The sequence below is a fragment of the Acinonyx jubatus genome, chromosome A2, assembly GCF_027475565.1.
Source record: "Acinonyx jubatus isolate Ajub_Pintada_27869175 chromosome A2, VMU_Ajub_asm_v1.0, whole genome shotgun sequence".
Lineage (NCBI taxonomy): Eukaryota > Metazoa > Chordata > Mammalia > Carnivora > Felidae > Acinonyx > Acinonyx jubatus.
The window spans coordinates 163,647,847-163,771,318 of NC_069383.1; the positions used below are offsets into that span (position 1 = coordinate 163,647,847).

Here is a 123,472-nt window from a genome sequence, read left to right on the forward strand (position 1 = left end):
CCTTTTTTAAAAGGTACCACGGCAGCAATGCTTTCCCTTTCACATCCAGCCCAGTAGTATGAGTTACTAACTGCTACTCGGCCATATGCCTTAGCCACGGGCAAAACCAAAAACATTTAGCCCGATAGTTGGTACACACTTGGGGTACCTCAGGACTCTGGAATATTATGGAAACAATGAGGTGTTTTTATCTCCAATGGGGATAAAACTGAAGAGGTTCCTATGTCCAAAATTTATCAGATGCTATATTTTGGCCAGCTGATCTGGCTGATATTAGGGGTACTAGGCACCCCAGGTATTATGTCCTGGGGGCCAGAGGAAAGCACCTCATAAGGATTTCCACCACAATCACTGCTCATGGAAACAAACGGGCAAACCTGAGTCATGGTGCAAAGGGATGTCCTTCGAAGTCACAACTTGGCACAAAATTGACTGACACCAAAAATTAGTCCCAAAAAAGAAACAATATTGGAAGTCTACCAATTGTCCATTCAATAAAAAGAGAGAGCTCGGGGCACCTGGGTGACTCAGGCAGTTAAACATCTGACTCTTGACTTCCACTCAGGTCATGATCTTGCAATTCGTGGGATCAAGCCCTGCATCGGGTTGCATGTGGACAGTGTGGAGCCTGCTTGGAATTCTCTCTGCCCTTCCCCCACTCTCTCAAAACAAATAAATAACAAACAAAAAAAAAGAGAGAACTGATGTGAAAATATATCCTTTAATAATAAGGACTGAATAGAAGAGTAGGTACTGACTCAGGAAATTCCAGTATCTGCAACAGAGAACAGAACTTTCAACAATAGAAGTCTACATGTTGTGATCATATACTAGAAACATTCTGCAAGGTGAAATTAAAGAAATCTTTTTCTATAATTATATAAAGTTGTACACACACTGCCACACACACACACACACACACACTCTCTCTTCTCACTCCTGGGTCCAAGATATATACTAATGGAAAGGAGACATGTTGTGCATAACAGTGTGATTACTTGAAATCTGAGACAACAACATCTATGTTGTACAGATGCAGAGGAGAAAGAAGGCCACTTAAAACCATTAGCATTCATATCAGTGACATGAACTAGGAATTCATACATTTGGGATCCCCATTAAGGAAGAGGCACTTTGAAAGACAAAGTCATATCCATAACAATGAAAAGATTTCTGTCCTGCCGGAATTTTTGTGAACAAAATACATCAAGTTCTATACCTGATGTTTTCCCAAAATCTTGTTTGTTCAGGATCATCTCCAGTGTGTTGGCTCACATTCCCAATAAAATTTTAAGGGAGAATAAATGCTTTCCCACAGTGTGTCTGTGCTCACAGATTCCTGGGATACGTGAAGGCTTTTCCACGGTGCTGAAGTTCATAGGGTTTCACATCTCTGTGCTTGCCCGTGTGTCCTTGAAGGGAAGAGAGACAAACGAAGGCTTTCCCACAGAGCAGACATTTACGAAGTTTCCCCAGTGTGTGTTCTCATATGTACCTGCAGATGTGTGTGATCCCAGGAGGCCACGCTGCTTATTCAGAGTTTCATTGCACTGTGCGTGTTCGAGTGACGTTTGAAATGTTCACGCTTCTGGAAAGTTTGTCCACACTCCTTAAAATCATGGTGTCTCTCCCCAGTGTGTGTCCACGTGTGTGTTTCCTGGTGTGATGGACACTTGAGGGCCCTCCCACACTGCTGACATTCATAGGGTCACTTTCTAGTGTGTGTCCTAATGTGTACTCGCAGGTTCTCAGAGGAGGTGAAGGCTTTCTCGCAGTGCTGACATTTATAGGGTCTCTCCCCAGTGTGTGTCCGCACATGTATTTGTAGGTCTCTGTGATACCTGAAGGCTTTGCCACACTCCTCACATTCATAGGGTTTCACTACATTGTGTGTGGTCATGTGACGTTCAAAAGGTCGATGCTTCCTGAAAGTTTCCCCACACTCCTTACATTCCAAGTGTCCACCTACTGAGTGTCTTCTCGCAGTATGTAGTACGAGGGTGTGGTGTCGAATGAAGGCTTTTCCACAGTGCTGACATTTATAGGGTCTCTCCCCAGTGTGTGTCCTCACATGAGCTTGCAGACTTGAGTTGTACCTGAAGGTTTTCCCACACTCCTGACATTCATAGGGTCTCTCCCCCGTGTGTGTCCGCATATGTTCTCGCAGATTTCCAAGATATCTGAAGGCTTTCCCACATTGCTGACATTCAAAGGGTCTTTCCCCCGTGTGTGTCCTCATATGGATTCGCAGATCTGTCTGATCTCGGAAGGCTCTGCCACACTGCTTACATTCACAGGGTTTCACCATACTGTGCATGGTCATGTGCCGATTAAAATGTCCACAATTCCAAAAAGATTTCCCACATTCCTTACATTCATAGGGTCTGTCCCCTGTGTGTGTTCTCACATGTCTTACAAGGGCACTGCGACCAGAGAGGGCTTTCCCACAGTGCTGACATTCATAGGACTTCTCCCCAGTGTGTGTTTTCTTATGTGTCCGCAGGCTTGAGTTATACCTGAAGACTTTCCCACACACGTCACATGCATGGACTCTCTTTCCACAGTCACCTCGCACATGACCCTGAAAGGAAGACGTGCGAGTGAAAGCTTTTCCACATTTCTTGCACTCTAGAGATTTTTTACTACTGAGCCTCTTCGATGTCTTAGATACTCTCCCAGTGTCCTGACTTTCATAGGGTTCCTCTATAAAGTCTGTGTCCGTGTGAGCGCTGAGGCTCACGACGCAGCTGCAGGCTAGCCCACACTCCTCACCAGGACTAGGTTTGAGTCCTGGGTGAGATCCTCTTGGCTTCCCAAGGAAGGAACCATCTGCGAAGGCTTCTCTACGCTTAGCATGTTGACAGGATTTGCCTCTAGTAGGATAACCCTCATGCACAGTAAGACTTGTAATCGGGTTCAGGGTTTCTCCACATGGATCTCCTTCAATATGTTCACAGACACTCTCCACCAAAGGACTTCTGTTCAAAATAGGAAGGCACATGGTTAGGGAATAATGCTTATAAGCGATCTCTTTATTAATTAATGATATATTGATGTTTGTTAATCATTATTGGACTACCTAATGGCCATTGTCAATGAATGGGTATGTTTGTGGCACTGTCTCCATGCTTACAAAGTGGTACAAGCTTACTGCTCTGGCTAAGGACTCAAAGTCATAACTTTCTGGGCTTCTTACATATAGTTTTCCCTGATCATTCTTCCCAACTGAATTGTTTTACAGATGATCAATATCTGCAATGCATTTATAAAAACTTTGTCTTGTGGGGCGCCTGGGTGGCTAGTCGGTTAAGCATCCGACTTCAGCTCAGGTCACGATCCCACAGTTTGTGGGTTTGAGCCTCGTGTCGGGCTGTGCTGACAGCTCAGAGCCTGGAGCCTGCTTTGGATTCTGTGTTTCCCTCTCTCTCTGTTCCTCCCCCACTCATGCTTTGTCTCTCTGTCTCTCAAAAATAAACATTAAAAAAATTTTTTTTAAAAAACAAAAAACCCTGTCTTGTGAAAATTCCGACTACACAATTGTTGTGCTAGGCTTACAGCTGTTCTTTAATTTCTAGTCTCATAATCGCCAACATCCCCGTTCCTCCCATGCAAGTGTCAGTCACCTTGAATGCCCTTCCTGGGTTTGCAGGTGATCTCCTCTGCTACAAAATGTCTGCTTTTCTCCAAAAACAGAACACGAATCTTTTCTTGTAAATATTCCTGTTTTGTCTTCCCCCGGCGGCTCATTCAGCAAAATGCTCCACTGAGGCCTTGGTGTACTTGTGTTACCTTGACTTCGACAACCTGCAAGAATTAGTAGCATAATTTAATTTCTTGGGAATGGTCTGAGGTTTCAAGATAAGAAATAGACCTTACATCGACTTCCAGTCAGATACCGATCCCAAAATGTAAAGGAAGTTCATCAGGAAGAATGGACACATGACCACAGAAAAATTCTAGTGGTTTGGGACTTTGCCATTAAGAAGAAGAGTGTATGAAATGGCAGCCTCTTTACTCAGCAATACTTCAAAATATATGGAGACCAATGTGGAGATAAGTATTATCAGATTATTATCAGATACTAACTAGGCAAGATATACACATCCACCCCTACCCCTACAAGAGGAACACAAAAGGCTCACTTTGAGGGTGAGAATGGATGAAAAGTCTGGCAGGGAAGCCAAGTGAATGACAAACATCATCTTCTCAAAGAAAGACTGAGTCACCTTTCTAATGGATGTGTCCAAATGCTTTTCCCTTCTCTGGCACCTGGTGCACCCAAGGGTTGCTGGTCTGTCCTGAAGGCACAGAGGCCCTTGGTGAAGCCTTCTGCACTGTCCCAGTTGCCAACGGGAGGTCGGGTGGTGTGTGTGGCTACTGCCCTGCCCCTGGAGAACGGCTCAGCAGGGGGGAGTATTTGAAGGGCATCAAGCAATTTGGAAGATGGATTCATAGTCTTCAAGGTCATTGCTAATGGATACCTGTGTTTTGTTTTGTTTTTAGTGGAAGCATATTGATCTACACTATTGTCAGTTGTACAACATAGTGGTTGGACAATTATATACATTAAAAAGTGCTCACCATAATAAGTGTAATTACTGTCACTATACAAAACTACTATAAAATTATTGACCATATTCTCTGTGCTCTACTTTTCCTTCCTTCCTTATTTATTCAGTAAGTGCAAATCTGTTCTTCTCAATCCCCTCCATGATTTCACCTGTCTCTCCATCCCCTTTCAATCTCACAAACACAATTTTATTCTCTGTAGTTCTAAGTCTATCCTTATTTTCTGCTGTTTGTTCGTTCATTATGTTCTTTAGATTTCACATATAAAAGACAGTGTTTGTCTTTCTGTCTTATTTACTTGGAATAATACCCTCTAGACCCATTCAAGTTGTCACAAATTGCAAGACTTCATCCATTTCATATTGCTGAGTGATAGTCCCTTGTATGTAGATACCACATCTTCACTATCCATTCATCTGTTGATGGACACCTGCATTGTTTCCATATCTTGAGAATAGTGACTAATGCCACAAAGAATGTGGGGGTGCATGTATCTTACTGTCCTGGTTTTTTCTTTGGTGAACTACCCAGAAATGCAATTATGGACCATATGGTACTTATGTTTAGCTTTTTGTGGAAGCTCCATACTGTTTTCCAACGTGGCTGCACCAATTTAAATCCCACCAACAATGATGAGTTTCCTTTTCTTCACATCCTCACCAATACTTGTTATATCCTGTGTTTTTTGGAGGTAGCCATTCTGGCTGCTTTAAGGTGACAGCTCATTGTGGTTTTGATTTGCATTTCTCTGAGGATAAGTGCTATTGAGCAGCCTTTCATGTGCTAAGTGGCCAACTCTATATCTCCTTTAGGAAAATGTCTGTTATGTTCCTCACCCCATTTTTTATTTTTCTTTTTGTTTCCCTTACCTGAAGGGAGAATTCCACAAAAATATTGCCAAGGCTGATGACGTCCATGAGTTTATCTCCTCTGTTTTGTCTTAAGAGGTATGTGGGTTCAAGTCTTACACATAAGTATCTAATCCATATTGAGTTTACTTTTGTGTGAGATGATGTAAGAAGGTGGTCGAGCCTTACTTTTGCAGGTAGCTGTCTCATTTTTCTAACACCATTTATTGAAGAGACAGTCTTTTTCCCATTGTATACAATCAGCTCCTTTTTTTGTGGATGATTTGACCATATAAGCATGGCTTTATTTCTGGACTCTCTTCTGTTCTCTTGATCTATAGGTCTCTTTTTGTGCCAGTACGATACTGTTTTGTTTCGTATAGTTTTGTAGTATAGTTTGAAATCTGGGACTGTTGTATCTTCAGCTTTGGTATGCTTTCTTTCTCAGCATTGCTTTAGTTATTTGGAATCTTTACTGTTTCAATAAAAATTTTAGAATTTTTGCTCTAGTTCTTTGAAAAATATTATTAGTATGTCAATAGGGATTGCATTGAATATGTAGAGTGCTTTTCATAGTATGGGCATTTTTAACAATATTAACCCTTACAATCCATGACAATGGTATATCTTTCCACTTATTGTGTCATTTTCAATTCATTCATTAAATGTCTTATACTTTCAGAGTACAGGCCTTTCAACTTCATTGAGTACATTTATTCACTATATTTTCTTGTTTTTGAAGGAACTGAACATGAGATTGCTTTCTTAATTCCTCTTTCTGCCATTTTGTTATTATAGAAAAACAACAGACTTAGGTATTATTACTTTTGTATCTTTCAATGATTCTAGTTCTAATAGTACTTGGTGAAGTTTCAAGGATTTTCTATAAATAGTTTCAAATCATCTGCAAATATTGACCATATTTTCATCTTCCTTAACAGTTTGCATATTTCTTAATCTTGTCTGACTTGTTTGGTTAGGACTTCCAGTACTGTGTTAAATCAAAGTGGTGAGAGTGGACATCGTGTTTTGTTCCTGATCATAGAGGAAAAACTTTTGGCTCTTGACCACTGAGTATGGTAGCTATGGGTTTGTCATATGTGGCCTATATTCTGTTGAGGTATATTCCCTGTACACACACTTTTTGAGAGTTTTTATGAGGAATGGAGGTTCGATTTTGTCCAAAGATTTTCTACATCTATGGAGATGATCACATGATTTTTAATAATTTATCTCATTAGTGTGGTGTATCATATGTTGGTGGATATGCTTATGTTAAATCCTTGCATCCATGGAATAAATCCCACTTGATTGTGGTGAATGCTCCTTTGAATATATTTTGAATTCAGTTTGCTAACATTTTGTTTTATATTTGACATCTATGTTCAACAGGGATATTCCTGTGTAACTTTTTTTCTCTTTGTAGTGACTTTGTCTGGTTTTGGTATCAGGGTAATGCTGGCCTTATGGAATGAACTTGCAAGTATTCTTTCCGCCTCTATTTTTGAGAATAGTTTGAGTAGGATAGGTATAACTCTTCTTTATATGTTTAGTAGAATGTACCTGTGAGGCCATCTGGATGGTTCTGGATTTTTCCTAGGAGTTGTTTCACTAGTAATTCAATTTTGTTTCTTGTAATGGATGTATTTACATTTTCTATTACGTCTTGATCTAGCCTTGGCAGATTACGGTTTCTAAAAACTTGTCTATTTCTTCTAGCTTGTGCAGTTTGTTGGCAAACAATTTCTCATGCTAATCTATTTTAATCCATTGTATTTCTGTGGTGTTGATTGCAAGTTTTCTTTCTAGTTTCATTAGTTTCATTTCTAATTTTGAGCCTTCTCTCTTGTTTTCTTGATTACTTTCACCAGATATTGTCAATTTTATCTTTTCAAAGAACCAGCTCTTCTTGCAATTGATCTATTTTTAAATCTCCATGTCATTTATTTCTGCTCTGTTCGCTATGATTTGGGCTTTGCTTGTTCTTTTTCTAGTTACTCTAGGTGCAATGGTAGAATGTTTGAGATTTTTCTTGTTTCCTGATGTAGGCTTGTGTCACTATACACTTCCCTCTTCAAACTGCTTATGCTACACATGCCAAAAATCTTCCATCACTGCATTCATTCAGTGAATACCTGGAGGTATTTAACAACTTCACTTTAATTTCTTTGTTGTTTAGTAACATTCTATTTAGGCTCCATGCGTTGGAGCTTCCTTCTGTTTTCTTGTACTTGACTTGTACTTTCATACTGCTATGCATGGAAAACATGCTTGGTATGGTTTCAGTCTTAAATTTACTGCAACTTGTAAAATTTTGGGCCTAACCTATGGTCTATCCTGCAGAATGTTCCATGCAGACTTGAAAAGAATGTGTATTCCACTGTTTGGGATGGACTGTCCTGTATACATCTATTAAGTCCATCTGGTCTGATGTGTCATTGAAATCCATTCTTTCCTTACTGATTATTAGTCTAGACGTTCAATGCATTCACATTAGTGGAGTGTTAAATTCTCTTACAATTACTGTACTACTGTCATTTTCTGTCTTTGTATTTAGTAATGTTTGCTTTATATATTGAGGTGTCCCTGTCAGATGCATAGATATATGCAATTGTTATACGCCCCCTGTTGGATTGATCTGTTTGTCATCGTGTCATGGCCTTTGTCTATTACAGTCTTTGTTTTGAAGTCTGCTTTATCTCATAGAAGTATTTCTACCTCTGCTTTTTCTCCCACTTCCATTTGCATGGAAAATCTATTTCCATCTGCTTGGCTTTCAGTCTGTGTCCACTGGGTGACAGTGACTCCCTTGCAGGCAGAATATACATGGGTCTTTTCTTCTTATTCATTCAATCACTGTAGATCTTTTGATTGGAGCCTTCAGTCCACCTATACTGAAAGTAACTATTGAGAGGCATGTACTTCTTGCTATTTCGTTCAATGTTTTCTAAGTGCTTTCATAGTTCTTCTCTGTTCCTTTCTACTCATGCTCTCTCCTCGTGTGATCTGACAACTTTCCCTAATGTTTTGCTTGTGTACCTTTCACTATTTTCTGTGCATGGATTATAGGGTTTTGGTTTATGGTCACCATGAGGTTCATATGTAATATCTTGTGCATACAGCAGTATGTATTGCATTAATAATTGCTTATTTGAACACATTCTAAAACACATTTATACTCCCCCACGTTTTATGGGTATGATGTCATACTTCATGTCTTTTTTTTCCCCAAGGGTTCACACCAATGAATATGGGGCTTGAACTTATGACTCTGAGATGAAGAGTCACACACTCTACTGACTGAGCCAGCCAGGAACCACATATTTCACATCTTTTCTTGTATATCCCTTGAGTAACCTCAAGATACAACTTTTGAGTTTACTACTATTGAGTTTTACCTTCATACTAATTCTGTAAGTGATTGATTTACTATCTTTACCACACATTTGCTTCTACCAGGAATTAAAAATATTTTTTTTAACGTTTATTTATTTTGAGAGAGAGACAGAGTGTGAGCAGAGGAGGGGCAGAGAGAGAGGGAGACACAGAACCCAAAGCAGGCTCCAGGCTCTGAGCGGTCAGCACAAAGCCTGACATGGGGCTCGGACCGAGGAACTGTGAGAATATGACCTGAGCTGAAATTGGATGCTTAACTGACTAAGCTGCCCAGGTGCCCCTCTGCCAGCAATTTTGTTTTTCCTTTCATACTTTTCATGCTTCTACTTATGGCCTTTTCTTTTCCACTTAAAAGAAGTCCTTTGAGATTTCTTGTAAAGCTGGGTTAATGGTGATGAACATCTTCAATTATTTTTCTCTGGGAAGCTCTGTCTCCTTCAATTCTGAATGATCAACTTTGCCTGGTAGAATATCCTTGGTCATAGTTATTTCCTTTTGGCCCTTCGAAAGTATTATGGCACTCCCCACTGACTTGCCATGTTTCTGCTAAAAAAATCAGCTGACAGCCTTATGAAATTTCCCTTAGAGTTTACAGTTTGCTTTTCTCTTTCTTCTTAGACCTTATCTCCTTAGTTTTAAGTTTTTTCCCGTTTTATTATAAGTCTTGGTGTGAACGTCCTTTGGTTCATCCTGTTTAGGCTTGCTGTCCTTCCTGGATCTGGATATCTGTTCCCATCTCCTGATTAGGGAAATTCTCAGCTTTTGTTTCTTCTAGTAAGTTTCTGCCCCTTTCTCTCTCTTCCCCTCCTTAGACTTCTCTAATAAAATGTTATTCCCCCTGACATGGTATAGTGTGGGGCAGTTAGTTAGACATGAGTGAGGAGGGATAAAACAGATCTGGCCACAACCTCAGAGCCACCCCTACGTGGGGCGTGGTGGGGGGGTGGGGCTAACAGCCACACCTACAGAGCCACCTCTAAGGGCTAACAAAACAGGAAAGGCCTAGCCACCGAGCTGGCTCAAAAGCCACAAAGGTGTGTATGAGGGAGGTGTGTGTGAGGGGTGTGTATGAGGGAGCCTCAGTGGCTCAGTCTGTTTAGCATCTGACTCTTGATTTTGGCTCAAGTCATGATACCAGGGCCATGGGATCTGGCCCTGCTCTGGACTCCGTGCTTAGCGTGTAGCCTGAGAATTCCCTCTCTCTCTCTCTCTCTCTTTCTCTCCCTCTCCCTTTGCCCCATCCTCTGCTTGCATACTCACTCTCTCTAAAAAAAAAAAAAATTCAAAACCAAAAAGCCACATTGGGACTTTCAAGAGCTGAGCCATGTGCAGAAAGAGTGCAACTTACTCTTAAGGTTACAGCAAAAGCTCATAAAACTCATAAATAGCAAAAACTCATAAATAGACAATATATAAATCTGTACAATTCTAACAGAATGAATCATGAGCAGGCACAGGCACAGAAGCCCAAATATTCTACAACCACCATTTTGCCAGTCAAAATGTCAACCAAAGGCAAATTTACACGTACACGAAGCAGGCTTCAAAGGAGAGCATCCTGGGGCCACTGCCCCTCTTACTCCAGCAGGGGCCCATTTTCTCTAATGGAAAGCGCAATGACTACGCATATCTACTCAAGCCACCCCAGCTCCCCATTCTGGTACAGGTCTCCGATTCTTTGGTGCATCCAGGACAAGAACCAAGCAGCCCAGTAGTGACAGAGGTCCCGGAACCTGTCCTCACTTATTTGTCAGTATTGTTCTTTTGCTGTTCATCCTGGTGGCTTCTCACTAGTGCATCTTCCAGATGACTGATCTGTGCTTAACATCCTCTTACCTCCTGCAGATCCCATCTGGCGTTTTTCAGGCCAGTTATGGAAACTCTGAGCTGTGACTGGTTTTTGTTTATAGTTTCTATCTTCTTGTTGAAGGGCTGTGTTTCTACACTCTTCTCTCAAAAGACTGGTGAGGATCTGCAGGACCATGACTTTGAACTCTGTCTCTGGTAGGTCTCTTATCTCCATATCATGTAGCTCATTTTCAGTGGTTTTGTCCTGTTGTTTCCTTTACAACGTATTTGTTTGTCTCCTCCCTGTGCTGGCATGTAGCAAGTCGGCAACATTTCTTGGTCTTAAAACTAGTGGCCTTGGAGTGCCTGGTGGCTTGCTCAGTTGGTTAAGCACCCAACTCTGGGTTTCAGCTCAAGTCATGATCTCACGGTTCGTGAGATCAAGTCCACATTGTGCTCTGTGCTGACGGTGCGGAGCCTCCTTGGGATTCTCTCTCTCCCCATCCCCCACTCTCATGAGTAGAGTCTACACACACTCTCTCTCCCTCTCAAAATAAATAAACTTAAAAAAACAGGGTAATAAACAACCAATTTAACACATAAAACTATGCTTTTGTGGAAAAGCTATATGACTCCAGATAGGTTTCATGAATGCTTGGACCAACTCTGTCCTTCTTCCAGTGTATTCCCATTCCTCCGGCCCAGTAAGAATAGCCAATTGTAAGAAACATTTCTTCCCTAAATGACTAGTGAAGGTATGGAGCCATCCTTACCCACAGCAGACAGGTTCCTGCAGGTCTCCAGCATCACATCTCTGTAGAGCTTCCTCTGACCAGGATTCAGCAAAGCCCACTCTTCCGGGGTAAAGTTCACAGCCACATCCTCAAAGACCACAGAGGCCTGAAACATACCACACACTCTATTGCTGCAAAGTGCCATCTGCACCCACGTGTGTGGGTTAGAGAACGAAGGGTGTGGGTGACAGGCAGGGAGCTGACTCCATTCCTAGGACCCCTGAGTCACAACAGACGGTGAGGACAACAGCTGACATAGACTTACACACACCCAATTTACTGGGTTATTTACACTGAGACAGATCTGAACAGATCAATACTGTACAGATTGAAACATGAAATATTCACTCAGATAACACAGGAATTGGAGGACACACGTTTGGCTTGCTCAAAGACAATTATGCCTCATCATCAGCTCCAAGAACTGGAACCAGAATGTCAGGATGCTGTGGACACTCGGATTCCAGGGCTGCTTGATGGGAGCAGCTCTCGCCCTGGAAGGAACAAGGGCAAGAAGCCTGCTGGAGTCCCCTCTCTTCCGACAGAGGCAGACACGACCCTTTTCCCGGATTAGGTGGACTCTGGGCACGGACACAGGCCAGGGCCCGGGCGCCTGGCACACCTGGTGTGTAAGACGAGTCCGGGGCCTTAAGAGACTTGGAAGTCAGCAGGGCCGCTCAAACTTTTAACCCAAGGCCCAGAATTCAAGGAAAAGGGCACCAGAAGGAAGAGTCCCTGACGGATTGATGGGGACACAGCCACCGCTCACGTTAACACAGGGGGAAGAATCACAGCGTATGGACCGTTTTTAGGCAACAGGCCTGAGTGATGGAAAGATACGCAGCAAAGGGCGCAGTGAGCACACAGCTGAATGCACACGGGCTCCTGAGTGACCTGCCTCGAAATGGCCACAGGCCCTAACTAACCCCTGCGACTTACAACCGGGCACAGGTCCCACACAGGGAGCATTCCAAAGGTTCCCATGCTCCCTCGTGACCCCATAACTGTAGCCCCCTAGCACCGCCTCCTGACAGACAGTCTCTCCTTTGCCACCCTGCCCGCTGCTCCCTTGCAGGGTATTCAGCAAACTCCCATCTCCTCTGTTCTGCCTTGGGGGGAATTCTCTCACCCCCTGAGCTGCGGGCCTCCCCCTGATCGGGTCACCCCACATTTGTTGGCCTTCACAGGGACCCTCTGCTATACTCAGCCTCTCCTGGGATTTCCTAGGAATTTCTTGGGAGTTTCCCTTGGTGGACTGACTCTAGTGTTCTCTGGGCAGCTGACAACCTCCACCTGAGGTTCCTCCTTGGTGAGGATCCCAAGTCCCAGGGGGCGTCTATAGGGCACCCCTTGCCCAACAGGATGAGGGATTTCCCCTCTTGCCCTTCAGGGAGGATCCTTGACTCCTCCTTTCTTTTTGCCCTTTGGCAGGTGTAACCACAGTCCTCACCAGGCAGCTAAAGTTCTCTATCCAAGGGGTCCCTGGTATGGTCTATGGGTCTGAGGGTGAACAAGGTCAGACCATTCGGGCCTGTATGGGCGAGTGACCTCTTTCCTCTCCTCTCCACTCTGTTCCCAAGGTCTATTCCCAACGAGTGGCAAATATGGCAATGGCAGCTCGGCCGTGGTGAATCTGCACATGTGAAGGACTCAGCTGGGACCCTTTCCTGATGCTGGCTGAGTCTCGGCAGCCTTGCTTCTGTCAGATTCCCCCCTTAACTCCTTAGTTCCCATGTATGCAGCTGCCATCTTGATCTACAAGCAAACACATTCCTACACATCTGAGTGGTGAGCCCTCCCCTCCTTTTTGCTTAAGTACAGTGAGAATCTGTTCTCCTTGTAACAAGACACCATTGGACACATTGGTTATTTCACCAAAGATTTGACAGGAATGTCGGATTTGAGACAGACCTGCAAAGACCCAGAAATAACCAGACAGCTTGAAGGAATTAAGGTGGACTTTGTGGAACCAATCAACCCCCCTGGAAATACTGGCCCGATGCCTTCCTGGCAGAGTTCCCAGCAGCCTTACCAGGTGAGTCAAGTCAAGTCCTGGCAGGTGCCAGAAACCTCAGGATGGTTTGGGGACCTTGAGAAGAAGAAATCACATAAATCTACAGGTCTTGCAGACAAGTCTGGTGACAAATATTTGGCTTGTCTTCTGGCCTCGAGGGGCTATTAAAAGTTCAGTCTAGAGGGGCGCCTGGGTGGCTCAGTCGGTTAAGCATCCAACTTCGGCTCAGGTCATGATCTCACGGTCCGTGAGTTCAAGCCCCATGTCAGTGTCTGTGCTGACAGCTCAGAGCCTGGAGCCTGCTTCGGATTCTAAGTCTCCCCCTCTCTCTCTGATGCTCCCTTGTTCATGCTCTGTTTCTCTTTGTCTCAAAAATAAACATTTAAATAAATAAAGTTTTTTTAAAAAGTTCGATCTAGAGATTCCTTATGAAAATTTTGAGCAAAGCAAGCTTTTTAAAAAACTTATATGGCCAATCACTGTTCTTGCTGAGCGTTTGTAAATAACTAGGCCATTTTGTTAAAACTGGACCTGTTTTACAAACAAATCAGTCTTTATTTGGCTATCTCTAGAAATAAGAGTGAATGCAGAGAGAAAATAATTATGTTTTCAAAACAACATCTTTGTAGATACTGGGTTTTTGGTACTATTTCTTATAAACCAGACTAGGTTTTGAATTCTTCTGGTTTCCTCAAATATCTGGCTAGAGCTCTCCAAACTAAGGTTTCATATCTTCCTTTCTCATGACTTAAAATCATTAAAAGTTAGAATTGCTGTTTTTATTAAAATTCTGAATACCAATGCTAGACAACTTGACGTGAACTTCAGAGAGATTGCCACAATAACTCATGTACAGAGAATCGTCATGCTTGTTACTCTGTTTGGATAAGAACAGAACCCCAGGGACACAGCATTATTTGAACAGCTGGAAAATGGGAAGGACTCCCCAACAACTGCATGACTCAACTGTCATCTTGACCAATTCTGCATGGCTGTGATAAGAAATTCACTCCTTAAACGCTTGAGCATATCCCACTCCATGTGATTAACTATGGACTTACAGAAATAAGGGATGCCCTCATTTTTCTTATATTGGATTGCATGGTGCAGGTTGGGACGTCCTTATCTCCGGGGAGAGGTAGCTCCCATTTGCCAGCAATTCCTCATAATTAGGATATTGTTAAGGTTAGACATCAGGCATTGAAGGCTTATTAATGGTCCTCTCCTGTAACCATATTTCTCCTGGAAAACCTCTATGGATTTAAAATTACAAATAGAGGTTTTAGCCAGGCATACAACAGCCATCTTTAACCAAGCCCAACACACAGTCACCCACAAACGGAGAAGGTGACCCTCCAATACCCAATGGCCTGATATCCTGCAGCAGCTCAAAAAGGAACCTATGCTTTCATTAAAACAGAGTGCCATGTATGCGCTCCAGATTACCCCAATAACATAACAGGAGCGCTGACAGATACAAATCCTCATGTCGGTGCTTGAAAGGATCCTTCCCTCTCCTTTAATAACTGGCGAAACTCCTGGACTGGAGGAAGATCGTGGTCAACTATCAAAGGTCTTTTCTTCAGGCTTATTTTCCTGCTGAATGTTGACATACCAGGGACATCTCTATGCCCTCATTCAGCAGGAAGAAGCTACTGAAGGTGACACCCCTGTCCTAACGCCTAAGATTTGTCATTTTCCACCTGTCAGGGGGATGTCAGGGCCACATTTAGACAACAGGCTTCACCAATGGAAACCTGAGTTAGGCAAAAGGGCCCACAGTGACCACACAGATGGATAAAAAACAGGCTCATGAAGTGACCCGCCTCTAGATAGCCACAGGCCCCAACTCTCCAATGGTCTACTTACAACCGGGCACAGTTACCACAAAAAGGGCGAATTTCCATGTGTCCCTACACTCCTTCACTCTGCCCTATGACCATAGCTCGTCACCACCACCTGGTGGCCTGCAGCTCCCCTACAGTGCATTCAATAGACTTCTAACTCCTTTGTTGGGTAAATTTTGCTGTGGGTGAATTCTTTCACAGCCTATGCTGCCCACCCTCCCTCCCCAACCAATCTGAACACCCTACACATAGTATCTTTGGAGCAATATGAGGACACCACATCACTGAAGGAAAAAGCAAACAATTATGAGAAAATAATCAGGAATTACTTAAATAAAAGACATGTTTCCACAACCTAAGCACACAGAATCCCAGCTACATCAGCTACAATGAAGGCAACACCATTTCATCTGGGGCTGCAGCGTGGGTTTGCTAGTCACATCTGATACGAGGCTTGTAACCTACACAGGTTTTTCAAAACTTGTATAACAACAATAAAAAAGATTATATTATAGGTTACATTATAAAGACAAATAATACAACTAAATAATGGGACAAAAAAATGTGAATGCACATTTCCCTAGGAAGATACAGAAGTGGCCAAAAAGCACATGAAATGAGCTCAACGTCACCACACATCAGGGATCCATATGCAAAATGCAACCATGCACAAACACTTCCAATCTACCCCCATGTGGCCAGTTTATCCTGACACCAAAATTAATCCTATATGAAATGGATTCTACAGGGGCGCCTGGGTGGCTCAGTTGGTTGAATGTCTGACTTCGGCTCAGGTCATGATCTCTCAAGTCTGTGAGTTCCAGCCCTGCGTCAGGCCCCGTGCTGACAGCTCCGAGCCTGGAGCCTGCTTCTGATTCTGTGTCTCCCTCTCTCTCCCCTCTCTCTCTGCCTCCCCCGATCATGCTGTCTCTCTCACTCTCAAAAAATGAATGTTTTAAAAAAATTTAAAAATAGTAATAAAATGGATTCTACAATGTGACCAAGGGAGATTTATCTGGGAATAAAATGGTTGGCTCACCAAGCAAAATAGCAGTCATAAACTTCATGAACAGAAGAGAAACAAAAACCCCATGATCACTTACACACAGAAAAGGTATCTCCTTGAACCCACCACCCTCTCTTGACAAAAATACTCAGCCAACTAGGAACAGAAAGGAACTTCTTCATCCCGAAAAGGGGCGGCGGGGAAAAGTCCACACCTAACATTTGCGCACCCAGACACTTCTCCAAAGAACATATGCAAATGGCCAGTGGGTCGATGAAAAGATGCTGGACATTCGTCACGCGGGACACGCACCTCGAACTACCAGCAGAGGCCCCTTCGCACCCACCACACTGGCTATAAAGACGCCCCAGGAAGCGCCGGCGAGGACGTGAGCAGGGCGCATTCTCCTTCATTTATCCTGCTGCCGATGTAAGCGGGGGCGGCCGCTTTGGAAGAGTCTGGTGGACCCCCAACATGAGCAACGTGGAGTTCCCACCCAACACGGCAGGTCCGCTCCTCGTATCCACCTGCCCCAGACCCGGGAGGACGAGCGCCATCACACACAAGTGTGCGCACGCGCTCTCCGCGGCACGACTCCCGATCGCCCGGGATGAAAACCACCCAGAAGCCGGGCACCTCTTCCAGGCTGAGTAAAGGCGACACGACTGAAGTGGAGTCGGGAGTCCACAGGGGAAGCTCCCCAACCTGCCGCTCAGGGCCAAGAGCAGACACAACACGGAGAGACGCACCTGCACACCCATAATGCATCACTGTTCATGCAGGAGGAAAGACTATTTCCGGTGGCAACAGCTCAGCCAATGAGAGACAATCATAGGCCAGCCAATGAGAGCCAGTCACAGTCCAGCCCATGCGAGGGAGCCAGAGCTCAGCCAGTGAGAGCCACAGCCCAGCCAATGAGAGACAGTCACAACCCAGCCAATGAGGGATGGTCGCAGCCCAGCCAATGAGAGACAGTCATGCCTCGGCCAATGAAAGAGAGCCACAGTTCAGCCAATGAGAAGCCACTACACGTGGAACACCCAGTTTGCTCCAATGGCTTTCTGGTTTGGCACAGCCCCTCCCAATGTCCCCTCTCCTCTAGGAAAAAGCGTTCCTCCCTTTCTTCTCCAGACTTGCCTGTGGTATTGCTGGGGCTTACCTGTCCCAAATCCCAATTCTCTGCTATTCTCATTTTTTTCCTGGAAAAATAACTGCCGGTTTCATTTTTAAGTTAACGTTACTTGGTGATCACCAGGGGGCCCAGAGGAGACCCCAACCACTCCAGGCTGGCGAGCAAACAGGTGCAGGTACCCACGGAGCCCACTGCTCTCTCTGCATTCTTGGGGACCCTGAAGTGGAGGTTGTTTTGTGCTGAGAGCCCCGCTCCCTGGGTCTGCGCTCTCCTGTGTGTGCACTCTCCAGGGTTTATTCAGAACCTGTGTTATGGGCTTGTCCTTTCTCAGAGAACTCATTTTTGTTCCGACTACTTTCCAAAACTGGACTGTTCCTCTTGGAATCGTGCCTGTTGGAAATGCATTGGCCCTTGGTCTGATTTCTTCTGGAACAAGGCTACTTCTATAGAGACTAGTGTTCATAAATTTTTATTCTGGTCTAGAGAAAACTACCAAGAAATGGATTCCAGTTATCAAAGCGCATGGAGGGGGCCCTCAAATGGAACCCTGGCCAATCTTATGTTTAAAAACCATGGTGCATCCTCGTGCATTTCTAACAAAATGAGCAACTGAACCAAATATAATTTAGAACTACAAGGGCCTTTATGGGGAACTTTCAATCTCCCCAAACATGTTTTATTCAATACTGTTAGAAAAAAAATTTAAAAATTAAGAAGGAAGGAAGGAAAGAAGAAAAGAAAGAATGAGAGAAAAGAATAGAAAAGAAAAAAAAAGAAATCAGGAAGTCATGAATCCAGCAAACTGAATTTGATACATATTTTATTCGGTACCTCAAGACTTGCAAATATTTTCAGGCTCTAAGTGTACCTCTTTGCAAAAGACTATTTCAAATGAACGGGGCAAACAACTGAAATAACGACAAATGGCTTCCGAAGTGTCTTTTTCTCCCACCCAGGCTTCCCTGTCTGCAGACATCCGGCGGCTACTCTACACCTGGGACCTGCCTCCAATCACTTTCCTCAACAAGCTCTGAACTTCCCCTTTTCTTCTGAACCTGCCCATGATCGCTCCTTACCTCAGCCTGTTAACCAGGCCTCTTTAAAGGGAAGGCTTCTCAAGATCTAAAACCCACATTTCTCATGTTCCCTGGACTAAGGCAGAAGTTTCCAAAAGTGCCCAGGACCCCCCATAAGCTCGCTGAAGAACATGACATGGCTATTCAACTTACCAACATGGTTTCCCAGATTTAGATCAACTAGTCCACATGCATGTTGCTGAGGCCCAGGCCACACATGGGATGAAACTAACCCAAGAGAGGGAGAGAGAGAGAGGCCCAACTTCTGAAAAGATGCCAAACGTCTGAAAATTCCCACCGAGCAATTACAGTAGCTTTTCCTAGGACTGTGAATTAAAACAAAATCCAGGTTTCCACACACAAGCCTGATGAACCTGTACATAGCTATTACAATGGACTTCAGCCTATCTTCAGTGTAACTTCTGGTCTTTCTTCACATGTGGAATCCATCAGGCAGCATTTAATGGGATGGACTGGAATCTTTCTTTTTCGTTAAAAGGACCAGGATGGGCTGGGAAATCTCATCCCCTGCATATTTAATTATTTTGATAAACTAGGCCACTCACAGCCCACATGAAGGAAAGACAGCTAAAATTCTTAATTTGCACCACGAACAACTGAAGGCTTCTATAAGGAGCGCCTGGGTGGCTCAGTTGGTTGAGCATCCGACTTCAGCTCACGTCATGATCTCACAGTTCGCTGGTTTGAGCCCCATGGTGGGCTCTGTGCTGACAGCTCAGAGCCTGGAGCCTGCTTCGGGTTCTGTATCTCCCTCTCTCTCTGCCCCTCCCCCACTCACACTTTGTGTCTCTAAAAATAAACAAACATTAAAAAAAAAACCACCAAATACCTCCTAGTTTGCACTATTATTGCCAACATCCAGGACATGTGAGGGAAGGTTATCAGCAGCCTGAATGCTCCAGGTGGGAGCCCTCCTCCCGGCCCCTCCCAAGCCCTCCTCATGCCCAACAGCTGGGCTCTAAGGACCACAGGGGCTCTGCCCCAAATTCCCTCTTGATCAGCTTGGAGAAACCACTCTCCAGATGGGAAGAGACTCTCTCTGTGCCGCCTGACGGGACCTACACTGTGAAGCAGGTCTCGCCGCTGAGAGCTCACAGGGCTCCAACAGTGGGGTCTCTAATGAACCTGCACAGGTTCCTGCCTCTGAACCCGCCCTCTTGTGTCTAGTTCCGTGTGACAGACACACCATTTTCACGTTAGTTCTTCCACCTCTAGTCATTCACTGCACGGATCCTCAGAAGGGATCACGCTGGAATTTCATTTTCCCACAAAGGGAAAGTAATTCTAGAACTGGATGAAGATACTCAAAATACCTAACCAGGGGACGAAATGCCCTTTGGACATCTTTTATCTACTTCATCTCTGACGCACTAGAGTGGCATCTGGGGACACTAATCATTTGTCTCGGCTGGATCACCTGCCATCCTCTTTCTGAGCAAAATCCCCAACTAATATTGGCAGAACCCACAGTGTCCCTCCTATGAAGATTCAAATAAATCCCTCAAAGTGCTGTCGTATTTAATAAATTTCCTGTAAATAAAGAAGCCCTTAAAGGCACCACGCCCATAGAAGATTACGAACCTGAGGCTATGATCCCATTATACCCTGCACCCATCCTCTTTTACCAGTGCCCAGACGACGGAGGACTGTCCAGGACACGGTGATCACTGGCACCTGCTGTTCCCAACTCCCACATGCTGACATCCCTTCCCACTGAGAGCAAATTTTCAAGGAAATGAAACTGCACAGTGCATTTTTCGTATCACAGTTTGTGAGGATGAACGCAGTTATCTCTGCTTTCATTTGAAAGGAACAGAAACACGCCAGGGCACTCACGCCCAGGGCGGCACAGGCTTTCTTGCTTTTCTTGATTCTCAAAAGCTGGTCTGGATGATGGAAAATTGTTGAAGGCTCTGCTCTCTGATGATATGTAGACGGTTTCGGTCTCTGCTCCCCTTCTCAGACCTCTTCCCAGGAAGCCCGAATCCACCTGTTACACCTTTTGGCCTTGAAAGGACAAAATGTCTCTAAAGAAATATTGCAGGTTGCTCAAACTCAGGATCGATATGCAGGGCGTCTAATCCGGGAATGAGCATGACACGTGGACCCACGTGAAACCCCTCGTGACTGCTTAGCACCAGGTGACTGACAGCACCTTCTGACTCCCCCTGCAAACAGGAAGTGCCTCTCATGCACAGGTTCTATGGTTTACTCTTATTTACAAATTGAAAATGGTAAATATCGTGCTGGGGATGCGACTGCAAGTCCCTTGAGGTCACTGAGCAGCACTTTACCTTTGGGCTACTTCAGTTCAACACGCTGAATGATCGGCCCTTCCTCTGGCCCTGCACCTTCACCAAGGGTAAAACACGTTCACACATGTTCATAGGGACAGTCGCCATGCCTGTAAGGGAGCTCATGACCTTGGACTACTATGGAGACAAGATGTCCTTACCCACATGGGGATCAATTAAAAATGGCTCCTTTGTCCCAAATTCATTAGATGCCCCACTTGAACTGACCTCTCTGGCATTACGAAGGGTCCTGGCTCCAGATCTGACTCCTTGGAGACCAAAAGAAACCATTTGGCTGATAATTCTTCAACACAAAAAAGGAAACACAGCTCTAGGAAACCAAGGCAAACTCATGTCATAGTTCAAAGGCACGTTCTCCCAAATAATAACATAGAGAAACTGAACAGAGGTGTCCAAAAATGTTCCCCAGAAATGTAAAAGCATTGATGGAAATCTAATAATTGTGACTTTAGTAAAAAGAGAACTCTGGTTGGACAAATACCAGTCCAGCAATATCCAGAAACACTATAATATGCACTACTCACCAGTGGACGGACATTAGAGCAGTGGCCTCCAACAACCTAATAGTGTTCGATAACGACTATGAGTGGAGAAATACTAATAAAGTCACAAAAGTGACAACCTCGCAGGTTCCACTGGTCCAAGGGCAACCCCAGGGAAGCTAGCTCGCACAAATGGATGTCACACAGCTCCCTCTCTCGTAAACATGAATACAGTTTAGCCATGGTTTATATGTTATCTCACTGGACAGAAGCCCAGTGTTTCCCTATGGCTTCAGACTGTGAGAGAACGATATCCCTACCTGGGGAACACCTCTCAAACTTCACAGGGATCGGGGAACCCAGTTTACCACCCAGGTGATACGAGCCAGAAGCACTGCCGAGTGGTTCATACTCTGCACCCCGTTTCCTGCTAACATGTAACTTACAAGCTACAATATGCAATGTCCCCCCAGCGCAGAAGGACTTACGAGGCATTTACCCTGAGGACAGGACCACACTGACGGCAACAGCAGAGCTCACAAAAGGAAAACATGAACTGGAGACCCCCACGCCCCGCCATCCCGGGGCGGAGGGGTTCACTAGGAGGCCCCAGCCGCAAATACCTGCCTGAGCAACACAGATGAGCCCTGGGCAGCCACACGGCAGCCACATCACCGGTGGCACTGCTGATATTCCCCTCTCGCACCGCAACAGAGATCCGGTCAAGTGACACCTGCTTGGGGGTGACGACACGGAAAGCTGCCAGCAGAAAGAGGTATGGCCAAGGGACAAAAGTCCTAAGTGTCACCCACACTGGACTCCCGGGGCAGCGAGAGCCTCTCCAGGAACCACAGGCCAAGGAGCAGAGCAGGAGCCGCTCACATCGGTCACCCGCGGTGCCCACACCGCACAGGACACCCCATTGCAGAGGGTCATGCCCAATCCCCACACGGGAGCTAAGCTCTCCCTGCTGACACCAGTCCTCCAGGAAGGAAGGAGGGGACCCGGAGACCCCAGGGGACCCAACCCTGGAGATCTGCACACCCTACTCCAGGGCTCCAATTCTAACCAGGGAGGAAACCCTCCCAGTTTAGCATCTGACCCCTACACGCTGTGTTCATGACCCTTCCAATGGCACTTGACCCCGAGGAGCCTTCCCTCAGTCTGACCTGCACATCTTCCTGTTTCCACAGATCCCACTTAACCCCACAACCCCTTGGACGATGCCAACACCGGTCCTCAGGAGACATCCCAGGGCGGCCCCAGATCGTTCCCAGCACAGCTGTACCGGCATCCCCTTCTTGGGGCCCTGCGTCCTCTCTGGGCGGCCACAGCCCCTTCCGCACTGGTCCCGGGAGCCACCTGCAGGCGAGCAAGACCCCACACCTTCCCTTGCCTCCCACCAGGCCCAGCTGTGGGGGTGGCTGGTCCCCAGCCCAGAGGAGGCCCCAGCTTCCAGCAACCCGGGTCATCCGAATGACACGGGGACCCCAAGCTGCTGTGTGGACAACCAGGTGCAGCATCACGGCTTCCACCCTGAGGTCAAGGCCACAGTGGGAGGGGCGGCTCTAGGGCCCCTGTGTGGTTTCCCATGAATGGAAGCTGTTTATCCCTTTCAGAGAACAGGGACCTGGTACCGTTAGAATTGAACCCGTCTCAGTTCACAGAATTTGTGTGCGTCTCTGACACCGGCAATTCCCAGGGGACAGATCAGGAAGACAGTTTTCCACCTCTGGACCCTGCGTGGAACCGTCACCAGCATTTGGATGAATCCTCTGATGCATGACTCCACCCACCTGGCATGAAGGCGTGGAGCCCCCAACCCTCATGGAGAAGGACAGTTCTGTCCTGAGACACTTTTCCCCAGGGGACGCTCTCTGGATAAAGCCCCCAGTAACCCGGGTCAGCAGGGACAGGAACGACCTGACACACTTACCACCCTCTGCCCTGAAGGGGAAGAAAGGAGGCAGAAAGAACTCGGGCATTTTACACCTGCTCAACGCGAGGCTGGTGGAGGACAGAGCCATCCGTGCTGAGCTGGACAGGGTGACAGGTCCTGCTCACAGGTGACCTGCAGACGCCTACCTGAGCCCTGTGCTCCCAGGAAAACCTCAGTGGAAGGGAAAGGCACTCCCTCCCCCACCCTGTCGGGGTCTGGAAAACAGCAGGCTGCACGAGGGCCCCTCCCCCGTCAGACCAGGAGACTCACAGGACGTCCCCCTGTTCACCCATGACAGGGCCGCGCGCAGACCCCCCACACCCACACGTCATGCCTCATCTGTGATCAGCTCAGCTGCTTGTCCCCGTGGCCAAGGGGCACAAAATGCTGGCTGGTCCCGCTTTGCTTTGGCTTCTCTCCTTCCTCCAGACCCCTGAATGTGGGCTTGCTCTCAGGCTGAGCCACACACAGACCCTCCTGGGGGACAGGGGGACGGGCTGGCCTCAGGGAACCTCCGCGTCAGCACCACACCTACTCTTGCCTGGTTTCTTTCCTCCTCTCCTCCCTTGTACACAACTCTCAGACAACTTACACAACTTGAGACACTCGCAAGTCTTATGCTCAGTGTCCTCCTTGTCGATGTAGCCCCCCGCCTCCTGCACAGCCCTTACCCCTAATGCAACAGCCCCCTCCCCCCTGTAGCCCCTGCCTCTACTGTAACAGCTGCCCCCCCCCCCCATGGCTCCTGCATCTAGTGCAAAAGTGCCCCGCCCCTGGCATGGCCCCAGCCTGAAGTGCAACGGTGCCCCTGCTCCCCACTTTGCAATCATTCTTCTCAATACAGGACTCTCCTTACTTCGGATTTTTGACTGAATTGACACTGGTTTGACCAACTGTCCACCACTGCCCCTTTCCTACACAAACTTTACCCAGGCCACTGTCCTCCCCACAGGCCCGACTGCAGGTGGCCCACACTCTGAGCATCCACTGAGCTGAGGAACAAGGCCCTGGGGACCTGAGCCACCTGGGGACCTGAGGCCTTCCTCCACCCCAGGGGCTGGATCCTGACACTAGGTCTTCCTGCCCATCCCCCTCTCACAGAACAACCAAGCCGGTTCTGTTTCACTGGAGGGTCCCTGAGATGGGAGATGGTCCCTGTTGGAACCGATTGTAATAAACTGTCCTCAGCCAGGCGCAGATTTGAGGTCATCTCCCAAGTCGGTCACCAGCTAGACCTCAAGCTGACAAGCTTGTACTCACAGAACTTCGCCCCATGTTTCCCTAAGCTGTCCTTTCCAGCTGTCCTTTTAACTCAGGCAAATGGCAGGAACCCACCCCTGGAGCAGACTGACCTGCCCTCACCAGACCTCCAGGGCCCCAACCTCCCCGACCAGGTTGAGGAGCCCCGGGATTCCTGTCTGTGCAGAGGGACCTGGAGGGACCTCTGGAATGACCACCAATTACCTTTACCTCATTATCACACTGAAGTCTCCACTGGGGGAGGAGCACAGCCTCCTGTACATGACTCACTTCCTGGGGACAGGCCTGCTGCCCTAAGGCCCACCCGCAGCACCCTTTCTTCCCACCCCACACAGGACGAGGAGGCTTCCCCATGGAAATACCCATCCCAGCCCTAAACCAGAAGAGCCCATCCACCCTCCCTCCGGGGAGTCAGGGCTTTGGAAGTTATTTCCTGTGATCTACTGATCTCTGTATCTGCTGCTAATAAAGTTTTCTTCCTGGGACTGCTCAGTGTGTTGCAGTCTCTGACTCACCAAGCAGAGAACTCAGGTTGGTTGGGTGACAGGTCCACCGTGGGTCCCCCTGGAAGCTCAGCGGGTTAAGGGGGTGCCCAGAAAAGCAATCGTTTTAGGACCCCAGCTCCATTCCGTGATCTACGCCTCTCCGGCTCTAATTGCCCAGTACACCCCTTGCAGAACTTCCTGGTCCGGGTCAGAATCACAAAGAAATGGAAAAACAGAAGAGCAATCTCAGCCATTTACGACTTGAAGGGAACAGCGTGGAAGCAGACTGACAGTCTGCACCAGGCCAGGAAACAGCCAAACCCGTGAAACTCTCCGCGCCGTTTCCAAAGTGAGAAGGCCCTGCATTTCTTACCCGAGATCGCAGCCCAGGACCCCACGCGCGTGCACCTGCTCCCTCAGCGCGCGCTCAGCCCCGGCCCCACGTCCCACACTTACCTCCGCTGGATTCTAACGTCCAAGTCTCAGCCCCCGGGAGCAGCTCTGGCTCCGTGACCGTCACACTGCACGCGTGCTTTCTGGGCACGTCTTCCAGCTCGGTCCGAGCAACCTCACGCCCGCCTAGACTGCCCCCGACAGAGCTCCCCCCCCTACCCCCACCGCCCCGTCCCCGCTAGGGAGTCGCGGATTCAGAAGCTATTTCCTGAGGCCGCCTTATGGCTACAAATAGTTTCCTTTATGTGACAACTTACCCGGACAGTCTCTACCTGTCCTCCACCGAGGAGCGCAAACTCCTGCTTAGTCAGGTCGTCGCACACGCTCCCCGAATCCCAGGCCTCCCCCCTGCCCTCCCCCAGCCTCCCTTCTACGTTCCAACCGCCCAGGACCCAGGTGCGGACCCCTGGGGATGGGGACACCCCGCCGCGGCCGCTTCCACCTAGGTCCGGCTGGTCCCATCCGCCCCGCCGGCCCGCGCACTCACCATCTTGGGGCCCTGCTCCGCGCCCTCGGAGCTTCCTCCGCCGACGCCCACACCCGCGCCCGGGGCAGCACCGGATCCAAGGGCGCCAACGGCTCCGGCTGAGAGCCGCATCCCCCGGACTCTCACTCGGGCCTGGTAGGGTAGCTTATACGGCCCGGGCCCTGATTGGACGTTGCTTCAATCCCTGCGACCTGATTGGATGCTGTCCCGAAGGCACCACCCCGAACCAGATTGGACATTACCTACCGCGCTTCCGCCCCGTGAGAGGACAGTCTGGGGCCTTCACGTTCTGATTGGAAGATAATCCTGACACCACCTCTGCCGTCACAGATTGGGCTGAACGCCCAGGCCCCGCCTTCTCCACTTTGAGTGACAGGTTGGAGGCACACACGTGGTTCATCCTCCGGCCGGGAGGTGGGCTCTCAGTCCAATGTGCTCTGGGCGGGGTCTCCTGCCTGCCTCCTCCTTTTCGGTCGCGCATTCCACTCAGTTTCTCTGTGGATACTCCCTTGTCCGGCGTGGGATCGGGACGTGACAGAACAGAAGGGCCCGTGGTCTACACGTGGTCACTACGTTTAAGAACAGCTCACTGACCGGTGACCTCATCGCACGGGAGCCAGGTCCACCTGTGTTTGGAGCTGACATTTGACACCGTGAATCCCCACCCTCTGACCCAACCTCCACTTCTCAGTCCTCAGGCCAATCAAAAGCGCCCTGTGTCTTCAGCCACCATGCGACGTGGGGTCCCGCGGTTCCAGCCGGGCACAGCCACAGATGTGACACGTTACAGCACTCAGGTGTGCGCTATATTCTGCAAGGAAAGTCACGCAGATCCAGTTTGTAATCAGTCCCTGTGGATGTGGAATGTAGAAGCTCCATTTCCTTCTTCAGGTGGTGTGTTGATGTGGGACAGCTCTGGGAACACGCGAGGGGAGGGGAGGGAAGAACACTGAGTTTTACTCTTAAAAGTGTGAGCACAGGAGCACCTGGGCAACTCAGTCGCTTGAGCCAAGGACTTCAGCTCAGCTCAGGAGCTCCTGGTTAGTGAGTTGGAGCCCAATATTGGGCTTACTGCTGTCAGTATATTGTCCGTTTCAGATCTGTCCCCATCTCTCCCTGCCCCTACCCCTGCTCCCTCTCTCAAAATAAATAAACCTTTAAAAACATGTGTGAGTCCCATGGTATGCGACTTATATCTCCATTTTCCTAAGCAAATTTAAAGGCCACAATAGCCAGGAAATCATGCCTCCTGGGCACTGTTGAAATACTTCGTGTCTCTGCGGATTTGCCCACTCTGCCTATTTAATGTAAGTGACTCACAGCATGTGGCCTGTGTGGCTGGTGTCTTCCACGTGGTATAACACTGTCACCATACGTTCACGTGCATGATGCGTCTGTCCTTCATTCCTCTCTGGGGCTGAATCACCGTCCGTCCTGTGTCTACGCTGCACCCTGTTCATCCATCCACGACTGGGGGACACTTGGGACGTTTCCCTCTTTTGCGGGGAACGCACAGTTTTGCACCTGGCATTCCTGTATACACATCTGAGTGTCTGTTTCTGTTTACGTAGGACTGGAACACTTGGGTCACACTGCCGTTCTGTGTTTCACTTCTTGAGGAACCACCAAACTTTTTCCACATCAGCTGTCCTAGTTTATACTCCCACCAGTGTAGCTACCAGGGTAGCGAGGTTTTGCTCTCTCTTGGAGGCACAGAAATACACTGGACAGTCGTGCCCCAGGGACTGACGGTCTTCCTGTCGTTTCACAAATCACTAAAGCTGATCTGGAGGAGAGAGAGTCTTCCGCATCTCTACTTAGTTACAGTACGCAGGTAGTTTCATTGTCTGCTTCCCCCCAGTGGAAGACATCATGTACCTGTTGCAACTTTTGGCTTTAAAGGGACATAAAGCCTCAAAAACCTGCAGTTTGCTCAAACTCAGGACGAATACTTAGGGCACTTGATCGTGGAACCAGACCTCATTTGGATCCAAAGAAAACCCCTCATGACTGCTTAATGCTGACACGTCCCCTTTTGACTCCCCATGGCAATTTACATGCCACTCCTCTAAACAGTAAAGATTTTGCATAGTTTACTGATGGGTCTTTTAAAAAAAGATCAAAGTGGTAAATATTAACTTGCACGTACTATTGCAAATCCTTTTTTTTCTTTAAAGATTTTATTTTATTATCATTGGTTTTAACGTTCTCTCTACACCCAGTGTGGAGTCAAAATCCAAAAGTCCAAGACCAAAAGTTTCACGCTCCACTGAATGAGCCTGCCAAATGCCCTGTAAATCCTCTTGAAAGTACTGAGGAAACAATACTTTTCCCTGTGACATCCAACCCAACAGGACAGTTACATATGCTTACTTGGCCATATACCTTAGTGAAGGGTAAAACCAAAACCATTTAGTCCCATAGTTTGAATGCCTTTGGGGTACCTAGGAACTGTGGAATATTATGGAAACAATGAGGTGTTTTTATCTCCAGTGGGGGGATAAAACGGAAAAGGCTCCTGTGTCCAAAATTTACAAGATACCATATTTTGACCAACTGATCTGTCTGATATTAAGGGTACTGGTCTTTCCAGACTTTACCTCCTGGGGGCCAGAGGAAAGCACCCCACTGTATTTCCACCACAATCACTGTTCATGGAAAAAAACAAAAACAAAAACAAAAACAGGCAAATCTGAGTCATGGTCCAAAGGGTTGTTCTTCCAGGTCATAATTGGGAACAAAACTGACCAAAGATACCAACAATCAGTGTCTGAACACATTAACCAATATTGGGATTTTAACAAATATCCGTTAAATAAAGAGATAACTGAACTGGAAATGTATTTTTCAATAATAAAGACGGAAAGTACACACAGAATTGGCAAATTCCAGTATCCGCAACAGCGAACAGAAATGAACTTTCAATAAGACAAGTCTGGTGTCATGATCATATAGTAGCCATATTCTGGAATGTATAATTCACGAAATTTTTCTCCAAAATTATATAAAGTTGCATGTACACCTCCCCTCAACAGACACTTTCTTATCACCCCAGGGTCCAAGAGACATTGTAATGGAAAACAGATATTTTTATATAACCATATGATTACTTCAAGTCTGAGATAACAACATCTACATCCTACAGACGTAGAGGACAAAGAAGGACACTTAAAACCATCAGTGTTCATATCAGTGACACGAACAAGGAATCCATACATGTGGGAGCCCTATTAAGGAAAAGGCACCTGGAAACTCAAAGCCATATTCCCAACAATGAACAGATTTTTGTCCCACCTGAATTTTCATGAACAAAATACATGAAGTTCTATACCTGGAGTTTTCCCAAAATTGTGTGCATTCAGGATCATCTCCAATGTATTGGCTCACATTTTAATTAAGATTTTAAGAGAAAAGAGGAAAAATAAATAAGATTTTAAGGCAGAATAAATGCTTTCCCACAGCATGTCTGTGCTCAAAGATTCCTGGGATACCTGAAGGCTTTTCCATGGTGCTTAAGTTCATAAGGTTTCATGTCACTGTGTTTGCATGTGTGTCCTCGAAAGGAAGAGAGACAAGTGAAGACTTTCCCACAGTGTGGTCATTCATAGTGTTTCTCCTGAGCGTCTGTTCTTACATGTTTTCTCAGGCTTGACTTATACCTGAAGGCGCTCCCACACTCTTAACACTGATAGGAGTCTCTCCCCAGTGTGAGTTCTCACATAACGTGTAAGGTAGCAGTGATACATAAAGGTTTTCCCACAAACGTCACACTCATGGACTTTCTGTCCACAGTGAACTGACACATGACCCTAAAAGGAAGACGTGCGAGTGAAAGCTTTTCCACATTTCTTGCACTCTAGAGATTTTTCACTACTGAGACTCTTCACGTTTGTGTCAGATGCTCTCCCAGTGTCCTGACCTTCACAGGATCTCTCTACAAGGTCTACGTCCACGTGAGTGCTGAGGCTCAAGACGGAGCTACAGCCCAGCCCACATTCCTCACAGGGACTACGTTTGAGCCCTGGGTGAGAGCTTCACATCTTCTCTAGGAAGGAACCATCTGCGAAGGCTTCTCTACACTTAGTGCATGCTTTGCCTGCAGTAGGACACCCCTCATGCACAGTAAGACTTGTAATCGGGTTCAGGGTTTCTCTACGTTGATCTCCTTCATTCAAAACGTTCACAGACACTCTCCACCAAAAGACTTCTGTTCAAAATAGGAAGGCACATTGTCAGGGAATAATGATTATAAGTGATCTCTTTATTAATAAATGATCTATCGATGCTTGTTAATTATTATTGGACTACATAATGTCCATTTTCAGTGAATGGGTTCGTTTGTGGCACTGTCTGTATGGTTACAACGTGGAACAAGATTAATGCTTTGGCATTAATAACAGGCATAACTTTCTGGGTTTCTTACGTATAGTTTTTCTGACCATTATTTCCAACTGAATTGTTTTTCAGATGGTCAATACCTAGAATGCATTTATAAAAACACTGTCCTGTGCAAATCTGACTATACGATTGTTGAGCTGGGTTATTGCTGTTCTTAAATTTCAAGGTAGTCTCACAATCTCTCTGGATCCACACATTCCTCCTGTACAACTGTCACTCACCTCACACACCCTTCCTGGGTTTGGGTTTCAGCTCCACTGCTATGAAACTTCTGGTTCTCTCCAAAAGCAGAACAGGAATCGTTTACTGTAAATATTCCCATTTCCTCTTCACTCAATAGCTTATTCTGCAAAGTGTTCCACGGAGTCTTTGATACACACGTTTTACCTTTACTGGCAGAAACTACAAGAATTGGGAGCCTAATTTAATTTCTTTGGAAACGACCTGGTGTGTAAGGGAAGAACATAGACCATATGCTGATTTCTATGCATACACTGATCCTGAAATGTAGATGAAGTTCATCAGAAAGAATGGACACGTGACCAAAGAAAAATTCGGAAGACCTAGTGATTTGGGACTTTGGCAGTAATAGGAAAAGGGTACATAACGGCGGCCCATTCACTCACAAATACTTCCAAACAGATGGAGACTGGGGCGCCTGACCATTGGAAACTGTGGGTCAAGCAGTCGACTTCAGCTCTAGTCATAACCTCATGGTTCATGAGCTCCAGCCCTGTGTGGGCTCTGCACTGACAGCGTGGGGCCTGCTTGGGATTCTCTCTCTGCTCCTTCCACACACTCTTTCTCTCAATGTAAATAAATAATCTTTAAAAAAAAATAGACATAAAGTGGAGATAAGTATCAGACAAGCAAAGTAGGATGGAATTGGGCAAAACACACACGTCCACACCTACCTCTACAAGAGGAACACAAAAGGCTCACCACGAGGGTGAGGATGGATGAAAAGTCCAACAGGGAAGCCACGTGAATGACAGACATCATCTTCTCAAGCAAAGGCTGAGTCACCTTTCTAATGGCTGTGTCCAAATGCTCTTCCTTCTCCAGAACTTGGTCAACCAGAGGAACACTGGTCTGTTCTGAAGGCACAGAGGCCCTCGGTGGAGCCTGTCTGCGCTGCCCCAGCTGCCACTAGGAGATTAGATGGTGTGTGTGTGGCTGCTGTCCTGCCCCTGAGAAGAGCTCTCACCAGGGAGGATTTGAAGAACGACAAGCAATCTGGAAGATGGGCTCTTACTTTAGTCTTCAGGTTCATTAATGATGATAAGTGTGGGGCGTTTTTAGTGGAAATCTATTGATCTGTAATATTGTACAGCCTAGTGCTTGGACAATTACAGTCATTACAAAATCCTCACCACGATAATTGGAATTACCATCTGTCACTGAACAAAACTACTACAATATTACTGCCCATATTCCCTGTGCAGGACTCTGCATTCCCATGACCTCTTTACTGAATAAACCCAACTCTGTACTTTTCAATCCCCTTTACCTATTTCACATGTTCCTCCAACCCCTTCCAATCTCACAAACACCAATTTAATCTCTATAGTTTTAAGTCTGTTTCTATTTCTCATTGTTTGTTTGTTCATTCATCGTGCTGTTTCGATTCCACACATGAGTCAAATACAACGTTTGCCTTTCTGACTTATTTACTTGGAATAATATCCTGTAGGTCCAACCGTGTTGTCACAAATGGCTGAGTAATACCTCTTGTGTGTAGACACCACATCTTCACTATCCGTTCACCTGTTGATGGACTCCTGGGTTGCTTCCCTATCTTAAGTATTGTGACTGATGCCACAGGGAATGTGACAGTGCACATATCTTTTTATGTTAGTTTTTTTTGTAAGTTTACCCACCCAGAAGTAGAATTATGGACATATGGTACTTGTGTTTAGTTTTTTGTGGAAACTCCATACTGTTTTCCAAGGTGGCTGCACCAATTTAAATCCCAACAACGAGATTTTTTTTCTCCACACCTTCAACATCACTTGTTATTTCTTATCTTTCTGATACTAGCCATTCTGGCTTCTGTGAGGGGACAGCTCATTGTGGTTGTGATGTGCATTTCCCTGATGATTAGTGACACTGAGCAGCTTTTCATGCGTTAAGTGCCCATCTCTGTATTTTCGGTGGGAAAATGTCTGTTATGTCCCTGTTCCCGTTTTTTACTTTCCCTTTTGTTTCCCTTACCTGAAGGGATAATTCCACAAAAATATTCCTAAGACTGACGTCCATGAGTTCAGCGCCTCTGTTTTGTCCTAAGACATGTATGGGTTCAAGTCCTATCCTGAGGTGTTTAATCCATACTGAGTTTCCTTTCAGGTAAGGGGTACGAAGACTTTCCAATTTCATCTTGCAGGGAGCTGTCTCATTTTCCCAACACCACTTACTGGAGAGACAGTCTTTTCCCCACTGTATATTCTCAGCTCCTTCTTTGTAGACAATCTGGCCATATAAACATGGGTTGACTTCTGGACTCTCTATTCTGTTGCCTTGAGCTCTGTATCTGCTTTTGTTGCCGGGACTATATGGTTTTGTTTACTATAGTTTGAAATCTAGGACTGTTTTTTGCTTTCTCAAAATGGCTTTGTTTGTTGGGAATCTTTTCTGTTCTTACACAAATTTTATAGTATCTTGATCTAGTTCTTTGAAAAATACTATTAGTATATTGATAGAGATTGCACTCAATACGTAGAGGGCTTTTTATAGTATGGGTGTTTTCAAAGAAATTAGTCCATACAATCCGTGACAATGTCACCTTCGATGTCTTTCATTAAATGTTTTATACCTGCCAGAGTAAGATGTTTCAACATCCTTGGTTACTTTTAACATGGTATTCTATTGTCTTTGAACTAATTGAACATGGGTTTGTTTTCTTAATTTCTCAGCTACGTGGGTAGTAAATATAGAAATGCACAGATTTTGCGATATTAATTTGTGTTCTGCAACTTTTCTACATTCATTTATTACTTCTAATACTAATTAGTGAAGCCTTAAGGATATTCTAGGTACAGTCTCATATGATTTGCAAATATTGACCTTTTCTCCCTCCTCCTGAAGAGACCAGTGAAGGTATGGAGCCATCCTTACCCACGGAGGACAGGTTCCTGCAGGTCTCCATCATCACATCTCTGTAGAGCTTCCTCTGACGTCAATCCAGCAAAGCCGACTCTTCCGGGGTGAAGTTCACAGCCACATCCTCAAAGACCACAGAGGCCTGAAACATACCACACACTCTATTGCTGCAAAGCGCCATGTGCACCCACGTGTGTGGGAGAATAAAGGGTGACGGGCAGGGAGCTGACTCCATTCCTAGGACCCCTGAGTCACAACAGAGGGTGAGGACAACAGCTGACATGGACTTACATACACCCAATTTACTGGGATATTTACACTGAGACAGATCTGAGCAGACCAGTACTGTACAGACTGAAAAGTGAAATATTCACTCAGACAACACACAGACCAGAGGACACACGCTTGGCTTGCTCTAAAACGATTATGCCTCATCAGCTCCAAGAACTGGAACCAGAATGTCAGGATGCTGTGGACACTCAGATTCCAAGGCTGCTTGATGGGAGCAGCTCTCACTCTGGAAGGAACAAGGGCAAGAAGCCTGGTGGAGTCCCCTCTCTTCCGACAGGCAGACACGACCCTTTCCCCAGATTAGGTGGGCTCTGGGCACGGACACAGGCCAGGGCCCAGGCGCCTGGCACACCTGATGTGTAAGACGAGTCCGGGGCCTTAAGAGACTTGGAAGTCAGCAGGGCCGCTCCAACATTTAACCCAGGACCCAGAATTCAAGGAAAAGGGCACCAGAAGGAAGAGTCCCTGAGGGATTGATGGGGACACAGCCACCGCTCACATTAACACAGGAGGAAGAATCACAGCGTATGGACCATTTTTAGGCAACAGGCCTGAGTGATGGAAAGACACGCAGCAAAGGGCGCAGTGAGCACACAGCTGAATGCACACGGGCTCCTGAGTGACCCACCTCGAAATGGCCCCAGGCCCTAACTAACCCCTGCGACTTACAACCGGGCACAGGTCCCACACAGGGAGCATTCCAAAGGTTCCCATGCTCCCTCGTGACCCCATAACTGTAGCCCCGCCTCCCGGCAGACGGTCTCTCCTTTGCCATCCTGCCCGCTGCTCCCTTGCAGGGTATTCAGTAAACTTCTATCTCCTCTGTTCTGCCTTGCGGGAATTCTCTCACCCCTTGAGCTGCGGGCCTCCCCCCTGATCGGGTCGCCCCACATTTGATGGCCTTCACAGGGACCCTCTGCTATACTGGGCCTCTCCTGGGATTTTCTAGGAATTTTCTGGGAGTTTCCCTTGGTGGACTGACTCTAAGTGTTCTCTGGGCAGCTGACAACCTCCACCTGAGGTTCCTCCTTGGTGAGGATCCCAAGTCCCAGGGGGCGTCTATGGGGCACCCCTTGCCTAACAGGATGAGGGATTTCCCCTCTTGCCCTTCAGGGGGATCCGTGACAGGAACCCACCCCTGGAGCAGACTGACCTGCCCTCACCAGACCTCCAGGGCCCCAACCTCCCCGACCAGTTTGAGGAGCCTCTGATTCCCGCCTGTGCAGATGGACCTGGGGGACATCTGGAATGATCGGCAATTACCTTTACCTCATTATCACACTAAAGTCTCTACCCAAGAAGGAGCAAAGCCTCCTGTACATGACACACACACTGGGGACAGGCCTGCTGCCCTAAGGCCCACCCGCAGCACCCTTTCTTCCCACCCCACACAGGACGAGGAGGCTTCCCCATGGAAATACCCATCCCAGCCCTGAACCAGAAGAGCCCATCCACCCTCCCTCCGGGGGGTCAGGGCTTTGGAAGTTATTCCCTGTGATCTACCGATCTCTGTATCTGCTGCTAATAAAGTTTTCTTCCTGCGACTGTCCATGTGCTGCGGTTTCTGGCTCACCAAGGAGCTAGTGTGGTTTTGGAGTGGGGGCGGGGTTCGGAGACTGACCGCCAAGAAAAAATTCTCGAGATGCACAAAGATGGTTTACTACAGCACGGGGCCAGGACCCGTGGGCAGAAAGAGCTGCACTGGGTTTGAGGAGTGACTGATTCCATGAGATTTTCTACCCTATGGAGGGGAGGGTGAGATTGGGGTCCAGGAAACTGAGTCCATAGGTTCCTGAAGACTTCTCTTTTTCCTTTCAATTTCCTAAGACCTTTGTAAGCTGGTGGCAACTCAAGTCTTGCTTCACTGTGCTCTCCATCACTTAACTGCTGTGGGAAACAAAGGCAGAAGGAAATGGCAGATAAAATTCAATTTCCTTACAATCTGGAGACCATTGACAAATACTTGAGGTTGGCAGAGTAAAAGCCTCTCCCCAGGAACTCCCTTAGTCTTAATGCTTTGCTCCATGGAAAAACTACCTTAGCTTGACAATGGCTAGCCTGACCCCCCCTCCATCCTCCGTGTCTTCTTTAGCGTATGGAAATCACATTGGAAACTTCCCCAGGACTAGACCTCCCACAACCCCATAGTATATAAGCAGACTCTCCTCAAGTCCTGGAGCAGCTCTTCCTGCCCTCGGGTCCTGTCCTTGAGCTTTAATAGATTCACCTTTTTGCACCAAAGATGTCTTCAAGAATTCTTTGCGTGCGTAGGCTCTGGACCCCATCACCCCACCATCACCCCAAAACCTCATCATTAACCATTTGTTTTTCTCTTTCCTTCATTCTTGGGCTGCTAAGAGTGCCTGAGGAATGTCACACATACGCCACCTGCGGGGAGGAGGGGTGGGTTGTCAGCTTGTACTGTGCCCACAGCGTGCCTTCGTTTCCCACATCAGAGCACAGGACTCAGGTTGGTTGGGTGACAGGTCCACCGTGGGTCCCCCTGGAAGCTCAGCGGGTTAAAGGGGTGCCCAGAAAAGCAATCATTTTAGGACCCCAGCTCCATTCCGTGATCTACGCCTCTCCGGCTCTAATTGCCCAGCACACCCCTTGCAGAACTTCCTGGTCCGGGTCAGAATCACAAAGAAATGGAAAAACAGAAAAGCAATCTCAGCCATTTACGACTTGAAGGGAACAGCGGGTGTCTGCACCAGGCCAGGAAACAGCCAAACCCGTGAAACTCTCCGCGCCGTTTCCAAAGTGAGAAGGCCCTGCATTTCTTACCCGAGATCGCAGCCCAGGACCCCACGCGCGTGCACCTGCTCCCTCAGCGCGCGCTCAGCCCCGGCCCCACGTCCCACACTTACCTCCGCTGGATTCTAACGTCCAAGTCTCAGCCCCCGGGAGCAGCTCTGGCTCCGTGACCGTCACACTGCACGCGTGCTTTCTGGGCACGTCTTCCAGCTCGGTCCGAGCAACCTCACGCCCGCCTAGACTGCCCCCGACAGAGCTCCCCTTTCTGAATATTCATCCTCACCCTCCATAAAAGAAAAACCCTCTTCCCTGCTGGGGAGTCGCGGCTTCGGAAGCTATTCCCTGCGGCCTCCTTATGGCTGCAAACAGTTTCCTTTACGAGACAACGCACCCGGACAGTCTCTACTGTCCCCCACCGAGGAGCAAACTCCTGCTTAGTCAGGTCGTCTCACACGCTCCCTGAATCCCAGGCCTGCCCCCCGCCCTCCCCCCTGCCCTCCCCCAGCCTCCCTTCTCAGTTCCAACCGCCCAGGACCCAGGTGCGGACCCCTGGGGACGGGGACACCCCGCCGCGGCCGCTTCCACCTAGGTCCGGCTGGTCCCATCCGCCCCGCCAGCCCGCGCACTCACCATCTCTGGGTCCCCGCTCCGCGCCCTCGGGCGTCCTCCTACGCCGCGCACGATCCGAAAGAGCCAGCAGCCCCGGCGGAGAGCCACACCCACCGGACTCTCGCTCGGGCCTGATTGGGTGGTGTACAGGTGCCAGGCCCTGATTGGGCGATCCTTCAGTCCCTGCGACCTGATTGGATGGGTTCCGAAGATAATCCCCCAGAACCCGATTGGACGTTACCAAGCCACCTCGCTTCCTCACCGTGGATAGGACAGCCTTCGGCCCTTCCCGTTCTGATTGGAGGGTAGTCCTGGGTGGCCGAAAATTGGGCAGATACCCCCAGGTCCCGCCTTTTCCCCCCCTGAGTGACAGGCTGGCGGTACACACGTGTCCGATCCGCCCGCCAGGAGGTGGGCTCTCAGCTGAAAGAGCTCGGGGCGAGCTGAGCAGCCTGCCTCCTCCTAATCTGTTCAGGGAATCCGACTCACTTTCTCTGCGGAGACTCCCTAGTCCAGGGTCGAATTGGGACGCGAAAGAACAGAATGGCCTGGTGACCCTGTGTTCGTGGTCGACACGGGGTGACGATGCACTTGTCCCCTGTGTTTAAGAACAGCTCACTGACGGGGTGCCTGGGTGGCTCAGAGCCTGCAGCTTGCTTCAGATTCGGTGGCTCCCTCTCTCTCTGCCCCTCCCCCGCGCTTGTGCTCTGCCTCTGTCTCTCAAAAATAAAAGAACTTTAAAAAAAATAAAAAATAAGAGAGAAGAAAGGTCACTGGTCTGTGGCCTCACCTAAGGGATGATTGGTCTCCTTGAGTTTTAACCTGGCCCTTTGAAAGCGTGAGGCCCCGACCTCTGAACCAACCTCCACGTCTCAGGCCTCAGGTCAATCAAAAGTGCCCTGAGGCCTCAGCCACCAAGGGATGTGGGACCCCGCGGCCCCAGCCAGGCACAGCCCCAGACGTGACACATTGCAATGATCAGGTGTGCATTACATTCTGCAAGGAAAGTCACGGCAGATCCAGTTTATAATCCGTCCCTGTGGATGTGGAATGTAAAAGCTCCACATCCTTCTTCGGGTGGTGGGTTGATGTGGGACAGCTCTGGGAACACACAAAATAAAAAGAACGCTGAGTTTTACTCTTACAAGTGTGAGCCCTATGGGATGTGAATATCTCCATTTTCCTAAACAAATTTAAAGGCCACAATAGCCAGGAAATGATGCCTCCTGGGCACTGTTGAAATACTTCGTGTCTCTGCGGATTTGCCCACTCTGCCTATTTAATGTAAGTGACTCACAGCATGTGGCCTGTGTGGCTGGTGTCTTCCACGTGGTATAACACTGTCACCATACGTTCACGTGCATGATGTGTCTGTCCTTCATTCCTCTCTGGGGCTGAATCACCGTCCGTCCTGTGTCTATGCCACACCCTGTTCATCCATCCACGCACTGGGGGACACTTGGGACGTTTCCCTCTTTTGCGGGGAACGCACAGTTTTGCACCTGGCATTCGTGTGCACACATCTGAGTGTCCGTTTCCGTTTACGTAGGCCTGGAACACCTGGGTCACGCTGCCGTTCTGTGTTTCACTTCTTGAGGAACCACCAAACTTTTTTCCACGTCAGCTGCCCTGACACTCCGGCCAGCCAAGCACAGGGTTCCGCTTCCTCCACATCCTGGCCGCCGCTTCTTTCTGGATTCTGGCTCCTAGCCGTCCTCGTGAGTGGGAAGTGGCATCTCATCGTGGTTCTGACTCGCATCGTCCTGATGGGAGGATCGTTTCCTGTGTCTATTAGACATTTGTGCATCATCTTAAGAGAAATGGCTCTTCAAGGTTTTGCTCACTGACTGGGCCACGTTGTTGTTATTCACTTAAGACCTCTTTGTGTATTCTGAATGATAAAATCTTATCATGGATGTGATTTACAAGGTTGTTCTCCCATTTTATGTCCTTTCAATCTCTTGATATTGACCTTTGATGCACAAAGGATTTTCATCTTGCTGAAGCCTTATTTAACGTACTTTTTCTTGTGTTCCCTGTGATTATCCTGTCAGTTAAGAAACCTTACCGAATGCGAGTTCATGAAGATTTCTCCCTGAGTTTCTTTCACTCTCGAATTATCCAGGACAGGCCCCTTCAGAGCTGGGGATTCTCAGCACAGCTGTTCCCAAGGCCTGGAACTGAGATGCTCTGATAACACACATGTCCCTGGACACTTGTCTAATGTGCAAGGCCATGAAGGTGTTTCTGTTTTAAGTGATGATCTTTGATTCCTATGTGAAAATACTTCTATGCATCCATACCTTCAGCATTATACTTCCAACATACAAGTTCTTGATGATTGCTCGTTTTTGGGTAATTCCCTCTACCTCATTATATAGAAACGCATGTCCATGATTGAACAATTGTTCTTATGTATAAAATTCTGAAGTGGGATTTGTGAAGTTCCAAGAAAAACTTGGTTATAGTATTGATGAAATTCTACTAAAACCATCCAACTATTGGCGAAGTATTGACATCATGGGAACATTTCCTGGAATCTCTCTCAGCCCACCTGCAAACCGCGAAATTCTCATGGCTCCAACTCTAATTCTGTCTGCACTCAAACCTCCACATCATTGCCACTGCTATGATCCACCCAGAGTGATCCACCACCTTGGACGACATCACCATCTTGCTGTCTGTTGTCATGGTAATGGGTCCAGTGAGGCTGCCCTATCAGTTCATCTTGAGGGTCCACACCACCCACCACCAAAGTCAGTCTTCTTGGCTGAGTGGCACATGTGACCCACCCCATCCTCTCCTCTCACATCTCCTGTGCCTCTTCCCCTCTCACTCTGCTGTAGACACAGCGGCTTCCAGCTGTCCCTTGGATATCCGAGGTCCCTTCCCTCCTTCGGAATGCATTCTTCTCCTGGGGCTACTGTAACACAGTGCTACACACTGGGCGGCTGAGAGGACAGATATTTGTGGACAGAAAATTGAGGTGGCTGGAAGCCTGAGATCAAGTTGTCTGCAAGGTTGGTTCCTTCTGAAAGTTCTGAAGGAGAATGTGTCCCAGGCCTCCCTCCCAGCTTCCAGGGGTTGCCAAAGAACACCTGCATTCCTCGGCGGGTAGACACATCATGCCAATCCCTGCTTCTGTCTCACATGGTCAAGCCCTGTCTTCAGTGCAGGCCTCTGTGTCCCAATTTCCCAGTTTTATAAGGACACCCATCACTGGGTCAAGACCTACCCTAATCCAGTGTGGCTCATCTTCCTTAAATGTACAAACACCTTATTTCTAGATAAGGCTGTATTTTGAGGTTCCACATAGACAGGAAATGTGGGGGTACAATACTGAACCCAGAGTATGTGTGTGTTTGTACTGCATATACCTTGTCATGAATTTAGGTATCAACTTCCAGTGTTACGTGAAATCATTACTTTACTGTTTTGTTTTCTTAGTCCTTCCAACCACATATAGAGCTATCCCTCTAAAATATACATATATGTTTCAGACTGTATGTACATATATATTTCAGACTGTATGTATATTTAAGAAATATATAATCTCCATATACCTTTTCTTTTTGTCCCTTCACTGTACTCCATTTTTCCATGCGACTGTGAAAGGTCAATAAAATTACGTAGATAATTATGGTTCTGCTGAATTATTTCATTGTGGATAAGGCTAACAGCCACTTTTCCCAGAATCCCCATATTCGTGGTTCTAGGTGACAACTCACTGGTGGTCTGAGTATTGAAAGTAGAGGTGAAGATGCCCTAGTCTAGTGTTGGGGTCACCAAACAGATGGACAAATGCATAGGGGCTTATTTGCCAACAGCCTGCAGCCCAAATTTCTAACTAGCAGCCTGTCAATCAAGCATGTACCAAACCAAACACTAACCTTTTCCCCTCCTATTTTCTTAGCAGTCTTGCCTTCCACTCATGTCTCTATGACCCCCCAAATATGGATCAGATTCCATGGTCAGAAAGCCACAGCTTTGGGTTTTCCACCCAGCCCCACTGTGTCCCCCGAGCCACTGACTTAAAGTCATGTTTCTTGGATTTCTCTGATGCTTTGACTCCCCTTTTCTTACCGTATTTGTGTAACATATCATTTGTATAGCAAGCACCCATTCTCTCAGTAATTGTGGAAGACCAGGCATCTTGATTCCAGGACAACAGATATAATGGTGCAGCTAAAAACCACATGGGACTCTGACCCTCTACTGCCCTGTTGAGTGTCTGCACTGTTCTATCCTTCCGTGTGAGAAACGAGCACCTTCTGCATATCTCAGGTGGGATGTGGGAGATTTCTCTTACTTGGGAGTTGAAGCCAAGAATTCAGCAAGTGTTCACGTTTTATATTGTGATTAAAAACTGCGTGCATTTGTTTAGTCAAACACAAGTTTGTATGCATGTTGCCCGGAAGAAAACTTGTCAATCATTTTTTTTCAACGTTTTTATTTATTTTTTTTGGGACAGAGAGAGACAGAGCATGAACGGGGGAGGGGCAGAGAGAGAGGGAGACACAGAATCGGAAACAGGCTCCAGGCTCCGAGCCATCAGCCCAGAGCCTGACGCGGGGCTCGAACTCACGGACCGCGAGATTGTGACCTGGCTGAAGTCGGAGGCTTAACCGACTGCGCCACCCAGGCGCCCCTCATTTTTAAAAACCACCTGTATACTAACGAATGTAATTCTCTTTAACTTTTCATTGGCGGAGAGATTTTATCAAAATATCCCTTTGCACTTATGTAGTGTCAAGTCAGCCTTGCTATTTCTCCTTTAGGACAATTCTTGGTTAATATTTTCATGCATTCTTAGTCATGGTACCAGCTGCACAGGATTTTAGGGATTTTTTCTTTTGGGTCGATATTTTAAATTCTTATATATTTACAATCTTTGTCATTACCGTGATTGTAACACATTACTAAGACTAAGGCGATGACTTCATCAATGCCCTCCACTCAAAGACCACCAGGACCACACCTGTCTGCGGAGAGGATCACAGTGGATCGGGACATCGGATGACCACAACTCATGAAGGTGGGCGGAGGTGTCGGTGTGAGGGACACACTGTGACATGTACCGCGTGAGGACGTGTTCTGACATGACGCATTCAGACGTGTGACAGATGATGGGGGCGTGTGGGAAGGGCTCCTTTATTCTGGACTGGATGCCGTCAGGAGGTACAGGTAAGTTTGTGATTGGAGATCTTCACACTTCTTGTCTAGAAAGCAGGCGGGATGCGGTGCAGCTCAAACTATGAATAAAGAGGCAGCATGGGTGGTTCAGTCAGTTAAGCATCCTACTTTGGCTCAGGTCATGATCTCCTGGTTCATGAGTTCGAGCCCCGTGTCGGGATCTGTGCTGACAGCTCAGAGCCTGGAGCGTGCTTCGGATTCTGTGTCTACCTGTCTCTCTGCCCCTCCCCTGCTCATGCTCTGTCTCTCTCTCTCAAAAATAAAATAAACATTTTTAAAATTTTTAAAAAAAGAAAAGAGGCAGCAGGCACATCAGCGAGAAGCAGGGAATATGTGGGGAGCTGTATGGACTGGACTCTATTTTTTAGCCTCTTTACACACATGACCGTATCGTGGTCTTCATGTGCCTTGACGCATCACAGACAAGGGAGTGCCTCGTCCGAGGACAGGCGGGTGAAATGGTTTCTGCTCCGTGAATGTCACAGCCCAGTACCGAGCGCCTGGCCGGCTTCCATGTCTGAGGCTATGACTGCCATCTCACCGACTGTGTGAACACGGACGTGCTGCTTACTCATATCTGGCAGTATGTTAAATGTCCTCCTTAAGGGAACCCTGTCAGCACATATAAATCTAGTTGCTCAAATCCTATACTTTTTTTCCCCTCTCCTTGTATGAGTTAACTGAGGCCTATAAATCTAGGTGAATTTTTAGAGGGCACCAAGCATAGGAACAACAACAACAAAACAAACAACTCAGGATTATGATTCAAATTTATCCTTTCTTTCCCAGACTCTATACTCGGTATCAGGTGCTAAAAGTTGAGCCCCCTCTTATGTGCCACACAGCCAGCTCAAAGCAAAGCAATGTTTGCTCAAAGCACACAATTATATTCCATGTTGACCCAGGCACTGCAGACACTTGCCCACATGTCCTCACGCTCACTGCTTCCCAGCTGCCCATTTAGGCTCGTTCCCTTGGTGCCTCCCACAGTCACCCCATCTCTACGCACTGACTGTCCGTCTCAGACCTGAGGATAAGGTTGTCTGTTGTCCTGGGCCTTCCTGTGCCCCCTCCTGTCATTGCCAAGACTGGCCAACCTTTAATGGCCACAGAACAGGTGCACCTTCAAGGCCTCTAAACATGTACTCAGTGGTTGTCCTGCAAAACTGCAGACTCAGAATCAGAAGGGCACTGCAAAGAAAAGGAACATAAATTCACAAAGAAAACATGCTCTGAGTATTTGCAATTGTGAACTCTTTTTAGACAATGTTTAAAATCAGGGATTTCATGGTTTTTCTACGAACAAGCAAGAATCCCACATCAAATGTCACATACGGACTCTTTCCCGCCAGTGCAGAAATTGCAATGTTGTTGTGATCCACACTTCCATGTTGTTAGGTCAGTGTGTTGTCATCCCATGACAAGGTCATTTTGGTGAACTGAGGACAGTAGACAGGAAAGCCCATTCTGACCCTGGTTGGAATGATAAGACATAAGCATTCCTCTCTGCAGACTGCACAGTGTACAGGTATCTGTATTTTCCATTTATGCTACCACATTCCTGTCCATTTCCTTTACTGTTTCCTTCCCCACATCCCAGTGGGACTGCGGCTCCCCTTACACACCATCTCAGACATGAAACCCAACCTGAAATACAACCAGACTACGACCGTGCCTGGGGCCAGAGAAGCATCCCTGGAGGCCATCTGACACAGCAATAGAAACTGATTTATGTCAACTGGGGGCAGATCAACAGAAGTATCAGTGGTTTGAAGGAAAAGAGAAAGGCATGGCCCATTTTTCCTCCACTGGAATTAATACAAGGATACATCGATGGGTGAAACATTACCGACCAATTACCCACCCATCACAGGAAGAAACCTCCTGTTGAGCACTATCAGCACTATTCCTAGTAAGAACAAGGAAGGGAATAAGGACATGTTTCCATTCTGGTATCGATTTTCACGTAAACATCGAAGAGCTATTTGGAAAACACACATTGGGAACAGCATTTCCAGAAATTAATAGTGTCCTCAACGCAGTTATGCCTGGAGCTCCGTGTAAGAACTCATTCCCACCACAACTAAGACTCACCTCACCAACGACACTGTTCTAGTTGTTGACAGACAAGTAGGGAAGATGTGTGTCTGGCTCCCCATCCCACAGTCTTAACCTGCAAGGCCAAGACTCCTGGTGTTCTTTGTCAAAGACCATTTCATAAGCAATATTGAGGTTTTCAAGATTAGGAGTGACAACGTCATTTTTATAAATAAAAAGTGGTAGTTGTAAAGGAGTTAAAGAAAATCACAGCAGAAAGTAAAACGTCAAAAGGTGTAAGTTTTGTGAGAACACAAAAGGGAAATAAAATAAAGGCAGGAGGCCAGCCGGAGATGCTCCTTGTTCAACCCCTGGCCACCTGCAGACTCAACAGGAAAAGACTTTACTGCCCTTACCCCATTGAGAAAACTTTCCCCTGCCCAGCAACAGTCTAGCCAATGAGAGGCTGTCACACCCCAATGAGACGGCTCCACCGTCACAGCTCCAACAATGAGAGACGGTGACAGCTCAGTCAATGAGAAGCCACCATCTTCAAACCGCAGTTTGCCCAAATGGACTTTTTCTGTATAAGAGCTCCTCCCCTCTCCCTACTCCTGCTTTGCCTATAAAAGAGCATCCTCTCCTTTGTTCTCAGGTCCTGGGGGTCCTCGGACCATATGGGGAAAGGCAGGTTCCCTGCCAGTAGGATATATGGTAGAGGCCATGCAGCTTCCTCACAGGCAAAGATCTCAGCAGACCCCATATTTCAGCCATGTTTGCTGGTATTGGAACCAGGACGTTAGGGGGCATGAGGGAGCAGTGAAACGTGGCGTCAGATGTATGTTTTGATTTACCATAGTCCCTGAACCACTGCTGCTACATGATAATGCTAAAGGACTGGCACCAGCCACAGTCTCTGAGCATCTGCAGCAGCACAGTCATGTGAACATTCCTGGGGGTAGGCTGGCACCCGACCATTACTCAAAGATACCCTCCCCAGAGGGTCAGAGCGGGTTCAAGCCTCAGGGCCCTCAGAAGTGAGGGATTTGGAAACACAGCCCCATCTGAGATAAAATTCGGGAGGGAGGTGCTGCTTGGCAGGCTGAAGGCTTGGTTGCGGACAGTGTAGAAGCGGTGAGTGGATGGAAGCTGGAGACAAAGGAGGGATGCTTGGTTGCTAGTCGGCGAGAGCAGAGTTCTGATCCTAGAGACTGGGAAGCTGGGTGACACCATTTTCACCTCTTCTGAGCATGCACATACACTCATACATGTGACACACCAATCCACCCCCAGTAAGCTAAGCAGCACCACCTAGTGGAGTACAGAGCCATTACACCAAGCCCGGTCCAACTACACCAACCAAGCCCTAGAGGATCACCACAAGTCTCTCTGCCTGCTTAGTGTACAGACTATAAAATGCTTCATAGTTTGACTTCTAGGGAAACCAATGTAATTTCATTCGGATTTAATTCTGATTGCTGGTCCATCTATTCATTTTTTTCTTTTCTTATTCTTGAACAGAAAGAGAAAAAAATTATTTTTACTTTCCATTTTTATGAAGAAAGATTTTTCTATTTTTAATTTTTTTGTAAATTTTTAGTCTGTTTTACTTTCTTAATTTTATTTTATTTTACTGTATACATCCTTTTAAAATTTTTAAAGTTTTCTTTTTTTCTTTCCTTTTTTTTCTATATTCTATCAAGCTTCTTTCAACAACCAGATCAAAACACACTTAGAACCTAGCTTCCTTTATTTGACTTTTGTGTGTTGTTTTTAATTTTTAATTTAATTTTTTATTTATTAATTATTTTTCTTACTCTAAAATGACAAAATCAAGGAATTCACTGCAAAAGAAAGAACAGGAAGAAATGACAGCCAAGGACTTAACACAGATATAAGTAAGATGTCTGAACTAGAATTTAGAGCCACGATAATAATACTAGCTTGGGGTGAAAAGAAAATAGAATACCTTTCTGCAGAGATAAAAGAAGTAAAATATAGTCAGGACAAAATTAAAAATGCTATAATTGAGATGCAATCTCAATGGTTCCCAAAGCAGCAAGGACGGATGAAGCAGAGCAGCAAATCAGCAATATAGAAGACAAACATGGAGAATGAAGCAAAAAACAAGAGGGAAACTAAGGCAAAAGAGTATGATATAAGAATTAGAGAACTCAGTGACTCATTAAAAAGGAGTAACATCCAAATCATAGAGATCCCAGAAGAAGAAGAGAAAGAAAAAGGGGTCAAAGTTTTGTGTGAGCAAATCATAGTGAAAAACTTTCCTAACCTGGGTGAAGACAGACATCAAAATCCAGGAAGCACAGAGAATTCCCATTAGATTCAACAAAAACTGACCATCAACAAGGCATATCATAGTCAAATTAACAAACTATGCAGACAGGGAAAGAATTATGAAAGCAGCAAGGGGAAAAAGTCCTTAACCTATAAGGAAAGACAGGTCAGGGTTGCAACACACCTAGCCACAGAAACCTGGCAGACCAGAAAGAAGTGGCAGGATATATTCAATGTGCTGAATCAGAAAAATATGCAGTCAAGAATTCTTTCTCCAGCAAGGCTGTTATTCAAAATAGAGGAGACATAAAGAGTTTCCCAGAGAAACAAAAACTAAAAAATCTCCTGACCACTAAACCAGCCCTGCAGGAAATTTTAACAGGGACTCTCTGAGGGGAGAAAAGACAAAACAAAACAAAAACACCAAAAGCAACAAAGACTAGAAAGGCCCAGAGAACACCATCAGAAACTCCAACTCTACAGGCAATACAATGGCAATACATACCTATCTTTCAGTACTCACTCTAAATGTCAATGGACTAAAAGTTCCAATCAAAAGACATAGCGAAACAGAATGGATAAGAAAACAAGATCCATCTATATGCTGCTTACAAGAGACCCATTTTAGACCTAAAGACACCTTCAGATTGAAAGTAAGGGGGTGGAGAACCATCTATCATGCTAAAGGTTGCCAGAAGAAAGCTGGAGTAGCCACAATTGTATCAGACAATCTGGATTTTATTTATTTATTTATTAACATTTATTCACTTTTGAGAGACAGAGCACAAGTCGGGAAGGGGTAGCGAGAGAGAGCGCCAGAATCGGAAGCAGGCTCCAGGCTCCGAGCTGCCAGCACAGAGCCTGACACGGGGCTTGAACCCACGAAGTGTGAGATCATGACCTGAGCTGAAGTTGGACGCCCAACCTACTGAGCCATGCAGGTGCCCCAGACAATCTAGATTTTAAAATTAAAGTGTAACAAGAGATTAAGAAGGGCATTATATCATAATTAGGGGGTCCATCCACCAAGATCTAACAATTATGAACATTTATGCCCCTAACGTGGTGCACCCAAATATATAAATCAATTTACCACAAACATAAAGAAACGCATTGACGATAATACCATAATAGTAGGGGACTTTAACACCCTATTTACAACAATGGACAGAGCATCTAAGCAGAAACTCAACAAGGAAACAATGGCTTTGAATGACACACTGGACCAGATGGACTTAACAGATATATTCAGAACTTTTCATCCTAAAGCAGCAGAATACACATTCTTCTCAAGTGCACATGGAACATTCTCCAGAACAGATCACATACTGGAACACAAAATGTACAAAAAGATTGAGATCATACCATGCATATTTTCAGACCATAGAGCTATGAAACTTGAAATCAACTACAAGAAAAAAATGGAAAGACAACAAATACTTGGAAACTAAAGAACATACTACTAAAGAATGAATAGGCTAACCATGAAGTTAAAGAGGAAATTAAAAAGTACATGGAAGTCAATGGAAATGATAATACCACAGCCCCAAACCTCTGGGATGCAGCAAAGGCGATCATAAAAGGGAAGTATATAGCAATTCAGGCATTCCTAAAGAAGGAATAAAGGTCTTAGATACACAACCTAACCTTACACCTTAAAGAGCTGGAAAAAGAACAGCAAATAAAGTTCAAAACCAGCAGAAGATGGGACATAATAAATATTATAGTGGAAATCAATGCTATTAAAATAAAACAGGCAAGCAAACAAACAGTAGAACAGATCAATGCAACCAGGAGCTTGTCCTTTGAAAGAATTAACAAAATTTATAACCCCCTAGCCAGATTGATCATAAAGAAAAAGGAAAGACCCAAATAAATAAAAACACAAGTGAAAGAGAGATCACAACCAACACTGCAGAAATACAAACAGTAATAAATGAATATTATGAACAATTAGATGCCAATAAAATGGGCAATCTGGGAGAAATGGACAAATTCCTAGAAACATGTAACTACCAAAACTGAAACAGGAAGAAATAGAAAATTTGAACAGGCCCAAAACCAGTAAAGAAATTGAATTAATAATCAAAAATCTCTAGGAGCACCTGGGTGGCTCAGTTGGTTAAGCATCTGACTTCGGCCTAGGTCATGATCTCACCATTCCCGAGTTCAAACCCTGTGTTGGGCTCTGTGCTGACAGCTAAGAACCTGGAACCTGTTTCAGATTCTGTGTCTCCCTCTCTTTCTCTGCCCCTCCCCCACTCATCTCTCTCTCTCTCTCTCTCTCTCTCTCTCTCTCTCTCTCTCTCTCTCTCAAAAATAAACAAACACTAAAAAAAAAAAAAATTCTCCCAAAAAAACCCAGAGTCCTGGGCCAGATGGCTTTTCAGGGGAACTCTACTAAACATTTAAAGAGTTAACACCTATTCTGTTGAAGCTGTTCCAAAAAACAGAAATGGAAGGAAAACTTCCAAACTCATTCTATGAGGCCAGCATTACCTTCATTCCAGAACCAGACAAAGACCCCCTAAAAAGGAGAGCTACAGACTAATTTCACTGATGAACACGGATGCAAAAATTCTCAACAAGATACTAGCCAAATGGATCCAACAATACATTAAAAGAATTATTCACCATGATCAAGTGGGATTTATACCTGGAATGCAGGGCTGGTTCAATATCCACAAATCAATGCGGTACATCACATTAATAAAAGAAAGGACAAGAACTACATGATCCTCTCAACAAATGCAGAGAAAGCATTGACAAAATACAGCATCCTTTCCTGATAAAAACCCTCAAGAAAGCAGGGATAGAAGGATCATACCTCAAGACCATAAAAGACATACATGAGAGACCCACTGCTAATATCATCCTCAATGGGGAAAAACTGAGAGCTTTCCCCCTAATGTCAGGAACACGACAGGGATGACCACTCTTGCCACTGTTATTCAATATAGCATTGGAAATCCTAGCCTCAGCAATCAGACGACACAAAGGAACAAAAGTCATCCAAATCGGCCAGGAGGAAGACATACTTTCACTCTTTGCAGATGATATGATTCTCTACATGGAAAACCCAAAAGATTCCACCAAAAAAGTGCTAGAACTGATCCATGAATTCGGCAAAGGCGCAGGATATAAAGTCAATGCACAGAAATCAGTTGCATTTCTATACACCAATGATGAAGTAACAGAAAGAGAAATCAAGGAATTGATCTCAATTTAAAATTGCACCAAAACACATAAAATACCTAGGAATAAACCTAATCAAAGAGGTGAAAAATCTATACACTGAAAACTTTAGAAACTTATGAAAGAAATTGAAGAAGACACAAAAAATGGAAAAATATTCCATGCTCATGGACAGAACAAATATTGTTAAAATGTTGATACTACCCAAAGCAATCTACATATTCAATGCAATCCCTATCAAAATAACACCAGCATTCTTCACAGAGCTAGAACAAGCAATCCTAAACTTTGCATGGAACCAGAAAAGACCCCAAATAGCCAAAGCAATCCTGAAAAGAAAACCAAAGCTGGAGGCATCACAATCCCAGACTTCAGGATGTATTACAAAGCTGTAATCATCAAGACAGTATGGTACTGGCACAAGAACAGACACTCAGATCAATGGAACAGAGTAGAGAACCCAGAAATGGACCCACAAACATATGGCCAACTAATCTTTGACAAAGCAGGAAAGAATATCCAATGGAATAAAGACAGTCTCTTCAGCAAGTGGTGCTGGGAAAACTGGGCAGCGACATGCAGTAAAATGAACCTGGACCACTTTCTTACACCATACACAAAAATAAACTCAACATGGATGAAAGACCTAAATGTAAGACAGGAAGCCATCAAAATCCTTGAGGAGAAAACGAGGCAAAAACCTCTTTGACTTCAACCACAGCAATTTCTTAGTCAATATGTCTCCAGAAGCAAGGGAAACTAAACCAAAAATGAACTATTGGGACCTCATCAAGATAAAAACTTGGAAACAATCAGCAAAACTAAAAGATAACTAATGGAATGGGAGAAGACATTTTCAAATGACATATCAGATAAAAGGTTAGTATCCAAAATCTATAAAGAACTTAGCAAAGTTGAGCATGAAAAAATGCTCAACATCACGGAAATACAAATCAAATCAATACAAACACAAATCAAAACCACAATGAGATACCACCTTAAACCTGTCAGAATGGCTAACATTAACAACTCAGGCAACAACAGATGTTGTCAAGGATGTGGGGAAAGGGGAACTCTTTTGTACTGCTGTTGGGAATGCACACTGGTGCAGCCACTCTGGAAAACAGTATGGAGGTTCCTCAAAAAATTAAAAATAGAACTACCCTATAACCCAACAATTTCACTACTAGGTATTTATCCAAAGGCTACAGGTGTGCTGTTTCAAAGGGACATATTCACCCCAATGTTTATAGCAGAGCTATCGACAATAGCCAAAATATGGAAAGAGCCCAAGTGTCCATCAACAGATGAATGGATAAAGAAGATGTGGTGTGTACATATACACACACGTATACATACATACATACATACATACATACATACATACATACATACAATGGAGATTACTCAGCAGTCAAAAAGAATGAAATCTTGCCATTTGGAACAACATAGATGGAACTACAGGCTGTTATGCTAAGCAAAATCAGTCAGACAGAGAAAGAGAAATATCGTATGACTTCACTCATATGTGGAATTTAAGATACTAAACAGATGAACATAGGGGAAGGGAAGCAAAAATAATATAAAAATAGGGAGGGGAAAAACATAAAAGACTCTTAAATATAGAGAACAAACTGAGGGTTGCTGGAGAGGGTTGTGGGAGGGGGAATGGGCTAAATGGGCAAGGGGCTTTAAGGAGGACACCTGTTGGGATGAGCACTGGGTATTACATGTAGGGGATGAATCACTGGATTCTATTCCTGAAACCATTATTGCACTATATGCTAACTAGCTTGGATATAAATTTAAAAATAAAATAAGAAAATTCTCACTTTTTACTGACAGCATATGAAATCTCTCCACACAAAAATTTTAAAAAGTGTAGCTTCTGGTATTATTACAAAGAGCCAGGATTTTGGAAAAAATCGTCTTCAAATGTAAGCACTCCATCCACCTGCATCCCTCCACCTGGTCTCTCTGACATCCTCCTCATTCCCAGTGACAGGGCTCCAGGGAACCACAGGGGCTCTTCCCAGCTGTCCGTCTTAATCAGCTTGTGGAACCACCTGCACATTGAGAATGAATCTCTGTCCTTGTTGACACCAGAAGTACACTCTTGGTCCCCAAACCCCTGCTGTAATGCAGCCCCTGCCTGGAAGGATTAATATAGTTCCAGTATTTTTGGGGGGGGGGGTGTTTAAAAAAAATCTGAACAAATTCCTGTCTGTGAGCCTATTCCTTTTGTCCAGGACATTTGCGAGAAACTCACCGTCTTTTTCTCCTTTCTTCCTCCTCTATTCACGTATTAGGCAGAGATTTCTTAGAACAGGATCGTGACAGAATTTCTTTCCTCCAAAAGGGAGACGTAATTCTAAACTTTGACAGTAGTAATCAGATTAACCAACCAGGGAGATCAAATGACCCTTGAACACATTTTATCAGCTCTATCTCTGAGGCCCTAGAGTGGAATCTGGGGACACTAACCATTTCTTTCAACTGGATCACCTACCATCGTCTTTCTGGGAAGCACCCTCAACTGATATTGGCAGAATCGTAGTGTAGCTGCTATGAATATAAAATTGTATTTTTCAAACCCTCCTGGCAGAATGGAATGAGACAATATACTACAAATAAAGAGGCTCTTCAGGGCATCAGGCCCATCCTAAGAACAGAAGGCTCAGGTGCTCAGAATCCCCTATACGGTTTCCTGTAGTGCCTCTTTCACTGGGTAGAACCTAATGGATGATAACGGATGTCTGTCCAAGACGTCTCAGCAATAAATAACATCTTTATCCCTCCAAGCTCTGTTGTTCTTAAGCCCTATTGGCTACTGGCATGCACTGCCACTGAGAGCAAATTCTTCAGACCACATTTGGATCCAAAGAAAACTCATGACAGCTTAATGCTGACCCGTCCCCTTTTGACTTCCCATGGCATTTTACATGCCACTCCTCTAAACAATAAAGATTCTTCATAGTTTACTGATGTGTTTTTTTAAAAAGGAGGAAAACAGTAAATATTAGGTTGGGTATGCTTTTGCAAATCCTTTTTTTTTTAAATTCCATTTTATTATTTTTTTACATTACCTCTACACCCAGCGTGGGGCAAAAACCCACAAGTCCAAGACTAAGAATTACATGCTCTACTGACCGAGCCAGCCAAGTGCCCTGCAAATCCTTTTAAAGGTACCAAGGTGGCAATACTTTTCCCTTTGAATGTCCAGCCCCATAGGATGTTACATACCGTTACATGACCAAATATCATAGTCAAGGGTAAAACCACAAGCATTTCGTCCCATAGTTGGAATGACTTTGGGGTACCTCAGAACTGTGGAACATTATGGAAACAGCAAGGGTTTTTTTTGTTTTTGTTTTTGGTTTTTTGGTTTTTTTTCTTACCTCTATTAAGGATAAAACCGAAGGGGCTCCTATGTCCAGAATTTACCAAATACCATATTTTGGTCGACTGATCTGGCTGATATCAAGGGTACTGGTCTTTCCAGACACCCCCTGGGGGCCAGAGGAAAGCACCCCACTGGTATTTCCACCACAATCACTGCTTTCGGAAATAAGCAGGCAAACCTGAGTCATGGTCCAAAGGGATGTCCCCGCGCACTGAAGAAAAAGTTCTCACTTAGTCAGAGTGGACATGCAGGGCTCTCTCTGCCAGCAAAACAGCACCAGGAGCAAACTGCATAGTCTTTATTTCCTGTTCGCCAGGAATAAACATCAAAGAATGTCAAAGCACGGGAGGAAAACACAAAGAGCCTCCGGGCATAGACCACACACACATCCGGTGTTTACATGAAAGCACGCAGGGAAGATGTGCGGTGTTGAAGACTGCCAGACGACGACAGTGGGTCTGCTCCCGAACTGGCTCCTGGGAGATCATGGGACTCTGGATCTCACAGGGCTATCGGTGGACAGCCTTGAGCCCAGAACATCGCTGATGTTTCAGCATTTACCCCATTCACTTTCCCAGGCCTTGCAATCCACTCTCAAGAAATAACTGCACAAGAGATGTTCTTCTAGGTCATAATTTGGAACAAAATCAATCTAAGAACTAGTGCCAGAAAGATAAACCAATATCAGAACTTTATTATTTTTTTTCCAACGTTTATTTATTTTTGGGACAGAGAGAGACACAGCATGAACGGGGGAGGGGCAGAGAGAGAGGGAGACACAGAATCGGAAACAGGCTCCAGGCTCTGAGCCATCAGCCCAGAGCCCGACGCGGGGCTCGAACTCACGGACCGCGAGATCGTGACCTGGCTGAAGTCGGACGCTTAACCGACTGCGCCACCCAGGCGCCCCTTGAACTTTAAAATTGAAGAAAAAGGGGTGCCCAGGTGACTCAGTGGGTTAAGTGTCCAAGTCATGATCTTGAGGTTTGTAAGTTCAAGCCCCGCGTTGGACTCTGTGCTGACAGCTCGGAGGCTGAAGCCTACTTCAGATTCCGTGTATCCCTCTCTCTCTCTCTCTGCCTCTCCCCGGCTTGTGTGCGCTCTTGCTCTCTCTCACCCGATCTCAAAAATAAACATTTTTGAATTTTTTAAAAATTGAAGAAAATGAGAAAATTGATGTGAAAATATAACTTTTAATAACAAAGACTGAAAAGACGAGTAGACACAGAATCAGGAAATTCCAGTATCCATAACAGAGGACAGAAAAGAACTTTCAACAATGAGGGGTCTAACATCATGAAAACTTATCAAGAACATTTTGGAATGTATATAATTCAAGACATTTTTTTGTAAAAGTATATAAAGGTGTTAAGTACACACCAACAATAGACACATTTTTATCACCTCTAGGTCCAAAAGACATTATAACGGGAAAGAGACATGTTGTACAAAACCATGTGATTACTTCAAATCTGAGGTAACATCTAGGTTGTACAGATATAGAGGACAAAGAAGGCCACTTAAAACCATCAGTGTTCGTATCAGTGAGATGAACTAGGAATTCATACACTTGGGATCCCAGTCAAGGAAGAGGCACCTGGAAAGTCAAAGCCATATTCACAACAATGAAAAGATTTCTCTCCTGCCTGAATTTTCATGAACAAAATACATGAAGTTCTATACCTGAAGTTTTCCCAAAATTGTGTGCATTCAGGATCATCTCCGTTGTACTGACTCGCATTTTCAAGAAGATTTGAAAGGAGGGATGCCTGGGTGGCTCAGTCATTTGAGCATCTGACTTTGGCTCAATCATGATCTCATGGTTCATGAGTTCAAGCCCCACATCTGGCTCTATGCTGACAGCTCAGAGCCTGGAGCCTACCTCAGATTCTGTTTCCCTCTCTCTCAGCCCCTCCCCTGCTCACGCTCTGTCTCTGTCTCAAAAATAAACATAAAAAAATATTTGAAGGAAAAATAAATGCTTTCCTACAGTGTGGCTTTGCTCACAGATTCCCGGACAGGCTTTTCCATGGTGCTTAAGTATGTAATGTTTCACATTACTGTGCTTGCACGTGTGTTCTTGAAGGGAAGAGGGACAACTGAAGGCTTTCCCACAGAGCGATCATTCATAAGGTTCTTCTGCCCAGGTCTACGAGACACTGGAAGGTCTTACCAGAGTCCTTACATACAGAGGCTTACTGTCCACTGTGCAGCCTCACGTGTTCTTGAAGGGAGCAGTGATTTGTCAAGGTCTCTCCCCAGGGTGTTTCTTCATATGCGCTCGAAGAGACGAGGAGAACTTGTACACCTTCCCACACTTCTTACATTCATAGGATTTAATGGTGCTGTGTGTTTTCAAATGACTTTCAAAATTTTGCAGCTGACGGAAAGCTTTCCCACACTCTATACACTCAAAAGGTCTCTCCTCAGCATGTGTCCTCATGTGTGCTCCCAGGTTTGAAGGAGATGTGAAGGCTTTCCCACAGTGCTGACATTTACAAGGTTTTTCCCCAGTGTGTGTCCACGCATGTATTCGTAGGTCTCTGTGATACCTGAAGGCTTTCCCACACTCCTGACATTCATAGGGTTTCACTACATTGTGTGTGGTCATGTGATGTTCAAAAGGTTGATGCTTCCTGAAAGTTTCCCCACACTCCTTACATTCCAAGTGTCCACCCACTGAGTGTCTTCTCGCAGTATGTAATACGAGGGTGTGGTGTCGAATGAAGGCTTTTCCACAGTGCTGACATTTATAGGGTCTCTCCCCAGTGTGCTTCCTCACATGTTCTCGCAGGCATGAGTTATACCTGAAGGCTTTCCCACACTCCTGACATTCATAGGGTCTCTCCCCCGTGTGTATTGTCACATGCTCTCGCAGATTCCCAAGATATCTGAAGGCTTTCCCACATTGTTGACATTCATATGGTCTTTCCCCAGTGTGTGTCCTCATATGCACTCGCAGGTCTGTGTGATCCCGGAAGGCTCTGCCACATTGCTTACATTCATAGGGTTTCACAGTACTGTGAGTGGTCATGTGACGTTTAACATGTTCATACTTTCGGAAAGATTTCCCACATTCCTTACATTCATAGGGTCTTTCCCCAGTGTGTGTCCTCATATGTACTCGCAGGTCTGGGTGATGCTTGAAGGTTTTGCCACACTCCCGACATTCATAGGGTTTCATTACATTGTGTGTGGTCATGTGACGTTCAAACTGTAGATGCTTCTTGAAAGTTTTCCCACACTCCTTACATTCCAAGTGTCTGTCCCCTGTGTGTCTTCTCCTAGGTACTAGAAAGGACTGCTGGCCAGGGAAGGATTTCCTACAGGGCTGATATTTATAGAGTTTCTCTGGAGTGTGAGTCCTCACATGTTTCTGCAGGCCTGACTTACACTGGAAGGCTCTCCCACACTCCTGACATTGATAGGTTCTCTCCCCAGTATGAGTTCTCACGTGATATGTAAGATCAGAGTGACACATAAAGGCTTTCCCACACACGTCACATGCATGGACTCTCTGTACACAGTCATTTTGCACATGACCCTGAAAAGAAGAAATGCAAGTGAAAGCTTTTCCACATTTCTTGCACTCTAGAGATTTTTTACTACTCAGACTCTTTGCGTATGTCTCTGATGCTCTCCCGGTGTCCTGGCCTTCATAGGGTTTCTCTACAAGGTCTGCACCCACCTGAGTGCTGAGGCTTGAGATGGAGCTACAGGCCGGCCCACATTCCTCACAGGGACTAGATTTGAGTCCTGGGTGAGATCTTCCCAGAGTCCCTAGAAAAAAACCATCTGTGAGGGCTTCCCTACACTTAGCGCATTCACAGGATTTGCCTCCAGTGGGACAGCCCTCATGCACAGTAAGACTTGTAATCGGGTTCAGGGTTTCTCCACATGGATCTCCTTCAATACGTTCACAGACACTCTCCACCAAAGGACTTCTGTTCAAAATAGGAAGGTACATGGTTAGGGAATAATGATTATAAGTGATCTCTTTATTACCTAATGATCTATTGATGTTTGTTAATCATTATTGGGTTACATGATGGATATTCTCAATGAATGAGTATGTTTTTAGCACTGTGTGCAAGGTTCCAAAGTGGAACAAGCTTCCTGTTCTCCCTGAGGACTCAAATAGAGTCATAACATTCAGGGCTTCTTACATATGCTTTTCCCTGACCATTTTTTCCAACTGAATTGTTTTTCAGATGATCAATAGGTAGAATGCATTTATAAAGGTTTGTCTTGTGAAAATTTCGACTACACGATTGTTGTGCTAGGTTTGCAACTGTTCTCTAATTTCAGGTCAGTCTCACAATCGCCAACATCCCCCCCTTCCTCCCTTACAAGTGTCACTCACCTCAAAAGCCCTTCCTGCATTCGGGTCAAATCTCCACTGCTGTGAAATTTCTGCTTCTCTACAAACACAGAACAGGAATCATTTTATGTAAACATTAGTATTTTCACTCAGAGGCTCATTCTGCAAAGAATTCCGCTGAGTCTTTGATCCACTCATTTTACCTTGACTGGGAGAAACTACAAGAAATGGGAGTCTAATTGAATTTCTCGGAAATGATCTGATATGTAAGCTAAGAAAACAGACCATGTATCTCTATTTATATACTGATCCCGAAATGTAAATGAACTTCATGAGGAAGAATGGTCATGTGACCAAAAAATTCCGAGGACCCTTGTGACTCGAGACTTTGGCAATAATAGAGCAAGTGTCTGAAATGGCAGCCCGTTCATTCAGAAATACTTCAAACTAGATGGACACTAATGTGGAGTTAAGAATTATCAGAAGAGCCAAGTAGGAAGGAACTGGGCAAGATACACACATCCACACCCTACCTCTATAGGAAGACAGACTGGCCACATGGGGTATGATGGATGAAAAGTCCAACAGGAAAGCCGGGTCAATGACAAATATCACCCTTCTCAAAAACAGTCATGTTTCTAGGGGATGGGTCCAAATGTCAATCCCTTGTCCGGAACCTGGTCCAACCAAGGGTTGATCAGTTCTGAAGGCACATAGGCCTTTGGTGAAGCCTTCCTACACTGCCCCAGCTGCCATTAGAGGTCGGGTGATGTGTGTGGCTGCTGGCCTGCCCCTGAGAAGAGCTCAGCGGGAGGGAGGATTTGAAGGACAACAAGCAATCTGGAAGATAGGCACTAACTTTAGTCTTCAGGGTCATTGATGACCAATAATTGGGTGGCTTTTTATTATTTATTCATTTATTAACTCATTCATTTAATCATTCTTTTACTAGAAGCATACTGACCTATATATTAGTGTCAGATGTACAATACGGTGATTTGACAATTACATACATTACAAAATGCTCACCATAAAAAGTGTAATTGCTGTCATTATACACAACTATACAATTATTGACCATATTCCCTATGCTCTACTTTTCCTTCTGGTAACTTATTTATTCAACAAGTGCAAATCTGTTCTTCTCAATCCCCTCCATGATTTCACCTGTCTCTCAATCCCATTCCAATCTCACAAACACCAATTTGTTCCCTAGAGTTTTAAGACTGTCCCTATTTTCTGTTGTTTGTTCATTTTGTCATTTAGATTCCACATATAAGTAACGTGTTTTGTTTGTCTCGCTGTCGGACTTATTTACTTGGTATAATACTCTCTAGGTCCATCCACGTTGTCACAAACATCACAAATTTGTCCCTTTTGTATTACTGAGGGATAGTTCCTTGTATGTACATACCACATCTTCATTATCCATTCATCTGTTGAAGGACACCTGCATTGCTTCCCTATGTTGAGTACAGCGAGTAACAGTCCGGTGAACCAGGGGGTGCACATATCTTATCGTGCTGGCTTTTTTTCTTTGGTGAACTACCCAGAAGCGGAATTATGGACTACATGGTACTGTTGTGTTTCATTTTATTGTGGAAATTCCAAACTGTTTGCCAAGCTGGTTGCACCCATTTAAACCCCACCAACGAGGAGTTTCCTTTTCTCCACATCCTCACCAACACTCGTATTTCCTGTCTTGTTGACACTAGCCGTTCCGGCTGCTGTGAGGGGGCAGCTCATTGTGGTTTTGATGTGCACTTCCCTGAGGATTAGTGATACTGAGCAGCTTTTCATGTGCCAAGTGGCCACCTCTATTATTTTCTGTGGGAAAATGTCTGTTATGTTTGCTATGTTCCCCTTTCAATTTTTTATTTTTCCTTTTGTTTCCCTTACCTGAAGGGATGATTCCACAAAAATAATGCTAAGGCTGATGTCCATGAGTTCAGTGCCTCCGTTTAGTCTTAAGACGTGTATGGGTTCAAGTCCTGCACCGAGGTGTCTAATCCATACTGAGTTTCCTTTCAGGTAAGGGGTATGACGCTGGCCCAGTTTCACCTCTTTGCAGGTAGCTGTCTCATTTTCCCAACACCACTTATTGAAGAGACCGTCTTAACCCCATTGTGTATTTTCAGCTCCTTCTTTGTACATAATCCGGCCATAGAAGCATGGGTTTATTTCTGGACTCTCTATTCTGTTGCCTTGATCTATGTGTCTATTTTTGTCCTAGTACTACACTGTTTTGCTTAGTATATTTGAAATCTGAGACTGTTGTATCTTCAGCTTTGGTATGTTTTCTCAAAATTGCTTTATTTGGAATCTTTTCTGTTTTCATAAAAATTTTAAAATTTCTTGCTCTAGTTCTTTCAAAAATACTATCTGTACATTGATGGGGATTGCACTGAATATGTATAACACTTTTCACAGTATGGGCATTTTCAATAATATTAGTTCTTATAATCCAGGACAATGGTATACCTTTTTTTATTGTGTCATCTTCAATTTCCTTTTTTTTAAGTATTTTTAAATGTTTATTTACTATTTTTTGAGAGAGACAGAGACAGAGCATGAGTGGGGGAGGGGCAAAGAGAGGGAAACACAGAATCCGAAACAGGCTCCAGGCTCTGAGCTGTCAGCACAGAGCCCAACGCAGGGCTCAAACTCACAGACCATGAGATCATGGCCTGAGCCAAAGTCGGATGCCCAACCAACTGAGCCACTGAAGTGCCCCTTCAATTGATTTTTTTAAAAAATTTCTTAATATTTATTTTTGAAAGAGAGAGAGAAAGAGAGAGAATGAGTGGGGGAGGGGCAGAGTGAGAAGAAGACATAGAATGTGAAGCAGGCTCCAGGCTGTGAGCTGTCAGCACAGAGCCCAACGCGGGGCTCGAACCCACAGACCGTGAGATCACGACCTGAGCCAAACTTGACACTTAACCAACTGAGCCACCCAGACGCCCCTTCAATTTCTTTCACTAAATGTTTATACCTCCTAGAGTAAATATCTTTAAACTTCTTTAGTTACATTTAACATAGTATTTTATGGTTTTTGAGGTAATTTAACATGGGTTTGTTTTCTACATTTCTCTGCTATTTTGATAGTAGATACGGAAGTGCAACAGATTTTGGAATATTAATTTTGTGTTCTGCAAGTCTTCTACATTCATGTATTAGTTCTAATAGTATTTGGTGAAGTGTTACGGACATTCTATGTATTGTTTCATATCATTTCCAAATTTCACTTATTCTTCTTCCTCCTGAAAAGACCAGTGAAGGTATGGAGCCATCCTTACCCACGGCAGACAGGTTCCTGCAGGTCTCCAGCATCACATCTCTGTAGAGCTTCCTCTGACCACGATTCAGCAAAGCCCACTCTTCCGGGGTGAAGTTCACAGCCACATCCTCAAAGACCACAGAGGCCTGAAACATACCACACACTCTATTGCTGCAAAGCGCCATCTGCACCCACGTGTGTGGGAGAATGAAGGGTGTGGGTTAGAGAATGAAGGGTGTGGGTGACAGGCAGGGAGCTGACTCCATTCCTAGGACCCCTGAGTCACAACAGACGGTGAGGACAACAGCTGACATAGACTTACACACACCCAATTTACTGGGATATTTACACTGAGACAGATCTGAGCAGACCAGTACTGTACAGACTGAAAAGTGTAATATTCACTCGGACAACACACAGACCGGAGGACACACGCTTGGCTTGCTCTAAGACGATTATGCCTCGTCATCAGCTCCAAGAACTGGAACCAGAATGTCAGGATGGTGTGGACACTTAGATTCCAGTGCTGCTTGATGGGAGCAGCTCTCGCCCTGGAAGGAACAGGGCAAGAAGCCTGCTGGAGTCCCCTCTCTTCCGACAGAGGCAGACACGACCCTTTCCCCGGATTAGGTGGGCTCTGGGCACGGACACAGGCCAGGGCCCGGGGGCGCCTGGCACACCTGGTTTGTAAGACAAGTCTGGGGCCTTAAGAAACTTGGAAGTCAGCAGGGCCGCTCAAACTTTTAACCCAAGGCCCAGAATTCAAGGAAAGGGGCACCAGAAGGAAGAGTCCCTGAGGGATTGTTGGGGACACAGCCACCCCTCACGTTAACACAAGAGGGAGAATCACAGCGTATGGGCCGCTTTCAGGCACAGGCCTGAGATGGAAAGACACGCAGCGAAGGGCACAGTGAGCACACAGCTGAATGCACACGGGCATTCAGTGACCTGTCTCGAAATGGCCACAGGCCCTAACTAACCCCTGCGACTTACAACTGGGCACAGGTCCCACACAGGGAGCATTCCAAAGGTTCCCATGCTCCCTCGTGACCCCATAACTGTAGCCCCGCCTCCCGGCAGACGGTCTCTCCTTTGCCATCCTGCCGGCTGCTCCCTCGCAGGGTATTCAGTAAACTTCGATCTCCTCTGTTCTGCCTTGGGGGAATTCTCTCACCCCCTGAGCTGCGGGCCTCCCCCCTGATCGGGTCGCCCCACATTTGATGGCCTTCACAGGGACCCTCTGCTGTACTGGGCCTCTCCTGGGATTTCCTAGGAATTTCCCTTGGTAGACTGACTCTAGTGTTTTCTGGGCAGCTGACAACCTCCACCTGAGGTTCCTCCTTGGTGAGGATCCCAAGTCCCAGGGGGCGTCTATGGGGCACCCCTTGCCCAACAGGCTGAGGGATTTCCCCTCTTGCCTTCAGAGCGATCCCTCTCTCCTCTCCTTTGTCTTTTAACCCTTCAAGAGGTCTAACCCTAGTACTCCTCAAACAAAGAGGCCAGGGTGGCTCCACACTCTGAAGATGTGAGAGTGAATAGGTTGGACTGCCCATGTCTATGAGGGCGAAGAGCCCCTTTCCTCTGCTTTCTCACTCTGTCCCCCAAGGTCTGCTCCCAATATGTGGTGTAGTTGGCAACAGCAGCCCAAGCTGGGTGAATCCACACGTTACAGACTCAGCTGGGACCCTTTCCTAATGCTGGTGGAGTCTCAGCAGGCTTATTCTTTCAGACCCTTTCCTTAATTCCTTTGTTTCCATGTATCCGGCTGCCATCTTGATCTACAGGGAAACACATTCCTACAGGTCTCAGTGCTGAGTCCTCCCCTTTTTTTTTTGACCCAGGTTGGCCACCGGGTGTGTGTCTCTCCCTAGAGCAGGGTACACCCCAGCACAGATTTCTATTGCTATTTGTTGTGACACTCTCCTTGATCGCATGCCCCCAGTAAAGTCAGGTGCCCCACATAAGGACATAAGCCCAGTCCTTCTTCAGGACAGTGCACACCCTGACTGAAATCTCGACCACAAGTCACAGCCTCATTCCCCTTGGTGGGACAACCCTTTGGGAATCAGCAGCAGATCTTTCCCAGTATGGGACAAAGTCCTCTATTCCTATACTCGCCTTTGGGCTGTATTTTTAAAAAGTGGATAAAACATGAACCCCAAGACCTGAGAAAAATCATCTCATCTTTCATGTCATGTGTCCTGGCCTCATACAAACTCCCAGATCTAGACATATGGCCCCACTACACAACTTGGAGTCTTTTGCCAGAACTCCTCCAAATGCTCACAGGTCCCATACATGCAAGCCTTCATATTCATGGCACTGTCCCCAAATCCCAACCTCTACAAAAACTGCAGAATGTGTCTTCCTCAGACACATGGCCCATCTGACCCTTCAGACATTCTAGATGACCTCTCTTTTATTCCACCCATTGGCTTTCCCCTGCCTCTACAGGAACAGGGGCTCTACTGGACTTAAATGGCCAACTTTAGATTTTTCCCATAGGTATCCCAGGTTAAAAAAAAAAAAAAAAAAACAGTGGGCAACAAATTGACTCCTAGTGGATGCAGATGCAACGTATTTTATTTTTTTTAATTTTTAATGTTTGTTTATTTTTGAGAGAGAGAGAGATACAGAGCATGAGCAGGAGAGGGGCAAAGAGAGAGGGAGACACAGAATCCAAAGCAGGCTCCAGGCTCTGAGCTGTCAGCACAGAGCCCGACGGCAGGGCTCGAAGTCATGAACCATAAGATCATGACCTGAGCCAAAGTCAGACACTTAACCTACTGAGCCACCCAGCTGCCCCAGAATATATTTGATATTAAAGCTAATTTAAGGTTGCTGATGTAATGAAAAGACATGATTTTAGAGTTATCCATACATATTTATTACATATAAAACTTTTATACTAAAGGTCAAATAAGCTCTGTTGCAGTTTGTAAATAAATGATGACTTAAAATCATGGTTAACTTTGTCTCAGAAAGTTCTCATGGGTAATTTTTAAGATAGCTTTCAAAATCTTTCATAACCTGAAACTTTGAAATTTTGCTAAGTTCAATGATAAATTCGGTTTAATTCACTGGGCATCTAAGTCTTTTCTCAATAAGATAAAATACTAACATGTTAATTAGCAAAAATAAGTTTCATCTGCTTTTGGCTTCTTATTGCAGAGAAACTAAAGATACCTGCATCTGTTGGAAAACATACATTGTGCCTCATTTAAAGACTGTGCTATGAAAAAGGCATGTTCCTAAAAACTATGAAATGCGTCCATAAATTTGTCATCTAAAGAATCCTGGTGTATAGACAGTTCTCAATTGGTTTTCACTGGAGACTAAGGTTTCTAAGAGCGACAATTCTTCTAAATGTAACTGAGACTGACCGGAATGGGGAAAGCAAGTCTGTATCTAAGAGAGTAGGAGATATGAGGGATGGGAATACATTTTGTTAAGGTGAAAGAAAGTAATTTTCTCCTAAAATGAGACTGGTTATTTAGAGAAAAAAATCTCAGGACGAACTCTGAGTGCAAAAGAATGTTGCAGACAAGTCTGTGAAGGGACAGCTTTAGAAAGTCATTTTATGTGTGTGTGCTTAGGATGGACTAATATTGAAATAAATTGATTTTATTAAATTTTTTTTTCAACGTTTATTTATTTTTGGGACAGAGAGAGACAGAGCATGAATGGGGGAGGGGCAGAGAGAGAGGGAGACACAGAATCGGAAACAGGCTCCAGGCTCCGAGCCATCAGCCCAGAGCCTGACGCGGGGCTCGAACTCCCGGACCGCAAGATCGTGACCTGGCTGAAGTCGGACGCTTAACCGACTGCGCCACCCAGGCGCCCCTGAAATAAATTGATTTTAAAAGGATACTGCTTCAATAGTAAACATGCACTTTTCTCGCTGGGACAAAGCTTTCTTGGATTGTTGGTCTGGTCTTGATCAAGACGATGTAAACAGAAGTCTTCTTCCTTTCCTTGTCTGCCCCCAAAACCAAAGTTTCTATGTTTTGCTTTCACCACGTCTTTGACTACTTAAAGTTAAAACTTCTCAAAATGTGTAAGATCTGTAATTCTATTTAGACATGTGCTTTAAAAATTTCTGAGAGTTCAAGGGGTGCCTGAGTAGCTCAGTCAGTTAAGCATCCAACTTCGGCTCAGGTCATGATCTTACGATTTGTGAGTTCGAGCCCCACATCGGGCTCTGTGCTGATGGCTTGGAGCATGGAGCCTGTTTCAGATTCTGTGTGTGTGTCTCTCTCTCTGCCCTTCCCCCAGTAATGATCTGTCTGTCTCTGTATCAAAAGTAAATAAACATTTAAAATAAATAAAAATAAAAATTTCTGAGGATTCCAACACACTTTCCCAAGTTTAGAAATTGTAAACGAAGTCTTTTTTGACTAATTAGGCTTGCATATTTGGTATGTTAAGTTACTTAGAAAGCAGGGTCAAACAAATAGTAATAAACCTTAGATTGTATCATTTGAGTGTATACTACAGCTGTTTTGAAATTACATAAAATCCATAAAGCTTAAATATGTTCTCATATAACATCATCACTTGACATTCTAATTAATAAAATACTAGGTGTCAAAGAAATGAGCAGATTTCCTTGTCAGCTATATTACACTGAAGTCACATATCAGATCATGAGTCATGGCCATTTCTATGTTGTTTTCTTTTTTTGCCATTTATATTTATTGTTCTGATGCTCTTGCCAAATGAGTTTTGTCTTCAAGGAGATTCATGAAAAGGATTTTTTTTGTAAATACAGGTATTTGATATCTTTAAATCATAAAACTGAACTGGGTAAGAATTTCCAGAACTAATGGGAAAGTTGCATTCAAACAAACAGGAATTAATTAACATAGGACTAAATGAATTAAAGATGCTTATAGTTTTTGTAACTCTTATTTGAAATACTGCTGGTTCTATAGTGTTTGCTCTAACAAATTGAGGAAGTTTTCTCTTGAAATACCTAGGACTTACAGAAATGTGATGAAGTATTCCTTTGTGAACAAATGGAAACATTTCCCTTTTTTCCCTACCTAAATGCCACAGAATTCCGAAACTCTCAGTGAGTATTCTTTCTTTTCCTGTCAAGGATAAGCGTTTGTGTAAGTTCAATGAGCCTCTCTTCTTCTTGTAACAGGACACCATAGGAAACGTTGGTTATCCTACCGACGCTTCGACTGAAATGTCATATTTCAGAGAGACATGGTAAGACAACAGATACTACCAGGCAGCTTTAAAGAAATAAGGTTGACTTTATGCAGCCAATCAAGCCCCTTAGAAATGCTGGCCTGATCCCTTGCTGACAGAGTTCCCAGCAGCCTTACCAGGTGAGTAGACAAAGTCAATTCCTGGCAGGTGCAGGTAACCTCAGGATTTATTCAGGGCCTCAAGAAGAGGTATTCACCTGAATCTACAGGGATTGTAGACAAGTCTGACAGCAAGTATTTGACTTGGCTTCTGGACTTGAGAGGTTATTAAAAATTCAATCTAGAGATTATTTATAAACATTTCAAGCAAAGCAAGTCGTTAAAAAAAACTCCTATGACCAATCACTATTCTTTTTATCATTATTATTATTATTTTATATTTTATTTATTTTTGAGAGCAAGAGAGACAGAACACAAGCAGGGGAGAGGCAGAGAGAGAGGAAGACACAGAATCCGAAACAGGATCCAGGCTCTGAGGTGTCAGCACAGAGCCCAACGCAGGGTTCAAACCCACAAACTGTGAGATCACGACCTGAGCCAAAGTAGAACGCTTAACTGACTGAGCCACCCAGGCGCCCCACCAACACATTCTTCCTGAGCTTCTGTGAATAATTAGGCCATGTTTGTTAGTCTTGATTTGACTATCTCTGGAAATAAGGGTGATTTCAGAGAGAATAAAAATAATGTTTCAATAACACATCTTTGTAGATATTAGATTTTGATACTCTTTCTTATAAACCAGACTAGGTCCTGAATTTTTCTGGTTTCATCAAATATTTAGCTAGAGTTCTCCAAACTAAGGTTTCCAACCTTCCATCCTCTTGACTTAAGTCATTAAAAACCACAACCACCCTTTTTCCTAAAGTCTTGAAAGCTGATGCTGGACAACTTGAGGTGAGGTTCAGAGAAACTGGCAAAAGCTCATGTATAAAGAATCATCATGCTTGTTACTGTGAGGATGATAACAAGACCTCATGGACATATGATCATCTGAACAGCCAAAAAAAAAAATGGGAGGAACTCTCCAACATTTTCATAACTCAGCTATCACCTTGACCAATTCTGTGTGGCTGGGAGGCCAAAAATCACTCCACAAAATCCCGAATTTCCCCTTCTCCATGGGATTGGCCGTAGACTTCTGGAAATAATGGGTAGCCATTCTTTCCTTATGATATGACTGCATGATGCACTTAGGGATGCCCTTATCTACCAGGACAAGTCACCTCCCACTTGCCAGCAATTCCTCATCATTAGAATATCATTAAGGCTAGGGGCACCTGGGTGGCTCAGTCGGTTAAGCATCTGACCTGGACTCAGGTCCTGATCTCACGGTTCGTGTGTTCAAGCCCCACGTCAAGCTCTGTGCTGACAGCTCAGAGCCTGGAGCCTGCTTCGGATTCTGTGTCTCCCTCTCTCTCTCTGCCCCTCCCCTGCTCACATTCTCTCTCTCTCTCTCTCTCTCTCTCTCTCTCAGAAATAAACAGTAAAAAAATTTTTTTAAAAAGAATGTCATTAAGGCTGGACATCAGGCAAAGAAGCCTTCTTGATGGTTTTACCCCTTAGACATTCTGTCACAGGAGTTGCCTCTATCAATGTAAAATTGTAAGTAGATGCTTTAACCAAGCACACAGACATCACCTTTAACCAACCCCAACACATGCTCACCCAGAAATTGAGGTGGTCCTGCAAAACCAAACAGCCCTTAAAATCCTGCTGCAGCTCAAGGAGTAACGTACACTTTCATTAAAACAGTGTTGGGGCGGCTGAGTGGCTCAGTTGGTTAAGAGTCTGACTTCTGCTCAGGTCATATCTCCTGGGCCCCACATCGGGATCTCTGCTGTCAGCGCAGAGCTCACTTTGGATCCCCTATCTTCCACTCTCCTTGCCCTTCTACTGCCTCGTGCACTCTCTCTCTCAAAAAGAAATGAGCAGGGAAGGGACAGAGAGGGAGACACAGAATCCAAAGCAGGCTCCAGGCTCTGAGCTGTCAGCACAGAGCCTGATGTGGGGTTCAAACCCATGAACTGTGAGATTATGATCTGAGCCAAAGTCAGATGCTTAACAGACTGAGCCACCCAGGCAACCCAACCCGCCCAAAAAAATCGTTTTAAAAGAGTGTTAAATATATGCTCCAGATTACAATAATGTAACAGGATTGCTAAAAGATATGGATACTCATGTTGGTGCTTGAAAGGATCCCTCCCTCTCCTTTAATAACTGGTTAAACTCCTGGACTGTAGGAAGATTTTGGTCAACTATTAAAGGTCTTTTATTTCAGCTTCTCTTCCTGCTGAATGTTGACCCACCAGGGACATCTCTATGCCCTCATTCAGCAGGAAGAAGCTACTGAAGTTGACACCCCTGCCTAATGCCAAAGATTTGTATTGCCCACCTGTCGGGGGATGTCAGGGCCACATTTAGATAACAGGCTTCACCAATGGAAAACTGAGTTAGGCAAAAGGGCCCACAGTGAACACACAGATGCATAAAAAATAGGCTCATGAAGTGACCCACCTCGAAATGCCCACAGGCCCCAACTATCCAATGGCCTACTTATAACCAGGCACAGTTACCATAAAAAGGGGAATTTCCATATGTTCCCACACTCCCTCACTCTGCCCTATAAGTCTAGCCCCAAACCACTTCCTGGTGGCCCTCTGCTCCCTCATGGTGCATTCAATAAACCTCTATCTCCTTTGTGCTGCGTTGGGTGAATTCTTACACAACCCACACTGCTGGGTCCCCCAAACATCAGAACCCCCATACGTAATATCTTTGGAGCAATACAAGAAGCCACCATATCATTGAAATAAAGAGCAAACAATTATCATAAAATTATCAAAAGTTGTTTAAACAAAAGACATGTTCCCAAAATCTAAGGACACAGAACCCCAGCTACATCAGCTACAACAAAGGCAACACCCCTTCGTCTGGGGCTGCAACATGGGTTTGCTAGTCACACAGCTGATACGAGGTTTGTGATCTAAACAGGTTTTTAAAAACTCATGTAACAACAATAAAAAAGTATAAAGACAAATAATACAACTAAATAACGGACAAAGAACGCGAGTACACATTTCCCCAGGAAGATACACAATGGCCAAAAAGCACATGAAATGATGCTCAATGTCACCAATCATCTGGGGTCCATCCACAAAATTTAATTGTGCACAGACACGTCTAACCTACTCTATGAGGCCAGTTTATCATGATACCAAAACCAGTCATATATAAAATGGATTCTACAACGTGACCAAGTGGGATTTATCTGGGAATAAAATGGTTGGTTCAGCAAGAAAATAGCAGTCATAAACTTCATGAACAGAATAGAAACAAAAACCCCATGATCACTTACACACAGAAAAGGTATCTCCTTGAACCCACCACCCTCTCTTGACAAAAATACTCAGCCAACTAGGAACAGAAAGGAACTTCCTCATCCCGAAAAGGGGCGGCGGGGAAAAGTCCACACCTAACATTTGCGCACCCAGACACTTCTCCAAAGAACATATGCAAATGGCCAGTGGGTCGATGAAAAGATGCTGGACATTCGTCACGCGGGACACGCACCTCGAACTACCAGCAGAGGCCCCTTCGCACCCACCACACTGGCTATAAAGACGCCCCAGGAAGCGCCGGCGAGGACGTGAGCAGGGCGCATTCTCCTTCATTTATCCTGCTGCCGATGTAAGCGGGGGCGGCCGCTTTGGAAGAGTCTGGTGGACCCCCAACATGAGCAACGTGGAGTTCCCACCCAACACGGCAGGTCCGCTCCTCGTATCCACCTGCCCCAGACCCGGGAGGACGAGCGCCATCACACACAAGTGTGCGCACGCGCTCTCCGCGGCACGACTCCCGATCGCCAGCGATGAAAACCACCCAGAAGCCGGGCACCTCTTCCAGGCTGAGTAAAGGCGACACGACTGAAGTGGAGTCAGGAGTCCACAAGGGTAGCTCCCCAACCTGCCGCTCAGGGCCAAGGGCAGACACAACACGGAGAGACGCACCTGCACACCCGTAATGCATCACTGTTCATGCAGGAGGAAGGAAGACTATTTCCTCGGGTGGCATCAGCCCAGCCAATGAGAGACGGTCACAGCCCAGCCAATGAGAGACGGTCACAGCCCAGCCAATGAGAGAGAGCCAGGGCTCAGCCAGTGAGAGCCACAACCCAACCAATGAGAGACGGCCACAGCCCTGCCAATGCAGGATAGTAGCAGCCCAGCCAATGAGAGACACCCAATGAGAGATGGTCATAGCCCAGCCAATGAGAAGCCCCTGAACGTAGAACCCCCCCTCCCCCCCAGTTTGCTCCAACGGACTTCTTGTTTGCACAGCCCCTCCCAATGCCCCCTCTCCTCTAGAAAACTGTAGCCCTCCCTATAGTCCTCCCCTTTTTTCCTCCAGATTTGCCTGTGGTTTTGCTGTGGCATATGTGTCCCAAATTACAATTCTCTGCTAGTCCCAGATAAACCCATTTTTTTTCCTGGAAAAATATCTGGTTTTAAGGTTAACAGTTACTTGATCACTGGTGGACCCACAAAAGACCCCAACCACTCCGGGCTGGCGAGCAAACAGGTGCAGGTCCCACAGAGCCCACTGCGCTGCTTTCTCGCGGACCCTGAAGCGGAGGGTAAGTTTTGTGCCAGGATCAGAGCCCCGCTCCCCGGGTCTGCGCTGTCCTGTGTCTGTGCTCTCCAGGGTTTATTGGGGACCTGTCTTAGGGGCTTGTCCTTTCTGAGAGAGCTCATTTGGCTTTTGTTCCGACTACTTTTCAGAACTGGACTGTACCTCTTAGAACCGTACCTGTCGGAAATGTGCTAGCCCTTGGTCTGATTTCTTCTGTAAAGAGGCTACTCCTGTAGAGACTAGTGTTTATACATTTTATTCTGGTCTAGAGAAAACCACCATGAAATGGATTCCAGACATCATGAAAAGAACAGCTTTAAATCCAAATGACAGCCCTGCCTTAGTTTAAAGCTAAGTTCTCTTTTCTGCTTATTATGGATCTTTGATAAGAAATACAATTGCTGAGAAGTCTGCTTTGCTTGCTGTTTGCTACGAGCATTGTGAAACCTTTCCTGAATGTAACCCACTATGTAATAGAGTAAGTTGTGAAACGTCCTAAATGTAGTCTGGTATGTAATAGAATAAGTGATTGTACATGAACTAACCGGCATTTCTCGCTTCTGTAAACCTGCTTGCTTAACATATTTTCCCCTTCCCCTTGGTTCCTCAGGTACTTGAGAAAGGGGAGAAATGAGAGACCTGGGCAAACTGTTTGCCTAGTCATCCTGGTCTGTGAAAAACAAACTTAGCTTCAATCCGCTTGCTTAACCAGCTTGTTCCGCTTCTGTACAACTGCTTGGCATAACCTCGAAGAATCCCTAACTTCCCCATAACTTGTTTGTACCTGTCTATAAAAAGGCTGTAAGAACCTCACTCGGGGCCTCTTAGCGTCACCGGCAACGAGTGCGCGGAGGTCCAGGTTCGAACCTGCAATAAACGACCCTTGCCGCTTGGCTTTGGCTTATGACTCTGGTGGTCTCTTGTGGGGGGTCGCAACCTTGGGCATTACAATCAAAGCGCAGGGAGGGGGGGCTCCCACCTGGGACCCTGACCAGTCTTACATTTAAAAAGCCATGGTGCGTCCTCATGTGCATTTCTAAAAAATGAACAACTGAACCAAATGTAATTTAAAATTACAATGGCCTTTATGGGGAACTTTCGATCTCCCCAAACTTGTTTTATTGAAAATTAAATTAGGAAGTCATGACTTCAGAACATTGAGTTTGATACAGATTTTATTCGGTACCTCAAGACTTGCAAATATTTTCAGGATCTCAGTGTGCCTCTTTGCAAAAGACTATTTCAAATGAACGGAGGCAAACAACTGAAATACGACAAATGGCTTCCGAAGTGCCTTTTTCTCCCACCCCGACTTCACTGCTGCAGACACCCAGCGGCTACTCCACACCCAGGACCTGCCTGCAACCACTTTCCTCAACAAGCTCTGAACGTCCCTTTTCTTCTGAACCTGCCCTTGATCCCTCCTTACCTCAACCTGCTAACCAGGCCTCTTTAAAGGGAAGGCGTCTCAAGATCTAAAACCCCACATTTCTCATGTTCCCTGGACTAAGGCAGAAGTTTCCAGAAATGCCTAGAACCCCCATAAGCTCGCTGAAGAACATAACACAGCTATTCAACTGGGACACACCAACAGGGTGTCCCAGATTTAGATCAATTAGTCCACATGCGTGTTGCTGAGGCCCAGGCCACACATGGGATGAAACTAACCCGCGAGACACAGATGCCCACTTCTGGAAAGATGCTTATGACACTCACTGGAAATCCCCACCGAGCAATTACAGTAGCTTTTCCTAAGATTGTGAATTAAAACAAAATCTAGATTTCCACACAAAAGCCTGATGAACCTGTACGTGGCTGTTGTAACAGACTCCAGCTTGTCTTCAACATAACTTCAGGTCTTTCTTCACATGTGAAATCTACCCAGGCAGCATTTAATGGGCTGAACTGGGATCCTGCTTTTTACTTAAAAGGCCCAAGATGGAATGGGACTCCACGTCCACTGCATTTTAGTTATTTTGGCAAACAAGCGGACTCACACCCCACATGGAGGAAAGACAGCCAAAATTCTTAATTCTCACCTACGGCATCTGAAGCCTCCTAAAAACCAAACACCTACAGCTCGCACTACGATTGCAAACAGGCGGGACATGTGAGAGAAGGTTATCAGCAGCCTGAATGCTCCAGGTGCGGGAGCCCTCCTCCCAGCCCTTCCCAACCCCTCCTCATTGCCAACATCTGGGCCCTAAGGACCACAGGGGCTCTGCCCCAAGTTCCCTCTTGATCTCTGACATGTCTTCAACGCAAAAAATGGAAGCCAGCTCAAGGAAACCAATAGGCAAACTTCTGTTCTACTTCAAAGGGACGTTCTCCTAAAAAATAATTTCGCAAAACTGACCAGAGGTGTCCCCAAAATGCGCCCCAGAAATGGGAACACTTTATTAGAAGTCTAACTGTTACTTCAAAAAAAGGGAGAACTCTGGTTGGGGCCAAAGAACAGTCTGGCCCTAGGAGCGATTCTACAATATTCACTACTCACCACTGAACACACAGTAGAGCAGCGGCCTCCAACAACAGGAGAGTGTTCGAGAAGTACTTGTGGAGAAAGACTGAAGCCACAAAAAAATGTGACAACCTCGCTGGTCCCACCTGTCCGGTTACAACCCAGGGAAACCCGTTTGCATGAATGGATTTCACGCAGCCCCCTCTCTCTGAATAGGAGTATGTGTTAGTCACGGTTCATAGGTTATCTCACTGGCGGAAGCCTTCTCTTGTCGACAGCCCAGGGCCTGTCCTGTGGCTGCAGTGCTGTGAGAAAAGGGCGTCCCTACCTGGGGAACACCTCGCAAACTTCACAGGGATCCGGGAGCCCAGTTTACCAGCCAGGCGCTGTTCTGTTCGGCCCGTCTTACACCTTCGCTCTGCGTAACACCTAGGATCCTCGGGCTCAGGTGGGCTCACTGAAGGCACTACTGCTACTCAAGGACACCCTGTGTCCCAAACACCGTGTCCAAAAGCACTGGGGTTGGTCCTTTTCCATCTCACACCCCCCTCCAGAGCCCCCCCCCCCCGACTCCCACCCTGAGAAATCACAGCACGGCCAAGGCACTGGCCCTCGCTCCTTTGACTCTCGGTGACAAAAAGGTGTATACGTTAGTATTGGAAAAAATTAATAGCTTCTTATCAAAATAACCATGCCATGGGAGAGCCACGTTCACAGTGCCCTCCTGGGGGAGGAAGACCCTGAGGCCTCCCACCTTCCAACTCCGGAGATTTCGTCTACTGACGAGACCCCTCCTGGTTCTCTCCGGCCTCCCTGGAAAGGCCCCCTGTCAGCATCTGCCCGCCAGCCCCTGTGTCACCGCACTCCAGGGCACAGACCCTGGATGCATGTGGCACGTGTAGACACACAGCAAACCCTGACTGCCCTGCACACCACATGGTGATGTGACAGGAAAGGTTTCCCGAACGGCAGCAGACGACATCTGTGCCACAGCCTTCCCAAGACGTCCGGCCCTGGCTTGGGGCCCTTTTTCTCACTGTTGCTTCTTCTCTGCTTCATGGAACTCTCTTCGTGGGGTTCTGGCCTTTCAGGAAAGGCCTCATCAGGATCCCGAGACAAATGAACCAGTCACTTGCCTTTTCTCACGTGTTAGAAGGCTCTAAATTCACAAAAGTCTTTCCTCATCCGAACTATTAACTGATGCCGTCCTATTACCCAAACTCATGGTCTCTCCATTCACAACCTTACAGGCTGCATTTCTGGGTAACATGTGGTTCCAAACTGCACTTTTGAGAACACTTTTTAAAACATCTTTCAAGTTTTGCTACTTTTTCAAAAACTTCACCACTAAGCTTTGTGTCCCCCCCGCCCCCGGCACTGTCTCCTCCCAAATGCCCTGGGTTCGTTCTCTCCCTCTGGGTCCGTGGGATCCACCATCTGCCCTCACGGTGGCCCGGGCGGGGACTTCCAGGAGGCAAACAGGACTCCGGGTCTGTCTCCACAGGGAGAACTTTCTCCCCAGGGTTGGAATAAGTGCCAATAAACATTTCAGTGGGCTGCCTTCAGACCCGGGGTCCCGGATTAGAACAAACCATAGAGTTATGCTACTTTTCTTTCGTATTTTATTGCCGGTGAATCGTGTGATTCATACAAGTACACGCTCTGCAAGGCTGACACTGCCGATGCACACGGCCTAGATGACAAGTGTCTGACGGCATCTCCCTCCGAACCGTCCCTGTCACTCAGGTGTGGCCTCGACTGGTTTCCACTGCTCTGCTCGTTCCCTCCAACACGAGACACGCCAAGCCGGAGACGTCCTTCCTGGCGCTGAGGGAGAAATCCACTAAATACAGCAAACCCGCCTCTCACTCCCAGATGCTTCCGAGGAAACACTGAGGTCAAACAGAGGAAATGGAGAGATTCGCCCACGGAAAGCTCCTTAGGGACGGAGTGGGGGGCCGGCAGGGGGCGCCCTCGCGTCCTGCCCCGTCCTCACGGGGGGCCCCAGCCGCAAGCCCAGCACCCTGCAAGCCCAGCCTGCCTCAGCTGGGACGCCGCCTCCCCACCCCCACCCTGCCAGTGGGGAGCCACTGTGCTTCCAGCTCTAGGTTTTTCCACATCCCGTGTTTCCATCCCGGCCCCTCCTGGCCTCTCTAGGAGAGCGTCCCTCTCCTCTGTTCTAGTAACTGCCTGTGGTCCTGTGGTATCTTACACGTTCAGAATTAATTCCCTGCTGTTCCGGAACAAACTCAGTTTTGGGGGTAAAATAACTGACAGTTTCAACTTACAACTTACCAGTAACTAGAACACGAGGCAGTAACAGACAGACGGATAAACACCCTGATTGACAAAGAAATGCACACACAGGCGCCCCTGACTCTAGCAAGTGGGTATACGCTCAGCGGGTGCCACAGGGCATCAGCAGAGATGGGGACACTTGGACACATGGGGCCAGGGAAGGCTGGTTATCTAAGGCGTAAAAGGAATCATCAGATTCACGGACAATAACCGAGTCTGGTGGATTTAACTGGAAACAAGAGGAACACACGGACAGAAAAGTTCCAGCACGTGTGATCAGACCTGAGCGATGGAGGAGTTTTCTCACAGAACAAAAGAAGGTCGTCTACACAGGAAGAGACCGGGAAGTTCAAGTCTACTAACAACGTGAAGGGTCCATCCACACAGACAGCACAGAGAAATGACACACCCTGACGTGGAGAAAACACAACAGGCAGAAATGAAACAGACAAATGTCCCCAGGACGTGAAGGAAACAGATCATCAGGAAGAAGACATGTGAGTTACAGGTCACAACACGCTGGAAATGCTTCCACAGAAGAGGAAACCCACACGTGAGAAATGCTCAGCCCTGGAGGAATCAGATAAACCAACGTGCGACGTCCAGGAGACCCCATGTCACACCCGTGAACTAGAAAACAGGAAGCCAGAAGGGACAGGACCCAGCACTGACATGTGGTTCAGACTCTGCACCCGCGTTTCCTACTAACATATAACTTACTCATGAGCTACAATATGCAATATGTGAGACAGATCAGGATCACAGTTTTACAACCCTGGACCCTGCATGGAACCGTCGCTAGCATTTGGATGAATCTTTTTTTTTTTTTTTTTTTTTAATATTTTTGGGACAGCACAAGCAGGGAAGGGGCAGAGAGAGGGGGAGAGAAAAGGGATTCTCCACTGACAGTCTGACAGAATTGAGCTGGATGTGAAGCCTGGCCTTGACCTCACAAACCCGGAGATCACGACCTGAGGGGAAGTCAGCTGCTCAACCAACTGAGCAACCCAGGTGCCTGGGATGAATCCTCTGATCCACGACTCCACCCACCTGGCATGAAGGTGTGGCGCCCCCTGCAGATCCCCCCCAACCCTCATGGAGAAGGACAGTTCTGTCCTGAGACACTTTTCCCCAGGGGACGCTCTCTGGATAAAGCCCCCAGTAACCCAGGTCAGCAGGGACAGGAACGACCTGACACACTTACCACCCTCTGCCCTGAAGGGGAAGAAAGGAGGCAGAAAGAACTCGGGCATTTTACACCTCCTCAACGCGAGGCTGGCGGAGGACAGAGCCATCCGTGCTGAGCTGGACAGGGTGACAGGTCCTGCTCACAGGTGACAGGTGACCTGCAGACGCCTACCTGAGCCCTGTGCTCCTGGGTGGTTCAGTTGGTTAAGTGTTAAATCATGTGAGCCTTGATTTTGGTTAGGGTGGTGACGTCATGGTTCGTGGGTTCGAGCCCCACATCTGGCTCTGAGCTGAGGGTTCAGCGCCTGCTTGGGATTCTCTGTCCCTGTCTCTCTGCCCCTCCCCCTGCTCACACTCTCTGCCTCAAAATAAAATAAATTTAAAGAGAGAGAGAGAGAGAGAAGACTCACAGGAAGTCCCCCTGGCTCACCCACGACAGGGCCACGCGCAGACCCCCCACATCCACACTTTGTGCCTCATCCACGATCAGCTCAGCTGCTTGTCCCCGTGACTAGGGGGCACAAAATGCTGGCTGGTCCCACTTTGCTTTGGCTTCTCTCCTTCCTCCAGACCCCTGAATGTGGGCTTGCTCTCAGGCTGAGCCACACACAGACCCTCCTGGGGGACAGGGGGACAGGCTGGCCTCAGGGAACCCCAACACCAGCACCTGTTCATGCCTGGTTTCTTTCCTCCTCTCCTCCCTTCTACACGACTCTTGAGACACTCGCAGGTCTTAGGCTCACAGTGTCAATGTAGCCCCTGCCCCAAATGCAACTGCCCCCCGATCCCCTGCATGGCCCCTGCCCCTGATACTACAGTCCTCCTCCCCCCTGCACAGCCCCTGCCCCTAATGCAACTGCCTCCCCCGCTCCCCTGCACGTCCCCTGCCCCTAATGCGACAGCCTCCCCTGCCCCTAATGCAACTGCTCCCCCTTCCCCCTGCACAGCCCCCGCCCCTAGTGCAACAGCCCCCCCATGCCCTGCATGGCCCCTGATCCTAACGCAACAGCCCTCCCTTCCCCCTGCACAGCCCCTGCACCTAATGCAATAGCCCCCCCCCGCCCCCCTGGACAGCCGTGTCCCTAGTGCAACAGCCCCCTGCCTCCCTGCACAGCCCCCACCACTAATGCTACAGTCCCCCTCCCCCCTGCACAGTCCCTGCCCATAGTGCAACAGCCCTCCTACCCCCCTGCACAGCCCCTGCCCCTAATGCAACAGTCCCCTCCCCCTTCTTTGCAGTCATTCTTCTCAGTACAGGACTCTCCTTACTCAACTTGGATTTTTCTTTTGACACTGGTTTGACCAACTGTCCACGACCTCCCCTTTCCTACCCAAACTTTGCCCAGGCCGCTGTGCTCCCCACAGGCCCCTGAACTGCAGGTGGTCCACACGCTTAGCATCCACTGAGCTGAGGAACAAGGCCCTGGGGACATGAGCCAATGAGGCCTTCCTCCACCACAGGGGCCAGATCCTGACACTGGGCCTTCCTGCCCATCCCCCTCTCGCAGAACAGCCAAGCCGGGTTCTGTTTCACTGGAGGGTCCCTGAGATGGGAGCAGGTCCCTGTTGGAACCAATTGTAATAAACTGTCCTCAGCCAGGTGCAGATTTGAGGTCATCTCTCAGGTCTGTCACCAGCTAGACCCCAAGCCCATGTGGTTGTACTCACAGACCTTTGCCCCACGTTTCCCTAAGCTGTCCTTTCCAGCTGTCCTCTTTAACTCAGGCAAATGACAGGAACCTGCCCCTGGAGCAGATCGCAGATCGACTGCCCTCACCAGACCTCCAGAGCCCCAACCTCCCCAACCAGTTTGAGAAGCCCCAGGATTCCTGTCTGTGCAGAGGGACCTGGAGGGACCTCTGGAATGACCACCAATTACCTTTACCTCATTATCACACTGAAGTCTCCACTGGGGGAGGAGCACAGCCTCCTGTACATGACTCACTTCCTGGGGACAGGCCTGCTGCCCTAAGGCCCACCCGCAGCACCCTTTCTTCCCACCCCACACAGGACGAGGAGGCTTCCCCATGGAAATACCCATCCCAGCCCTAAACCAGAAGAGCCCATCCACCCTCCCTCCGGGGAGTCAGGGCTTTGGAAGTTATTTCCTGTGATCTACTGATCTCTGTATCTGCTGCTAATAAAGTTTTCTTCCTGGGACTGCTCAGTGTGTTGCGGTCTCTGACTCACCAAGCAGAGAACTCAGGTTGGTTGGGTGACAGGTCCACCGTGGGTCCCCCTGGAAGCTCAGCGGGTTAAGGGGGTGCCCAGATGGCAATCGTTTTAGGACCCCAGCTCCATTCCGTGATCTACGCCTCTCCGGCTCTAATTGCCCAGCACACCCCTTGCAGAACTTCCTGGTCCGGGTCAGAATCACAAAGAAATGGAAAAACAGAAAAGCAATCTCAGCCATTTACGACTTGAAGGGAACAGCGTGGAAGCAAAGGCTGACAGTCTGCACCAGGCCAGGAAACAGCCAAACCCGTGAAACTCTCCGCGCCGTTTCCAAAGTGAGAAGGCCCTGCATTTCTTACCCGAGATCGCAGCCCAGGACCCCACGCGCGTGCACCTGCTCCCTCAGCGCGCGCTCAGCCCCGGCCCCACGTCCCACACTTACCTCCGCTGGATTCTAACGTCCAAGTCTTAACCCCCCGGGAGCAGCTCTGGCTCCGTGACCGTCACACTGCACGCGTGCTTTCTGGGCACGTCTTCCAGCTCGGTCCGAGCAACCTCACGCCCGCCTAGACTGCCCCCGACAGAGCTCCCCTTTCTGAATATTCATCCTCACCCTCCATAAAAGAAAAACCCTCTTCCCTGCTGGGGAGTCGCGGCTTCGGAAGCTATTCCGCTCCGGAAGCTATTCCCTGCGGCCTCTTTACGGCTGCAAACAGTTTCCTTTATGAGACAACTCACCGGACAGTCTCTACCTGTCCTCCACCGAGGAGCAAAACTCCTGCTTAGTCAGGTCGTCGCACACGCTCCCCGAATCCCAGGCCTCCCGCCCCCCCCCCCCCCGCCCTCCCCCAGCCTCCCTTCTCAGTTCCAACCGCCCAGGACCCAGGTGCGGACCCCTGGGGACGGGGACACCCCGCCGCGGCCGCTTCCACCTAGTTCCGGCTGGTCCCATCCGCCCTGCCGGCCCGCGCACTCACCATCTCGGGGCCCGCTCCGCGCGCTCGGGGTGTTCTCCTATGCCGCGCACCCCCACAACCGTGGCAGCTCAGGATCCGACTGCGCCAGCCGCCCCGGCGGAGAGCCACACCCACCGGGCTCTCGCTCGGGCCTGATTGGGTGGTGTACAGGTCCCGGGCCCTGATTGGGCGATCCTTCAGTCCCTGCGTCCTGATTGGATGGTGTTCCGAAGATAACTCTCCCCGAATCTGATTGGATATTGGTCCTGCGGCTGATTTCCCCCCCCCCAGGCCCGCCCCCTGCCCCTGAGTGACAGGCTGGCGGTACACACGTGTCCGATCCCCCTGCCCGAAGTGGGCTCTCAGTAGAATGCGCTCCAGGCGGACTGAGCCGCCTGTCTCCTCCTCCTTCTGTCTGAGGATCTGACTCAGTTTCCCCGCGGAGCCTCCCTTACGCGGCGTCGGATCCGGATGTGACAGAATAGAAGGGCCCGGTGACCCTTCAGTCCGTGGCCCATACAGCATAACGGTGCACCTGTCCCCTGTGTTTTGGAACTGCTCACTGACCGGTGACGTCACCGTAAGGAAGCCAAGCTCCCCCGAGATTTTGACCTGACCCTTGGACACCGCAAGGCCCCGCCCTCCGGCCCCACCCCACCTCTCTGGCCTCAAGTCGACCAAACAAGCCCTGGGTCCTCAGCCCCCGGGGGACGTGGCTTCATTACCTGTGTGCCCAGCCGGGCACAGCCACAGGCGTGACACGTTACAATACTCAGGTGTGCGCTATATTCTGCAAGGAAAGTCACGGCAGATCCAGTTTATAATCCGTCCCTGTGGATGTGGAATGTAAAAGCTCCACATCCTTCTTCGGGTGGTGGGTTGATGTGGGACAGCTCTGGGAACACACAAAATAAAAAGAACGCTGAGTTTTACTCTTACAAGTGTGAGCCCTATGGGATGTGAATATCTCCATTTTCCTAAACAAATTTAAAGGCCACAATAGCCAGGAAATCATGCCTCCTGGGCACTGTTGAAATACTTCGTGTCTCTGCGGATTTGCCCACTCTGCCTATTTAATGTAAGTGACTCACAGCATGTGGCCTGTGTGGCTGGTGTCTTCCACGTGGTATAACACTGTCACCATACGTTCACGTGCATGATGCGTCTGTCCTTCATTCCTCTCTGGGGCTGAATCACCGTCCGTCCTGTGTCTATGCCACACCCTGTTCATCCATCCACGCACTGGGGGACACTTGGGACGTTTCCCTCTTTTGCGGGGAACGCACAGTTTTGCACCTGGCATTCGTGTGCACACATCTGAGCGTCCGTTTCCGTTTCCGTAGGCCTGGAACACTTGGGTCACGCTGCCGTTCTGTGTTTCACTTCTTGAGGAACCACCAAACTTTTTTCCACGTCAGCTGCCCTGACACTCCGGCCAGCCAAGCACAGGGTTCCGCTTCCTCCACATCCTGGCCGCCGCTTCTTTCTGGATTCTGGCTCCTAGCCGTCCTCGTGAGTGGGAAGTGGCATCTCGTGGTTCTGACTCGCATCGTCCTGATGGGAGGATCGTTTCCTGTGTCTATTAGACATTTGTGCATCATCTTAAGAGAAATGGCTGTTCAAGGTTTTGCTCACTTTTAACCAGGTTTTTTCACGCTCTGTGTTGCAGATATAAGGGCCGTCTGTGTATTCCAGTTAATAAAGTCTTATCGCATAAGTGATATAAAAATGTTCTCCCATTTTTGCGGGTGTCCTTTGATGCACAAAGATTGACTCTACTGTCACTTGTGGGAGACAGACTTGAGCCAGCTTCCTGTCGGGCGGCTTGGCTCTTAAAAACAGGCGTCTTGGCTGCATGCTCCAAGACTCCGTGATCAGCTTTGCTGCCAGTGGGGAAAAGGTCGTGGGTCGTTATGATGTCAGAGCAGCAAGGCCCTGAGAGGGATCTTGGCTTTGCACAAGAAATTCAAGGGCAAGCCATTTAAGGAAAGGGACAAAGATTTACTAAGGATAGAGGTAAGAAAGGAGATCCTTCACACAATGATGGCCTCTCCTCCCAGATGACCCAGAAGACAACCCTCCCTTGCCTCTAACCAAAGGTTTTATAAGTTTGTTTTATTTTATTTTATTTTAATTAGCTAACCGTACAGAAAAGGACTTACTCTTTAACTCTGGGTTCATCATTGAGGTGAGTTTTTCCTTTGTCTTAAGGTTGTGGAACTACCCACAGCGGGCAATTTTCAGCATGTCCAGCCTTTGTGGCTTTTACTACTGGAGGGAGCAGGGTCTTGTGGTTTCTCATGAGTCAGATCATGATGACTTTTAGGTTAAGGGTCAGCCTAAGACCAAAAGGGCTTTACATTCGTCTGTCTCCTGAGTCTCCCTCCCTTCCCTCCAGCCTCAGTTACGGCAGGTCTTTCCACGGCTCCCCCAAGCCCCTCCCGGCAGTGCCTGCTGTCCTCTGGTCCTCCCTCAGATGCCACCCGGCCAAGGACTGGAGTGCAGACCCCTGTGGAAAGAGGGGATGGACGGGATACCGGGACCCCAGCCCACGGCCAGGGGCATAAACTGTGGTGGGGACCCCTACAGTACTGGGAGACCCAGGCTGCGGCCACGTCCAGCCCACTCAAGTGGGAACCAGCCCCTCCCAGTCTCCCTGGTCCTACCAGGTGAGGGTAACATGGTGGCGACACCTGGGGCCCCAAGGACAGGTGCACAGAGCCACGTCCACGAGGCTAGGAGACCTCCCCCTTGGATGATGCTGTAGCTCCCCGCACCCTGAACGATCTGCACTCCCCTCCCAGAACCTGTGACCCAACAGAGCTTCGGAAGTTGCCCCCACATCCGCCCACTGGGCAGTGCCCCAGCACTGGCACTGGGTTTGGTCAGGGCTCCTGGCTCTCCATGCCTGGCCAACTTGACTGGAGAGTGCTTCGTGGGTCCTGCGTGATAGGCACATGGCTGAGCCCGTGTGAACTCGGGTTCTGGCCCCAGCCTCCCCTGCCCGGCCGCCTTCCTGCAACCGGACCCTGCTGCCGAGGACGCAGAGGCAGAAACCACTTACATCCCCCTCCTGGACCAGAAGTCCTGACTCAGTGTCCCTGCGGAGCGCCCCCTTGTCCAGAGCTGGGACAAGAGGGGACAGGCCTGGACGGGACAGGAGGGTCTGGAGACTTCAGGGGTCGGGGGTCAGCCTGGGGACGAGGTCCTGGTGGCTCTGTGTCCTTCCTCTAGGAACAAAGACACTCAACAGTGACCCAGCTGTTTTGACATGTGACCTTGGACACCCTGAGGCCCAGCCCTGCCCTCCGCAGCGTCTGGGGCTTGACCAAGGGTTCCCCACATCTCATTTCTTGCCCCTTGGTTATCAGGTTCTCTCCATTCAGGCCCCAAAGTTTGGGCCACCCCCAGGACTGAGCAAACACCGGGACTGAGAACCAGCTCCTGGTCTGTTTCTCCTGAGAACAAGTTGACCACAGGGTGCCCTGCCCTGTCCCCACCCCACTGGTCCTGCTGTCCTCCGGTCTGTCCTCATCAGTGCACTTTCCCCTTCTTACCTGGAAAAGAAAAGCCCCTTTCTGTCTGGTTCGAGACCTTTGCAGACTTCTGGGCTCATTTTGTTCCTACTTAAGTCAAGTTCGTCCTTATGACACATCCAAGTTTTTGTTTTGTTTTTTGTTTTTTTGGACATACATGCACTTTAAATCAGGAAACCCACAGCTTCCTGAGAGCTTGGTGCTCACGGGAAGTTGGAACTTTTTAAAAAGCAAAACTCAACTGAATTCATTTTAAAGATCTTTGTTGGCTTTATTCAATGATTCATGAATCGGGCAGCATGCCATCTCGCGGGTACAAGGGAGCTCGGAGGAGCTGCACAAAATGAAAGGCTCACAGGCAGGAGGAGTGGGGACAGGAAGTTCTATTAGACAAAAAGTGGATGGATGGTGGGAGGTCACCTTTCCTTCCGGGAGGGCAGGGGTCTAGCAGCCCGGCGACCTCACTAGTGCTGACCAGGTCGTTCCTGATTGACTGGTTTAAGATTCCATTTCTGGGAGAGGCCGAAACTGCAATTAAGTTAACTCTTGGTCTGGTGACAAGGAGCTTAGCAAGTGATTCCATTTTGGACTTGTGGTCTTATTTTTAACAGAACCCAGGCCCAGAAGCCGGAACTCTTCAAACAACCACAGATATGACATGTACTTAAAAAATTTTACAGGGTACCTAGGTGGCTCAGTCAGTTGAGCGTCCGACTTAGGCTCAGGTCATGATCTCACCGTTTCATGGGTTCAAGCCCCATGTCGGGCTCTGTGCTGACAGCTCAGAGCCTGAAGCCTGCTTCGGATTCTGTGTCTCCCTCTCTCTCTGACCCTCCCTTGCTGTCTCTCTCTCTCTCTCAAAAATAAACATTAAAAAACAATTTCAAGTGGACATTTCACACTGGAAAGAAATTTATTTGAGATCACTGTCTGAACACGGTCCTAAAGGACTTTGAAACATAGAAGGCCATGCTAGCCGTGTGGGGTTGGCCGGTGACACAGGCAGTGAGGATGTGCAGAGAGAGCAGAGCCACAGGCGGGATGGAGCTGATTCTGTCTCCAAGGAAGGAGAGGGACCGGACATCTAGAGAAATGTCGGCCCTGGTTCCTGGCAGGCTGGGCCTTTTAAGGGTTTTTTAGGGCATGAGAAGGTTGTAGCTGTGTCCACCATGGAGGGTGGGGAAAGGGGTGGATCCTGGGCAGGGCGGAGCAGGAGGTGACAGGTTTTCAAGGGGCTCTGTCCCGAGTTCATCCAGGATGTGGATTGTGGTCAGGCTAGACAAGAACATGACTTGGGGCCTACTTCCTACTTGGGGCCTACTTCCTGAGAACGGAAGGCACTGTGACCTAGAAAAACCAGAGAGTTAGGGGCGCCTGGGCGGCTCAGTCAGTTAAGCGGCTGACTTTGGTCAAGTCATGATCTCCCAGTTTGTGGGTTTGAGCCCCAGGTCGCGCTCTGTGCTGACAGCTCAGAGCCTGGAGCCTGTTTCGGATTCTGTGTCTCCCCTCTCTCTCTGCCTCTCCTGTCCTCACACTCACATTAAAAATAATGTTTACTTATTTTTAAGAGGCAGAGAGAGACAGAGCATGAGTGAGGGGCAGAGAGAGAGGGAGACACAGAATCCGAAACAGGCTCCAAGCTGTCAGCACAGAGCCCGATGCGGGGCTCGAACCCATGGACCGTGAGATCATGACCTGAGCCAAAGATGGACAGTTAACCGACTGAGCCAGCCAGGTGGCCCCCCCCCCAAAAAATTTTTAATTAAAAAAAAATAAAAGTATACTGGTATAAAATTGAAATTCAGCTTTTCTCTCTGTTAAAACGACAAAGTTTTCTTGGATTGTTGGTCCACTCTTGATAAGAAAAGTACAAACAAAGGTTGTTATTTTTTTTCTCTTCTCTTTATCTGCCCAGAAAACCAAAGCTTCTAAGTTTCGTCTTTATCAGGTCTTTGATTACTTAACAACTTATATCTCACCACTATCTCACTACACTCGATCATCAAATTACTTAGAGGCCTGACAATACACACATCTGTACTTCTTAACGCGACACCTGGGGTGGTCTCACTTTGAACACATACATTCTGATAATGCTTCCTGCGCCCTATCTCTCACACTCAAAGTCAACGATACTTCTACTTCAGAATGCACCATTCAGATCCTATGTCTCTTTAAATGTACCGAACACATTATCTCTTCTTTAGGGCCGTCACATATGCGGCTCTTAGGGTGGGGGTGCGGAGGCACACTCAGGCGCGTACACATAGGGATAGGGTGCTCCATATGGTAGGGCTCACTGGCAGGGCATTGAGCCGCTGCTAGTTCGATACTACGTGAATCATGCGCTCTCCTCTTCCTGGATTCGCACTTCTGCTCTCCCTTGTGGTGCACTCTACCTCTACCGGGGTCTCTGAAACACAGACTAGTCTCTACTGGCGCCACGGGGGATTTACAACACTTAACAGAACACTCACATCGACTATCACATAAGCGGCCACAACTAGATATTGTCTGGGTCCACACAGCGACAGTTAGAATCGGGTACGCACTGTTCACCTACCATAGATAATGCCTACTGCCCAATCACGAAGTATAGAGCAGACTGTATGAACATGAGATCGTTATTCTCTTCATCACTCTCATCTCTGGATAGGACCTGTCCATTTGGACGCACACCGCAGTGCGGAGCACAGTTGGAGGAGATGCCGTCAGAATCAATCTGCATGACTGGGTTGATCGAAACCCAGTGTCTGTGGCTGAAGCTCTAGCATCTATCAACGTGCATGTGAGAGTAGAGCTTGGACTGGAGCGGGGAGGAGGCGATACTTCGGCTATTCTCTCAAGCCAGATCACTCTTATGAGGTGATATACTGATCCTATCAATTAACATGTGAGATGCGACACATGTAATACAAGGACAACACACACACACACACGATACAGCAAAGACTACGATGTGTGAGCGCCTATGCTTGAGATCTCTATCTGAGCAGAGTCCGAGCCACATTCTGATAACACAGTCGATTGGTTAGTTGGTAAATCTGTCGGGACGTCAGTATCGTGATCACGGGTGGGGATTGTTTATAGCGATGCGTGGTTCTGAGGGCAGGACCGTCGAAACAACGATAATTAGTAGATTGATAGTGTGTCACGGGTCAGTCTGGGATCAGTATGAAAGGTCACTGGATAGATAGTGAACACATCGTTCGACATCTCTGTATTAGTTAACGGAGACATTCTTATGAACTGATAGGACTCACTCTATTGGACACTCTGTAGTAGAGTGGGCGCACACGGTGTATTTAGGGAAATTGTCTTTGTCTAGATGTTGCACATAGTATGTAGACATCCGGAGGTGATCTGGCTCGATTGTGGGGTTATATAGATCTCTGGATATGTGGTGCGTGTCAGGATTGAGTTTAAACGTGATATGGTTGACAACGGTGGAGGAGGACATAAGTGTATGTGGGGTAGGGTGGCGGTTCAGATATTTGATGAGAGAGTTGACATTTCTGAGAAGCACGGTTCTACAGCGGAATATGAGTGGTAGGGAGACGGGGGATAATTTGGGGACTAGTCAGATTCTTTTGTTCACACACTGGGTTAAGTGGCACGGTGAACAGACATGATCAGAGAGGTGAGCGTGGAGGGGGTGGGTGGGTACGAGTGGGAAGGGTTGGATACATAGGGCGGACACGTAGTACTGAGGGTGGAGAGGGGTGAGTATGAGACAGGGGGGGGGTGGGTACAAGTATGGGGGGGACACATAGGATATGTAGACAGTGTGGCACGACACAACACGGGTGGATCCATGGGGACGGTGGGTAGTGGGAGACTTTTGTATTCTCTTTGCATCATAGATGCTGAGGGTAATCGACAATGTGGGGGGTGGTAGATGTTGTTTAATATTTAAGGTGCGTGTAAGTTTTTAGTTTGTTTGGGTTGGATTTAGGTTGGAGTGGAACTCGTGGATCGAGCGTAGACGTCATCGATGTGACGGTGTGGGGATAGAGTGAAGATTGAAGGAGGAGAGAGGGTGTATCACGGTTGAGGACTCTTCAGTCATATGTGGGTGCACAGACTGACAGTGTCTCTATAGGAGATGTGTGACCACGTGAGTTTTGGTAGGGTGTGGATACTTGGATACATGGATTATATATGGGCACTGACTGGTGGTTGTGGTAGTGATTGCGCTTGTAGGTGCAGTCTAGTCTCACTTATCATGCAGGCGATTATTTGAGTCTCTCTAAGGGGTTAGAGACAGAAGAGACATGTGAGACTTACAGGAGTGATCTAGTCTTGCATGTAGCCACGGCAAATAGTTACGACACACACCTACATCATAGGGTTTTTAAATGGTGAACTCATTGGTATATTGTTCAGGGTGGGGCCAGGGCGTTGATGTTGATGATGTGGATGTTGGTGTTTTTGTAGTCAAGGAGTGGAGGGTTGCAGTGTAGGTATTTTTGAGAGTATATATGTGGATATGGGTGCAGACAGTTAGACAGTCGGGCTGACTGGTTCTTCCAGTAGCATCTGATATCTGGACATGGGTGGAGAGTAGACGGCAAAGGCGGAGGGATGGATTTGTGGAGTAGATATTGGAGGGTTCAGTTCACATTGATTTGCGGAATATTATATTGTTAGATATATAATAGATAGGGATGTTGGATGGTTGTTGAGGGGAGATGGGGGTGGGTGGGTGGGGGTTGAAAATAAGGGAGAGAGACGGGATGATTTGGGTAGGAGGTGGGTGTTCACAGGTCACTGAGAGGGGAGGGTACTCACTCGCGTCAGATGGTTTTGTTACACGACGCTGGGGAGGTCTGGGCGTTTTCATTTGTTTATTTGTGTTGAGGGTGGTTTTGGTAGTGGCACCGGGCCGTCTTCTCTGTGCGGAGGGACGGGGGGGGGGGTAGGTGGGAGCTAACTATCAGCACACAACTTGGATTGAGAAAGTAGGTATTCAATCAGATGACGCATGGCACTTTAGAGGAGTTGTTTTGCATGCGGGCAGGCGCACACACGTATGCGTTGGAGGGTTAATGTGTATATCAGACTAGTACCAGAGCGGCCATATATGGAGCGTGGAAACAAAAGGGATGGACACATGTCATATATAGATTTTGCTGAGTGGTATTTGGGTGGAGGTGATTTGATTGATTCGAGTATAGGTAAATAGGAACAAGTGGGATATGGCGGATACTTGAAGGATTACGCGAAGTTAGTTGGGAAGTCAGGTAGGTGTTTACTTTTGGTGTCTTTTTGTATAGTGGTAGACTTATAGTGGAGTAGTCAGTGTTTTTATAGATACGACACATACATTGTGGGGTGGAGGAGTGTATGAATTTGGGTATGAGACACTCATCACTCTATGTGTATAGTGTGTAGCACGTACTCGAGATTTGTTGGGGGAAGAGGTTGTGTGACTCTGAGTATAGTGATTGCTGGCGGAATGTACGATAGAGGACTGGATGTGTGCGTGGTTTAACTAGGATTGTGTACGGTCGGAATGTTTGGTGGAATGACGGGGTCTCTGCTGCTGGGTGGGATTGGAATTGCTAGGGATGGGTTACTTGTTGGTACAGTTGGTTATGATGAGTTAGTCTGGATGTATAGTTTGTGGTGCGGGGTATGTTAGGGGAGTGGGGTCATATTGTTGCGTGTTGTCACTGTAGGACGGTGGGGGGAGGTTGTGGGTATTAGGGGGTGAGGGTTATGGTGAATGATGTGAGTGTTACACTTCACTAGGAGGGGGTATATCTCTATGTTTTTTTGAGTTTGTATGGGGGTAGGAGATATCCTCTGGTGGGATATCTTGACATGTTTGTGTTGATTATTATAGATATCTCTTTAGTTCTGTTCGGTGGTAGATCTTGATAATAGGGTATGATCTAGTTGTAAGGTGGTACTACTTGGGTGGGGGGGATATGAATGGGAAGGAATTGAGAGTGGTGGGGGTGGTTTGGTCTTGCAGTCAGAGTGTCTGTTGCTCTCTGAGGGTAGTATCGATTAATTATTGGATATAGGGGGGCTTGGGGTGGGACAGATGTGGGGAGTTGAGATTGGGGGGAGGGGGTGGGTCGGGTGCGGTGGGGGGGGCAGGTAGCGATGGTGGGTAGTTTGGTGGGGGCAGAGAGAGGTAGGGTGACAATGTATAGTGAGGACTGGAGGGTGCGGCATAGTATTTGATGTGTGGAACTGTATACGTGAAAGCGTGACTTGTATGATGCGTGTTGTGAGCTCTGATATGACGGAGGACAGGAGTGGGGTGGTCAGGGTGTGGTTAAAGTGTACACAACACTAGTAGTATACAATTTGATGTGGTTTGGATTTGATTGGTAGTAGTGGTAATGGGTTTGTTAGGGATTGAAGAGGGAGGGAGGGGTGGAAGGGGGAGGGGGTGGGGGATAGGGATGATGGGTATGTTTTTGGGGGTTTGTGGGGGGGAGGGGGGGGATGGTAGTAGTACGGGGGGGGGGGATGTACTACTGTCGACAAGTATGTCAGGGTGTAGTTTGTTATCATGTCTGACTAGGAGAAGTATACATCTTTACTGTGGATAAACATATTGTGATAGTAACGTCGTTGTTAAACACTTCTTATGTATGTGTCAATATACACATTGGTGGTGTACAAGGGACTTATGCACTATGTATAGGACACACGGATAGGGGTCACTATGGATGCTGATGTCATGGTCTGGGGGTGTGTATGTGGCACTTAGAAGACATGGTGGTATAATCTGATAGTTCGGTGGGATAGCGGAGGAGTGATGATCATTACACGGGGAGGATTAAGTAGGAGTAGAGTTATGACGACGTGACGTATGGCGGGCAGAACTAGGTTGAGTATGATGGTAATAGCAGGGAGGGAGGATGGGGTGGGAGGGAGTACTTCTTCATGGGAGGCGTGCAGACACCTGAGACTAGTCACTGGATACAGATTAGGATTGACAACGGTGAATGAGCGGTGGAGGTGGGCACATGGGAGGTATCTTAGTGGGCACAGTAGGAGGCTACAGGTACAGATTAGTCAGGATTGGGGTATGTCTATTACTAGCGGGGGTAATCAAATTAGGATCACTATGTTGTTTTGAGACTTGTTGGCACATTAGATCTCAGGGCTTAAGTAGCAATGTCGGAATGGGACGATGACAAGACAGTCACACACGGCGGTGCGCGATGCATAAGGTTTAATCGGACCTGTGTATCTAGCTATGACATTGAGGGAGGAGTTTTACAACACACACACACATAAAAAGACTGTTGTGAGGTATCATCACAGACGTGGGGTATGAGAGAGACATGTAGAGGTATGAACAGGAAAGTATTTATGGAGATGAATTAATCATAGGCATCAAGAGGTGAGTTCACGTCAGTGATTTTTCAACACATTATGGATCTTGGATTTGCGAATACAGGGAGCTGGGTGTACTTATATGTGGATGAGGTACTACACTATGTTTAGTGAGGGAGATATAGAGGTTGGACGGATGGTTATAGGGACATCTGTGGTCACTATGTAGTCATGACGCCGAGGTTTATCTGGTCTGTTCTAGGAATATATGATGAATACATGGGACACATAGTGCATGTTGAGGTAGCACACGTGGGTCACTATTGAGTAGGGGTGCTAGAGTCTGTGAGGTGGGTCACAGAGTTTATTAGATGATAGTGTAGGGGTACATGATTCGTTAGCGGTGAGGTGATGTGTGGCGTAGGGACGTGCGTTATGATGAGGATCATTGGAGTGAGATAGTGATTATTGTCACTACACGGTGAGGATACATTATTGTATCTTACTACACACACACAACTCAGCACTCGACCTAACAACCAACATTGGGATATCAACACTCACACAGATAGGGATAAGACAACTTGTTAATATTATAGACAGACGGAAAGGGCGAGTCATTGTGGTAGGAGGACAGGATGGGGAGTTAGGTGGTATATATATTGTACGAGTGAGTTGTGAGTGGGAAGAGTTCAACTTGGGTACATGCACACGTAGTGTGAACAGTTAGGTGAGGGGGGGAAACACGAGTAGGTTTTGGGGGGGGTGGGGGGGGTGCGGGGGGGGGGGGGGGGAGGGAACATATATGGATTGGAGGGGTGAGGGGAAGAGGGTACACGAGTGAGATGTGACGTGAAGGTGGATCTGATGTTGTATCTAGGGATGCTAGTTGGGGGAGTGACATATGGATGGTTAGATGTGATGTGATTTTATCTGCTTAGTGTGTGTCTTTACGACATGAACCACAGGACAACTACAAGGGGAATGGAGGCGGTAGCGGGTTGAGCATAGTAACAAGGGATTCTCTCTTGGTTGGATACTAGAGGATGGACATTCAGAGACAACAAGTTCACAAGACACGAGATTCGTGGTTAGATGTGATCTGTATATTATCCTTTCGATGTATATGAGTCATACGTATGATAGTGTGTACAGGGTTACATACAGAGATAGGGGGGGTGGTGGGACTGACAACAAGTGTAGATGTAGAGGATGAGTATGTGGATAGGTCGACTTGTGGAGGGGGGATGGAGGTAGGGTGGAGGAGTGGTGTGGAGGGTTGTGCGGGGCGGTACTGGAAACGGGTGGGTCTCAGTAAGTGAGAGCAGTGGAGAGGTTGGAGAAGAAGGGGGAGTGGCGTGCAGGAGGCTTTGATATGGACAGGTGTGACGATAACACACAGGGTGGAGACAGGAGAGATTTGTCTGTGTGGAAGGGAGGGGGGTGACTGAATGGTGTATTGGGTAATTGTGTTGTGTAGGATTCTGGGAGGTGGGAGGTCTCTAGGTTTAGGATGTATGTCGATTATGGTTTTGGATATGATTTATGTGCAGAGGTGTGGTGAGGCGGTTGTACGCGCATAGGTTAAGGTATTATGTTGTGTATGTGTCTACTGTGGTGTTGTCACTACTAGATGACACACAACGATTATTGGTTTGAGTTCAGAGATGGGCGACGTGACGAGAGAGAATACAGAGAGAGCATGGATATTGTGTATGTGGTAGTGTCTACCTTTAGGTTTGGGTCTTTGGTTGAAGAAGATGATGGGACACAGGTGCCGCGGGGTTACCTCATGCGGGGAGGGGAGTATTGTCTTATAGATGTGGAGATATGTTAGGAGATCGTTACAGTATGTGTGAGAGTGGTGGTAGAGGAGCATGAGTTGAGGATGTGGAGACATCAGGGGGGGGGTGATGGGTTTTAGGGTGACATGGCTAGCGGTAACATGGGGGGGGAGCGGGGGAGGAGAGATCTTATACATGAATGAGGGATAGATAAGACACAGGCGGAGACAGATAGATAGTGAGTTGAGGCAGGTGACAGTCTAAGTAGGTGGGTGGAAGACAAGAAAGTGTGGAGCAGGAAGAGAGAAGAAGGAGACCGAGACAGGGGAGGCAATAGCAGAAGATCTTTGTATAATGTTTCACACTATACAATAAGGGAGAAATAATGAAGGTAGCACATCATAGGTTATCTTGATGTACGACTATGAGTCACAGACTTTAGAGTTGAGGGGTATAGGAACACTGGTACATGTCACTGGGGTATAGTGGTTACGCGACATTTTGCATTTTATATACTTGGACTGAGCGGAAAGACACAGTCACAAAAGTCAACTGTCACAATTACGATTGTGAGGCGGTGTTTAATAGAATCTGTATAGTAGTAGTGTTGTGTGGTTTTGGTTTGATGTTTTTTGAAATTTATGATGGGTAAGATTGATAGTGGTCATAGGAGTGAGTTTGTTCTTTATTGACGGTGAGAGCGAGACTTAGATGGAAGAGGGTTGGTGGGGACATCGTAGGGAATGACGGCATGGTCATGGGGAGGGGGATATTGAGTTTCGGTGGGTAGCGGGAGGGGGTGTAGGTTACATGGACTCATGACACAACTTGTAAAGAGTGCATATACACTGGGTCTGACGTGAACATTTTGGGTTATTGTGGGTGCATGGAGAGTGATTATTGTCTTATGGTTAATGGGGAGGGTGGACAGCGGAGGTAGTGACAGAAACAATACAAGATGATCAAGAGTCGGTAATTGGGGGGGTATGTGAGGATGGGGGTTGGGTAGAGACGTGTGTAGAGAAGATGTGTTCAGAGAGGCTCAAGTCATAACATCTGCTAACAGGACAGGGTGACAGTGGGTGGTGAGGGGAGGTACATGGACGACAAGACACAGAGCACCACGTGATTGTTTGGATTGAACACACACACACAACAGAGCGACAGTGAAACGAGGCAGAGAGCGGGGGAGAGAGGATGTGACATTGTATAGCATCAGGCGGGCTTTGGGATAGTATCTACAGGATGGACTATAGAGGCATGGAGCGTAAGGTTGCATTTGGACAAGAGGTGAAGGACTGGTGTGTCAGGGAGGCGTAGGTAAGGATGTCGCACACGGATCAAGTTTGCGGAGGGGGGGAGGATGTAGGTGGTGTCTGGACACACGGGAATATGTCGGGTGACAGGACGATAAGGGAATGAGCGTGGGGCGGGGGGGCAATAAGGTGGAATTAACACTAGGGAGTGGTCATACTGGACTACTAGACTGGGGGTCATCATGGACTCAGAGAGCAAGGATGGATAGAGTGGACATAATAGACGAAGCACAACTATAACATTTACAGAAGGACGAGGGAGCGGCGACACAGGGGGGACTACGTAGAGCGAGTAGGGAGACTATTATTCACTCATGGATGGGACAGGTTTGTACGGAGATGACTGGTGAGTACAAGAGCGTATTTTTCAGACTTTGAGTGTATATTAGATGCTATTGTAGATCTGTATGGATGTTACGTACGTGTTAGTACTGTGTGATGAGTGACGGACACTGGCGATATATGGAGTTGATGGGGGTTTGTGGGTAAGTGGAGGAATGAAGAAGAGGTGTGGTGAAAAAAGAAATTAGAAAGTAGGAGTGAGAGGAATATAAGGTAGGTGGGGTGAATTGTGATGGTGATTGTTAATTTAATTAGGAAATTGGATTGTGAGGAAAGTTAAAGTTTGATGTTGTAGGATAGTGAAGGTTGTGGTGTTATGAGGATAAGGAGTTGACAGACTTCAGTAGTGTTTAGGGTTTGGTTGTGTAGATAGATGGGATAGGTTGTGGATGGAGTGGATACTGAGATTCTGTTATGTTGGTACCTGCATTTGTTAAGTGGTCAATTTTCATCTTAATTGGATCGTGGATTCTTAGTAGAAATTAGATATTTCATGTTACTTCTGTGGATATCTATTATATTATCAGTGATATAGAAGGTCTTCTGTCTGGCTTGTATTATACTACTCTATAGATGTTTCGAACAAGTTAGTAGTTGAGATTGCATCTGATACACAGTGGCTCACTTTTCGGTAGATGTGGGGGGGAGTCGTCTGGGTACATAGGGGACTAGGGGGTGGAGATTCAGGTACTCAGATACAGAACAGCGAGGGTAGATCTCATTTTGATTGTCAGACACTAAACACTATTGGGATATGTGATGTATATACTGGATGTAGTATATCTGTACAGTAATAGCCGTCTGGAGCATATGTGAGCGGATTCTTTGTGATATGATGTCACTAGTTGGTGTTTATTGTGGTATTGTTGGTATAATAGTCAATGTTCGATGTGGTGTGTTTGGAGGTTTGGGGGGGGGGGTTTGGCGTATGATAAAATAGTATGATTGTTGGTATTGTATATGGTGGTGGAGGTGTTTGGATCGGAGATATGATGTTGAGACAGATCTTACGGTGGGAGGGGGAAGAAGTGGGGGGGGGGGGGACATAGGTGAATACAGTGGGTTGAGTGGTATTATAACGGGGTCACATAGTAGAGACGGTGAGATGTGTTACATGGGGATGCGACAGAGGAGATATAGCTCTGACTAGTTATTGGTATGTTCTTCATCTTAGGGGGGGGATATGGTTATATCTTGTGATTCTTGGGGAGCAACGCAGGGGACATGGTGGTGATGGGTGGTATACATGAGGGGATGGTGTGTAGCTGTGACTATATCGGGACACAGGAATGTGAGTGGCAGGTGCGCGAGAATCTGGGATCCATGGAGAAACGTCATTGGGAGATCATACTGGGAGACTGCGTCTTTGTGTTTGAGTGAGGTGTAGGCTATATGATGGGACTAGACGCACACTATAGGAACGGCAGTGAGGGTCACACAGTGGAGAGGAGGACAACAGGGAAGGATGGGACTAGACGTGTTAGTGTGGTTACAGTGAGATGGCTTATGTGACAGTTGTATAGGAAAGTGAGAGCGCTGTGGTGTGGTTTGATGGGATGTGTGGGTGGGTGGTGGAGATTTACACTTTGGCGAATGTAAGTCTGTTGCACATGTGTTGGGAGGGTGCGTGATAGCATGTGAGGTACCGTGTGTAGGGGTTTGTGTGAGGTGGTGGGAAGGGATATCAGGGGGGGGGATGTATCTCTCGTCTACAGGATGCGAGGTTGACATGTGGGTGTGTTAAGTGTGAGAGTTGGTGGATTGTTGATTATAGTGTGATGGTGTGGGGACGGCACACACGTAGAGGGGATTTATTGGGTACTTATGAGTATTGTTAGGCACAATTATTATAGGTGATTTGAGTAGTACTGAGATGCGGCATATAGGTGGTGTTGCACTTACGATTGTATTGTGCAGATAGGTCAGTTGGGCAGTATATATATATCTGAGAGTTAGTTTGCTGTGTCTCACTGGGTGAGTGTGTATGGAACAACATGTACAAGGTACACGTCATTGGTTGCGAGTGGATGTGTGGTATGTAAAGTAGTTCTCTTGGGTGGTGTTATGCGAAGTGGACAGGAGATTGAGGAATGTAATTTTTGTGACATGTGGGGGTGGATGGCAATCATGACAACACGATGATCAGGGGACATGATTCTAGGTGGACACGTGGGTATTGGGGGTTGGGGGTATGGTTGGGTGAGTATGTGTACACGGTGCGATTGATTAGCACGGGTGGAGGGAAGATAATAGAAATATTTTTATATATCTCTATATTCTATATATCTCTCTCTCTATCTATGGGGGTATAAGGATTGATTTCGTGGATGTGTGGGTGGTGAGAGTAATCTATATCATATGTAGGCAGGAGATCATAATCAATGGAAAGATGTAGACGGTAGGTGAGATACGGACGACAGGATTTTTGGTAACTACAGGAGGGGTAAGGAGAGTGCGAGAGTAAGCTTTTATATTAGGACACAGGTGTATGTGAGATACTATTATAACAGTGTTTTTTTATACACACAAATGATGGTCGATGTGACGGGGGAGGTAGCGGGGAGGGGGTATGGGATGTACACTCTCGGGTATGCGTAGGTGTTAGAAGACTAGGTGGGCGTAAGGTTAGGATGCAATTGTAGAGAAGTGATCAGGAGTAGATGTGTGACGTGACTAGTGGTGGTCACGTGTAGGTCACTTATTGGTGAGTGGTGGACGGACAAGGATGTTAACAGAATATACTTTGTGAACTAGTAAGTGTGACTGAGAGAGGTTGAGAGTGCAGAACTTGGTAGTTTGATATTATAGTGCTGGTGAGGGGTGACATAGGGGACAGACAGAGATGAACTAGGTATTGGGGTGTTGAAGATCGGTAGCATTTTGGTATTAGGTGATGATGGTATATAGTATTGGTAATGGTGATATCGTGAGGGGAGTGGAAAACGGGTGGGGATGTGGTGTGAGATATAGGATCTGGATGTGGGGATACAATAACTGGATAGTGTGTGGTGGAGTATTGACGCACTCTCATGGGATCACAGTGGTGAGTAGCTGAGCGACAGTATTGGGGTACAGCGTAGAAGGGGTTATATAGGGATGATGGGGGCGACGAGTGAGGGTGGGTGGGGTCAAATTTATTCATAATGAGGTGCTTGAACTACAGTAGTGGTCTTGGTCGAGAGAAGTTGCAGTGATGGAATAGCAGGGACCATGAGACGTGTGTGGTTGTGGGAGTAGGTGAGTGGATGCTAGATAGGTAGTTGGGTGGTGGACTGGACTAAACATGTTGTTGGAATGCTCACGGGTGGATAGAGTAAGGAGAGGTAGTGCAACGTTGAGCGAGAGTGAGGTGGCGCTGAGAGAGTTGTGCAGGATGGAGGAGTCATTGAGAGGTCTGGTTTGGTGATGGCTGGGTGGTGTATGTGTTTGATGAGTTAGTGGAATGTTAGTGGTGTTTGGTAGTTTTTTGTATTGTATGGGTTATGATGGAGGGGGGAGGTAGTATTGGGGGACATAGTGACATAGGAGACTGAGATATTGGTATAAAGGTATAGACATGTGCTATAGTGGAACAAGGATGTATGATATGTGAGGTTGGTGTACGGGAATAGCGTGTGGGAAGAAGAAGTATGGTCTCTATCTTGGCGTGGGTTGCGAAGTCATATAGGTTCTTGAGAGACTGTGGTGGACACAACATCGACACAATTGAAGATTCAGAGTGGTTGGAGTGGTTGTGGGATGATGTAGAGGAGGGTATTTCTAGTAGGAGTGTAGTGAGGGGGGGACTCGGGATAGGCACATTGTAAATATGATTTACTGCGTCTGGTGAGAGGAGTTGACACACTGAATGGGAGATAGGTAGATGGGAAGGAGTCATGGAGATGGTAGAGTGGGAGGGATGGAGAGCTATAATCATATCTCTATATGTTGACGTGTTTACTGAGAGTACAGAGTTGTGACGGGGGGTGCTGAGGGATACATTGGGAGGGCGGGGGCAGTAGACATTAGGGGGTAGACACGCAAAAGGAGACAGACGACGGATAGAGGTCGGTCGCGTTTAGGATGAGACTCTTAGCATGATGAGTGGCGGTAGTTAACTAGGACACAGAAGCGGGTAGTGAAGTCACATTAAGAATTGGATGGTGGCGTGGAGTTTAGGAACAGATCTTGAGGTGGTGAGAGGGGTGATCATTGGAGATGCACATATCATTTATGCGCAGGAGTTTGTGAGGATTCAGTGGGGTGGGGAATTAAATCTCTCACTAAGAGTGGACTGGGTGATGTGATAGGGGGTGTGATTGTTTGGATATGAGATTGAGTAAAGAATTCACTTATAGGGATTGGAGTACACTTGTAGTGGGGGGAGAGGGAGGGGGGGAGGATACATGATGTACTGGATACATAGATTGGAATTAGATTGATACACTGAAGGGGCTATGATTTACCTATTGTGTGTCTTATGGGGTACGCACATGACATAAGAGTACGGGAACGTAACTGAAGATGGTTTATTTTGGTATTGTGTTGAGTTATTAGTAGGTATAGACATAGGATAGATTGACACTTGGATACGTGCGAGAGATATTAGCGCAGTCACACATGAGCACTGGTGGGCGTAGATCATACTGACACGTAGATAGGGACTGTGGTTGACAACAGTTATAGAGGGGTCATAGGGATAAGAGGCGTCATAGTAGTTGTCTTGGACAGGAGGTGTAGGAGAGACGTATGTGATCTTGAGATGCAAGTGTGGAGTTGTACATTGGACTATCAAGTAGAGGTGATAGTAGAGAGGAGAGGGAAGGGTACTCATGTATTTTGAAGTTGAGGAGGGGGAAGTTATGGAGTGAGCAGATCACGGTGTACGGTGGAGATGCACTCGTGGGTTAGGTAGAGTAGAGGGATCATCTTTCAATTCATAGCTCATGAGTATTACGGGTACATGGACTGAGACACTCCATAGGGGTGAAAGTTAAGGGAGGTAATTGGAGGGAGGAGTGACACATGATACAAGAGACAACACAGAAAAAAAGAGAGACTCTACGATCATGAGAGGATGTGGGCATGTACACACACGTGGCATTGACAGCGGGGCAGAGTGAGAGGTCAAGGTAGAGAGGAGGGGACATTCACTGAGTAGTTTAGTATGATGTTTAGATTATTCTGGTCTTCTTATTGGTCAGATTGAGTAATAGGAATGTTGGTGGAGAGAGAGTGTTATTGGTGAGTTGTGGAGGTGGTAGGGAGGGAGGATGGGGGAGTGGTTGTTTGATGGGAGAAGGATGGGGATTTGGGGGGTTGGGAGGGGGGGGGGGTTGAGGGATTTGAATCATTGATCTTAGTTTCTGGGGAGTAGGGTACAGCGGAGTGATACGGACACATAGATTGTTCGTGTTGGAGGTATTGGGCTGGGTGGGAGTTGATAACTACAGTCTGGTGTTGTTAGGTCAGAGGTAGGGTTGGTTTAATATATGTGTTGAGTGACATTGTGGTAATGGTTGGGGTTTTGTAGGTGTTGTACAGGTTCTACACACACGACTGTATGTGTCTGAATTTGTATAGTTGGGGCTGTCTCTGGATGTTGGTATTGAGGTGTGAAGATAATAAGACTGATGGATAGTTATAAACAGGGTAGGGAGGGGTGAGTGTGGAGAGAGGGATTTGACATGTACAATGCGAGGTTTAGACATATGAACATTGTGGGAGTGATTGTCTTGGTGAACGGGTGACAGACTAGTGAGAGGTGTTAGTGTGTGGAAGTTAGACGTTGCGAGCAGCGTGGAGACGTTGGATATCTCTCGGGAGACAGAGGAGGGGCTTACACAGTGAGAGAGTTGTTGGTATTGGTGGTGATATATAATTGTTATCAGCAGACACTAGATGCTACAGAGATAACATTAGGAGAGTTAATAGAGGCAGACACTAGGAGAGTGTATGTCATTGTGTATGTGACGAGTTCAGGTGTGATGATCGGGACACGTGTCGCAATGGGGAGTATGTAGGGTGTTGATGAGACAAGGCTTGGATTGGTTTTAGGGGGGTGTGGAGAACATGAGTGGATGAGAGGCTGGTAGTGCGAGATGAGAAGGTGATGATTGTTGTAAGGGAAGGAAATGATGTGGTGTAGTATTCAGTATGCGGGGGCGGGGGGGTCGGAAATTTATGCACACAGTGAGGTGGATCGTGATAGGCACGGGTTAGGTACAATGGTGGGGCGTGAGGACACAGGGATAGGTGAGAGAGATGTGCGTGTAGCATTATGGGGTAGAGGAGGGTAGTGAGCGAGAAGTGAGGATGGGGGTAGAGTATAAGAAATAAGTGTATGTGATGTAATAGTGGGGGGATGTTGATGGGTAAATGGGGTGTTGTGTTGGGGTATGGGTGACAGATGTTTGCGTCTTTTAGATGCGTTTAAGTTGGATAGTAGATGATGTCCGCACGGCGCCCGCGGGAAAGGGGGTATAGACGTGGTGAGGAGTTATGGGGGGTATTAAGTTAGTGACAGTGTTGGGTGGTGGGGTTAGGGAGGTGAACGGTGGGTTCCAGGGTTTTTATCATGGAGATAGAGGAGATGGGACGGTCAGGCACAGAGTGACAGGATCTCGTATAATATATATATATCATCTATATATCGTATCTATAGTTTAATAGGAATTGCATTATGGTAATTGCTATGATCACTCATAATCTATCAAATCTTGTGACAGTATATATAACAATTCCACAACATTTGGGGGGGGGGGGGGGGGGAGGTGGGGGGGGGGGGGGTGGGAGGGGTGTAGACATATGAGAGGTTTGGTATCTGTGTGGTGTACGGTGTGTATGGTATCTCTAGTTATGAAAATGGGGGGGGGGGGGGGGGAAGGGAGGGAGAGTATTTTGATTGAGATTGTTGTGGGAAGGTTTGGTGTGTGATGTTGAGGTGGGGTTATGGAATAGTATTTTGGTGGTGTATGGTAGGAAGGTGAAGTGTTATGGTGGTAGAATTTGTATGGGGATGGTGATGATGTAAGGGATTTGGGGGGTGGATGTGGTTTTTGGTGGAATGCGTGGAATAAAAGGCAGGACTCTAATAATATAATAAGTGCATATGACGGTCTAGGAGAAGTAAAAGCGGACTAGTATTTCTGAAGGAGGGTCTTCACTGAGGAGGCGCAATCAGTCTTAAAATAGGACGGAATCTCTCCTCTCTAGGAGATAGATAAATCTGTAAGTGAGGTACTAATGAATTATATGAGGAGTTTAAAAAGAGCATTTTTTTTAGCGGGAGGATGTTAGGGGGTGTAGAGCGGGGAATCTAACAGAGAAAGACGGATTAGATCTCCTAAGATCGGAGCGATGAGCTCTATGTCTGTCATAGAAAGAATAAAGAAAAAATAAAGTTGCGAAGAGGCGCGCTGAGGGGAAAGAGGCTGGAGAGGGAGAAGAGGTGGGAGATAAGCGAGGATGGTGCGAAGGATAAGAGGGCGGGAGTAGAGGAGGCGAGGAGAAAGAAGTATTGGCTGTCGAGGTTGCATTCTTCAGTGACGGAGAGGCAAACCGTATAACTGAGTAGCGTAGAGAGCGAGCAGGAGAGCGAGACGAGGGAGAGCGAGAGTGAGAAAGTTAAATTCTACTGAAGATATAATAGGGAGAATGATGTGAGGAAGGGAAGCGAGTCGCGAGGAGAAAAAACTGAGATAGCTAGCGAGCTCGCTCAAGAAAAGGATTGACAATATGTAGAGGAGTGCTGTGAGACATTTTTGTTTGTTTAGGTTATTTTTTTGGTTTTATTTGTGGATGGTTGTTGATTGTTGTGTGTATGTTATTGTATGGGATGCACGAGAGAAGTGGTACTCAGTTTCAGAAGACAGCATCCAGGCCTGAGATGGCAGCTATTGAACGTTGCAAGGCCAAACTCACAAGCCGTGGATGCATGACCTGAGGGGGCTGTAAGTCGGAAGTCTCGAACCGACTGAGCCAGCGCCAGTTAGGCGCTGCCCTCATATAAATCACCTGCTTCGTTTTTATCAAAGGTAGCCAAATCAAGACTAACGTTTGCATTTGAAATAACACAGTCGCTAATCTTTTAATTAAATTTGGCTTTAGTTATTTTGGAAGCTAATGGGCAGAGGTGGGCCCCCCCAGCAAGAGTAGCGATTGATCATACACATCTTTTAAAAATATACTTTGCTGGAACTTTTTATAAGGAACACTAGATTGAACTTTTAGAAGCCTCTCTAGGCCAGAAGCCAAGCCTAAATACCTGTAGTATTTGGGTGCATCCCTCTCTTGAGGTCCCCCAAATATCCTGAGGTTTTCCTGCACCTGCCAGGAAGTCAATATTCTTGACTCACCTGGTAAGGCTGCTGGGGAACTCTGTCAGCCAGGCATCGGGCCAGTATTTCCGGGGGGGTTGATTGGCTCCACAAAGTCCACCTCAGTTCCTCCAAGCTGGTCTGGTTAGGTTCTGAGTCTTATGCAGGTCTGTCCAAATCTGACATTTCTTGTCGAAGCCTTGGTAAAATAACCAGCGTTTCCCACGGTGTCCCTGTTACAAGGAGAACAGATTCTCATTGAACTTATGCAAACAATCATAATTTCCACAAAGAAAGGAATACTCAGCTTCAGGACGTATCGTATCTCCTAGGGATAAAGACCTCCGGACGCCGGCTACTGACGCCACACCAGTGTATGTCCGAAGCAGCGTCTCCGACTCATGACAGACTCTGTGATATATAGGTCCTAGCTTCTGTCTCTGCATCGGGCGGGTGAGGGGCTAGTTCACCACAACACAACTCCCTATCCTTGGTTGATCTTGTGTGAAAAGGTGAATCCGTCGCTGGCTGGGCGTTCACATAGGGGCGCAACAGCGCAAACGCCATCCAATTATTAGGCCTGTTCGACCCACATTCTACACAGCGCACACGTCATCAAACACTTCCCCTTCTTATCGTACTCTCTCTTACCCCTCCTGCTTTTCTAATTCTCTTCTTATACAGCTCTCTCACCCTTCTACATACTTCTCTCTTCTCTGTATCCATATTTCTGCTTCTGAGCTCTCTCTCCTCTTGACGTGAGACGAGTGAGTATCACGCGACTGGGGGGGGGAAGTGCCACGACACAGCGACGGAGCCGCGGACACATAGCGCTACGAGACCAGCTAGACAGGACGATAGCAGGGATGCGCACACGTTCACCCCCGCCACTGGGCCGGACTTACAGGGAGGCCATCTGGATAGGGGAAGACGGGAGGGGGTTAGGCGGGGAGGACTCGAGGGGAGAGTGAGCGCGGGGGAGGAGCTCCAGCTCAGCGCTCCGAGGAGTGTCTTATCTAGAGCACAGTCGCGGCGGCAGGCGCGTCGTCTCTGTTCTAACGCAGCGACGCCGCGCAGCCACAGTAGCGCTAGCTTAGCCGAAGTGATCTGAGTGTCCTCCCTCTCTCAGCAGATCCACTGGTCACACTGTGGCAGGCTGCTGGCTCCGAGGCCTCCATACTGCGTCTGGGCGACCAATGAAGTCGGTAACGAGAAGGCGAGTGAGGACAGTGGCTATTCTCAGGGCTAGGGATGTAGACGAGGCCCAGTACTATAGTGTCTAGACTGGGCGCACTCACAGCATACGGGAGGTGGCGGTAAGAGAGAGCGGCACATGCACTAGGTTACGTCGGTGACAGGTGAGAGATCTATATGGGCTCGTTTTGCTGCAGACTTGGTCTGGGCGTTTTGCGAGCCATGCACAAACAGAGTAATAGTGAGACACTACTATCTGCGACTCATTCTAGTAATCAGGATGTTTATAGGACAGCAGTTGATCACAGACACACACATACTACATTCACAGCGAGAGTGAGTATAGTATATGTAAGTTCCTCTTGTATATTTATTTATTTTTGGGCACAGCGATCAAGGGGCTGATTATAGGATAGTGATCCCGTATGGAGCACATCTAGTCAGGCGCATCACTGGTTGGGAGAAAGAAGATGTCAGTCACAGAGGAGGGTGCGGGCTGGCGGAGTAGTAACACACACACACAACGCGTGGGAATAACACCGAACAGGTAATATGATGAGAGGAGGGCAGTCATGGCAAGCTGTAGACGAGCGTTGTCTCGACATCACAGGGAGGAGGAATAGTTACAGACTACAGCGTATGCGATAGCTACTCTGCGCAAGGGCATCGCAAGATACAGTTAGAGTGCATGTCTGTTGACGGAGAGTCAATGGGGCAAGGTTCACTGGAGGGGGTATGGTCGGATAAGGAGAGGGGCAGGAGAAGGAACAGAGGTACACGGTGTTCAAAACGTGCGCAGATAATCTCTAGAGCAGTTGACATCAGAACATGTATGGGGAACAGGAGGAGTAGAGGGACACTCTGGGCGGAGTACTAGGAGACATTGGAGGATTTTAGGTAAGGTTGAGACATGGGTCTGAGAGATGAACAGAGGTGAGATGATAGACAGTTGAGAGAGACTGGGGCGAGAATACTCAGGGGGGAGGGGGGGGGGGGGGGGGGGGGGGGGGGGGGGGGGGGGGGGGGGGGGGGGGGGGGGGGGGGGGATATATGATGTGGATAGTGGAGGGGTATGATAGGTGAAGTGGTTCAAGGAATTATAGGTAAGGTGGTAGAAATAAAGTATGAAGACACTGGGGGGATTAACATGGAAGACATACAAGACGACACACAGAGAGGGCGGTACACGGGGGTGACAGACAGGAGGGAGATGTTTGTTTACACGGAGATCATAATTATTTCGTAGGTGGTGTACACTATGAGTGTGTCTATGGAAGTAGGAGGGATGGTTGTGGAGGGGAGGTTTTATAGTAGGTGTATGGGACGGGGAATTGGGAGATTGTAAAAATGAAATGTTATATGTGTTTTTTTATATGGATGGTGTTATTTTGTGTGTTGGGGGGAAGGAATTAGATGGGGGGAATTGATACAAGCATGTGGATAGTATGGATTAGTATGAAGTATATGATAGTAAATGTAGTGCGTATGGAAATGGATGTTAGTGTACGGGGGTATCGAGGCGTGTGTGGCAACGCAAACGGTAGCTTGAGGGTACACTTGTACCGGCGAGGGATAGCCTGACTATAGGGAGTGTAGTTCTAGTACGAGGCATAAGTTAAGCGGCAGTAGGCTTCCTAAACTTGTCATCATCATACTGTGTACTGTACGATGTAACACGCTCACTTTGGATCTCGAGATATGAACTCTGATGGTCGCTTGAAACTGCATCCTGGGAGACAGGTAGAGATGAGTTGTAGTGTGCTCTCACGTATCGTAGAAGAGAGTGTCTGATACAATAAGTGAGGCTTGCGTACATTGCAGTGCGTCACTGGAGGTACCACTTCCGTGAAGTCACTAATCATCTGTGGTGGGCGTATAGCTTGAGTGTCTTCGCATGGTGATCATTAGCGGTTGATGGCATGTGACCTTTGGTGTAGTCTTTATGAAGACAGTAACGTATGGCGTGTTGTCAAGTTTGTAAGGTACACGTGTGAGGTGTGAATAGCTGTGTAGTATGGTAGCTAAGCGCAGTTTATCGTGGATGTGGAATTGCCTAAACAGTTGCGCGGCCCCCGTGGAGATGAAGTGCTTAGGTGGAGGCTTTTCCTTAAAAAAATGGGGGGGGAGGGCGAACACTCTCTACAAACAACGCACTCGAACGTCGCTGACACATACTCCATCACTGCTGGGAGTGCCGTGTATGTGACTGGTGAGGGAGGACAACTGGAGGTCCGCATTGATTTCTCCCAGACTTCACCCTATGTGCTATTTCCCTTTGCTGATTTCAGTCTATCCTTTTACCATAAACCATGGTATGATGGTTCTTCCGAATCCTGTTTGTGTTGCAAGGGAGTGTGGCCGGAGTCGCAAAAAGATGAGTCTGCAAACAAAGGGCAGTTAAGTGAAGGTCCTCATGCTCGAGCCAGAACGAGGCCATACTCTAAGCGGGTTGCTTGAGCTGCTAAAAAGAGTGCATGTGAATCGTGTCGTTCGAGTAAAGCTAATAGGATGCCATCCATGTAATGGATGATCGTAGCATGAAGAAACGGAGATCGTCAATATCGGAGAGGTTCTGCCACATGTTTGGTCCTTCAAGTGAATCATCAAGTCTGAGAATGCTCTTGGGGAATTTTGATACAGGAAATGAGTGTAATTGTACGATTTAGAATTCCAGTAGTCTTATCTAGAAGGCAGAAAAAAGAGAATAGGGCTAAAATTACCTTGTAAAGAAGGAGAAGTCAGTTTTATTAGCCAGACTAGGGATATTTCATTACTTTTGTGATTTGCATAATTCTATTATTATCCTGTGTAACGCCATGGCTACAGAACACTCTTGTTTTTGCCTTGCAGGTAAAGAATTTTATGTACAAAGAAGCAACTGGCCTAAGAGGTGGAAATGTGGGTCTTGGTGGAAAGAACAATCCAGGACAAGGGAGATACCAGGGAAAGCAAAAGGGTGTAGTCTATTTTTTCTATTGAGAGCAAGGGCATCAGTGAGTGAGGATGTTGTTCATTAATGTATATTTCCATCTTCTAGTGTGTCTTATGTAGACACTATTAAAGGACCTGCTCCAGGGTGTTTGTAAATAGTGTGTGTGATACACAGTCCTGCATTCATGGAGTTGACAGAGTAATGATTCTCTATAAACATAAAACCCGACTCATAGTTCAGCTTTATTTTTGCAATGGTTAAAACCATTTAGGTTTAGGTCATGTGATATATTTATAAGTTGGAAAGACTTTCTGTCACCAGAGTCCACATGTATCTGGGCTACAGAATGTGGCTATTGATAATCCTCCTGAAAGAATTGTAAAGAATCATAATCCTTTTGAAGCGATTGCAGTCTACATAACAGAACTTGTATCCTGGAAATCATAGAGTCATCCCTAGTTGGAAAAGGGGTACGATCACCTGCACAGTCTTACCCCAGCATATGCCCTTTCTTATGATATCTATGCAAGCTTTGGTGATCCGGTAGGTGCAACGAGAAGGACTGTGGATGGTGAGGGGATTTTTTGTAGGAAAAATGAAGGTGAGTTGCAAACGCAGTGTGTCTTTTTGAGTATTCTCCAACTTAGTATGAAAGAATATACATTTAGCATTCTCAAACATGGAAAATTTTAATGCCCTTGTATGGAAAGAAATAGAGGGTTGCCTGGGTGGCTCAGTCAGTTAAGTATCTGACTCTTGGTTTCAGTTCAGGCCCGATCTCAAGGTTCATGGGATGGGGTCCCGCATCTGCTCAGTGGGATCAAGCTCCGTTTCGGGCTCTGCACTGACAGCACAGAGCCTGGTTGGGATTCTCTCTCCCCCACCCCGCCCTTCCCCTGATCACACTCTCTCTCTAAATAAATAAACATTAAGGGGCACCTGAGTGACTCAGTCAGTTAAGCCTCCAACTTTGGCTCAGGTCATGATCTTGCAGTTCATGAGTTCGAGTCCCGCGTTGGGTCCTGTGCTGACAGCTCGGAGCCTGGAGTCTGCTTCAGATCCCTTGTCTCCCTCTCTCTCTGCCCCTCCCCTGATCACACTCTGTCTCTCTCTGTCTCTCAAAAATGAATAAACGTTTGTATGGAAACCAATTTGACAATAAATTTCAAAAAAAATGAATAAACGCTAATAAATAAACATTAAAAAAGAAAGAGGTGGAAAGTTTTGTTTTAATGTCGCATAAAGTTTTTCACAGATACTTCCATATATTTGTCCTCCAGTATGTTAGGGCAAAGAAAAAATGCAGTACCTCTTTGCTTAATTAAACAGCAAATGAAGTAAAATCTGTGTCTACTTTTCCCAACATCAATATTTTGTAATAGTGCAGATATTTCAATGTAATTTGACCATCGTTACCTTATTTGATCCCCCTCCCCCCTCTCAACCAAACTCCAAAGAAGAAAGTTGAGCACAGGGAGCATGGTTTGACATCAGCTCATGTAACTTATAATCAATGAAATCTCAGTTTTGAAGATTTTATGTGTTCCATGACCTATACTAGGCACTGTAGAAATCCAAAACTCAGACCACCACTGAAAGGCAAGTATAATTGCTCAGTTTTACAAATATGACATCAAATACATCTGACTCAAAATGCTACGATGTCTGAGTTCATTACATGGCTTTTTCAATAAAGGTATGGTTGGGGCGCCTGGGTGGCTCAGTCGGTTAAGCAGCCGACTTTGGCTCAGGTCATGATCTCGCGGTCCATGAGTTCAAGCCCCGCGCCGGGCTCTGTGCTGACCGCTCAGAGCCTGGAGCCTGTTTCAGATTCTGTGTCTCCCTCTCTCTCTGACCCTCCCCCATTCATGCTCTGTCTCTGTCTCAAAAATAAATAAACGTTAAAAAAAAAAGGTATGGTTTTATTATTTATTTTTTTTAAATTTGTTTTTACATTTTATTTATTTCTGAGAAACAGAGTGAGACAAAGCGTGAGCAGGGGAGGGGCAGAGAGAGAGGGAGACACAGAATCTGAAGCAGGCTCCAGGCTCTGAGCAAGAGGTCAGCACAGAGCCTGATGCGGGGCTCGAACCCACGAACTGTGAGATCATGACCTGAGCCGAAAGTCGGACGCTCAACCGACTGAGCCACCCAGGCGCCCCAAAAGGTATGGTTTTAGAATGTAGAACGGATCAGAGTGTAAGGATGGGGAAGGGCTTGACTACAAATGGTCAGCGCTAGTGATTATTTGGGAGTGAGATATTAGTCTGTATTATGATATTGGTGCCACTGTATACATTGCTGAAAACTCACAGAACTACACGCAAAAGACTGCATTTTACTGTTTCGCATATGCCTGAGCCAACAACAGAAACCCATACCAGCACCTTGATTTTTAGGTAAGCAAAACAACTCTCTCCACCTCCTCAATGATGTTACAGAGAATGGCAGATACAGATAAGAGGGAGTCTTGAGCCGTCACGCCTTTCTTGGAATCCACTCAGAAATTAGGTGACACCCTCCTGGCACCTGCCTGCCCTTAGCTCCGGGATGCCAGAGGGAAGGGGATGGGAGAAAAAGGAGCAACGGCCGGATTTTGCTGCTGTTCAGCTAGTTGTCTCCAGGCAGGATTCATGAGGCATACAGATTGTCACCCTCCTGCAGCTCCCTCAAGGACTCCTTGTAATGTTTTGCCACTACAGCTTTGCTCTGGTTACTGTGACGTCACTCTGATCATCATAAGCTGCCCCCCAGATATGCGTTAACAATCATCATTCAAACATATGGCTCACTGATACGTCGGAAGTATCTCACGACTGATGTTTTATGAGACGACAGTGGATAACCTCAACAGCAGCTAGCCCCTCAAGGTCCTGGAAGGCTTGCTTCCGAATTCCTCAGGCACTTAGGCCATCCCTAACCTCCACTAACTACAAAGTATAGAATCAGTCACTCCTCACAATCCCAGAGGAGCTCTTCCTGCCCACGGGTCCCTGTGCCATAATAAAAGCACCTTTTTGCACCAAAAATGTCTCGAGAATTATTTCTTAACTGTCCACTCCACGGCCCCACATCAGAAGGGACAGGGCATTTGCTCTACAGGGTCCTGGGAATCTGAGCTCTGAAAGAACTATTGGTTCGAAACAACGGCGGACCTAGTTTTGTCAAGCGGGGCCCTCGAGGGCAGGAATCCCCTGCTTTCAAAACCCCACCCCAAACCCAGTTCTGTACGTTTGGCTGAGAGAGTTCACTAAGGGATCCGCATCTGTCCCCATCCTGTCAATATTACCCTGGAGCAGCACGACGTTGCAGCGAGGTGAGAGGGAGTAGAAAACGGGCAGCGAAAGCCGAGACGGTGGCCCACACCCCTCGCGGGAGAAGCCGGCTCTGCAGCACTGGCAGCTCAGCAGCACGTGGCCAGGCGCACTGCACCTTCTCGCCCCTTCAACCCTCCATCACAGACATGCACATGCGCAGTCACAGCGCTGCCAGACTCAGGGCCGCACATGCGCAGTCCACACCCGGACAGGCTCTTTGGCTCCCTAATCATCCCCAGGCTCCAGGCCAGGTCTGCGGGGTCCGCCCCTTCGTGCGCCCGGTCACTCACTTTCTGGGGCACACCCGCAGGAAACTCAGCTCGAAGAAAGACGGCCCTCCAAGGCCTTGATCTGCCCCTCGGGTTTCCCCCAACACGCACAGCACCCCCTGCAGACCAGCTGTTCCCAGAGGCAGCTGACAGTTCTGACCTTTGCCGAGTGTCCCAGGGCAGGCCAAACCTCCCTCCTGTCGTGGAAGTGGCGCCTGCCGACTTCCCGGAAGAGACGCGCGAGCCGGCCGGAAACGGCAGAAGTCCCCGCCCCCTGGGCCTCACAGCCGCTTCCGGCGGGTGCCCAGGAGGAGCTGCAGGTGGTTTCCTGGGCCTCAACCTTCTTCCTTTCTCCCGCTGGCTGCTGAGGGAAGCCGCTGAAAGTCTTCCAGGTGCGAAGGGAACGACAGTGAAGTGGCTGGACTCGGAGGAACCTGGTGGTGGACATGATGGCTGAAGAGGTGACTGTACCGTTCGCAGCCCCAAACAAAGGGACAGCACACACTCCCCTGTGAGATAGTGAGGGGTGCTTCGCTGGAAGAAACTTAAAGTAATCTCCACTCTAAGTATGGGGATGGATGTTAACTAGACTTATTGTAGTGATTTCACAATATCTACATATATAAAATCATTATGTCGTCCACTCGAGACAAATACAATGTTACATGCCAATTGTATTTCAATAAAATAAAGAATAATACCATGATGTTCGCTATAATTACTTCTATCTAATGGGGCATCGAAAGTCCTGGATAATGTAATAAGAAAAATAAATTACAGGAACAGCTCTTCTTTTTTAATTTTTAATTTTATCTCCAAGAGAGAGCATGCGTGCATGGGGAAAGAAGGGCTGAGGGAGAAAGAGAGGATTTTAAGCAGGCTCCATGCTCACGATGGAGCCTGACTCAGGGCTCGATCCCACGACCCTGGGATTATGACCTGAGCTGAAATCAAGAGTCAGGCATGCAACCAACTGAGCCACCCAGGCACCCCCCAGGCATAAGTTCTTTAAAAGAAGAAATTAAACGTATTATTTGCAGGTGATATGATGGTTTACATTGAAAACACACAAAAAAATTCTACAGATAATTATTAGAAAAAATAGAGTTTGACAATTTGGTATAAAGTTAATATATTTTATTTTTTTAAGTTTATTTTATTTTGAGAGAGAGAGCAAGAGCTATGCCTCAATCTTAAATGCTTTTCTTTCCTGAGTTCATTTTCCCATACAAATGATGCTTCCCTACCTCCTCTAAGGAAGAACTATTTTAATAACAGCACTGGTGACCTGGCTTCCTCAGAAGAAAAAAATGCATATGGAACAGCATGAATTCTGACCTGTCAGAATTTTCCTACTGGACTGAATTTTTTATTGAAAGTAAGACAGTTTGTACCACAGGCTTCTCACAGGCAAGATTTTGTCTTCCACGGGGAGAGGGTAGAGTGAGCTGTTGGGTTTACTGAGGTTGGATACAGATCTAACATTTAAGTTATATTTTACATAGGTACTAGAACAGAGTTCTGCTAAGTATAATTTTACCCCCTTTTGCCACATTCTAAGATCTATAATTTTGAATATCATGTTTCATATTCTCTCCTCTGTACTTACCACAGCTTTGCCTCTGTGGGCTTCATCAGGGATATTTTCTTCTATGTTATCTTACTTTGCACTAAGCCTCTCTTCAACTGTAAATTGTTGGTACTTCATCCTTGAAGTTCTTAATTTTGCTGACCTATTCACAGTCATGTTTTCCATTTGTTCCTTTTTAAGTTTTTATATAAATGCAACAGGAATACAGAAAAGTGAACATATTATAAAACAGCTCACTGAATTTTTATAAAGTTAACACACCCATACAATCAGCACCAGATCAAGAAACAGAACATTGCCAGCACCTGAAGCTCAATTTGTGCTCCCTTCCAGGCATTATCCCCTAAAGATAAGAGCATGAATGAGATTCACATATTTTCTCCTCCTGAGGTCAGGAACATGACAGGGATGTCCACTCTCACCACTGTTGTTCAACTCAGTACTGGAAGTCCTAGCCTCAGCAATCAGACAACAAAAAGAAATAAAAGGCATCCAAATCGGCAAGGAAGAAGTCAAACTCTCACTCTTCACAGACTACATAGTACTCTATATGGAAGATCCAAAAGATTCCACCAAAAAACTCTAGAACTAATAGATTAATTCAGCAAAGTCACAGGATATAAAATCAATATACAGAAATCAGTTGCAGTTTTATACGCCAATAGCGAAGGAACAGAAAAAGAAATCAAGGAATTGATCCCATTTACAATTGCACCAAGTACCATAAGATACCCAAGAATAAACCTAACCAAAGAGGTAAAAGATTTGTATGCTGAAAACTAGAGAAAGCTTATGAAAGAAACTGAAGACACAGAAATGGAAAAACATTCTATACTTATGGATTGAAAGAACAAATATTGTTTAAAATGCCTATACTACCCAAAGAAATCTACGTATTCAATGCAATACCTATCAAAATAATAGCAGCATTCTTCACAGAGCTTGAACAAACAATTCTAAAATTTATGTGGAATCAGAAGACCCCGAATAGCCAAAGTAATGTTGAAAAAGAAAACCAAAGCCAGAGGCATCACAACTCTGGACTTCAAGCTGTATTACAAAACTGTAATCATCAAGACAGAATGGTACTAGCACAGAAGCAGGCACACAGGTCAATGGAACAGAATAGAGAGTCCAGAAATGGTCACACAAATGTGTGGCCAACTCATCTTTGACAAAGCAAGGAAGAGTATCAAATGAAAAAAAAAAAAAAGACAGTCTCTTTAGCAAACGGTTTTGGGAAAACTGGACAGTGACATACAATAGAATTAACCTGGACCACTTTCTTACACCATCCACAAAAATAAACTCAAAATGGATGAAAGACCTAAATATAAGACAGGAAACCATCAAAATCCTAGAAGAGAAGATAAGCAACAGCCTCTTTGACCTTGGCCACAGCAACTTCTTTCTAGACATGTCTCTGAAGGCAAGGGAAATAAAAGCAAAAATGAGCACTGGGACCTCATCAAGATAAAAAGCTTCTGCACAGAGTAGGAAAAAATTAGCAAAGCTAAAAGGCAACTAACTGATGGAATGGGAGAAGATATTGCAAATGATGTATCTGATAAAGGGTTAATATCCAAAATCTATAAAGAACTTATCAAGCTCAACACCCCCAAAACAAATAATCCAGTGAAGAAATGGGCAAAAGACATGAATAGACACTTTTCCAAAGAAGGTATCCAATGGCTAACAAACACATGAAAAGATGCTCAACATCACTCACCATCAGGGAAATACAAATCAACACCACAATGAGATACCACCTCACACTTGTTAGAATGGCTAAAATTAACAATACAGGAAACAACAGATGTTGATGAGGATATGGAGAAAGGGGAACACTCTTGCACTCTTGGTGGGAATGCAAACCGGTGCAGCCACTCTGGAGAAGAGTATGGAGGTTCCTCAAAAAATTAAAAATAGCTCCACATAGTCTCTGTGCTGACAGCTCAGAGCCTGGAGCCTGCTTTGGATTCTGTGTCTCCCTCTCTCTCTGCTCGTCCCCTGCTCACACTCTGTCTCTCTCTCTCTCAAAAATTAATAATAGACACTTAAAAAATATTAAAAATAGAGCTACCCTATGACCCAGCAATTGCACTACTAGGTATTTACCCAAAGGATATAAAAATGCTGATTTGAAGGGGCACCTGCACCCCAATTTTTATAGCAGCGCCATCAACAATAGCCAAATTATGGAAAAAGCCCAAATATCCATCGACTGATAATGGATAAAGATGTAGGGTGTGTGTGTGTGTGTGTGTGTGTGTGTGTGTGTGTGTGTGAGAGAGAGAGAGAGAGAGAGAGAGAGAGAGAGAATATTACTCGACAGTCAAAAAGAATGAAATCTTGCCATTTGAAATAATGTGGATGGAACTAGAATGTATTATGCTAAGCAAAATAAGCCAACCAGAGAAACATAAATATCATATGATTTCACTCATATGTGGAATTTAAGAAAAATAGATGAATATAGAGAAAGGTAAGGGAAAATAAGATAAAAACATGGAGGGAACCAAACTGTAAGAGACTTTAAAAAAAAAATTAATGTTTATTTATTTTGGAGAGACAGAGCAAGAGCAGGGGAGGGGCGTAGAGAGAGACACAGAATCCGAAGCAGGCTCCAGGCTCTGAGCTGTCAGCACAGAGCCCAACATGGCTCAAACTCACGAGTCATGAGTCCATGACCTGAGCTGAAGTCGGACACCCAACGGAGCCACCCAGGCAACCCACAAGAGACTCTTAATACAGAGAACAAACTGAGGGTTGCTGGAGGTAGGCAGGTGAGGGGATGGACTAAATGGGTGATGGGCCTTAAGGCAAGCACTTGGGATGAGCACCGGGTGTTATAAGTAAGTGATGAATCACTAAATTCTACTCCTGAAACCATTATTACACTATATATTAACTACCATGGAGTTAAATAAAAAAAAACTTTTTTCAAACATAAAAAAATAGAGATTCCCCTATTTTGTATTTTATTTAATTAGAATTGCATAGCATGTATTTTTGTGTATCTGGGGTTCCAATCAACACTGTCAGTCTCTGGTTGTTGTTGTTGTTGTTGCATTGTCATTTTCTATTACCCCCACAACATCCTTTCTCTTTTTGATGGACATTTGAGTAGTTCCCAGTTTTGGGCTATTATAAATAATGATGTATTGGCCATTCTAGTAAGTACCTTTTTGGGAAAAGTATATATGCGTTTCTATTTGAGGCATATATCTATATACACGCATGGGATGTAGGGAATGCATATTCTCACCATTCATAGATACTGGAATCACTTTTCCAACGTGGTTATACCAACTTACACTCCAAAACAAGTGTGGGAGAATTCCAGTTGTTGTACATCTTCACCCAAAGTGGCATTCTCCTGCATGTTTTATATATATTCATTTTACCAACTCTGGTAGGAATGTACAGGTATCTCATTGTGCTTTTAATTTTCATTTTTCTGATTACTAATCAAGTTGAAAACCTCCATTCTAGTTATACATCTATAACTAATTATATCTAATTTAAATCTGTATTAGCTATTTGAATATCTTCCTTTGTGAATGATTTCATTTTCTCTTGCATTGCCTGCACTTTTCTTATTAACTTGTAGGGGCATGGGATATGTTCTATGTACAAGCCCTTTGCCAGATACATAGATCGAAATTTTCCCCTTCCATTCTATGGGCTGCTCTTTTATTCTACTAATGTTGTCCTTTTTTAAAAAGTCTCTTGTAGTTTCTTCTTAAATTGTTTAAGTTCTCACATTTATCTTTAGTTTGTTTTGGAAAGAAGTTTATGTAGGGCATGATGTGGAGATTTACATACATTTCATTTCCATAAAACTCCTGACTCAAGGACAGAGGTAAACACCTGACCTAGAAGACCCATGTTTATGACTAGGAATGCTCTCAGAGAAAGGGAGTGAAGCCACCAAATTGGCTTGATTCAGGTCCACATACAGAGAGGGACGCAAAATTGGGGAAATTGCTGTGATCACAAAGCCAGATGGCACTAAATGGTAGCCTGTTGTTCAAAGAAGCATTAGGTACACTAGGAGCCATTTGGCAGAACCCAAGGGTCATAGGTAAGGCATTTTGTAGAGGGCACACGAGCCCCTTATGTGTGCAAGGGGGAGGTGCCTCAGCTTCAGCCTTGGCCTGAGCAGCATCCTAAAGTCTTCAAAACCATACACTGCCTGACAATGCTTGAGTTGGTCTAACCCTCTATTGAAATCTGACTGATGCTCTTTGCTATCATCTAGTAATGACCACTGATAATGCATATTCCCCAAAACCCAGCAAATGAAACTAAAGAAACGCTGTTTTACAAGATAGGAAGAGACAACGAACAGTGGTTTGCAGAGTCCAACCCGAGATAATAGCCTTGTCTTTATATGACTCGGTTTTGATTTTCATTCAGACTGGATAAAGGCCAGATTTGCTGATGCTGAACTAAAAGGGTACTTTTGCTAATAGGGATAAAAAAAAAAGATACTATATTGTTTTATGTGTTAACACTGTTATTTGCTGGAAAGCTCTCTATGACCTCCAGGATAAAAAGATATGGTAGGCCCTGTAAAAACTAATTGGCCAAAAGTACACTCCAAATGGCTTTTGTGTGGTGACAGAGTGCAGCGGAGATGTCAATACCCAGTCCTGTCCAGATAGCAGATTTGTTAGCAAAATAAATGTTTCAATCTGTAGGTTTGGAAGTGATATCATGCAGCAACAGATAACAAATACTCTGATGTAAGACGATGTGCCCTTTCCTCCATCCCAGAGGAGACTATTATTGTATGAAGCAGGAATTTGGTTCTTTTTAAAATGTTTTAAATGTTTATTTTTGAGAGAGAGCGTGTGGAAGCAGGGGAGGGGCAGAGAGGGAGAGAGGGAGACACATAATCCAAAGCAGGCTCCAGGCTCTGAGCTGTCAGCATAGAGCCCGATACGGGGCTCGAACTCACAAATCATGGGATCATGACCTGAGCCCAAGATGGATGCTTAACCGACTGAGGCACCTAGGCACCCAGCATGGATTTGGTTCTTAAACTGAGATACTTATATCCATTTTTTAAATTGTGGCAAAATACACAACATAAAATTTACTATCTTAACCATTTTTAAGAGTACAATTCAGGGTCATCAAACACATTCACATTGTTGTGCAACTATCACCACCATCCACCTGCAGATCTCTTTCTATCTTGCAAAACTAAGACTCTATGCCCATGTAACAATAACTCCCACGGCCCCCCATCACCACCCCACCACTGGCAGCCACCATGTGATGGTTTTTCGTGACTGCCTTATTTCACTTCACATAATGTTTTCAAAGTTTATCCATTTTGTAGCATGTATTAGACTTTCCTTCCTTAAGGATAGGATACGGTGCATATATCCATCGTAAATATGCCCCACATTTCATTTAATCCACCCATCCATGGATGGACACCTGAGTTGCTTCCACCAATTAGCTATTATCAATAACGCTGTTATGAGCATGGATGCACAAATATCTCTTTTAACCCCTGATTTCAATTTTTCGGGGTGTACACTCAGACGTGCAGCTGCTGAATCATATGGTACTTCTATTTTTCATATTTTGGGGAACTGCCATACTAGTTTCCATAGTAGCTGCACATTACATTCCCACACACAGTACACAAGGGTTCCCATTTCTCCACATCTTCGCTTGTTAATTTCTGGGGCTCTTTTTTACAGTACCACCCTAATGAGTGTTAGGTGGTTGAGGCAGTTGTATGTATGTATGTATGTATGTATTTATTTATTTTATTTTATTTTATTTTTTAAATTTTTTTTTTTGAGAGAGAGAGAGAGAGAGAAAGAGAGAGCATGCGAGAAAGGGAGGGGCAGTGAAAGGAGAGAGAGAGAGAATCCCACACAGAGGGCTCCATGCTCAGCAAAGAGCCGGATGCAGGGCTTGATCCCATCAACTGTGAGACCATGACCTGAGCCGATATCAAGGGTCAGACACCTAACCGACTGAGCCACCCCAGTGCCCCGAGACAAACGTAATTTTAATTACCTTAAATTTTTATCCATCATCAAAATGAAAAGGCAACCAACAGAATAGGAGTAAATAATTGCAAGTCGTGTATCTGATAAAGAACTCCCACAACTCAATAGCAAAACAAAAACAAAACCAAAAACAAAACACCAAACAATCCAATTTAACAACGGGGAGAAGAATTGAATAGACTTTTTCCAAAGAAGATATCCAAATTGCCAATGATGTGGAGAACAAAGGCAAAATAAAAACCATTAAACTTCCTTACAACTTACAGCCCACTGACAAGTCCTTGAGACAGGCAGAGTGACCTTCCTTCAGGAACTCAACTGCCTCAATGTTAATACTTCCCTAAGGGCAAATGGCAACCTTAGCTTGACATTAGCCTGCCCTCCATGACCCTGTAACTCTACCTTAACATATAAAAAAATCCCCTTGGAAACTTCCTTTATCTGTATGCCTCGCCCACCAAGATACATGTTAGCAATCATCCTCCAAGTTTATGGCCCACAGATATACATCTGAAGGGTCTCATGACTGAGGTTTTACTAGACAATAGTAAACGACCTTTTCCTAACAACAGCTAGTCTCTCAAGGTCCTGGAAACCTTGCTTCCAAACTCCTTAGAGACTTATGCTATCCCTGGAAGCGTAAGCTGGAAGTATATAATCCAAGCTGGAAGTATATAATCAGCCACTCCCCACAATCCCAGGGCAGCTCTGTCCCCATGCTTGAATAAAACCACCCGTTTTGTACCAAAGACGTCTCAAGAATTCTTTCTTGACCATTTGTTCCCAAACCCCAACATTTCACATCAGCCAACATTAGGTTATTATACACAGGATGGGAAACATACACAGAGACAAAGCAACACCACTGTAACGTAGGAGACTCACAGACACTCTTGGCTGAACATACCTCTGCCACAGGGACAATCCCAGCCCTGTCCTACGTGGCCCCTGAGACAGACACAACCTGAGATAAAGATACACACACTCGCAAAAATAATGCACACTGCCAGACCTCCAAGCAACACGTACACACCCAAGAACCCCTGCACCCTTCCCTTATTTGCTTTTTCCCTTTACGACTTAACCACCCTGCAATACACCTTATAATTTCTTTATATGTCCTTCATTTTGCCCCATAGAATTTCAGTTCCAAGTGGAAAGAGACGATCCTTCCCACCCGGTCACTGGTAAGTCAACAGCACCCAGTACAAAGTCTAAATGCTTATTGAAAGGCCAGGTTCATACAGACACACACACCTTCCCCTGGGGTGGCGGTGGGGTTCCCATTTATCCAAACACGCTCTTGGTTTCACATCCAAAGGTTATGTTTCCCGTGCCAAATACTACAGGGTTCCGCTGGCCCCCAAAGAGCCCTGCTGGAAAAGGGATGCCACGCTACAGAACCCTCATTGTGCACAAAGCCTGCCTGCCCCCACTCTAGCCCCGTGTCTTCATAACCTGACACCCAGAGCCTGCCACCCCAGAGAGTCAAGGGCCGCCGGCTCCAGCGCCTCGCTGTTGCAAGTTTCTGCCGGCAGAGGCCTCCTCGCCCCCTGACAACCCAGCTGGCCACGGCGGCGCTCTCCTGGACGTTCCCATCGCCGTCCTGTCCTCCCGGGCTCGGCTCCCGCCGCCGGGCCTGCGGCCTTTCCTGTCCACGGTCGCAGTCCAGCGCACCCACTGCATCCTGCCAGGGACAGCCAACGTCTCTGGAGCTCAGACATCCCGTTTCCGGGCGACGGGCAACGACTCCTGGGAAGGAGGTGACACCCAGAAGTTTGTAGATGGGCATGGGGGCGGGCCCCTCAGCACCCCAGCGCCACTCAGATACAGACTGCGCGTTCTCCACCTTCCAGAACACCTGCGGTCTCAGCTCCGCCACAGGAGGGACTCTCCGCGGCAGGAGCCTGCGCCTGCGACTGCGGCTGCGCAGGCCAGCCAATTCAGAACTCCCAGGTGACTCCGCGGCACCCATGTGACTGCATCCGCTTTGCATGTTGGGAGCACTGGAGGGGGGTGCGGGGGGGGGGGGGACATGATAATGTCTGAGGAGGCTCTTACTCTAAGCTACATTTCCCCAAGTGACCACGGGTGTGCAGCGGAAAGGGTTCCACAGATTCCACCTGGAGCCGTCAGGGAGTTTGGAACTGAGGAAACCCGGGGTGTTGACAGCGCTTGCGCGGCGCGGAGGAAACCTCCCCCCCCCCCCACCACCGGGGTGTTGACAGCGCATGCGCGGCGCTGCTTCGCACGTTTGGCCAGGCAGAGGCGAGAGACTGCGGAAGTGCGGGCGTGAGTGCGCACGCGCATGGCCGTGAGTATCGCGTCCTCCCTGGTGTGTCGCCCACGTGGTAGGTGTTGAGGCTGTGACCCATTCGAAGGAGAGTTTGGCCGGCAGTAGGTTATGAGTTCATGTGGGAGCCGCGGCTCTGGAGGAAGAATGTGGGTCGCTGGTTTACAGTGCTTCCTCTGGACTCCCCGTGCACCCACATGGAATTTCTGCGCAGGAATGCCTAGTGGAGCGCCCTCCAGTGTGCGTCAATAGCGGAGTTTGCAGCAGTGAAGGGCACAGTTGGGTTTGTCCCTGAGATGTCAGGTAGTCTGAACGGAGTTGCAGGTGGCCTCGGGACAGGACCCTATGCGTATGCCCAAGGAGTAGGAAACACCACCAGGCCGACTCCCCCCTCCCCGGAGGATTCCCTTGAGAACGCGGTGGAATTCCTTTTAAATTTCAAGCCACAGCATTCCCAGAGTTCTGGCCCAGGAAACCTGATGTAAACCTAGAGACCTATTGCTGGCTTTCCCTCTCTTCCCTCAGGTAAGGTGATGGAGGTGAGGACAGGTGTGACCCTGGAGTGTTTTCGAACTTCAGTTGAGGTTCCAAGAAAGGCCTGATGGGTCGCAAGTCTTTAGGAGGCGGAAAGCACTGTCCTTACAATCTAAAAATCAGGGTGTGAGTGAGTTTAAACTTCCCTTTAGCTCATAAGATAGTTTCGTATCTTTGTTTTCTAATAATTTATTTGAAAGACTAGAATTAGCCATTGTAAGTGTAGTGCTATGGGTTTTCATAAATTCACACTTTGTACCACCGTAGTTAAAATACAAAACACTCCATCTCTCACCTCCGAGAAAACAGCGTCCTAGTGCTCATTTGTTGACAAACTTTCCCCCATTCTTAACCCTGTCATCTGTTCTAGTTCCCTGTACCTTATTTTTTCCAGAATGGCATATAGATGTAGGCTTTTGAATACTGTGTTTAACATGTAATGTTACATTTTGAAATTTTAGTAATTGTACTTGTCCTCCAGAGTTCTGAGATTTCAAATTTTCAACAGTACCCAGTACACCTCGTGGCACACATTAGGCCTTCAAAATAGAGAGATCCATTATCCTTTTCAGGTGCGTAAGCTTAAGCAGGACCCTGCTTCCATTGCTTAACTTGCGTCACTTGTACAATTGGAAGGATGCTGGGAGAAGTCATTGAATGTGGTAATAAGGATTATGAAATGACACTCATCTCTGCTGTGCTACGAAAACAAGCGTTAGCATGGAGAAATGGACAAAGACTGGATTTCATTTGCCTTTTAATTAAGCACAGTACTGTTATATTTTTCTTTCCTAATATGTGTTGGAAGTCTAAGCATGTGGAAACAATACCCGTAAAAAGCAAAGTGGGCATTTGGGACTTTCATGGATTATTGAAACAAAAGCTTACACATTCTCCTCCTGTAAGTGGTCATTAAAATTTTCCTTGTTTGAGGATGTCTAATAAATTGGGATATCGCTCATATGATACCCCCAGTCTGCAGCTCATTTCACTGATTCCTGGATAGCTTTCCCTTTTACCATCGCTACCTCTTCTCCTTGCTTCTATTAGGAAATCAGAGTGGGCTTGCATAGCTATTGCTCTGCTCACAGAAGACTTGAGGGGTTAGAAGTATGAGGGTAATGTGAAGCTTCCTTAAACTATGAGAAACTGATTTTCTTCAGAACAAATCTCAGTCCACATGCCGGAGTCCCAAAATGATAGTAACAAATATATGAGGCAATTTCTTTTTTTTAATATGAAATTTATTGTCAAATTGGTTTCCATATAACACCCAGTGCTCATCCCAACAGGTGTCCTCCTCAATACCCATCACCCACCCTCCCCTCATTCCTACCCCCCATCAACCCTCAGATTGTTCTAAAAGTTATATGAGGCCATTTCAAATTCTTTCATGAGGATGTTAAATACAAACACCCATACAGCATGCTTCAAATCAATATGAACTGCCTGGTCCCAAATACCAGTGCCCAGTCTCATCAACATATATAACACACCCTGAAATTTTTAACCATTGTGAAAATGAGGGTGAACTATATCTGTAATTTTATGGGAACTGATTAGTGTTAACTCCACGAGTGGAGGATTGTTTCTGTATCATCACCCACTATTTACCAACACTTCTGAGCAGTTCCAGAAAGTATCTAAGGCATACTAAGTGGTGTAAGTATACATGAATCAATGGTGCCTTCATTCACGGAGGCCTCTCTTCTTCGATCTGTGTGCCTATTATCTCGTCATGGTTTATATTTTACTTCACTTTGCTTTTATATCATCCAATAAAGTTTAAGATATTTTCTCATGAGAATCTTTTTATATCACTTGCTAGACTTACTACTTCATTAAATTGGTAAAACCATTCTTTAAGGTTTTTACTATTGTGAATAAGAAGTTACATTGATAACATTGTAACAATACACAAAGTAAGATTTGTTAGGATGAAAACTGTCTACATTTGTATGCACCTGGTAACATCGACTCAAAATTTACAATTCTTAAATTCACAAAGTTACCAAGTTTCGACAACTCATCGATGCAATGTTTTAATATCTTTTAAGTGAATTAAAGACATTGACATTTATTAGTATACATTTTAAAACAATTAACAGAATATTCCTCAAACATTTTATACATTTATATAGTGCACAACTCATATGGAAACAGTCAATTGAATAGTTCTCATCAACACTGAATTTGTTCAACCAAAAAAAAACTCACACTGCGTCTAATCACACATAATCGATCTTAATAATGGAACACATCCCGAGGGATTGGATTTAGTGCTGGGTAACAGAAAACCCACACTGTCTACCCAATATGTCAGTAATGCTGATTTATTTTATAGAAATGCTGGGTCAGGACAGCTGCTCAATGATGCTGTAGGGAAACACAGTCCCATATGTTCTTATGGATGCACCACTGCAGGCACACAGAAGCATGAGAAGTATTATGAGAATGAGATGTTCACTATACAAATCAGACTTTATATGAATATGTTAAGATCTAGGGAAAAGGGGTCAGAGCATTAGATGAGATCAACGGCCATGACATCCTACTCAGTGGCCTGGTGGACAGTGTAGGGCTTTCAGGAAAATGCAACCTGTGGACCTCTGACCGTGGATGTGCTTCCATGCTGGAAAAGCTGGTAGGGTGTCTGTAAAAGCCTACACCTCTGACAAAGTAGAAGTCACGCAGTTGGTATTTGTTTTGAAGGTGCTTTTGATTGGCAAGGCCGGCAATCAGGAAAATAAGCTGGAGATGGCACCCACGGAGTCCCTACGCGTCTGTCTATCTCCCTATAGAGTGGTGGCTCAATACACTGAAAAGCGCTTCTTTCAAATCTCATGCAAGCTGGGCTATTACAGAATTCTATCATGGAACCATATAGAGAAAGCATCCTGGGAAGTGGTAGTTCCTAGCCCTTCCTATGTTGCGAGGACACATTCCAAGAGAACCATATCCACCTCTAGATTTCACTGTCTTCTTCATTCAAATGTATTGTCCACTTCCTAACC

At 46.5% G+C, this 123,472-nt stretch overlaps 1 protein-coding gene across 23 annotated transcripts; it reads right to left on the reverse strand.

Moving 5' to 3' along the window:
* Positions 1-705: 705 nt before the first annotated feature.
* LOC106982152 (zinc finger protein 77-like) lies at positions 706-80,250 on the reverse strand. Of its 23 annotated transcripts, none has more exons than XM_053220150.1 (5): positions 60,804-60,818; positions 33,425-33,551; positions 31,225-31,459; positions 30,023-30,119; positions 706-2,885 (listed from the first exon to the last, which is right to left on the reverse strand). In XM_053220150.1, the coding sequence occupies exons 3-5, from the start codon at positions 31,310-31,312 to the stop codon at positions 1,709-1,711; spliced, it is 1,362 nt and encodes a 453-aa protein (XP_053076125.1). In that variant the 5' UTR covers positions 31,313-31,459; positions 33,425-33,551; positions 60,804-60,818; the 3' UTR covers positions 706-1,708. The 23 variants fall into 23 exon arrangements, 12 of the variants coding, with proteins under 12 accessions (XP_053076125.1, XP_053076124.1, XP_053076127.1 ...); XM_053220149.1 differs by lacking the exon at positions 60,804-60,818 and adding an exon at positions 37,085-37,139; XR_008297360.1 differs by lacking the exons at positions 30,023-30,119; positions 31,225-31,459; positions 60,804-60,818 and adding exons at positions 11,375-11,501; positions 37,085-37,139 and having other exon boundaries at positions 706-1,412.
* Between the last annotated feature and the right edge of the window lie 43,222 nt (positions 80,251-123,472).

Coding starts and splice junctions, on each gene's coding strand:
- LOC106982152 (XM_053220145.1), bottom strand. CDS start 80,235: ATGCTGTATGGGCCACGGACTGAAGGGTCACCGGGCCCTTCTATTCTG. Junction 60,931..79,731: donor GCGGAGCGGGCCCCGAGATG/GTGAGTGCGCGG, acceptor GGTATGTTTCAG/GCCTCTGTGGTCTTTGAGGA. Junction 57,608..60,803: donor CAGGAACCTGTCTGCCGTGG/GTAAGGATGGCT, acceptor CTGTGTTTGTAG/AGAAGCAGAAATTTCACAGC.